The 144,179-nt window shown below is 40.6% G+C and overlaps 2 protein-coding genes across 9 annotated transcripts; one reads left to right on the forward strand and one right to left on the reverse strand.

Annotated features, from left to right (window-relative positions):
* Nucleotides 1–24,322: 24,322 nt before the first annotated feature.
* On the reverse strand, nt 24,323–90,958 carry UCHL3 (ubiquitin C-terminal hydrolase L3). Of its 4 annotated transcripts, none has more exons than XM_070048713.1 (9): nt 90,827–90,946; nt 78,842–78,970; nt 70,142–70,298; nt 69,706–69,791; nt 67,713–67,760; nt 41,962–42,153; nt 37,963–38,038; nt 25,099–25,157; nt 24,323–24,530 (listed from the first exon to the last, which is right to left on the reverse strand). In XM_070048713.1, the coding sequence occupies exons 2-9, from the start codon at nt 78,914–78,916 to the stop codon at nt 24,447–24,449; spliced, it is 777 nt and encodes a 258-aa protein (XP_069904814.1). In that variant the 5' UTR covers nt 78,917–78,970; nt 90,827–90,946; the 3' UTR covers nt 24,323–24,446. The 4 variants fall into 4 exon arrangements, with proteins under 4 accessions (XP_069904814.1, XP_008258285.2, XP_069904815.1 ...); XM_008260063.4 differs by lacking the exon at nt 90,827–90,946 and adding an exon at nt 90,708–90,727; XM_070048714.1 differs by lacking the exon at nt 90,827–90,946 and adding an exon at nt 81,310–81,370.
* Nucleotides 90,959–104,247: 13,289 nt separating this feature from the next.
* On the forward strand, nt 104,248–116,769 carry COMMD6 (COMM domain containing 6). Of its 5 annotated transcripts, XM_002712988.5 has the most exons (4): nt 104,262–104,384; nt 104,475–104,486; nt 112,003–112,155; nt 116,565–116,769. In XM_002712988.5, exons 1-4 carry the CDS (start codon nt 104,343–104,345, stop codon nt 116,613–116,615), a joined length of 258 nt encoding a protein of 85 aa, XP_002713034.1. In that variant the 5' UTR covers nt 104,262–104,342; the 3' UTR covers nt 116,616–116,769. The 5 variants fall into 5 exon arrangements, with proteins under 5 accessions (XP_008258283.1, XP_002713034.1, XP_069904819.1 ...); XM_008260061.4 differs by lacking the exon at nt 104,475–104,486 and having other exon boundaries at nt 104,248–104,384; XM_070048718.1 differs by lacking the exon at nt 104,475–104,486 and having other exon boundaries at nt 104,294–104,388.
* Nucleotides 116,770–144,179: the final 27,410 nt, after the last annotated feature.

Here is a 144,179-nt window from a genome sequence, read left to right on the forward strand (position 1 = left end):
GCCCCCGCCTGCCGCCGGGCAGCCCAGTTCAGACCGTCGGACCGCCCTCGCACTGGAAGTCCAAAGCCTTTCCTGTTTGGGGCACACCCAGACGGGCAGCAGCGCGGTCCGTTATTTGATATCCGCAGTGGCCCCGGGTAGGTGCGCAAGGCCAGAGGCTTGGCTTACGGGAGACCTCACACTGGAAGCCAAATCAGGTCCCATCTCAGAGTGCCGGCGGGGGAGTCCTGGCTGCTCTGCTTCGGGGCCGGCTTCCTGCTAACGCGTCTGGCAAGGCAGCAGAGGGTGGTCCAAGCACTTGGCCCCTGCCACCCACGAAGAAGACCAGGATGGAGTTCTGGCTCCTGGCTTCAGCTGGTTGCCGACCTCTGTGGAGTAAGCCAGCAGATGGAAGATTCATTCAGTTTCCCCGTCACTCTGCGTTTCTAAATAAATAGATAAATAAATATTTTTATTTAAAGTGGCTTTAACTGCTCATCTGGCTGGGCTCCCTGGGGGCTTCACCTTGGGAAGATAAAGATGGGCCTCTCTCTCTCCTGAAAAGGAAGTAACCCCTTTTTATTTTTTTTTCTAGTTGATTATTTACCTTTTCTACTGAAAAAGATCAGAGAGTCTGCTACAGACTCTGTATTTAACGATTGTTAACATTTTCCCTTATTTACTTCTTCATTTCTCTGCTGGAGAGTTTTAAAGTCAAGTACAATTTTTCAACCCTAAATGTTAAACAACATACATTTCATTTAGAAAGGACATTTCTTTGCCATATCATTTCCACACCTAGTTAAAGCTAACAGCAATTACAATTCATATCCAATCCAAAATCCGATTTCCCTAACTGACCCTAAGGTGTCTTTCACAGCTGACTTACTCAGACCAGGACCCAATCAATGACCACACACTGCAATTGATTACAGCTTCTTAACCTGGAACGTGTCCTCCTTCTCTCCTCCCCCGTTTTTGATTGACATTATCTTGTTGGAGAAGCTACATCTGCCTCTGGGTTTGCTTAGGGCTTCTTTGCGGGGGGTCTTCGGTGAATGTGTTTGTGCACTTCCCGTCCCCTGGCAGTTAGATGTAGAGGCTGGATTAGATGAAGGCTTCACCACCCACATTACTCCACATAGGGAAGATGGGTTTTTGTTTATTTGTTAGGCTTATTTTCACTCAACGCCCCCCTTTTTTGTTTTTTTACTGGTATTTGTAGTAACAGTGGGTCTGTTTAGAAGAACTGACAATCATTGCTGAAGTGGGGGACCATTCCCTGAACCATTTGCCTGTCGGTGACACCCTGATCAGGCCAAACCCGAAAAAGAGGATGGAATGATGAAAGATACTGGGAAGCTATTTCACTGTGGCTATTCAAGGACTATTCTCTTGTGGGCAAGCATTCGATGCCAAGGCTAAGACACCGCTCTGGCCAGCCTTATTTCTTGCTGTAGTGCCTTGTTGGAGCTGATGCGCCTCAGATCCTGATTCTGTCTTCCTGATAGTGTGTGCCCTGGGTGGCAGCAAGTGATGGCTCAAGTGGTTGGGTCCCTGCCACCTCTGTGGGAGCTCACTCTTCTCTCTGCCTCTCAAATAAATAAATAAAAAAAAAGACTGTTGGGGCAGGTGTGGGGCACAGCAGGTTAAGTTGCACTAAGAACACGAGCATCCCATACCAGAGTGCTGGTCCTAGGTACCCCCTGAAGATCCGGCTTCCTGCTAATGCACCTCAAAAGGCAGTGAATGATGGCACAACTACCTGGATTCCTGCCACGTATGTCAGAGACCCGGATGGAGCTCCTGGCTTCCAGTTCAGCATGACCCAGCCCTGGCCATTGCAGGCATTTGGGAGTGAACCAGCAGATAGAAGATCTCTCTCTCTCCCTCACCCTCTCTGTCACTCTGCCTTTCAAAATAAAGAAGTCTTAAAAAAAAAAAAAACCACTTAAAATTTTATTAAGAATCTTATGTATAAGTGCTAAAAGTTTTAAGTGATAGAAAAAAAATTTCCAGACACTGAATCCATTGCACTCCTAAATAAATAGGACAGATATTCTGCAAGCTTCCTGAGGGTTATTGTTACTGTCATTAGTATGTGCATATATTATGCCATTTGACTCTGCTGCCATGTAACTGAACATATAGTTTTGGATGGAACAGTCCAGGATTTAAGAAGTACACAGGGGGCCAACGCTGTGGCACAGCGGGTTAAAGCCCTGGCCTGAAACGCCAGCATCCCATATGGGTACCAGTTCTAGTCCCAGCTGCTCCTTTTCTGATCCAGCTCTCTGCTATGGCCTGGGAAAGCAGTAGAAGATGGCCCACGTCCTTGGGCCCCTGCACCCACGTGGGAGACCTGGAAGAAGCTCCTGGCTCCTGACTTTGGTTTGGCTCAGCTCAAGCTGTTGTGGCCATCTGGGGAGTGAACCAGCAGATGGAAGACCTCTCTCCTCTCTCTCTCTCTCTCTCTCTCTCTCTCTCTCTATATATATATATATATATATATATATATATATATATATATACTTCTCTCTGTAACTTTGTCTTTCAAATAAATAAAAATAAATCTTTTTTTTTTTTTTAAAGTACACAGACTTGGGAAACTGAATGACGTAGGTTAAGACTTAGGTTAACTTGAATGCCTGAGCAATGACAATAACTAAACGATGACAATAACTAAGTCAAAGGTTTGGTGTGAGAATTAAATGTGATGATGGATGTAAAAAGCCAGGGCATTGCCTGGGGTGGAGCAGGCACTCAATAAATGATGGTTATTCTCATTGGTCTCTGACAGTAGTGTATCAGCTTTCCCTAATAGGTGGAGATTTCATGTATTTGTTCACTGCTTTCGGGGAAAGGGTTGAAGAGTGTTGCAAATTCTGTTTCAAGTCAGCTCAAGCACCAGTAATTGCTTCATTTCTCTATTTTTAAATGCAAAGCAGTGCAACTGTCATATTTTTATCCATTAGCGGTAAAATGAACTTCCAAGGGGAAATGGGTACCATCTTCTGGGAGGCCATTTGGCAATAAATATCAAAAGTTTTTAGGGGCTGGCATTGGACACAGTGTTTAAGATGCAGCCTGGGGTGCCTGCATCATATATTGCAGTACCTGGTCGGAGTCCCAGCTCCACTTCCAAGTCCAGCTTCGCACTAATGCTTGCCCTTGAAGGCAGCAGGAGTAGCACAAGTACTTGCATCACTGCCGCCTGAGTGGGGGACCTGCACTGGATTCCCGGCTCCTGCTTCCCGACTGGCCCACCTGGGGCTGCTGTGGGCATCCGGGCAGTATACCAGAGGATGGTGTCTCTCTGCCTTTTACATTGTTTAAAAAGTTATTTTCTTCAAACGTTCATGCCATAGCCCTTCTGGAAACGTAGCCAGGGGATATGAGCAAAGATACCAAGTGAGGCTCTGCAGTGAAGACCGGAATGCCCCATCAAACCTCCCTCCTAGGAGGACTCCCTGCCCGGCAGGAGAGCCCCAGCTGCCAGTCCTTTCGTGGTTGGCCTCAGGTACGCAGGCCAGCCTCCCCTGAGGTTATGCTCCTCCCAGAACTGTCCTCAACCAGTACGTGATCCCACGCATGCCAGACAGTGCTGCAGGGCCTTGTCAGCAGACCCTGGGGCTTCTCCCTGTCCCTTCCTGCTTGTCCCCTATTCTCGTCATAGGAACTTATCGCTGTAGGATTCAGCCTGTGATGGCTTCAAGCATGATTTGTTGAAAATAAGAATCCCAAGAGCAAGAAAAGCCTCCGACAATAGAGGCAGGCGTTTGGTGAAGATGTCACTTGAGAGGCTCGCATCCCATTTCAAAGTACCTGGGTTCGAGTCCTGGCTTTGGTTCTTGTTCCAGCTTCCTGCTAACGCACACCCAGGAAGGCAGCAGGTGATGGCACAGTACTTGGGTCCGTGACGTGAACCTGGGAGACTCCAACTGAGTTCCCAACTCCCAACTTCAGCCTGGCATAGCTCTGGCTGCTGCAACACCTGGGGAATAAAGCAGAAGATTCTCGCTCTCACTCTGGTTCTCGCTGTCCTACTCTATCTCTCTGCCTTTCAAATAAAATTTTTAAAAGCACACTCCAACAATCAGGAAGGTGGGGTAAATTATGGTTCTTCCATAGAGTCAGATATTGTGCAGTCATTTCAAAATGCACAAAGAGTTCAACGAGGCAGAAAAAGATTTAAAATATATTGCAAAGTGAAAAAGCAGTGCACAAATTACCTTGAGGATTGCATTTTTAAAAATGTCTATTTATTTTCATCTATTTGAAAGGCAGAGTGGCAGCACAGAGAGAGACACAGATGGATGTTCACACCCCCAAATGACCACAACAGCCAGGGCTGGGCCAGGCCAAAGTCAAGAACATGGGATTCTGTTCGGGTCTCCCATATGGGTGCAGTGGCCCAAGCACTTGGACCATCATCTGCTGCCTCCAAGGATGCAATATCAGGAGGCTGGATCAGAAGTAGAGCAATTGGGACCAGAACTGGCACTCTGATATGGACTGCGAGTTGTAGCACAACAGCTATCCTTGGGATTGTATTTTTTAAATGAATAATTTTGCTACTTAGAGCAAGTGAGGAAATTTTTTTTAAAAAGATTTATTTATTTGAAAGTCAGAGTTACACAGAGAGGCAGAGAGAGGTCTTCCATCCACTGGTTCACTCCCCAAATGGCTGCAACGGCCGGAGCTGGCTGATCTGAAGCCAGGAGCCAGGAGCCAGGAACTACCTCTGGGTCTCCCACGTGGAGTGCAGGGGCCCAAGCACTTGGACCATCTTCTACTGCCTTCCCAGGCCACAGCAGAGAGCTGGATTGGAAGAGGAGCAGCCGGGACTCGAACCAGTGCCCATATGGGATGCCGGCACTGCAGGCTACGGCTTTACCCACTATGCCACAGCAGCAGCCCCCAAATGGGGAAATTTTAATGGTGCCTATTTCTGAATGGAGATGTTTATACTTCTGTCTGTTTTTCAAGTTATTTTGCAAAAACATGTATATTACTTTTATAAATGAGAAAGCTTGTAATAAAGCTTGAAATAAAGATATGTCCAAATCTGACTTCGAGTCTCAAACTCAAGCTGCAGCCTCCTCCTGCCGTCCCTAATTTGCCAAATGGCATCACATCTATATCTGGGGTCCTGCTGGACTTCATCTCTCACGCAGTGTGGACCTCATTCCCAATCCTGTCAGCTAGCTCGCTTGCTCTCTCTCTCTCTTTCTAAAAAGCATGGTACTTTGGCATGCTGAGTACTTACTTTTTATTATTTATTTATTTGAAAGTCAGAGTTACACAGAGAGAGAAGGAGAGGCACAGAGAGAAAGGTCTTCCGTCCACTGGTTCACTCCCCAGTTGGTCACAACAGCCAGAGCTGCACCAATCCAAAGCCAGGAGCCAGGAGCTTCTTGCAGATCTCCCACATGGATGCAGGGACCCAAGCACTTGGACCATCTTCTACTGCTTTCCCAGGCCATAGCAGAGAGCTGGATCAGAAGTGGAGCAGCTGGGACTTGAACCGGAGCCCATATGGGATGCCGGCACTGCAGGCGGTGGCTTTACCTGCTACACCAAGCACCAGTCCCCTGTCAGTTCTCTTAAATTTATCTCCTCAGTTGGCCCCACTTCACCATCTGTATTCCCAATACCTTAGTTCAGGCCTTCATTGCTTTCAGCTAGATTTCAGAAATAGGATGACCTTTCTAAAATGTAAATCTGATGCTATAGACTGCGAGGACTCCCAGTGGCCCTTTAGGGACATCTGGTGATTGCCAACACCATAGGTGGGTTCCTATCAGGATCTGCTCCTAACCACCTCTTACCACATCATGATCCTCAAAAACCGATTCTCAAAAACAGAAATGTACGTCTCTCGCTCTGCTTGGCCTTCTTCTCCCTGTTCGCCCAGGCTCTGTTCAAGCTTCTTCCTTCTGGGAATCCTTCAGAAAATCTTGGCAGATCCTCCTGGGCCAGGTTAGGCATAGCTTCTTGAAGCAATCACAGCCCTTTTCTCAAGGTATTCCATTATCTCTTTTCCTCATTGAATCATGAGCAACTTATCAATCCCAGTCTTGGTGCCTAACACACATCTGGTATTCAACAACGGTTTACTGACTGGAGTCTCATTTGTATCAAACATGTAACACCATACTGAATTGATAAAGCATCGACAGTAGCAGAGTAGAAAATTTCATTGACTATAACAGCTAATACAAAAATAATATAAGGAAGTTTTTACAGCAGGGTTTCTCAATGGAGATCCTGTTAATAATTTTTCACTAATTCTCTGTTAGGGTGATTGGCCTGTATCATTTAGGACCTAAAGCAGCATCACTGACTACCAGAAGGCAGTAGTACCCTGTAGATATGACAGCCAAGTATGTCTCCAGACTTTGCCAGATGTCTCCCTGTGGGGGACTCACATTAGCTCTTCTTCAGGACTGCTTTCCTGGGGAGGAACTGGCTTCGGTACAGTAGAAGTGTATCTTGGGCCCAAGTTTCTTGCAAGTCCGTGAGCTGGGTAGAGAGGATTTAAGGTGAATGGGAGTAGGGGATACTCTGTTAGAAAGAAGGGGAAAAGTTGAATGATGCTTGGGATAAAAATCATAAATGAGGAGGGACCAAGTGGTTGGAAAGAATTAAAAGAAGACCAGGGGCCGGCGCTGTGGCATAGCGGGTAAAGCTGCTGCCCGCAGTACCAGCATCCCATCTGGGCACTGTTTGGAGACCTGGCTGCTCCACTTCCGATCCAGATCTCTGCTATGGCCTGGGAAAGTAGTAGAAAATGGCCCAAGTCCTTGGGCCCCTGCACCCGCGTGGGAGACCCAGAAGAAGCTCCTGGCTCCTGGCTTCGAAATGACACAGCTCGGGCTGTTGAGGCCATTTGGGTAATGAACCAGCAGATGGAAGGTAACTCTCTCCCTCCGCCTCTACCTCTGCCTCTGATTCTCTGTAGCTCTGCCTTTCAAATAAATAAATCTTAGAAAAAAGAAGAAGAAGGCCAGACAGGTGCAGTGGGAATTCTCCTAATAAAAAGAACTAAATTTTACACTGTGGTCGGTTCTGGTTCAAAGCGTCGGCCCTTCTGGATTCAGAGATAACCAATATCTGGTGTACACGTCTATTTCTTAGGCTTATGTAACAGCTTAATTAACAGGAAGAATCACTCCAAGAAGGTAGATAAAAAACATATTAAATATACTAATGATTATATTTATCCTAGCTCTAATTATCCCACCTTTACCCACAAAAATACATGCTTCAGTGTCAGTAATCAGAGGACTATGACATTGTTAGTACTTACACACTCGCATTCAGAAAGGTGGTTTCTCTATATGGAAATGGAAGCCAGAGGAAAAAGAGAAGCCAAAATATTACAGATCATCATTGAGAGATGGACAGATGGACAGTGAATGTGTCAGAAGGCAAAAGGAAAAAAAAAAAAATAGGGGGAATCCCACATTATATAACTCCCCTAAAAGGCAAGCGGAGAGGCTGGCATTGTGGTGCAGCGGGTTGGGCCACTGCCTGCAGCACCAGCTTCCAGTATGGAGGCTTTGGTGTCCTGGCTGCTCCATCTCCAATCCAGCTGCCTGCTAATGTGCCTGGGAATGCAGCAGAGGATGGCTCAAGTCTTTGGGCCTCTGCACTCACATGGGAAACTCAGAAGACGCTCTTGGCTCCTGACTTAGGTCTGGCCCAGGCCTGGTGATTACAGACATTTGGGGAATAATTCAGCAGATGGAATCTCTTTCAATCTCTCTCTCTCTCTCTCTTTCTCTGTAACCCTGCCTTTCATATAAATAAAATAAATCCTTTTTTTTTTTTTTAAAAAAAAAAGACAAACATCTGGAGGAAGTTTTCAGCACCAGGTGCTGAGCATTTCCTTTACCCAGTGGACAGAGGGGTCCTCACTGTGTCTTCTTCAGCTTCTGGATAGTTAACCAGGAGCGGTCGATGAGGAGATGAAAAGCCCTTGGTTCTGATGGACCCTCCCCTCTGTGTGCACAGACATCTCATTAAGAGATCAACAGAGATGGTAACTTTCAAAACATAGAACCAACCCCATAATTTGAAGAGCAGTTGGTTATTTTCTCCCTACTATAAAGATCTTAAGGGTTTTTTTTTTGTTGTTGTTTATTCTTCTTTTTAAACATGTAAAGGGGTTTCCCATCACTGAACTCAAATTATTTAACATAAATCTAAAGCCTTTATTTTCTTTAAGGTCCTGCATTCTAGCCAGAATTACAAACCACACTATAGTTCTCTAAGTGATAGCAGTGAGATCAAAAGGACTTACCCTAGAATTAGCTTTAAAATAAACTATTGGGGCTTCTGGGAAAGAGGAAGGAGAGAATGTGTGTTTACTAAACTTCTCTTCCCGAAGCCCAGTGAAATGAAGAAAATAAACTCTGTTTTCCTTGGAAGGATATCTTTAGAAAGGATAGCCAAAGATAAAAATAGCCGAGTCCAGTTTGCCCTAAAACATACTTATCTTTTCCTTTGTTTTTATGTTTTGGTGGAGAAAATTTAACCCCACTTCTTATTAACTTTATTTGATAAAAGAAATAGCCTTACTGTTCAAATTGTTCTGCTAAAAAAGCAGAGGAAAATATTTAAACATGGTACCTATTATATTATTAATACATTGGAATTGCGATAGCAATTCTTATTTACATTCTCAAGGTAAACCCAAAGAGGAGAGAGTCCATCAACTAAAGGAAACTTGCAGAAATTCAAATTATAATTTTTATAACAATTCTCCCTGCTCGACAAATACTGGGTAATTATTAATAGTATCATAGTTTCAAAAAGTAAAAGGTAGTACCTATGATCAACAATAAAGTATCATATACCAAAAATTTTATTTAGAGGGTAGACATCATGTTTACCACAATAAAATTTTAAAAATAAAAAAAAATTAAAGACAACAGAACTGACTGGACTGGGAGAAAAGAGACCCCCATGGTTTCCATAATTACCAGTCTGGGTCTCCATTGCACCATCGGTAATCTCAAGCAGACCTCACTGTCAACACTAGACAGTGTGAAGAAACTTACAAATAGCTCTGAAGTGAAGTTCTTGGCTGAGTTCCAGCCTGACCACAGAATCTCAATCTGCCTAGAGACAGGTCTGCTACTCCCTCAAGGGCTGGAAAAAAAATCATTCGAAGAAGGGGTAACAGGGCTGGCATCCCATATGGGCACCAGTTCAAGTCCAGGCTAGTCCATTTTCCATCCACTCCTTGCTAACGTGCCTGAAAAAGCAGTGGAGAATGGCCAAGTCCTTGGGCCTCTGAAACCAAGGTGAGAGACCTAGAAGAAGCTCCTGGCTTCCACCAGGCTCAGCCCTGGCCATTGCGGGCATTTGGGGAGTGAACCAGCAGATAGAAGACTCTCTCTCTCTCTCTCTCTCTTCCTCTCTCTCTCTCTCTCTGTGTGTGTGTGTGTGTGTCTCCCTTCACCTTTCTGTAACTCTGCCTTTCAAATAAATAAACACATCTTTCAAAAAAATCATGTTAAGAGAGGCCAGCGTTGCAGCTAGCTCAGTCAGAGGGTTCTCTGGTAAACAAGGAATTGGGCTTTTCCCTGAACAAAAAATCAAGTGGTCTCTGAGGTAAACCAGCAAAGTCTCCAAAGAGCTCTTGGACTAAGAATGCCCCTATCCATGACTTCATAAGAAGCCTCTTTTAGTCCTGTGGACAGAAGCAGATCAGTCAGGCCAAACAATTCCAATCCTCTGTAACTGAATTTAAAAAAACAAAAACAAATACATGACCTTGACACATCCCCCATATAGAAAAGCCTCATCTCCATTTCTACATACTGCCAATTAATGAAAGTCACAGCTGGCTTATTGAGACTGACTTAGTTACAAATCAAGGCTACACACACATCTTCTGCTGGGTATTCGTACCGTTAAAGGTGGTGCTCAAAGCTACACAACTCTACTGTTGAAAGAGGACTATAATGGGGTTCATTTGATTTTTGCAGAGGTATATCTCTAGGCAGGGTCTAGATCATTAGAAGAATGTGAAGAGAAAGGCCTGAATCCATGCTGCGTAAATGTAACAGCTTATTTATTGTGGACAGAAGAGATTTTTGGCTAGACTATTGACTCTAGAGAAATCTTTCCCTCTCTCAAATGGATACAAGACTATCCAGTCCTTGAGAATAGTTGTTTGACCTTGGGAGAACTTATGTGAGTGAGTGTTTTTTCCAAAAGGTACTCAGAGAAGACCAAACAAATCAGGAAGAATAAAAAAGATCATACTTCCTATTGCCCCAGGAACCTCAATATATATTTTAAAGATTTGTTTACTTATTTAAAAGTCAGAGCGAACCAGGAGAGGAGAGGCAGAGGGAGAAAGAGACAGGTCTTCCATCCAATGGTTCACTCCCCAATTCGCCACAATGGCCGGAGCTGCACCAATCTGAAGCCAGGAGCCAGGAGCTTCTTCCAGGTCTCCCACGAGGGTGCAGGAGCCCAAGGACTTCGGCTATCTCTCACTGCTTTTCCAGGCCATAGCAGAGAGATGGATCGGAAGTGGAGTAGCCAGGCCTCAAACCGGTGCCCATATGGGATGCTGGCGCTTCAGGCCAGGGCATTAACCTGCTGGGCCACAGTGCCAGCCCCGGAACCTCTATATAGATAGCATCTGTCATGCCAATAGCCATGTTCCATTGTTCTGTTGTAGCTATTCACTGCCTTCCTTATCACTTCCAGCACAACTCAGACTCAAACACAGACTTGTGTGTGGATCCTTATGTCTAAGAGTCCTACAGTAAAGACAACTCTGGTAGGTAGTAAGAGAAGTGTCCTTGCAGTGAGGGAAGACTGGCCCCATGAAAGATTTATGAAAGGGGCTGTCTCCAACAAGTGAGATCAGGTGGACCTTAGTGTAGAGCTAAGGGGTGGGACGCTGGCTATATCTACAAAGAGTCTGATTTTCTTGTCTTGTATTCGGGAAATAGTTATATCTATAATACTGTAGTGGTGTACACTTGTGTATTCTATTTCTCTCCTGGAGTGTGAAATTTATCAGTAAAGATGAATATGTAGCTTAACCTTGGTGGTACCTTGGAGCCTCTGCTCTTTGTGCCTGACATAAGGCAAAGTCCCACCTGGGAAGGCTCACTGTCTGCCACAGATGATGAGACTGAAACAGAAACTGAAAACTCAGCAGAAGCAAACGAAACCACAGATGGCAGCAGGTGTGCACTCTTGAGAAGAATCCTTGGGGATATGGGGAGAGACAGGATGGGGGGCCAGGTCTGGTCTTTGAAAAAATTCTATTTGAAAGTGATAGGAAATATAACCCCAAATGGCCAAAGATTTACAAATACCAAGAGACACCTGGTTATCGTCTGCACTTTGAACTCCCTTCATTCTCCTGGAAGAGGAATGGACTGGGAAGAGCAGTATTTACCCATCACCTTCCAAAACTTCATTCCTAATTATATCATGGTCATATTTTTCAGTGATTTTCATCTCCCTACAACATATCCAGAAACAGATAAAGATGGATAAATTTCAAAAGCTAAGTTGTTCAACATTTTAAAAAATAATTCACTTGGAAATACCTAAAATAAATTGCAATTTAATAATGCTTTTTGATTATTTTAATTGTACCTTAGAAATTACATAAAAATTTTGTCTTAATGTTGGGAGAGTCTTCCAGAATCTTTTTTATTAATACCAGGAGAACAGATTTCCTGTGGTTCACAGATATTCTAGGACTATAAAAATATAATTCTCCCTCCTTTCCTCCCCCTCCTTCCAAGTTTCTTTTTTAATTCACTTTATAATCAGAGGCTTGAGGCTCCACTAAATAAAGGGTTCAACAATTACAAAGTACAAAGACCACTGTTCAGAAGGAATATAGATAAAGGCTATAAACAATAGTCAAACCCCAAGATACTTTGTCATATAATTTTTATTTTTTAAAAGATTTATTTATTTATTTGAAAGAGCTGGAGACAGCAAGAAAGAGAGACAGAGATCTTCCATCTGCTGGTTCACTTCCCAAAGGCCCACAACAACCAGGGCTGGGCCAGGCTAAAGCCAGGAGCCAGAAGCTTCTTCTGGGTCTCCCACATGGGTGGGAGACACAAGCACTCAGGCCATCCTCTGCTGCTTTTGCAGGCCCATTAGCAGGAAGCTGGATCTGAAGTACAGCAGCCAGGACTCGAACCGGTGCCCATATGGGATGCTGGCACTGCAGGCAGCAGCTTTACCCACTAAGCCACAGCACCAGACCTCCCTAAAATTTTTGTACCCCATATTTAGCTACCACAAATCAGAGAAAATGTGATATTTGTCTTTTTGCATCTGGCTTATTTCACTAAGATAATGGTTGAGCAGCAATAAATATTTTACTGAGCTTCAAAGGTACCATAATAGCCACCATAAATAGATACAAAGATAACTAAATGCTGATCACCCAAAAGTCAAGTACAATTATGTACCCAATAAAATGTTAAGAACGTTTAAATTCAGATTTTAGAGGCATTTGAGATTATTTTTGCTCTTCTAGTGGTTTAAAGAAAGTTCATACCATTTTTCCAAAACTTGCAGTGGAAAATTAACCTTTCATTTTAATTTCCAAAAAATAATTTTTATAGTAAAATTTCAGGCCAGCAAAATGTTTACCAAAGTATTTTATTCATTAAGCACCAATAGCCAGAGAGGCTTATTGGATACTAAATCAAAAAAGCAGGAATTATTAATTTCAAGACCTGCTTTAAGGGGCCAGGGATGAAGAGCAGCAGGTTAAGCCACTGCTTGTGATGCCAATAACTCTTATCAGAGTGCTGGTTCAAGTCCCAGGTGCTCTGCTTCCAATCTGGCTCCCAGCTAATGCACCTGGGAAGGCCGTGGAGGATGACCGAAGTAGTTGGGCCCCTGTCACCCGTATGGGAAGCCCAGATGGAGTTCTGGGGCCCTGGCTTCTGCTTGGCATAGGCCTCTTGTGGCCATCTGGGGAGTGAACCAGTGAATGGGAGATCTTTCTGTTTCTATTGCTCTGCCTTTCAAAGAAATACAGCTTTAAAAAGAAGAAGAAAGAAAGGAAAAGAAAAGAAGGAAGATCTCAAATCTGTTTTTTAAAAAACTGCTTTCAATAGATATCCTGACATATTTACTCAAATTTTCTTTATTATTATTATTATTATTATTATTATTTGAAAGGCAGAGTTACAGTTAGAGAGAGAGCGCACGCGCGAGCGAGAGCACTTCTATCCTCTGGTTCACTCCCTAGATGGCTTCAATGGCTGGGGCTGGGGCTGGGGCTGGGCCTGCCTGAAGCCAGGAGCTTCTCCAGATCTCCCACATGGATGGCTGCTTTTCTAGGCCATCAGCAGGGAGCTGGATTTGAAGTGGAGCAGCTGGGACAGGAACCAGCACCCACATGGGATGCTGGGCAATGCAGGCAGCAGCTTTACCCATGATGCCACAATGCCAGCCCCAATCAAAACTATTTTTAAAAGATTACTTTCAATAGATATCCTAACACATTTAGTCAACATAATGGGAGAAAACAAACCTTTCTCACGCAGAACAAAATTATACAAAATCAGATACTTTTATGTTCTGTTTATTGCCAGATCTGTTGAGTAGACCTAAAGTTAGGTTAGGATAGTGGCTGTAAATCAATGTGACAGCAGCCCTAGAAGCATCCATCTCTGGCTTGAACGCTTCAAAGAAGCTCTAGGCTTATAATTCTCAGAGCTTAACGCATGATTAGAGTAGGGCATTTTAAGTACATAAGGCATGCTTACAGACAATTACAAGATTTAGAAAAAAGAATGAGAAAAACTTTTCAAAGCAAAAATCCAGCAGGATCTTAATAATTCTGGACACACAAACCTAAATTCAAGTTGGCTTTGAGTAGCTCCATTGACAGTTCTGCATGCCCATACAGCTTTTGGTGAGAGTGTCTTCCAAACTAAAACATACTTTATGTTATCTTATTATCTTCTACCTCTTAAGGCATAGTCTATCATTGCAAGTGAACAATGATCATAAAATTAATAAGAGGGGATGAAAAACTGCGATGTGTGGTTGCTAACAATAAAAGTTCCAGTTGAAAATTCCTTGGTATATTGTCTGGTGCTGTGGCTCACTTGGCTAATCCTCTGCCTGCGGCGCCAGCACCCTGGTTTCTAGTCCCGGTTGGGGCGCCGGATTCTGTCCCGGTTGCTCCTCTTCCTGTCCAGGTCTCTGCTGTGGCCCGGGAGTGCAGTGGAGGATGGCCCAGGTGCTTGGGCCCTGCACCCGCATGGCAGACTAGGAGGAAGCACCTGGCTCCTGGCTTTGGATTGGCGCAGCACCAGCCATAGCGGCCATTAGGGGAGTGAACCAACGAAAGGAAGATCTTTCTCTCTGTTTCTCTCTCACACTGTCTATAACTCTCTCTCTGTCTCTCTCTCTCTCTTCTCTCTCTCTCTCACTGTGTAACTCTGCCTGGAAAAAAAAAATTCCTCGACATAGTCTGCAAATTGACTTAATTTTATCGTTACAATATCTACTTCCTGTTGGATCTTTTTGGGGGAGGGGGAGGTAAGCATAGGATGGTCAGGAACAGACTTTTCTTTTCTTTTCTTTTCTTTTCTTTTCTTTTCTTTTCTTTTTTCTTTTTTTCTGACAGGCAGAGTGGACAGTGAGAGAGACAGAGAGAAAGGTCCTCCCTCCGTTGGTTCACCCCCCAATGGCCGCTGCGCCTGGCGCACTGTGGCTGATGCACCACGCTTATCCGAAGCCAGGAACCAGGAGCTTCTCCTGGTCTCCCATGAGGGTGAAGGGCCCAAGCACTTGGGCCATCCTCCACTGTACTCCCGGGCCACAGCAGAGAGCTGGACAGGAAGAGGAGCGACAGGGACAGAATCCGGTGCCCCGACCGGGACTAGAACCTGGTGTACCAGCGCCGCAAGGCGGAGGATTAGCCTAGTGAGCCGCCCTGCCGGCCGACTTTTTTTTTTTTTTTAAAGATCTATTTATTTGAAAGTCTGAGTGACAGAGAGAGAAGAAGAGACACAGAAATCTTCCATCTGCTGGTTCACTCCCCAGATGGCCAAAATGGCCAGGGCAGGGCCAGGCTGAGGCAGAACCAAATGGAGACACCCTGCCTTAGTTCTTTTAAAAGCAACCATACAGAAGTACTCGAAGAACTATTATTACCTTCTGTGCTGACGACTCTTTTCCTAAGATACAGACAGTCCACACAGATGTAGACATGGGCTGACGCACTCATCTGTTACTTCCAAATTTCTAGAGCTTAGAGCTCTGTTCTCAGCGTAAGGCCAACTGTAAAAAGTAGAAATAGTTATTGTCTTCATAGCAATTATAATAAAAATTAAAATGGGTGTATGTCATACCCATGTATTGAACTTCATTGACCTTTTTCTATCACTCCAACACCATATTGAACTTCATCAAAATTTCAATAGTTGTCAATGAAGCATGAACAGTGAGGATAGGTTGAAATGTTGAAATAATTGCTCGGACTGATTAGATTCTGTCAACACAGCTATCGAAAAGAAAAACAGCAGGTTTGGCCCCCAACAGTATAAGATTCAGATGAAAATGTGTTCCTAATGAGCAGTGTGCTTAGGTACAGTACTATTACAGGAAAGACCAAAATTCCAATCATCCTTGCTAAATTGCATGTCTGCTAACTTCAGCTATTTTGGGATTTTTTTTTTTTTTTTAGGTTAAACCGTTTCCGAGTCACAGAAGAAATATGCACATTTCTCTTGTGCATGGAAACAAAATGTGATCTATTCATTCCATCTCCCTATTTATTTTTAAAATTAGATGAATTGATGCTACATGAAACAAACTTTGAAATTACTTCCATATAGTTCATTTCAGTCTCGGAGTGCTGCTCATAACAGCTACCATTTTTGAGTGCTGGTGTTTATGTGTAATTTCTGTGCAAATCTTGCATGAGAGCACTTCTGCTTAAGGTGTTAAAATTTACCCAAAACTTCTGAGTCAAAATCAAGAATACTAAGTAAAACCGGATTTCACACCAAAACCTGGGCTGTTTATGGATCTGATATACAAGAGACATTTCTGTGTCCTTAGATGACCATCTCTGACAGCGTTTGGATATAGAGTACTACTGACTTTCTAAATTGCCACAGTCAGCACTTTGCATTTATTATCAGAAGAATCCAGTCATCATTCAAAAGTCAATAATAAAGAGATTTAATTTATATAACAATGTAATTCTTCTTTTAAAAGTTATTCTTTAGTTAAAATGTTCTTTATGCTAACATGTGATGATGGGTTTATTTTTTAAATAAACAAATATTCTTAAAATTTATTTTAACCTCTAATAAAAGAGAGCAACAGCTCTATTGAGTGCTCAGTAATTTTTAAGAGTGCAAGGGGCTCCTGAGACCCCAAAATTGGAGAATTGCTTTCCATTTTAAAATCAGGCTAGTTGCTTAACTAATCTCCAATATCTACATAGGTATCATCTGTAGAATACTAGATAGACAGAAATAAATGACCTGAGTATTTTCTCTCCTGCGTGACTTTACTCACCTTCCAAGGCATTCAGTAAGAAAACAAGAGAGGGTTGCTGGTTTAAATGTCCTCTCTGGAATTCTTGTAGCAACTAAGGTACATGTTTTAGTCTGCTGAAAATGGGAAAGGCGAGGTTAAGGCTGAAACAGCGAGGTGAATAGTTGGCTTTAAACATTCTTTCTGTGAGTTTATTTTGCCCTCAAGCCAAATTTTCTAAAGTTCTTAAAATCAGTACCATTGCATTCTTATCTTGAATACGTCATATGAACCTGATTATGGCTATATGAATAAATATCTTTATTACATTAAAATAGAGAAATACTTAAGACATTTGCATTTTTAATAAAAGAAATCAATTCCTCTCAAGAATGCATCCTTTGATTTATACCCAGACCATGAAATATCATATTTTGGTCTTTCAATGATAAAAATATGAACAAGTGTAACATTCTCATAAATTGTATACATGGTGATCAAAAGTGTCTATTTCCATGCTGATGGTGGAGGAGGAAGAGACTTTTGGTTTCAAATGCTTAGTATTCAGGAAGAATAAGGAAAAGTATCCTTCATGAAAAAAATTACTTTCCACTGCGTAGCCCTAAAAGAAGATTCAGACTCAGTGTTTTTGTCACCTACTGCAAGTAGTTAAGACTCAATGTTGCATTGGACAGGTTTTACCACATTTTTAAATAGTCTAACTTACAGCCCTTGTGTGTGCTTCAAAATTTTCATGTTTAGGATACAAACAATACCTCAAGCAATTTGTTTCCATCTTGTAATCACAAAACATGCACAGGACAAAGATCTCATCCTTTAACTCTTAGAGAAATTACTATCAAATATATTTAACCAGTTTTACATGTTGATAAAGGGCACAGTTTTGCACCAAGCAATTGAATTAGTCATTCATATCACTTGGGATTTATCCCCTTATTTAAAAAAAGCATGTATTAATTCCATTTTTCCATGAACTTTAGTATTTATTTGAGAGGCAGAAAGAGAGTGAACTTCCATCCTCTAGTTCTCCCGTGGCTGGGCCAGGCAGAAGCTGGGAGCCAGGACTAAATCTGGGTCTCTCACGTGGGCAGTAAGGAACCAACCACTAGAACCATCACCACTGCCTCCAAGGTGCACATTAGCAGAAACCTGGAATCAAGAGCCAATCTGAGACTTGAACCTAGGCACACCCGAGATATGGGATATGGTGTCTTGACAACTGAACATGTCCCTGGGATTTATTCTTGACCACTTAGATTCTTATTTTAAATAATTCCATTTATACTCACATCTTGTAGATCAGAAGAGCTACATGACATATTTCTAACCAATGTTAATTCATTTTGCAAAATAGCTTTCAGTAATGGTTGTATACTTTTAGAGCCCTTAACCCAGAGGTTCCCAACCTCCTAATTAGACAATAAAGAATTGTTCACAATATACAGCCTTTATTGTCTGTATGGCCTCCCATATAGTATCCAGCTGTGGACTGTAGAAATCTCCTATGGACGACCCTTGCCGATTATCAAGAAGGTAGAAACAACAGACAAGTTCAGAACCACTTTCCTCAACAAAGATATAATGAGAAAGATTTAGAATAACTTTTACTTAAGTGAGAATATGCATGAAACTGAAGGAAAGTAGACTGATCTCATCCACTGGCACCAAGAAAATAAATGTTCTCTGTGATGCTGTGCCTTACATATCACAATACTATATATATATACTTTAAGGAGATCAAATTTTTAAATAAGAAAGCAAAAGGAATTACAAAACACTTTGTGCTATCAGAAAACAGTATATTCCACACTTGGTTTTCAGTAGTAATTTTATTTTATTTTATTCTATTTTTTTACAGGCAGAGTGGACAGTGAGAGAGAGAGACAGAGAGAAAGGTCTTCCTTTTGCCTTTGGTTCACCCTCCAATGGCTGCCGCGGCCGGTGCGCTGCGGCCGGCGCACCGCGCTGATCCGAAGGCAGGAGCCAGGTGCTTTTCCTGGTCTCCCATGGGGTGCAGGGCCCAAGCACTTGGGCCATCCTCCACTGCACTCCCTGGCAACAGCAGAGAGCTGGCCTGGAAGGGGGGCAACCGGGACAGAATCCGGCGCCCCGACTGGGACTAGAACCCGGTGTGCCGGTGCCGCTAGGTGGAGCATTAGCCTATTGAGCCGCAGCGCCGGCCAGTAGTAATTTTACTGAAAACAACAAGGAACCTTGTTTGAAGATCTTAGAAGATAAAAAACATTAACTATTAAACTTCATGTGTGTTATTATAAATATCTCTAAATTAGCTCTAGAAACCTGCAATGATTACATACTTTTCAAAGAGATTTTACTCAACTTTAGTGCAGGACTTAATTAATCCAGAGAATTTAGGTGTAAGTCAATGTATGTGAGAGAGTATTCAACAGTCGTCCCTCAGTACCTGTGGGAGACTGGATACCAAGATGTTCAAGACCCTTAATTAAAATGGTATAGAATTGAAATAGAACCTACACACATCCTCCCATAGATTTTTGGCATTTCCAGACCCCTAATTCCTGTTAAAATGTAAACACTGCATAAATAGTTGTTATACTGTATTGTCTAGGGAATAATGGCAAGAGAAAGTCTGTATGCAGTTAGTACAGATTTTTTTTTAACAAATATTTTTGATCCACAGTGGATTACATCCAAGAACAGGAAACCCACAGAAATGGAAGGTCTCCAAAAAGCTCACAAAAAATGTGCACTATCTTTTAATTCCATTATTTCATGAACTGTTTTGAAGTACCCCATGCATACTCATATATATATGTGTGAGTGTGTGTGTGCATAACACACATATTTGCATAAGGTTTACCTAAAATAAATCAATTTCTATACATAGGAAAGATTTTTTTTTTTTTTGACAGGCAGAGTGGACAGTGTGAGAGAGAGACAGAGAGAAAGGAGGTCTTCCTTTGCCGTTGGTTCACCCTCCAATGGCCGCCACAGCCAGCGCGCTGTGGCCGGCGCACCGCGCTGATCCGATGGCAGGAGTCAGGTGCTTCTCCTGGTCTCCCATGGGGTGCAGGGCCCAAGCACTTGGGCCATCCTCCACTGCACTCCCTGGCCACAGCAGAGAGCTGGCCTGGAAGAGGGGCAACCGGGACAGAATCCGGCGCCCTGACCGGGACTAGAACCCGGTGTGCCGGCGCCGCAAGGCGGAGGATTAGCCTAGTGAGCCGCGGCGCCAGCCCATAGGAAAGATTTTTTAAGATGATGGGAATATGCCTCTTTGCAATTCTTATAAGCACCAACAGAGGAATCTTAAGCCTTTAGACACATTTTTGAAAGCTACAGTGTTAGACAAACATTAATGACTAAAAGTATGGTTTAAACTATTTTGTTTTCATTACAAAAGCAGATTGTTATATATAGTCCAGTGATAAAGTTTACCTAATAAACACTGTGCATAAATCTCAGATGGAATAAACAAATCAGATAGGTTTAAAAATTTTTATGAAGAATTTGGTTTTCATTTAAGACATCATGAAGTCTGATTCAACAGAGAATACAGAAAACTTCCATTTTAGACAGTGATGAGCATGGAAAATATTAGCAGTTACTAATGGAGTTCAGAAAAACTCCTCTACACGTTCCAACGATTTAAAGCAATCCATTAGATCTGGGGAAGGATGACGTTTAGTCAATTCCCAAAAGTCCACCAAGCAGTCATTTACTTTTAGTTCCACTCCCCCTAAATCTATCATGGTTATTAACAGCAGTATACAGAAATGACCCAAATTTGATTAGCCTTAATGTCTGCATTAAGCTTCCATTCAAACTAAACTATTAATCTCTTCTTTAAGCACTAAGTTTCAAGCAAGCGACTGAACAAATCGTTGTAAGGAACAGGGGAAGGAATAAAGTTAAAGGAATAGAAAAGCAAGAAAAAATTTTGAGGCTGTATGTTCCGCAAAGAGCTGTTAAAATTACGGGAGGTTACTGTTTGCCCTGAGCTCCTTCACTAAGCCTCACCAGATCAAACCGAGGCAGAGTCACTTACGCTACCTGCCATATAATCAAACTGAAAATAAAAGGAAGTAGACAGATCCCAAAACAGACAAGTTGTTCCTGAAAACAGATTTCATAAATTTGAGTCAACATAAGGAAGTTTCTTCTGCCTTACCTCCTACAAAAAAGTAACCTGAAGGAACATGATGTTTACCAGGGTTTTTTTTTCTCTTGTTGTTTCCTTGTTCTCATTTTACAAAAGCCACTGTTTTATTGCCCATTGGGAGTCCTCATTCTATTTCATAAAAATGGAGGCTGCCCCAGTCCATGAATTTTGAACAAAAGCCAGATAAATAGATCTGTATTTGTTGTAATTTTATCTTTTGGAAGGACTATCCTGCTAAAGCATGTGCCAAAGAATGCTAAAGTATTGTTTTATAAAATGTTTAGAAAATGCCATTCCTAATACATAGAAAAATTAAAAAAAAATTTTTTTTTGACAGGCAGAGTGGACAGTGAAAGAGAGAGACAGAGAGAAAGGTCTTCCTTTGCCGTTGGTTCACCCTCCAATGGCCGCTGCAGCCGGCGCACCGTGCTGATCCCATGGCAGGAGCCAGGTGCTTCTCCTGGTCTCCCATGGGGTGCAGGACCCAAGCACTCGGGCCATCCTCCACTGCACTCCCGGGCCACAGCAGAGAGCTGGCCTGGAAGAAGGGCAACCGGGACAGAATCCGGCGCCCTGACCGGGACTAGAACCTGGTGTGCTGGCGCCGCAAGGCAGAGGATCAGCTTAGTGAGCTGCGGCGCCGGCCGAAAAATTTTTTAAGAAGTTGAGATATTGTGTGGTTGCTCCACAACAATATATCTTTAACTTAGGAAAAGTTTAACCCAATGTTTTCAAGATAATTGGATTCATAACTCTTCTTATCCATTGTGTACAAAGTGTTTTCCATAGCAAACTTTGAGAATCTATGCAAATTCTAGGTAATGTACCATTGACTTAAGAAACTGAATACAGGGAGAAACCCAACAGGGCAATAGGCAGAACACTGCTGAGGAATATTGAAGATATTTAAGGTAATATAAATACAAATGTGAGTGCAAAATACAGGGTAACGAAAAAGAACACTTGGTTGTTACTACTGGCATGATAAAAGCATCATCTACACACAACCAGTTTATTAAATTTGTTTCAGGTTATTTTCTATTTTCTTTTTATTACTTAACAGCACCCATCTGTGGGTTCACTTTCTTAAATTCTGTCACTTCATCTAGTTCCTCTTCATCCATAAGATGGTGGCAGATTGAAATAACTTGAAAAATGAGCTTCCCTATTATAGTCTATTTTTTATAATCTACCTCTTCCCAAATTTCATATGCATATCAATCACCCAGGGAGCTTGTGAAAATGCAGGTTCTGGAGGTGAGTCTGAAATTATTCCTTTCTAGTAAGCTTCCAGGTAATACTGATGTAATCCCACTTTGAGTACCAAAGATTAATTCACTCTACAAACCACTGCCATGATACACTTCCACGGCTCAATAGTCTAATCCTCCGCCTAGCAGCGCCGGCACCCCGGGTTCTAGTCCCGGTCGGGGCACTGGATTCTGTCCTGGTTGCCCCTCTCCCAGGCCAGCTCTCTGCTGTGGTCCGGGAAGGCAGTGGAGGATGGCCCAAGTGCTTGGGCCCTGCACCCACATGGGAGACCAGGAGAAGCACCTGGCTCCTGCCTTCGGATCAGCGCGGTGTGCCGGCCGCAGCGTGCCGGCCTTGGCGGCCATTGGAAGGTGAACCAACGGCAAAGGAAGACCTTTCTCTCTGTCTCTCTCTCTCTCACTATCCACTCTGCCTGTCAAAAAAAAAAAAAATACACTTCCTATAAACCACTTCCTCCAGGTTATGGCCTTAGGAACTGATGTATAACATCTATACTCAAGTACTGGTTCAAAACTTTATTCTGGACAAATCTGGTCTGCTCTTTCTCCTACCTATACTCATTCTTTTTTTTTTTTTTTAAGATTGACTTATTTATTTGAAAGTCAGAGTTACATAGAGAGAAGAGAGGCAGAGAGAGAGAGAGAGAGAGAGAGAGAGAGGTCTTCCATCCTATGGTTCACTCTTCAGATGGCCGCAATGGCTGGAGCTGTGCCGATCCAAAGCCAGGAGCCAGGAGCTTCTTCCAGGTCTCCCACGTGGGTGCAGGGGCCTAAGGACTTGGGCCATCTTCTGCTATCCTGGGCCATAGCAGAGAGCTGGACAGGAAGTGGAACAGCTGGGTCTCGAACCGGTGCCCATATGGGATGCCGGCACTTCAGGCCAGAGTGTTAACCCACTGCACCACAGCGCTGGCCCCTACCTATACTCATTCTAATTCAATGGTTTTGTGCGTGCGTGTGTGTGTGTGTGTGTTTTGTTTTAGATAAAATGTGTATACAGTGAAGTACAGATTTCAAATGTACATTTCAATGAGTTTTGAATATAAATGAATATACCCAACCAAACACTATGCCCTGTCAAAAGATATAGAACACAGCCACGATATCCACCCTGTTTTGACCCAACTCCATAATTGCCCTTTCACCTTTCTACTGCCTTTCACCTTTTCTTGAAGACTCAACTAAAGCCCTTCTTTCTTCAAAGAGCACCCCAAATTCACTCATGTATGTCCATCTAATTTACAACCACTTTTAAGACTCAGCCATCACCATCACTCACTGAACAACTCAGGGGGTTCCTGACAAGTATCCATGCTTGCCCCACTCCCTCCTCAGCAGATTTCCCTGTGAAGTTGTCAAAGTGATCTTCAAATAATATAACAAGGGCTGGCGTTGTGGCATAGAGGGTTAAGCTGCTGCCTGTGATGCCAGCATCGCACAGTGGTGTCAGTTTGAGTCCTACCTGCTCCACTTCTGATCCAGCTCCCCACTAATGCACCTGCGAAAGCAGTGGAAGATGGCCTAAGTGCGTGGGCCCCTGCACCAACATAGAAGACCTGGAAAAAGCCTCCTGGCTCTTGGCTTTGACCTGGCCCAGCCTTGGCCATTGTGGCTATTTGGGGGTGAACCAACAGATGGAAGATTGACTGATATCTCTCTTTCCATCTCTCTATAACTTTGCCTTTCAAATAAATCTTTTTAAAAATTTATACATCAAATTAATACATGGTCTTGCTTAAAACCCTCCAATGGCTTACCATCACACTTGTAATAGATCCAAATGCCTTTTCTTCTATCAGCAAGCTCCTCCTTCTCTGACCTCGCCTTTCCCTACTTTCTCCATTATTGTGAGGACTCCTCCTTGATTATTCCCTCTGTTCTTCCCACGCACCTTTATGACTGGCTACTTTCTGCCATTCAGATCTGAACTTCAAAGCTACTCCCTCACAGAAGCCTTACTGGTCAACAAAACCTAAAGTATCTATTAAGTCAGCCCCTGACACAAATCCTAATTAAATTTTCTACACAGTGTTTTCTTGATGTGTTTGTGATCCATGCCTTCTAACAGGAATGTAAGTTCCATGACTAATGGAACTAATCAATAGTGTTCGCTCCTACAGCTAGAACAGCATTCATCTAATTATAAGTAGATGCTCAGCAAATGTTTTCTAATAAACATGTTAACATTTATGATACAATACAAATTCATACTATGCAGATGAAAACTGTGCCTGGTGGCCCAATACATGACCTTCCATGAACCTGAAAAAGAATTAGAAAGCTATTGCTAGTTATCAAACAAGACAAGCTCTTCACAAAAGAGAGGGAAGAATAGAACTGCAGCTTTAATTTTGGGCAAAAGTAATATAAAACACGTGGTAAGTCAAAGTTTAATCCACATAAAGTTTAATCGGGTTAATGAAAATATCAAAATTTGTCACTTAGTGTATGGCAGCAGAAATTTAATTTTTGCTGTAAGTAATACAGTATTTGGTGTTTCCATTATTGACAAACTATGCTGCAGAAAGAGCGATCGCGTTAAATCTTAATTCATCAGGGTCACGTTCCATAAACTTCTTGCAAACTTCTATGGCATCCTATGGGGAAAAAGTATAATTTTTCATTTATAAACATGTATTTTATTTACAAATGATAAATAACAGTTCATACTTTTCTAATTCATGCTGATTTTATACTGCAGACTTCTTTTTCCAAATGAAAATAACACCAAAAATGTGAATAGTTGGTGGCCTAATTTTCCTTAAAATGCTTTTAAGAAACTTTTAACCTGAAAACTACATATTTCACTGATTCCAAGCCAAACAATTTGTCCATATTTTAATATCTCTAAAAACAGGATAAAGGTACAATTGATGGTATTTTGAACTCAATGAAACATGGGGTATAATGAGCAACTTTTTCAGTACTACTTGTCTTTTTCCAATTTGACAATTGTTCACATAAAGAGTTTTCTGGAAACTCCTCCAATTATTGTAGATTTCTAACATCAATTCAGATTTTTCTCTTTGGGTTTTCTAATAAGAATGAGGACGAAGAAGCATCCATATAAAGAGAAAGTACTACACAAAGGATCTTTACAGATATTTCAAGGATGACAAAGAATATTAACAATACTTAAAGTGAGTCAACAAGTTTTACTGTTACCTCTAATAAAGTTTCATCACTAGTTTTTCCATGGTTAATTGGAAATGGTTTCCGCCCATCTGTGGAAAACAAACAGTTGAATGCTTAGCTGTTTTGACAGGATAATGTACTTTCAACTTGCATTTTTCTCTTCCCAGAGTGAGAAAAAAAAAAACTTCAAAGATAATTTAAATAATGTCCTGCAACAAATATTATAAATGTGCTATAAATTTTTACTATTAAAGATTATCAGAGCTCGGCTTTCAAGTCTGAAAGCCTAGACTGTCCTCATGAATATAATTTTTAATAAATATTTGCTTTAATTTCCTGGGAAAAATGTGCAAAATTAACATAAGTCAATTTTTTAAAAGTGATGACCTCAGTTTTTACCCTGAGAAATATAAAAAAAATTTTTTAGCTTAAAAGTTAAGTCAGAAGATCTTAAGATTGACATGCTTAGTGGCATAGCAGGTTATGCCTCTACCTGCAATTCTGGCATCCCATGTGGGCACCAGTTCACATCCCGGCTGCTCCACTTCCAATCTAGCTCGTTGATAATGTGCCTGGGAAAGCAGCAGGGGATGGCCCATGCTCCCTGGACCCACATGAAAGACCAGGATGAAGCTCCTGGCTCCTGACATCGGCCTGGCCCAGTCCCTCATGTTGCGGCCACTGGGGAGTGAACCAGAGGGTGGAAGATCTCTCTGTTTCTCCCTCTCTGCCTTTCAAATACATAAATCTTAAAAAAAAAAAAATTATTGACATGTTTACCCCAATAAAAGATAGCCATGCTGTTGTGGCTTACATAGTACTACTATATATCAACTTGTCACCCACATGGGAGACCAAGAATAAGCTCCTGGCTCCTGGTTTCAGCCTGGCCCAGCCCTGGCCATTGTGGCTATTTAGAGTAAACCAGCTGATGGAAGATTTCTCTCAGTCTCTCCTTCCCTCTCTGTAACTCTTCCTTTCAAACAAATAAATACATATTTTAAAAATATATATCCTAGGGCTGGCATTGTGGCATAGTGGGTAAAGCCACCTCCTGTAGTGCCAGCACCCTATATGGGCGCTGGTTTGAGTCCTGGCTGCTCCACTTCTGATCCAGCTCTCTGCTATGTCTGGGAAAGCAGTGGAAGATGGCCCAAGTCCTTGGGCCCCTCCACCTGCATGGGAGACCCAGAGGAAGCTCCTGGCTCCTGGCTTCGGATTGGCACAGCTCCAACTGTTGCAGCCAATTGGGGAGTGAACTAGCTGATGGAAAACCTCTCTCTGTCTCTCTCTGCTTTTCTTCCTCTCTCTGTGTAATTCTGACTTTCAAATAAATAAGTAAATAAATAGATAAATAAATCATTTAAAAATAAAAATATATATCCTTTTTGTGGCAAATGCTTTTTTTCAATATCCTATGTATTCTTCATTTATAAGAATCTATTACACTCAAAAGGTACACCCCATTTTGTATTGCTACATTTTAGTTTCTGCATGAAAGCAAAGGTATAAATAAATAAAGGTTTTTTTACCTTTTAATTAAATTATAAAACAATATATATTTATTTTTAGTATAATTTATTAGATTCTAGAGAGCTAATCGACTCTAGGTTTTCCTTCTTATGCAAGCTACTATTAAGTAATGTATAATTAGTTTCAAACATTAAAGTATAGATTAAAATTACTAAACAATTGATCTTAAAATGTCAAAGGAATAGAAACAAAATTAAACTGTATACTATTTCATACACAGCAGATTAGAGCAAAGATTATGATTTGTATTGTCATTGTTATACTGAGGTTGGCTAACTATATCCTACGGGCCAAATCTAACCCTCATCTGTTTTTACACACCCCTTAAGGATGGTTTTTTCAAGGGCTGGCGTTGTGGAGTAATAGGTTAAACCTCTGCCTGCTGCACTGGCATCCCATATGGGTGCTGGTAGGAGTCCTGGCTGCTCCAGTTCCAATCTAGCTCCCTGCTGATGGCCCAGGGAAACAGCATAGGATGGCCCAAGTGCTTGGGACCCTGCACCCACGTGGGAGACCCAGAAGAATCTCCTGGCACCTGGCTTCGGATTGGCCCAGCTCCAGCTGTTGCGGCCATTTGGGGAGTGAATCAGCAGGTGAAAGATATCTCATTCTCTGTCTCTCCCTCTCTCTCTGTAACTCTGCCATTAGAATAAAATAAATAAATCTTTTCTAAAAAAGATTTATTTGGGGGGGGCAGGTGTTGTGGCACAGGGGGTTAAGCCATCCCTTGGGATGCCTGCATTGCTATTGGAGTGCCAGTTAAAGTCTCAGTTACTCCACTTCCAATACAGCTTCCTGCTAATGCAGAAGATGGCCCAAGTACTTGAGGGGGCCTGCCACTCATGTGAGACCAGGACAGAGCTCCTGGCTCCTGACTTCAGCCTAGCCCAGACCTACAGAGGGGGTGAACCAGCAGATGGAAAATCTCTTTTTCTCCCCCCGACCCTTTCAAATAAAAATATAAATCTTTAAAAAGAAGGAGAATAAGAAGGAAGAGGAGGAGGAGAAGAGAAGAAGAAGAACAACAACAACAAAAAGGGACTAAAAAAAAAAGAAGAGACAAGTGTTTGGCCTACCAGTTAAGACACCCACATCTCATATTAGAGTACCTGGGTTCAAGTTCCAGCTCCACTCCCAGTTTCAGCTTCCTGCTAATGCACACTCTAGGAGGCAGCAGGTGATAGCTCAAGTGGTTATCCCAGCAACTCACGTGGGAGACCTGGATATTTGAGATCCTGGCTTTGGCCAAGCCTAGCCTCCATCATTGGGAACATTTAGAAAATGAACCAGTGGGTGGAATCTATTTGTCTCTCTGTCTCTCAAATGAATAAAACATTTTTTAAAAAATATATGATAGAGATGGTATGTAGCCCATAAAACCTAAAATATACTCATTTTTACATAAAAATATACTCATTTTTACATATACTCAAAAATATAGTCATTTTTACATAAAAGTTTTGCCAAAACAATGAGACCGGAAAGTCTAAACACCACCACTGTGCATTTAAGAAAATGCAGGCCCTGGAGAAGAATCCTTGGGGCTCACAGACTCACCACTACAGGCTCCTTCTAAAAAAAGGCAGGGAAGGGTGGGCGCTGTGGCACAGCAGGTCAAGTGAACATCACACTGGATGCCTATATTCCATATCAGGGTGCCTAGGTTTGTCTCCACTCCCTTACTGATTCTAGCCTCTTGCTCATGTGTATCCTGGGATGCCATAGGAGATGGCTCAAGTACTTGGGTCCCTGCCACCATGTGGGAGACCTAGACTGAGCTCCTGGCTCCCAACTTTGTGTTTCTCTCTGCCTTTCACATAAGATATAAATAAATATATCACCATCATCATCACCATCATCATCATCATCATCATCATCATCATCATCATCAAATGTCAGATGTCAGACAACTTTGGAAAAAGAAAGACTAAAAGTCTGCAGGATTTTAGGGGAGGAACAGGTGACATACAAAGGATTAAGAAGCAAAATAACTTTAGGTTTCTTAACAGCAATTCAAGTAAGCTAAAATACAACAGAGCAAGACCATCATAATATGAAAGAGAATTATTCTCCAACCTAGAATTTTAGGCTCAGCCAAGTTATACAAGGATAGACTTCAAGGTCTGGGAATACTTACTTTGCTCCCATCTTTCCTTTTGGTAAAGTACTTGGGGTTGATATTAAAAAAAAAAAAAAAAAGTGAGTGAGCAGACTAAAGGATGAGGGTGACATGGCATCCAGGAACAGGTGTTTCAACAGAGGAGTGAGTAAAGGGCACCCCCAGGATGATGATTGAGACACATCCCATGATGACAACTGTATGTAAGGCCCAGGGCACAGTCTGCAAAGACTGGAGCAGAAAAGGCATGGAGAAATTTCTCCGAGGAGATGCAGTTAATAGAATGCCAGATGGTCTGAGACATTGAAAGGAGATTTAGATTATGGAAAAAGAACTTGAGAGAGACTTAGTGTTATGTTACTCCCCAAACTATCTCCTCCCCGACTCACCCCAAAACAAAGCCAATAGCAAAACAAGAAAATTATTAACTCTGGAGAAATAAAAAAGTTAAGGAGAAAAGTACATTGGTTACGGCTCAATTGAGAATAATGTTTCTGTGGTCAGAATTAGATAAACAACTCTTAAGTACATTTAGGAGAACAGGAAAAAGGAAAGTATGTATGTTGATGTATTTTGTAATTGGGAGAGAGAGGTAACAAAAAACCATAATGGAAAGCTTAAATCCTCAACTTCCATATGGGGAAGTCAACAAATAACATTTAAGCAACTTCTACCTCCAACCATGGCACAGAAACTGGCATTGGACTAGGAGTCCTGCTAGAAACAACTGAAAACATGAGCAAAACATATGAAACGGTTATTTGTCAAGAGTGGGAAACAGGTGCCCAGAACTGTAGGTAAGTCCTACAATAAGACCAGCTTTCTGCTGGGAGACATTTACTGGATTCTGGTGTGGAAAGAGAAATCTGAGCAGAGCACAATATTCTCAATGATCTGAGGAGGAAAAGAGTAGAATTTAGAGACTGGGGTAGCTGGAATCCGCAAAAGAACTGGTAAAAAGCAAACCAGATACTTTGGAGAGCTTCTGCTTCCTCTAGACCAGTGCATGATCAGTGTGCCAGGTAGGTGTGAGGAGTAGTGAACCTGGGACTGAACTTTGAATGAGTGTGGCCAAGAGATTGTTCATTTACAAGGGGAATGGGTGAACCAGAAAATCTATGAAGAATAATAGGAACCAGATTTCTCACTTTCAGAAAAGGGAGTTGAATCATAAATACGGAAAGAATGCCAGAATAAATTCATTGTATTATGTTAGAATTACAATTTAATTTTTAAATGTATTTGTATTTATTTGAAGGGCAGAAAGAGAGAAACAGACTTTACATCTACTGGTTCACTCCTCAAATGCCCACAACAGGCAGGCCTGGGCCAGGCTAAAGCAAGGAGCCTGGAACTCAATCTGTGTTTCCCACATGGGTGGTAGGGACCCAGCTACTTGAATTATCACCCACTGCCTCTCAGAGTATACAAGACTCGAATGAGAAGGGTTGATATAAATGAATGTGTTTTTAGTACATAGGTAGAGAAAAAGTAGGTATAATTGAGTGTACGTATACTCATATTCACATACTCATATTTCCTGGCTCTGGCCTCTGAGAAAGCCTAGAAGTGATGACATCGTGGTAGGAGAGTACATGTAGCATGACTCAGATCCTGGTTTGAAATACCATTTTTCCCTAAAAGGAATATGGTCTTCTTGAAAAAGTGGTTGAATATAGTAGGCTAGGGAACAGAGAATAAAAGATGACCCTGGAAGACCCTATTTCACTTGAAAGAAAGTACTCACACCATATCAAAAGGACACAGGACTTGTTTTCTTCAAAAGTCAAGTATGGGATAATCCGAGCAGCAAAATACATGAAATAATAGGTTATACACGTAATATGAATCAATGAGTCCATGCTGACAATAATAAATGAATGAATTTCTTGAGAGAAAATGGAAAGCTGCTAGTGTTGGAAAAATTTCTTTTTTTAAAATCACCATTGGACAAATATCATCATGACAATTCAGGTAAGAATCATGGATGGATGCTAAGTTTGGTAAATAAAAGCTTGATGAAAACCTGCATATTGATAGAGTTGCAAAATATCTTCTGAAAAAATACTTCGCAATGAAGAAATCAGATAATTATCATCTAAACCAAGCAGCAAAAGTTAGCATCACCAGTGATGAGACAAACTGACATCACGTGCCTCCTGATATGATGCACTGAGAACACAGCTTCACTTCTAGGGTATTCCTCTGCCAACAATACATACATCATCAGGAAATATCAGACAACCCAAACTGAAGGCTCATCTCAATTTAACTGCCCAGTATTCTTAAAAATAGATACAAAAGAAAACAGTGAGGAAGTGTCCTGAATTAAAGGAGACAAAAACAGCTGAATTTGAAACAATCCTACTGACTGGTTCCAGATCCTAAAGGATATTATTTTGGTAATCAGTAAAATCCGAAAAGCGTCTGTTGCTCAGGTGGTAATAGTGAGTCAGTGTTACTTTCCTGACTGTGACAGTCATACTCCCATCATAGAGGAAAGTATTGATGTGTTTTGAGGAAAAGCAGAAGTATTAAAGGATAATGGGGTACTATGTCTGCAGCCCATTTTCAGCTGGTTCAGAGACATTAACTGAATCTGAGTTATCAAGGGAGTGTAGGAGCTCTGTATCTTTTTTTTTTTTTTTTTGGTATACTATTTTTGCAACTTCTATGAACATTTAAAATCATTTTATAATAAAAAAATTATTAGCATTTCCAAGCTCCAAGTTTCTTTGTAGATGGGAATTCGTTAGTTAACAATTTTTTTAATATGATTGTTCAGTCAATTCTGAAGTTACTACCAAACCCCAATGCACTAATTTATCCATAAGGAGTCCACTACATCCATTTTAAAACATGTACTTCCTCTTTACATATGCCAGGACTGTGTGAGGCCCCAAGGGCAAGGATGGGTGATAACAAAGAGAAATTACTCAGTCTTTTCAACAATTAACCTTATAATTTGGTAGGAAGTGAATATATTAAAGACTACCATCATCCTCTGTTAAATAGTTGTTCTATCGACATTATTCTATAGGCATTAACTTGCACCATGTCTATACTCATATAGCCTTATTTTTTAAAATAAGATTACTCTGAAATTAACTTGTTCTTAAAAACTGTAAGGCTGGTGCTGTGGCGTAGCAGGTAAAGCCACTGCCTGCAGTGCCAGCATCCCATATGGGCACTGGTTCACTTTCGATCCAGCTCCCTGCCAATGTGTCTGGGAAAGCACAGAAGATGGTCCAAGTTCTTGGGCCCCTGCACCCACATGGGAGACCTGGAAGAAGCTCCCAGTTCCTGGCTTCAGATCAGCCCAGCTCTGGCACTTGCAGCCATTTGGGGAGGGAACCAGCGGATGAACATTCCCTCTCTCCCTCCCTCCCTCTCTCTCTCTCCCTGACTCTTCTTCTCTGTAACCCTGCCTTTCAAATAAATAAATCTTAAACAACCAAACAAAAAACTGTATACTGTTCTCTTCATCATTATTTTTTAAAAAAGATTTACTTATTTATTCGAAAGGCAGAATGATTGAAAGGGGGAAAGGGAGGAGAGAGAGGGGGGAGGGAGGGAGGAAGAAAAGGAGAAAAAGAGAGAAAGAAAGAGATCCATCCATTTTCCATCTGGCTGACTCCCCAAATAGTGGTAACAGACGGGACTGGGCCAGGTTGAGCCCTGGGGCCAGAAATTCTCTCTGGGTTTCCACATGGGAGACCAAGCACCTGAGCCATCATCTGCTGCCTCCCAGGTGTATTAGCAGGAAGCTAGACAGGAAGCAGGGCAGCCAGGACTTGAATTGGTTCTCTGATATGGAATGTGGGCATCCCAAGTGGTGGTCCAACCTACTGTGCCACAACGCCAGCCCCTAATCACTGTTTTTTCTATACAGTTATTCAATACTCCTCTTGCTTAATATTCCTTTTCAATGTGTTAGGTCCAGATAAGGGTTGCTGCCAGTTTCCCTTGCAAAAAATTAGCAACTGCTCACTTTCATTTGTTTTATACCTACCCTCCTTCTCTATGACCCCTCAAAGATTATGATTTTCTTTAAAACTCCAAAATTTTTAAAATTCATTTCAACAATCTAATCCCCATAGACCTCTAGTTCTCTTATCGGCCATATTGATCATTCATCTTGCTAAAGAACTTACGTTAAATTGTACATCAACAGTCAGGACAAGTGACTTGATCAGCCCTTGTCCTGACTGTTGATGTACAATGTAATACTTTATCCCTTTTAGTATTTGTTGTTGTTGTTGTTCTAGTTAATACTATTGGTTGAACTCTGTAATCAACACACATTTATTCTTAGGTGTTGAAATTTAACTGAAAAGTGATCCCGTTAAATATATGAGTGGGAATAAGAGAGGGAGGAGATATACAATTTGGGACATGCTCAATCAGACTTGCCCCAAATGGTGGAGTTAGAAATGTGCCAGGGGATTCCAATACAATCCCATCAAGATTGCAGGTACCAATGCCATCTCACTAGTCCAAGTGATCCAAGTGATCAATTTCAGTTCACAATTGATCATACAGATAGTTCTAAGAGTCAAAGGCATCACACAAACAAGACTAGTGTCTGCTAATACTAACTGACAGAATAAAAAAGGGAGAGAACGATCCAACATGGGAAGTGGGATACACAGCAGACGCACAGAATGTCCTAAATAGCACTCTGGCCTCAGAATCAGCACTTAAGGCATTTGGATCTGGCTGAAGAGCCCATGAGAGTATTTTAGGCATGGAAAGCCAAGACACTCTGGAAAAAAAAAAAAAAACACCTAAATGAAAGATCTCTGCGAGTGAGATCCCAGTAGAAAGAACGGGCCATCAAAGAAGGAGGTACCTTTCTCTGAAGGGAGGAGAGAACTTCCACTTTGACTATGACCTTGTCTAAATAAGATCAAAGTCAGCGAACTCAAGAGGCTTCCATAGCCTTGGAAACTCATGACTAGAGCCTAAGGAGATTACTGACGCCATAAACAAGAGTGTTAAGTTGTTAAGTCAACAACAGGAGTCACTGTGTACTTACTCCTCATGTGGGATCTCTGTCCTTAATGTGTTGTTCAATGTGAATTAATGCTATAACTAGTACTCAAACAGTATTTTACTCTTTATGTTCTGTGTGGGTGCAAAGTGATGAAATCTTTACTTAATATATACTAAACTGATCTTATGTATATAAAGATAATTGAAAATGAATCTTTATGTGAACGGAATGGGAGAGTGAGTGGGAGATGGGAGGGGTACGGGTGGGAGGGAAGTTATGGGGGGCGGGGAGCCATTGTAATCCATAAATTGTACTTTGGAAATTCATATTTACAAATAAAAGTTTAAAAAAAAAAGAACTTACGTTAAAAAAAAAAAAATCTCATCAGCTCTGCCTCTCTTCACTGAAGTTACATCAAACAAATTTTAAAATCCTTTTATGTTGCTCTCTGCCTGCTACAAGACAGCACCATTCTTTACATGTAGTTTGCTCTTCATATAATGGCCTTCCTTCTTCTTTTTTTTCTTAAGATTATTTTATTTGAAAAGTAGAGTTACAGACAGAGGGAGAGACAGAGAGAGATCTTCCATCCCCTGGTTCATTCTCCAAACTGCTGCAACAAGCTAGAAACCAGGAGCTTCTTCCAGGTCTCCCACATGGTTGCAGAGGCCCAGGGATTTGGGCCATCTTCTGCTGCTTTCCCAGGTGCATTTGCAGGAAGCTGGACTGGAAGTGGAGCCGCTGAGACTCAAACCTGCACCCATATGGGATGCTGGCACTGCAAGCCAAGGTTTTAATCCACTATGCCACATCACCAGCCTCAGGGTCCTTCCTTCTAACTGCCCTTTTAGCCCCGGAGTTCAGAGACCTATCTAACCAGCCAAATTGAGTTTTTAAAACAACACTCTCCTTCCCATTAAAATTAATGGATTTTTTTTTTGATCCAAGTATCTTTTAGTTGTTATTGTTTGCACAATGAGTCTCTCAATCCGAAAATCACCATCACTTTTATAATCTCTGGTTATGGACTATATTTATTTTTTATCTGGCCTTTTATAAATCTACTTTTTTTCCATGCCTGAAATACTCTCATGGGCTTTTCAGCCAGATCTGCATGTCTTAAGGGCTGATTCTGAGGCCAGAGTGCTGTGAGGACATTTGCCATTCTATGGGTCTGCTGTGTATCTCACTTCCCATGTTGGACCATTCTCTCCCTTTTTTATTCTATCAGCTAATATTTGCAGACACTATTCTTGTTTATGTGATCCCTTTAGTTCTTAGTCCTATCATTATGATCAACTGTGAACAGAAATTGATCACTGGGACTAGTGAGATGGCATTGGTACATGCCACCTCGATGGGATTGAATTCGAATCCCCTGGTATGTTTCTAACTCTACTGTTTGAGGTAAGTCAGCTTGAGCATGTCCCGAATTGCACATCTCTTCCCTCTCTTATTCCCACTCTTATATTTAACAGTGATCACTTTTCAGTTAAGTTTCAGCACTTAAGAAGAATTGTGTATTGATTACAGTATTCAACCAAAAGTATTAAGTAGAACAAACAAAAAAAATATTAAGAGGGATAACATATTAAGCTGCTCATCAACAGTCAGGGTGAGGGCTGATCAAGTCACCGTTTCTCCTAGTGTTCATTTCACTTTAACAGGTTTCCTTTTTGGTGCTCAGTTAGTTGTCACCTATCAAGGAGAACAAGTGGTATTTGTCCCTTTGGGATTGGCTTATTTCACTCAACATAATGTTTTCCAAATTCCTAACAGGGATCACTTTTCAGTTAAAATTTAAACACCTAAGAATAATTGTGTGTTAATTATAGAGTTCAACCAATGGTACTAGAACAAAAAAAAAATACTAAAATGGATAAAGTATTACATTGTACATCAACCGTCAGGACAAGAGCTGATCAAGTCACTGTTTCTCATAGCGTCCATTTCACTTCAACAAGTTTCCCCTTTGGTGCTCAGTTAGTTGTCGCCAATCAGGGAGAACATATGATATTTGTATTTCAGGCATGGAAAGCCAAGACACTCTGGGGGGAAAAAAAAAAAAAACCTAAATGAAAGATCTCCACGAGTGAGATCCCAGTGGAAAGAATGGGTCATCAAAGAAGGAGGTACCTTTCTCTGAAGGGAGGAGAGAACTTCCACTTTGACCATGGCCTTGTCTAAAAATTATCAGAGTCAGTGAACCCAGGGGGCTTCCATAGCCTTGGCAGCTCATGATAAGAGCCTAGGGTGATTACTGATGCCATAAACAAGAGTGTCCATTTGTTAAGTCAACAACAGGAGTCACTGTGCACTTACTCCTCATGTAGGATCTTTGTCCTTAGTGTGCTGTACATTGAGATTTAATGCTATAACTAGTACTCAAACAGTATTTTTCACTTTATGTTTCTGTGCGGGAGCAAACTGTTGAAATCTTTACTTAGTGTATGCTAAACTGATCTTCTGTATATAAAGAGAATCAAAAATGAATCTTGATATGAATGGAAGGGGAGAGGGAGTGGATAAGGGGAGGGTTGCAGGTTGGAGGGACGTTATGGGGGGGAAGTCATTGTAATCAATATTCTGTACTTTGGAAATTTATATTCATTAAATAAAAGTTAAAAAAAAGAAAAAAAGAAAAAAAATAAATACTTTTTTTAAAGTTTAAAAAAGTTTGCTTATTCATTTATTTTCATTTTTACTTGAAAGGCAGAGAGAGAGAGAGAAAGAGAGAGAGAAACACACAGACAGGTCTTTCATTTGCTGATTCACTCCCCAAATGATCACAACAGTCAGGGTGTAGGCCAAGGCCAAGTCAGTATCCTGGAACTCAATCTGGTGCTCCACAGAGATGGCCAGGATCCAAATACTGAGCACATTAGCAGGAAGCTGAATGGAAGCAGAGTAGCCCAGAGTAGTCAAAACTGGAAACAGGCAACTCCAATGTGGAATGCAGGCATCCCAAGTGGTGACTTAAGGCCCAGCCCCAATCCTCTTTCTTGAGTCAACAGAATGTGTCTAGTAATTCTCACTAGTCTCTTTACTTCATTATCCACTCGTTATTCCATATTTACAAAAAATTCAGAATAGAAACTGCTTCCAGCAGTCAGACTTTGACATCCCCAGTCACTGTTATGCCCTGTTTGTGCATATTTTGTAGACAGAATTAACAAAGTATATCTTCCAACTGTTTTGTGAATCTATTACATACTCCCATAACATTTTTCATTTTAGTTTTGACTACTACTCAAATTACTCAACTATTGCAGACAACAGTTAGGGCTGTGCATTTCTATAAACATTTTTCTTTTCTTTTTCCCCATTAAAAGAGCCATTTATTTTCAATAAAGTATATGACCCTGTTGCTATATTCCAAACACAAAATCCAACTATATTGTATGGATCAGTTTCAGTCAATTTGAGTTCTTTCAGAACTCTTGTGCATTTAAACAAGTTAAGAAAAATCAAAGTGGCAAACTAACACAGAGATAGCAAATGAGAGGTAAGAGAACAAAAAATCATGATATCTAGCATTACTGAAAGGGACTTCCCTCTTGTTTCTTTATTTAGCTTTAAATGCAAGGAAGCTTTGTGGAAAAGGATGAGAAGTACCTATAATAAAAACTGCCTATCAGTTATGAAAAAAAAGTTGGACATTTCCTCTGAATACATTCATTAAAATTATGTAATCTCCTCTAACATGCCCTGAAATAGTCCACATATAGCTAACCCTAAAACAAAATAGGATAAAGTAAAACAGGTGCAGATACAGGCCAAAATCCCAAGTAATTAATCTTGGGTACTCTGACATATGCCTGAGGAAATTACTACTAGAAAACAGAAGCTTTTAAAACAAAATCTTAAAAAAAAAAAAGAGAGAGAGAGAGAATACACAGTGACAGATAAGAAGCCTGAAAATTAGCAATACTCATTACTGAATTTAAAACTTAATCATTATACTGTACTGTTTTAAAATTAAAGGTAGTTCATCCAAATGTTGACGTGTATTAGCTCAATAATTGATAATAACTGCTAAAGTGAGTTACAGAAGTTTCCTATAATGGTTTCTACTTTTCTGCTTTGCTAAAATGCAAAGGTGGTATGTAAGCATTCTCAAATTGTAAATTGCTTAAATGTAAAAAAAATGACCTTTTCTAGAAAAAAAATCTTGGAAGGAAAACATGTCAAGTCAATTTTATAGGGCAATCAATTAATTTAAGTAAACATAATAAATAGTTCTTACCTAATTCATAGAGATGCCCATCTACATGAACTAATGCAATAAAATGAAGATCTACTTTTTCATCTATATTTGGTGCCTGGAATAGGAGGAAAAATACATATTACATACACTAGTAGTCAAATAAACCAACCAAGTCCATATAAATACATACAAATAATATGAAATTACATAAAAGAACATTTTTGCAACATAATTCAAGATTTAATCGTTGATATAGTGGTCAACGGGTGGCCATGCTGATGTTTGTGACAATGTACTCATCCATCACAAAATCACACCTTAGTCTCTACTGATTTAAAGACCAAAAGTTGTGTTCACCTTGGAAGCCCCAGTATCAGGCACAACACCTGGTACATTATATATGTACAACACACACTTGCTGAATGAAACAAATGTATTAACTGATTTGTGTAATTTTAAAAATCTGAATAAAGTTTGAAAATTTTTAATAATGTATAAACAGAGTTAAAGAAATTCCTTTCAGTTAAATTTTAAGACATCAAGAAGGTGAGTTACTCCCTTGATGATCTTAACTTTTAAACAATGCAGAGTTGGCTTAGAATTAACTAATTATCTGAACTCATTCTACATTCAAAAAGTTTAAACATGAACAGATGTAGGAAAATAGCCCAGAAGAGCAACAGGAAGAGAAAAAGGTTAAGAGTGAATTAAAGTATAACTGACTGTGGCTTATGATTTTTCTTTTACTATGACTCTCAATAAACAATTTGAAGTTAAAACTACACCTGGGTTTTCTTAGCTTATCATATTCAATTTGGATGAACAATATCTATGTTTCTTAGTTAATTTTTGTAACATTAATGCATTAATTAATTAGCACTTTCTATGATACGCAGTAACCATACAGCTAACACCACATAGTGTTACTGACTCTAGATGATTCTGTTATGTCTCAAATCTAAATTATTTGGAATAATATACAATCACAGTTAAATCCAAGTTGAACACAAATTTTAGAGGTAAAAATTTTTAAGAGGCATAAACCAAATTATATCTCATACTACTTAACATCCTTTAAGTAATACAGATTTTATCTTAACTCAAAAGATTATACTTTTCACCCTCAGGTAATGATATATTTTCAAACAGCTGTGATATGAAGTCTTCTTACAGAAATTCAGTGACAGAACAAGCATGACTATCTTAGATTTACGGAATACTTCTACAAGATTTATAGGTAGTGGCTCACCAAATTGCACATTATCCCTTAGAGATTACTCTGAAACTATGAATAGAAGAAATTCAATATAAATTAATGTGGCAAACTAGCACTTTAATCTAGAACTACAGAATTCCAGAGTTGGTAGGAATCAGTTATCCAGTTTTAGTATTACTCCACTACTGCACTCCTCTCTACCACAGCCCCACCTTGTGGTAGCCCCTCCTATGAGAGGAACTGCCACCAGGTTTTGAGGCAGTTCATTCCATTGTTAGATCGTTCTGTTAGAACTACTCCTCATCCTGAAGCTAAAAGATGTCTCCTTGCATTTTCCCATCATCATAGAAAAAAAAAGATTAATCACTGTTGAATTTGATATTTCTTCAAATACTTAAAGACCATTATAATGAGTACTTTTTTTTTGTTTTGGTGAGGCAATCAAAAAAATACTAGTGATTACTGAATCCAACACTCTCATTTTTGAATCAATGACCACACCAGAAAAGAATCCAATTTGTGAAGGCTGTTGGCAATTCTACAAACTGTAAATTAAGTTCTATTACAAAAATATTAAAAAGAGTTCCTTATTCAGCTATGAAAAGGCTTTGTTTTACTCATTTTAAGATAATTTTCCAACAGGATATCACATATTTTAAATCTTCTGACCTAATATGTTTTCATGAAATATTAGTTAATTTCATATCCTCTCTCCTCAAAAATGAAACATCTCCTATCGTCTGTTTTTATAAGTTGCTAGTAACTACAATTGTGCCAGAGGTAAAAGCAGTACAGTTGGAATCAGAGAACTGAATATGTTCCCAATCCCTGTGAGTCTCTAATAAATGTTTAAGGTTTCTAAAAACCTCAGTACCTATTATGAGCTTTTTCCATTGGTCAGCTTCAGTCGGTCAGAGTCTAAAATTTGCAATTATTCAATTGCTTAAAATAGTGCTATGAAAAAAATAAATAAAAAGCAAATCAGAGCATGTCTTCTGTTTCAAAAAAATGAACAAAAAATAACTATATAAAAGAGAAAAACAGAAGCTATAGATTAGAACACTTTTGCCTATATTTCACACAAGAGCACTTTTAAAAATTTGTGGAAATGGAATTAAAACGTATATTTATTTTGGTGTAAAAACTTTTGAAATCCATGCCTTTGAGAGGTCTTAGTTAGCTGTTATATAAACCCAACAAGGTAGGTAATCTAATCATACCATCTTACTCTCAAGAAAACACAGCACAGAGGTATTAAGCAACATGCTCTAGGTCACAAAGCTGTTAAGTAATGGAGTCTGGATTCACATCCAGGTAGTGTGGTTCTGGAATCCATGACCTTAACCACTATGCACTGAAAATAATAGAGTTTTAAGGCAATGGAATTAATATGGAGCAAAGATCAACATCACATAAAAACAAAACTGAAAATGTCAACATTTATGACATGTTCATTTATACTTATAATATTTTAGGTACAAAAGAAATTATTCATATTTAGAATTAAATGTGCTCAGTTCAGAAATGACAGAGTTAGGATTTTACTTTGATCATCTAATATCTTATATCTCTCACTGTCAAACAGTACATGGCACAGTAAGGATGCAACAGATATCAAATGGATGAATGAATAAAAATGATAGATGTGATCCCATGAGAATGAAATACAGACAGAGAAACACCAATCTGTTGATACTCAGCACACATGAGAGGCTATTTGATGACCATACTGATATCTGGTGGAAGCAAATGTCTAAAGAAAACTATCAAGACTCCATTTCACAGTTTGAGTATAGCTCTAGAAGGGTGAGTAAGGAGGGAAAAAGAATGTTCAGCACTAATTTGTGTTTTTAAGTGCTAAATGTTTGTGTAATCAGACTTCCTCTGGCTTCTAAAGCAATGATTTAAGAAATGTCAAGTTTCTCATAAATGTATGACACACACCAAATTTTTCAGGTACTGCAATTCTAGGTAGGCTTTGCCAAACCAGTTATTGCCTTTAATAGTCTAAAATATAGAAAAACAACAGCTGCAGTTGCTTTATTGTGTAGTTTGTGTCAATTTCAAGTAGAAACCATCATCAATTTCAACATTTTAGAAAATGAGCAAGATGATGAGAACTAATGTACTTTTTAAGAGTTTGCTGATATTATCAGCCTACGTAAGAGAACACATAAAATTTGTAGGAAGGCCACATCAAAACACAAGAACATCTTCACTTCCTACTTGGAAAAGATCTTTAGAAATTGAATAGTCAGGGAAGATCAGATCAAGATTACACCATGTACCTGAGCCACCTCACGGAATAAAATAGCTGAGATGAAACACCTTACACCATGAAGGATTTAGATTGAGGGTAGAGGAAGTAAAGTGACTCCAGAGCATGGCAAGAGCCTACTGTCATGCTCAGAAACATGAAAAAAATAAAGTAATAGATGGCAAAGAACTCAGGATGCACACAGCTTTTGTTGACCTGAGTCAACTAAACGAAACCAGAAAGCTGAAGGGCAAGAGAACACATAACTCATTTTAACAACTGACAGGAAGTTAAACATTATTATGAATGTCCATAAGTGCTCATCAAAAGCAGGCGCCCTGACGTTGGCAGGATATGCAGTGGAAAGATGGATGTTCACCACAGTACTGGCAAAAGTCAAGCTAGACTGCAAAGCATTGAAGTATGCCTGCAATCTTACTGGGGGAGAAAAAACTAATGGTTGAGTGAACCAAGAGAAAAGCACTTTGAAGACTGAGAGTTTCAAGGAAAAAAAATGGACTGCCCTTGTCACTGGGAGAAGAGATGGAAGATTGACTACACTTACAACAGAATGGAGACCCAAAGATGGTAGGCGTAAGAAGGGTCGCCAGCGACGAAGACGGAGAGATGGACTGGTTGCCTTTGCAGGGCCTACATGGTTACGTTTGACCCAGGGCAGGGATGCATGGTGACACAATGATGAGGCCTTCGTTCTGCAGTGGCTAGAATGAGGCTGTGATGAGGATGGCGAGGACGACTACATAATTAAAAAAGAAAATATTTTACTTAGACCACGTTACTGAGTGATCATTTATTCTTAAAAGCAACGTATGGTCATACTTGTATTCATATGGTCTAGTAATTTTAATAGCTCAAATCTAGTACAAAAATCATGTGAATATTTGTTAAAACAGAAATGTGTAAATATATAATCAAGTACATCAGGTTATATGGCATAGCTTCTATAAGTGCACATCTGAAATATGTATACATCCTCATTTGCATAGCACAGACTCATGGAACTGAATATTTAAAAGCCACTAAAATAGGATTGTTAAACAAGTTTTTTTAATGCAACACTGTGTAACTGTAACTGTGTTTTATTGTGTAACACATGTAAAACAATGGATAATGAGTAGAAAAAAAGTAACATGATGGGCATTGGTAAAAAGAATTCCTTTAGAGGGCTTAAGTTCTAAAGAGAAAAAAAAGCTTTAAAAGATAAGCAAGAGTGAAATTAATTTCACTGAAGCTGATGACTTGAACAAACCATACTAATACTTGGGCTGACAAGTTAAGTTTTATGGAGAATATGATCTATTAGGCATCTTGTAATGAATATAACATTAGTTAATATATGTATCACTTATTTTATACCAGGTAACATTTAAGCACTATATATATATATATATATATATATATATATATATATATATATGAATTCATTTAAGGGCTGAGATTCAAATCCAGGAAATCGAGTTCTTTTTTTTTTTCAGTCTAACACTCTCCCAACTGAGTTATTTCGGCTCCAGAAAATCGAGTTCTATATTCCAGTGATCTTAATGACTATGGTGTGAAGCTCAAGTGACAAAGATTTCAATGCCAACTTACTAGAGCATATTCTAATGAATAGAGCAGCAGCTCTCACGAGGTCTGATATTTTCAGATTCACTTTATTGAACACTATTTTACCACAAAAGCTAAATGTGGTTCAACAGTTTGTGATAAAATACATATGGGTACAATAACTAACTTATTAATGATAAATGAAATGATTTTATAATTGTCACTTTTACTAAATTAGTACCAGTACATGAAACAAAAAATTTAAACCATGACAAAATTATAATAAACATGAGACTAAAAAGAATAGTAGTATATATCTTTGCTTAGTGATAAGATTTCACTATGACCTATTCTCTTTAAGAAAATGAGGTTAGTCTTCTAATCCTGAAGTTCTATGAACCGCCTTAGTATTTTCAATTTATGCAAACAATACACTAAACTAAAGCTATGATTTCAAACAAAGTTAAAAAATAAGTTTGTGTGAATACTTCATCTGCTTGTAATAAGAATAAAAAATATAAATGAACCCTGTATTTGGTTTTAAATGGGGATAAAGATGTATTTAATACAGTGTTCTTAGTCTACTCAATATTCAATATTATATTTAAATAACAGAGGAGAAAGAGAGGGGTAGGGAAAGAGGGCAGGGAAAATGAAGGAAGTAGGGGAAAGAGAGGGGCTGGGTGACTGACTAGTAACTAAGAGCTTGAGGAGGTGAGAGATATTACTAAGTGACAGAATGTATATAAGGTTAGGAAAGGTGAAATTAGAGAGGCTTTCCAGATGAGAATAAAGAACAGAAATGGGACCATGTTACTCATTCAAAGGAGCTGGTGAATGACAAGAGATTCCTGGGTCAGCAGAGGACTTTATTACTCATAGCACAAGGAATATGATCCTCAATGTGCTTGTGTCCACTCACATGAGGGTAATGCAGAGAGTCTAGATGGAAGTTGGCACTTCCCAACAGGAGAGATACAAGGAGCTTGGAGAAATGCTATTTTGGGGGCCTCTCTCTCTCTCTCTCTAACTCTGCCTTACAAATAAAAAAAAGTCTTTAAAAATAAGAACCTTAAAAAGTTTTTCTTTCAGAAATAATTCAAATTTACGAAGAGTTAAGAAAAGTAAAAATTGTGTAGGCAATACCCAGATTTGCTCTCACTTGCTGTATCAATTGCATTTGTACTATCTTGCTCTATCTATGTAATTGTTCCCCCTGAACCATGTAAAAGTAAATTATATACCTCATGGCCCTTTCTTTATCCATCCATACAATCATCACCTGGTATCCATGGGAGACTGATTCCAGAGACCTCTGCAGATACCCAACTTTTAGGATGCTCAAGTCTCTTATAGAAAATGGCATAGTACATGCATATAACCTATACATAATCTAGAAATCTCTGTATTAGGTATCACAAGTACTCTAAAGTAAATCTAAGCAAACAGTTGTTATACTGCATTATTTAAGGAATAATAGTAAGAAAAAGTGTGTACATTTTCAGTACAGATTTTTTTTCCTCATATTTTTGATCTGTACTTGGTTCAATCTGTGGACGTGGAACCCAAGGATACAGAGAGGCAACTGAGGTCAGTATTTCCTGACTGGCATTATTCCTATTATTGATATAATACTTTGGTTTGATCTCTTATCCATATTTCATCAATTTATCTAGTCACAGTCTTTATAGTAGTATTCCCCAGGATGTAACCTAGAAGCAGATATTGAATTACTCTTCATATCATTTTAGTACTCTTTAAAATGGAACATTTCCAACAGTTCTTGTCTTTTAGGGCATTTTAAATACCATCTCCTTCCCTAATTTTTTCTTGCTAATATTTTTTCCACTTACTACTCCAGTAGATAATTTCTCTGAAAGTGCAACACTAAATCACTCTTGTCAATGCCTCTGCTCCTTCTCCTTCGCAAATGCTTGAAAATTCAGCCTTAGAGCATCATGGGCCACAAGCTTCTCTTGGTGGGAAACTATTGCCACTGCCAGTGTCACAGGGAAAACACCAGAACAGAATAGAGACACTGGAGAGGAGCAGGGCCAATTCCAAACAGAAAATCCAGCAGGGGGCTCCCTTGCTGGTCACGTGGGTACTGGCAGAGCTTTCATCCCAACCATAGCCGTATCATATCTCAGCATATGAGGTCCATGGAGTCAAAATGAAGGAAAAGACCTCTTATGCTAGTTTGAAAAAAATAGGTTGTTTTGGACAAATTCTATCTCCCACTTAACACCTGTTAGGCAGAATCTCTGGGGAACACTGAGGTAAGACACTGACTAACAGATATTTTCTATACAAAAAGTCAAGCTCTCTGGGGCCAGCACTGTGGTATAGCAGGTAAAGCTGTTGCCTGCAGTGCCGGCATCCATGGGCGCCTGTTCGAGTCCCAGCTGCTCCACTTCTGATCCAGCTCTCTGCTATGGCCTGAGAAAGCAGTAGATGATGGCCCAAGTCCTTGGGCCCCTGCACCCATGTGGGAGACCAAGAAGAAGTTCCTAGATCTGAAGCTGCAGCTCTGGCAGCTGCAGCCATCTGAGGAGTGAACCAGAGGATGGAAGATCTCTCTCTCGCTCGCTCTCTCTGTAACTCTGCCTTTCAAATAAAATAAAATAAAATAAAATAAAATCTTAGAAAGAAAAGTCAAGCTCTCTGTGAATTCAGACAATTTTATTCCTTCCTTCCTTCCTAATCCATTATGTTCTTTATTCCTTTTCCAACCTTAATACATTGTCTAGGAATCTAGTATCATTATGAATTTCATCTCTGTTTGGTTTTACAGTTTGTCTTCCTTCTGCTTTCTTTGGGTTTAAGTTGTTCACTTACTACTTCAAGGTAAAAATTTAGATAACTGACTTGAAGCCTTTTTTATTTTTTACTTATAAGTTAATGCTATAATTTCTTTCTAACCCCTGCTTTCCTCTTCTACTGTAAATATCTAATGGTATACATTTTTCTCTAATCTCTGCTTTAGTTGCATTCTATATATTCTGATACACAAGGGATTTTCAAAAAGCTCATAGGAAATGCACATTATGAAAAAACCATTTTTCCAGGCTTATTGAGGTACCCCTAAATTTTTTAATTTCCCTTGCAAATTTGTCTTTGATCCATGAGTTCTTTAAAGTTCCGTTATTTAACTTCTAATTATCTGAGGATTTCTGAGATATTTTCATTGACTTTTAATTTAATTTTACTATAGTTAGAAAACATTCTTTGTATAATTTTAACTTTTAAAATTTTGTTAAGGTTTATTTTCTGAGCCGGAATATGGTCCATCCTGGTAAACATCTCACGTGTACTTGAAAAGAATACTATGCAGGGGCTGGTGTGGTGGCAGAGCAGGGTGAGCTGCCACTGTGACACTGGCATTCCATATGAGATCAGGTTTGAATCCTGCATGCTGTGCTTCTGATCCAGCTCACTGCTAACGTGCCTGGGAAGGCAGCAGCTGATGGCCAAAATATATGGGCCCTGTTACCCATGCAGGAGACCCAGATGGAGTTCCTGACTCTGGCTTTGGCCTGGCTCAGCCCAGGAGGAGTCATTTGGAGGAGTGAACCAGCAGACATAAGATCTCTCTTTCTACCTCTCTGACTTGTCACTCTGCCTTTCAAATAAATAAGTAATTTTTTAAAAAATAAAGAATATATATTCTGCTGTGGTTGTATGAAGTGTCCTGTGAATATCCACAGGGCTAAGCTGCTTGACAATGTTGTTCAAGACACCCATGTCCTTAACTAATTTTCTGTGTTCACTGTTCCATCAGTTCCTGAGAGAAATGCTGAAATCTCCAACAGTGTAACTGAGCATTTGTCTCCTTCTCTCTTCAGTTCCTCAGTGTTTGCCTCACATATTTAGAGTCTCTAATTTTCACCTGCAGGCACATTCTTTATGTGCATTTATGTTGTTTTCATTCTTAGGTAATATCCTCCTTTACTACGGGTGATATTATTCTTTGTTCTGAAGTCTGTTTCATCTATTATTACTATTCCAGCTTTCTTTTGATTAAAGCTTGCAATGTGTAACTTTCCCCATTTGGTTGACTGCAATCTTCCCATCTATGTTTGGGCCATTCTTTGATGCTGTTCCTATGCCACTAGCAGAGCTGGGTCAGAGGTGGAGCAGATGGGGCACAGCTGCCGCCTCTCTGGGACACCGGCGTTATAGGCAGCAGCTTTACCTGCTCACCTCAATGCCAGCCCCTTAAAGTTATTTTTATAAATTTCTGACCTACACTTAGGTTTATTGTTCATACTTTTTTACCTTTTTTAGTAATTGCCATAGGATTTATAATATATCTCTTGTAACAGTTTACCTTCAAACAATATGATACCCTCACAATAGTATCACCCCCATTTCTCCCTTCCATCCTTTGTGCTCCTGTCATACATTAATTTTTATGTACGTGATAAATTTGCAACACAGGATTACTATTTGTAATTTAGCTAGGCAACTAGCTTAAAAATATGAGTAAGATTTGTTTTATATTATTTACCTTCACTCGTTCAGTTTTCAGCACTTGCCAGTTTTTGATATGGATTCAAGTTTCTGGTATTTACATTTCTTGCAACATGGATCAGCTAATACTGGGTTCTCTTGGTGTTTATTAGTCTCAAAGATGTCATTTCTCCTTTATTTTGGAGAGAGAATTTTGTTCTACTGAATCTTTTCAGCACTTTTAAAAAAGTATCATTCCATAGTGTTCGACCTTGTGTAATTTCTGTTGAGGAATTTGCTATAACCCTTATCTTTGTTCTTCTGTATGTATGTATCTAGCCTGTTTCAGAGGGCAGAAATAAATATCCCTATCTAGTGTCTCTGGGATTCTTGAAGGTTTGGTTTGAGGTCTTTAATTCTTTTCAGAAAATGGTACATCTGTATCATATCTGAGTTTAGTCCACATGATAGCTCTGGCTTTTGGCAGTATGTTGGTGCTCTCGTTTTCTTCTTTGACTTGTAATTTTTGACTAAAAGTCAGATACCCTGTTTAGGAACATAAATAACATTTATGCCAAAGAATAGGCATATCTCATCTGCTAGCATTTTAATCTTTTGTGGCTGAAGAGTTTTAGTCAGGAGTTAAGCTGTTGGAGTTTTATTATTGCTATAGTTACCCTCAGCACACCAGTCAAATTCATCCAGCATTAACTTGTGCTTGGCATGGAACCGGGTTCCCAGATGTCTTCTTTTTCTTTCTTTTCTTTTTTCAAGATCTGTTTGTTTATTTGTAAGTCAGAGAGAGCTACACAAAGAGAGGGAGAGAGAGAGAGAAAGATCTATCTGCTGGTTCAGTCCCCAGAACTGAACCACATTGGCTAGGGCTAGGCAAGGCCAAAGCCAGGAGCCAGGTGCTTCTTTCAGGACTTCCATGTGAGTGGCAGAGGCCCACACACCTGGGCCATCTTCCATTGCTTTTTCCAGGTACATTAGCAGGGAACTGGATTGGAAGTGGAGTAGCCAGGACATGAACTAGCACCCATATGGGATGCCGGTACCACAGGCAGTGGCTTTACCCACTCGCTATGCCACAATATCAGCCCCAATGTCTTCTTTTTCAATGGTTTTATTCCACAAATAAGCTTTAGCCTTTCCCTCAAAGTCTATGCTGTAGACAGTCTCTCTATGTTATTTACTTGTCTCCACACTTTCATCATTGCTTCTTAGTATAATGGTGGGGATGTTGAAGTATTCTTTGTTGTTCTGATTCGGCCTCTGTCATAGATAGGTCCGCTGTCCCCAGATAACAAGGACAAAGCTTATATGAGATTCCTTTCTCCACCAGTAGTAGGGAATCTCTCATAAAAGCTCCCAGGCCCCCCTCCAATGGAGTGATTTTCTCTGTTCCTTTCTCCAGGAAGGGTTCTTTGTCCGAGGGTCTTGGGCTTTGTTCTGTAGGAAGGAAGATTCCATGCGTGATGCTTTTCCCTCAGTGGCACTTGTTCCCTTCCCTAAGTCTGCACCACAGAGCCCCCTCCAGCCTTGTCTCAGGTCTAACTCAAGAGAACCCAGAGAGGTCCACGGAAAGGCAACATGAGGTCTCCTTTTGAGGACACTAACAGGAATTTTTACAATCTTATTCTAGTCTACACCTGGCCTTTTGTAATCTGTTAAAATGTTTTGGCTATTTTGTTCCTTATAGAAAGGGATCATGTTCTGCTTATTTCATTGGTTATATATTTTGCACATCTACCCATCTCAGTAAGTATATCTCAGCATCACTTAGCACGCCAACACATTACACCTTATACAGATGAATCAGACATATGTTACTGTGCCTTTAGATGGTTTCCAGTTTAACTATCAGTGTAACAGATTTTCACAATTATCCTATAAGGTAGAAATTATGATCATTTCTATGCTAAAGAGGAAGATACAATTTTTGCCCAAATATTATTAGATTATCTATGGATGACTTTAGCCTTTTTGTTCATCATGGTTTTCAAGGTCAACCTACATAAGAGAGGAAGGAGGGGCAGGCACTGTGGTGCAGATAGTTAAGACACCAGTTGGGTCATCTGATTTCCATTATCAGACTGCCTGGTTAAGTACTGGCTAATCTGCACTTTTTTTATTTTTAAGATTCATTTTTATTTATTTGAAAGGCAGAGTTACAGAGAAAGGTAGAGACAGAGAAAGAAAGGTCTTCCATCCATTGGTTCACTCCCCAAATGACTGCAAGGACTAGGACTCGGCCAGGCCAAAGCCAGGAGCCAGGAGGTTTTTTGGGTCTCCCACACAGGGGCAGGAGCCCAAGGACTTGGACCATTCTCCATTGTTTTCCCAGGCACATTAGCAGGGAGCTAGATAAGAAATGGGGCAGCTGAGACTTGAACTGGTGCCTATATGGGATGCTAGCGCTGCAGGTGGGAGCTTTAACCAGCTGTGACACAGCGCTGGCCTCCTAATCTGCACTTCTGACCCAGCTTCTTGCCAATGCACCTGGGAGGCAGTGGATGATAGTCCACATATTTGAGTTCCTGACACCCAGACAGAGTTCCTGGCTTCAGCCTGGTCTAGCTCTGACTGTTGCAGGGATTTCAAATAAATCTAAATAAATAAATGAAGATGAATGAAAGAAGACAGGGTGCTAGCTCCAAAAATCCACTTCACCAAATGAGTTCTATACATTTGTGTGTGTGCCTGTGTGTGTGTGTGTATTTGGCTAGTGTTCTACATTATTAAAAACAGGATGTATGTGGGTCATTAGTTTGGCATAGCAGTTAAGACACTGCTTGGGACACTAGTATTCCATATCAGATTCAAATCCCAGCTCCATTCTCAATTCCAGCTTCCAGCTAATATGCACCCTATGAAGTAGTAGGTGATGGTTCAAGTAGTTGGATCCCTGCAGCCCACATGGGAGATCCAGATTAAGTTCTCAGCTCCTAGCTTTTGCCTGGTTCAGCTCTGCATATTGTGGACATTTGGGAAGTAAACAAGCAGATGGGAGATCTCTCTCTCTCTCTCTCACTCTCCTTGTCTCTCTGATTTTCAAATAAATAATGTGAAGTTTTTAAATGGATGGTATATTATTGTACTATATATTATGGCTATTTCATTTGTAATTGCTTATATGGCTCTTGAGCAAAGAAAGCTTTTGTTTACTATCTTACTGTTCCAATGCCATCATACTTAGCATTGTTTTTAAAAAGAAAATGAGAGGCTGGTACTGTGGCACAGTGGGTTAATCCTCTGCCTGCAGCACTGGTATCCCATATGAGCACTGGTTCTAGCCCCAGCAGCTCCTCTTCTGATCCAGCTCTCTGCTATGGCCTAGGAAAGCAGTAGAAGATGGCCCAAGGCCTTGGGCTCCTGCACCTGCGTGAGACCCAGAAGAGGCTCCTGGCTCCTGGCTTCAGATCAGCCCAGCTCCCACCATTGCAGCCATTTGGGAAGTGAACCAGCGGATGGAAGACCTTTCTCTCTTTCTCTCCCTCTCACTGTCTGTAACTCTACCTCTCAAATAATAAATAGAATCTTTAAAAAAAAAAAAAAGAAAATGAGTATGTTGAAATATTTAAGCATTAGAACCAACAGTGTTTAGTCATTTATTTATTTTCTAATGCTAAATGAATACTTACATGTTACCTTGAACTATACAATTTCAAAAGATAATTAATAATACAGAAATTACACTGTACAGCGCGTACATTTTCAGTTCCCAAAAAAGTTCATATAATTCAGGAAAAGATTTTACGAAGTATCATTTCAAGAGATCAGAGTACTTTGTAATGAAATGTACTATTACGGAATCAGGAAATTCTTGGGCTTTCTTCTTAGAAGCATGGAGATTAAAAACAAACACATCAACTTTTAACTCTTTAATATTAACTATCTATTCAACTGCTTTAGTAACAGCTTAAATTAGGCCTGCTTTCAAATATGAAAACTGAAACTGTGAGCTGGTTCTTGAGCTAAGTATCTAATTTTTCAAATTATCTTCTATACTCACTAAATATGTATACATACACACACATGGTTTATTCCAGAGTATTTCAGAAGCAGAGTTTTAATAAAGAGCTCACTGTCTCATAAGCTTTCTCATTTTCTAGTAATTTCCATTAGATTTTCTATTTTCTCCAGTAATTTCTCCATCAGTTTTTTGCTTTCTCCACTAGCTTTTCAATTCTGGTGAGGAGTCAAAAAATCACTAATAATTATTTTATTTAATTAAAACTACTGACATGGGGCTCGCGCCATGGCATAGAAGGTTAAGCTGCTGCCTGTAGTGCCAGCATCCCATATGGGTACCAGTTTGAGTCCTGGGTGCTCTACTTCTGATCCAGCTCCCTGCTAATGCACCTGGGAAAGCAGAAGAGGATGGCCCAAGCGCTTGGGCCACTGCACCCATGTGGGAGACCTGGAAGAAGCTCCTGGTTCCTGGCTCCTGGTTTTGGTCTGGCATAGTCCTGGCCATTGCATCCATTTGGGGAGTAAACCAGCGGATGGAAGATCTCTCCCTCTGTCTTTCCTTCTCTCTCTGTGTGTCTGCCTTTCAAATAAATAGATACATTTTTTAAAAAAATAAAAATAAGTAAAATACCCAACATCAATGTTTGCCAGGACATTAACAATGATTTGTGCCCCCTCTAATATGTAGATATTGCAAAACTGTAGTGTAATTTCATGTACACCACTTTACGTGCAATATAAGCTTTTAAAAAAATCTAGCATGGGCTTTTCTGAAGCCCCACAAAATGTTCTTGAGAATAATGCTAAGGAATTTAGAGATTGTTTCATGAAAGAGTTGGGTAAATTCAGTTTAAGAGACTTTTAAGCATTCTGATTCCGACTTAACTCCCCTCAGAGTTTTTAAAAAAGAAACAGGGTGAGCTCTGTGGACACAGTCTGTAAGCTTCATGGCAGTGTTATGTTTTTTAAATATGCATAGCACAAGGCCTTGGCAGACTTGCTCCAAGCCACATAACTAGTGACTGTCAGAGCCAGAGGCAGACCCATGACTCCTGGCTCCAAAGTCAGTGTTTTCCATCACACGGAAAGCCACTCATCCATCAAATGTCAACTAAATGAACTGAATCATAGAGGCACGTCTATTACTATCTTTATCTGTGTTCCCAACCACATTTAAAACATATTCTCTAGTCATCAAACTTATAACTAGTTCAGAAGGGAAAAAAGCCAAACCAAAAAAATTTCAGGTCCTAAAAGGACAATTTACTTTCTTTCATAATGCATACAGTATATTTCATATATTTTTTAAAAATTAAGAAATTATTCTTCAAAATACTTAACATTAAGAAGGAATTAGAAGCCGGCGCCGCAGCTCACTAGGCTAATCCTCTGCCTTGCGGCGCCGGCACACCGGGTTCTAGTCCTGGTCGGGGCACTGGATTCTGTCCTGGTTGCCCCTCTTCCATGCCAGCTCTCTGCTGTGGCCAGGGAGTGCAGTGGAGGATGGCCCAAGTCCTTGGGCCCTGCACCCCATGGGAGACCAGGATAAGTACCTGGCTCCCGCCATCGGATCAGCGCAGTGCGCCGGCTGCAGCGCGCTGGCCGCGGCAGCCATCAGAGGGTGAACCAACGGCAAAGGAAGACCTTTCTCTCTGTCTCTCTCTCTCTCACTGTCCACTCTGCCTGTCAAAAAATAAATAAATAAATAAATAAAAATAAAATAAAATAAAAAAAGAAGGAATTAGAAATACTATGAATATTAACAAGAAATGATGCAGACCTTTAAAAAGGGCAACAGAGGGGTCTACCTGAAGTGCTTCCTTATTAAGAAATCAAATGTGGGACTGGAGTTGTGGCAAAGCAGATTAAGCCATCACCTGCAATGCTGCGATACATGTGGGCATTCCTTTCAGATACAGCTCCCTGCTAATGTGCCTGAGAAAGCAGCTAAAGATGGTCCAACTGGAGCCGGTGTTGTGGCGTAGCAGGTAAAGCCAATGCCTGCAGTGCCGGCATCCCATATGGGCTCCAGTTCGAGTCCTGGCTGCTCCACTTCCAATCCAGGTCTTTGCTATGGCCTGGGAGAACAGTGGAGGATGGCCCGAGTCCTTGGGCCCCTGCATGCACAGGGGAGACCCAGAGGAAGCTCCTGGCTCCTGTCTTCAGATCAGCACAGCTCCAGCCGTTGCGGCCAGTTGGGGAGTGAACCAGCGGATGGAAGACCTCTCTCTCTCTCTGTCTCTCCTTCTCTCTCTGTAACTCTGACTTTCAAAGAAATAAATAAATCTTTAAAAAAAAAAGGATGTGGTCCAAGCGCTTAGGCCCCTGCCACCCATGTGGGAGATCATATGAAGCTCCTGACTCCTGGCTTCTGCCTGGCCCAGTCCTGGCTGATGTGACCATTTGGGTAGTGAACCAGAAGATGGAAAATCTCTCTGTGTCTCTCACTCTCTATAACTCTGCCTTTCAAAAAAAAAAAAAAAAAACTTTAAATAAAAAGAGGAAGAAATCAAGTGTTTCATACAATATCAGAAGCACTTGAGTCTAAAGTATTCTGAAATGCTAAAATAAAGACAGCAGATTTTGGCTTATACCCAAAGCATTTTCTCAATTAAACTGATATGTTGTTATTAAGAAAAACATCATTATAACCATGTGATTTCCAGGAACATGAGAGATCACTAGCTGGTAGATACTTAAAAGAATTACTGTTTTCCAAAATATAAAAAACATAATTAGAACATAATTATCAAAGGGCAGTCATTGGTTTATAGATAAGATTTCAAGTTCTATATAAGAAAAAACCCACTACACTAAGCATCAACTTAGATATAAGGGTACAAAAGAACAAAGTATTCAGCGCAACTGTGATCATTTGTAATTGAATACATATAGGTATTTGCATTAAGTTAACTGCAATTTTAAATTTCAAAAACTTCATTTTCTTTCTGTTTTAGTAATTTTCATTCACCTATACATTTTGTTGCCTTAAGAGCACAGAAATAGTTGCCAGCTGTGTGACCTTAGGCAAGTTAGTGACTTCAGTTTTTCCACCTTTAAAATGGGGCAGTATCTATCTTATGGTATTGAAAGGATAAGATCAGGGTATATAAACATGTAGCCTCCCATCTAAAATGAATTCAGAAAACGGTAACTACCACTATAATAAGATGCCAGACACACTTTCAAAGTGGTGAGAATTAGAAAGGTGAGAATACTTGGAAGCAGGTAGGCACCTCAAAAAATTCCTACTGTATTCACCCATACATGATGCTTAAGGGCAGCCAAGAAAATTCTCACCGACAATGTACCATGCAGAAATGGTGCCCCATCTTTCCAACAACCCAGTCATCTCATGCTAAAAATTTTTTAGATTAACTGCCTATAATATTTGTGGCTCTCTTGTACAGAGTACAATAAGAACACAACTCATAAAAGAATAAGATTCAGCTCATTTTAAGGGAAGAATCTGGAGCCAGCGCTGTGGTATAGTAGGCTATGTGTCTGCCTGCAGCACCATCATGCCATATGGGTGCTGGTTTGTGTCCCAGCTGCTCCTCTTCCAATCCAGCTCTCTGCTATGGCCTTGGAAAGCAGCAGAAGATGGCCCAAGCACTGGGCCCCTGCACCCGTGTGGGAGGGCTGAAAGAAGTTCCTGGTTCTTGGCTTCGGAGCAGCTTAGCTCCAGCCATTGTGGCCAACTGGGGAGTGAATCAGCGAATGGAAGACCCTTCTCTTTGTCTCTCCCTCTCTCTGTAACTCTACCTCTTAAATAAATAAATAAAATCTTAAAAAAGAAAAGAACAAGAATTTTAGTCCCTTTATTATATGACCCTTAGAAATTTTGATTAGTTTTATCAATTTGTTGATAAAGTACACACTCAATGATAACAAATTTAACAGTTATTCCTTGAAAATGGCATGGCCTTTCAGATTTTGAAACAGCACTCAGTCTAAAAATTAGCAAATAAAAAGGGATACAATTGGGAACTTCTCTAAGGATGCCAAATACTATGAAAAGAAGGTTTTAGATATGTGCACACACATGGGCATATATATGTGTATATATATATATATATATATATATGCATGAGAATATGTATACACATACAACAACTTTAAAATAAAAATTACAAATTAAGTCTAAATGGAATTCCATGGATTTTTTTCAAATTAAATTTCAGTACAATACTTCGGATTACAGCAAATGTAAAGCTCGAACTTATTACAGGAAAGTAACATGAGATCAATGCGAGAGATGCAAACTTTCCTACAGAGTATCCATGTTCAGTTGGCAAAGAAGTCAAAGTCAAACATGGGCTAGATATCAAAACATACAAATACCACTATGTATTCCATGGAAAATCTGGATAACGGCAAATTTCTTTATTCTGTTCACTTAATATATCAAGATGGCCACAGACTCTGAGATGTTCTTGAAAAACTGTTTTTTCCTCCTACTGGATATGTAATTCTCCATGTATGAGGTCCATTTTAATAGCCTATATCTCTATACATTACATGAAAGTCAAGTTACCATTATTAAGCTCTCCAAACTAATTCCCAGAAATTCTTGGCCTTACAATTTGAGAGTAACCTCAAATAAGGTTCTAATTTATTACAAGTGAAAATAATCTTCAATACTAACATTATCCTCCATTCTAGAAAGTTTTGGTTTCAAATAAAACAAACAGAAAAATCTGCCTATCCCCAAACATAATCCCTCAACTCTATTTTTATTAGCGAAGGGATTTTGGATAGAAGAGTTACATCTAGTCAGATCTAGGAGGGTAAACGAGATAAGTAGTTTAACTACCTCCATTTCTAAAACTCTGAAACTGAAAAAGCAGAAAGAGAAAAAAAGAGAAAGGGGGAGAGGGAGAATCAAGGAGGGAGGGAGAGGAAGTGGCAGAGGGCAGGAGGATGAAGGAGAAGGGGAAGGCTCTACCTGAGGAATAATTCAATGCAAAAACAACAACCACCTAAAAAGACAGACACAAAAGTATAAGAGCGAGGATAGAACACCAACAGCATTTCTCAGTTTAAAGAATGGAATAAAATGGGGGCCTGGCACTGTGGCGTAGTAGGCTAAGCCTCTGCTTGCAGCGCCAGCATCCTATATGGGTGCTAGTTCTAGTCCCGGCTGCTCCTCTTCTGCTCTCCTGACCCAGTTCTCTGCTATGTCCTGGGAAGGCAGCAAAGAATGGCCTGAGTGCTTGGGCCACTGCACCTACATGGGAGACCCAGAAGGAGATCCTGGCTCTGGATTGGCTCAGCTCTGGCTGTTGTGGCCATTTTGGGAGTGAACCAGTAGATGGAAGACCTTTCTTTCTCTCTCTCTCAAATAAACAAATAAAATGTTTTTAAAAAGAAAGAAAGAAAGAAAGAAAGAATGGAATAAAATGAAGTTGCCCCACAAATATTTACTTTCAGTCTTGCCGAAATAAAGAAAATGAAGCATGGAAAATAAAGGAAAACAAACCAACAAAGAAGATCAGAAAACTACAGTGTCACACATGTTAACAAAGGTAGGGATATGGCCTAAACTGCATGACACTTTACATCAGTATGTCACTTACTGTTTCCACCTAATTCATCCAAGAAAGTTAGCAACTCCAATTTTATATTATGTAAGAACTAAGTTTCTTCCTATTCAAAGAGAAGAAAAGAAGGAAATAAATCCCTAAGGAAAAGAAATTAATATGTGAGCATTTTAATTTATGTGCATATAAAATATTTTTTGCTTACTGAGTTTTGCTATCATCTTGTAATTCTAACATACTGAAAACAACTAGGGGCCAGCGCTGTGGCATAGCGGGTAAAGCCATTGCCTACAGTGCTGGCACCCCATGTGGGCGCCAGTTTGAGTCCCGGCCACTGAACTTCCAATCCGGCTCTCTTAGATAGCCTGGGAAGGCAGTAGAAGATGACACAAGTCCTTGGGCCTCTGCAGCCGCATGGGAGACCAGGAAGAGGCACCTGGGTCTTGGCTTCAGATCAGCCCAGCTCCAGCAGTTGCAGCCAACTGGGGAGTGAACCAGCAGGTGGAAGATTCTCTCTCTCTCTCTCTCTCTCTCTCTCTCTCTGTAACTCTTTGCCTTTCAAATAATAAATAAATCTTTAAAAAAAGAAAATATCTAAAAACTGAACTTCAGAGTAAAATAGAGTCAGGTAAACTATAGTTATACACTGAATGAAAATGAAACTTCAAACTCTTTCCCTCTTCAGTCTGCCCTGTATGGACCAAAAAAAAAAGCCCAGAGGATTTTCTTAAACTAAAAACATACACACATTTACACAACATATTTTAATTATGTACAAAGGTACTTCAAATATCTCATGGAAGATATATATTGTGGGAAGAAAAAAAACTATGCTTGCATTTCAAAATCTTTTCACCAAAACAAATTTATTTTTTAATTCCATTTTCCACTATGCTTTTTAAAGTATTCTCACAAATGTATTTATGATCACCTGAAGCTGTAAGTTACCTGCTACTTTCCAGTGGTCAAGGTAAGCCTTTTTTATAGACCAATCACACCAACCACTTATTTCATTGTAAACTAATTATAAGTTTATTTCATGATTTAAATTCATTTTATAAACTTTTACTAAAGCTCTCTGGAATATCAATAGCAATCAAACATTATTTTTCTCTAGAACTCAACACTGGTAAGAACTGGACACTGTCCAAAGCTATTGTCTCCACAGAAGTAAAGGCTCTTTGAACCCACAATTAAGTCTTACTGTCTTTTCTATTTATAGCTGCTAGCACAGTAGGCAGTCAAACAGATTCTAATCAGCCCCCTACAAACTACAGGTTCCATACCTATTGTTTCAACCAACTGCAAATTTAAACTATTAGAAGAATAAATTTGTGTTTATACTGAACATGCAGACTTTTTTCTTGTCACTATTCCCTAAGCAATACATTTATATAGTACTTACATTATATTATTAGGTATTATAAGTAATCTGGAGATGATTTAAAATTATAGGAGGATGGGCATAGGATATGCGCAGATACCAAGCAATATTCTTAAAGGGCTTGAGCATCTGTAGATTTTTATATCCTTGGGGATTCCAAACCTTGGAACCAGTTCTCAAATATTGTGGAACAATGGTATTTGGCTGATCAAATGAAAGAAAAAAAAATTCACATTACAAGAAACTTCAATATGTTCATTCCTTTGATTCAGGAATTCTACATATAAGAAACTTTAAAAAAAAAAGATTTATTTATTTGAAAGGCAGAGTTACAGAGAGAGGGGAGAGTCAGAGATCTTCCATTGGTTGGTTCACTCCCCAAATGGTTTCAACAGCCAAGACCAGGCCAGGACGAGGCCAGGAGCCAGGAGCCAAGATCCAGGAGCCAGAAGCTTCTTTTGGGTCTCTCACGTGGGTGCAGGGGTACAAGCCACTTGGGCCATCTTCCACTGCTTTCCCAGGCACATTAGCAAGGAGCTGGGTCAGAAGTGGAGCAGCAGGGACACAAACCAGTGCCCATATGGGATGCTGCCACTGCAGCCACAGCCTTAAATTGCTGAGCCACAGCAAGGGCCCCAAGAAACTATGTTAAAGAACCTGGGATGAGGGGCCGGCTTTGTGGAATGGTAGGTAAAACTGCCACCTGTGACAAAGGCATCCCATATGGGTGCCAGATCATGTCCCAGCTGCTCTATTTCTGATCCAGCTCCTTGCTAATGGTCTGGGAAAAGCAGCAGAAGATGGACCAAGTGTTTAGGCTTCTGCCATCCATATGGGAGACCCAGATGAAGCTCCTGGCTCCTGGATTTAGCCTGGCTCAGCCTTGACTGTTGGGGCCATTAGTGGAGTGAACCAGGAGACAGAAGATCTCTCTATGTCTCCCTCTTTCTCTTTAACTCTTTCAAATAAATAAATAAATCTTTAAAAAAAAAAAAAAACCTGGGATGAATTCTCAAATAAACAAAGATATTTAATGATGTTATATTTTGAACTTGAGAAACTGAAAATTAACAACAAGAGTTAAGGAAATGGAAAATAAATTATGGCTTACTCACATGATCATGTACAGTAATAAAGACTTAGAAAGATATTGTGATGAAATACGAAAATGTTCATGATGAAATATTAAGATAAAAATCCCACAAAATTGATCAACTGCTTTAAAGACACATACAAAGAAAAACTGAAAGTAAATGCAGATGTTCCTCAACCCACCAAGTGGTAGCCCAGTAAACCATGGTAAGTTGAAAATATCACTAAGTTGAAAATGCATTTAGTTCTACCCCAGCAAACATCATTACTTACCAGCAGAGTATACTGTAGGTGACTTTACCCTCAGGATCACATGTCTGACTGGAGGCTAAGGTTCACTACCACTGCCCAGCATTGAGAGAACACCCTACCGCTTATGGCTAGCCCAGGAAAAGATCAAAATTCAAAACACCAAAAATGGTTTCTATGGAACGAACATAGCTTTCACGCCACTGTAAAGTAGAAAAATTGATAACTCACATCATCAGAAGGCAAGGATAGTCCATATTCATAAATGCTAAAAATATTTTGTTGTATTTTCCATACTGGAATGCTTATTGAAAAATACTGAATTATCTGGCCTGGCTTCAAGATTAACACAGACAAAAAAGAAACTTTTCAAAATTATTTGCTAGATAAATATCAACCAAGCAAAGGTAGAGCCTGAAGGCAAACAAAACAACCTTTTAGATTTACTGTCCTCACATTTTTCAGTTTCCATTATTGCACCAGTGATATTTATTCCCAATTTTTAAAATACATATGGGAATAATCTTCTCTGAATAGAAAAGCCTTAAAATAAGGAAATCTTTTAATCTGCTATGAACTTTAGTGGAAGCCTAGATCACATCAACTTGGAACTTCACGTAATCCATTGTTCTACAAGTCATCCTGAAAGGATTGGTAGGAATGAATATATAAATTTGGAGCAACGCTTGACTGAGCATATGTGTATCCAATTATAGTAATTTCAAAATTCAACATATTTAGTATAGGGCCAATACATGCTAGTGTATTACCATAATATATATATAACTAACATCTTAGTTGATAGTTGTCTTTATATATCTCTTAATTTTTCTAACATAGTTTTTCAAAATCAAATCAAGAAACCACTGCAGAGAGAAGAAATTCATGAGAAACTGAAACTATCAATTTACCCTTTCTCACTCAGGCTGTTTCCTATCACAAGCTAGAGTACATATCACTACTTTAGACTAATACGAAGAACTGTTCTTAACAGAACATTTTGAAATCAGCTTATCAAAATGTCATTGAAAGTGATTGTTTGGAGATAGGGGGTAAGGGGAACACTGGGATTGCAACTGTACTCTGCAGCCAGACAATCTGATTTCATAATTGAAGTTCAAGGCCACTTAACAGGGATGTGGCCTTGGGTCAAGTGGTTAAACCTTTCTGTGTTTCAGTTGCTTCATTTATAAAAATGGGGTAAGTAACAACATCTATACCTCATAGGGCTGCTATAGGACTCAAATGGCACATAATACCAACTACTTCTGTAACATTGTTAAAGAGAAGCAAATCCAGTAGCACTTTTATACTCACTATCTATATCTAGAATATAGTACAAATGGTGCTTACAGCAGGAGGAAAATCAAAGAGAAAACAAAGAACTCTTTCCAACACTGATAATTTAATTTCCTCATATTCCACTGTTGTTCTTTCATCTTTCTAATCTTAAGTGAAAAGTGGAAGGACTAACTTTCAGTGTAAGTTAATGAATCATACATGAGGTACAGCTACTATTCACATTTCTGTACTTGTCAATGTCTACAGGCCAATCATGGTGCGATGGAAGGATGGGGAAAAACATGAAAGGAAAAATCACATTCTATCAGCACATCATAGCTGACCTTCTGAAAAAAGTACTGCCATTCTGATGGCTCAACTTAGTGATTCCTCACTTAGTCTACAAACCTCAGCACGCATTAAGGCTTCTGTCTCCTCTATTCCCAGAAAAATGTTCTGATATATCAGTGATGTCAGCAATGATGGCCATTGATAATACAACTGTATCATTACTGGCTCCTCTTCCTCTACTCATTTTTTAAAAATTTTTTATTTAAGTTATACAAGTTTCATGTATTTCATATATACAGAACATACTGATACTTCCCAACCTATCCTCCCTCTACCATGTGTCAACCCATCTTCTTCCTCCCTCTCCCATTCCCACTCTTAATTTTTACAGAGATCTATTTTCAGTTTACTTAATGATTGTAAAGTTAACCCTACAATAAGCAAAATAGTTCAACAAACAGTATGAAGAAAAAAAAATATTGCTCCTCAACAGAAGAGACAAGGGCTATAAACAATCACTGATGTCTATTCCACTCCAATACATTACATTTTAGGAACTCTAATAGTTACCTCAGATCAGGGATAATCTCTACTTATTCTTTTAGTATCTATGAGTCCCAGGGATTTCTCATTGGTCCATGACTACTCTGCCTCTAGAGAATTCTTCTTTTTTTTTTTTCTTTTTCTTTTTTTTTTTTTGACAGGCAGAGTTAGTGAGAGAGAGATAGAGACAGAGAGAAAGGTCTTCTTTTCTGTTAGTTCACCCCCTAAATGGCTGCTATGGCCAGCGTGCTGTGCTGCTCTGAAGCCAGGAGCCAGGTGCTTCCCCCTGGTCTCCCATGTGGGTGCAGGGCCCAAGCACTTGGGCCATCCTCCACTGCCTTCCCAGGCCACAGCAGAGAGCTGGACTGGAAGAGGGGCAACCAGGACAGAATCCGGCACCCCAACCGGGACTAGAACCCGGGGTGCCAGCGCCGCAGGCAGAGGATCAGTCAAGTGAGCCGCTGCGCCGGTGCCTCTATAGAATTCTGAAGGGTCTAACCACTACTCAAGTAAAAAAGACTTCATCTGTCTCTCCCTGATTTCTAGACCCTTACACAGATAACAAAAAACAAAACAAAAGAACAAAACAAAACAAAACCCTCACCCTTAACTCAATATGCTGAAAACTAAACACATCACCTGGGGTGGTTGTCTGTTGCCTATAAAACCCAAGCTCCTCTTAATCTGGTTTTACTGTATAATTTTGGCCTCATCTTCTCCCAACTTCTTCTCCCACCCAGATTCATTTTCTGGATACTTAATTAAATAAAATTACCATGTAATATTTATTGAATGCTCATTAAACACCAGGCAGCAATTTATATGATTAACTCATTAATCTTGATAGCACTCCCATAATGTTGATGCTATTATCTCAATTTACAATAAGGAAAGTATTGGAGTCAGTATGCAAGGCAAGCCTACATGCTGTGCTTTCACATTTATATTATGCAATTTCTTAAAAATGCCTCTGTATGGCCAGCATTATCCTTAGTATACAAAGTGAAATGACAAACAAGGCCCAGGTCCCCATGGAACATATATTAAGGGTGCAGAACAAACAAAAGGAAGAAAAAATTTACAATAAATTATTAAAATGTGAAAGAAAAAAAATAAACAGGACTTTATGATAGAAAGTAAGGCAGGCAGACCTACTTCATAGTGATGAAAGAAGGTTTCCCTGAAAAATTTTTCAAGTCAAGACTTGAGAGATGAGACGACACCACCCTACAAAGAGGACAGACATACCCACAAGGGGACCAGGTCATTGGAAAGCACAATGATAGTGTTGCGGACTGAATTGTGCCACATTCTCTCAATTTGTATGTTGAAGCCTTTACTTCCAATGTGACTATATTTGGAGATAACACTTTCAAGTAGGTAATTAAAGATAAATGGGACCATAAGGCTGAAGCCCTAACCTGACAGGACTGCTGTCCTTATAAGATGAGGCACCACAACTTTCTGTTTGTCTCTCTCCACGTGCACTGAGAGGAAAGGTCCTGTAATGGTATAACGAGCAGGTAGTTGTCTTAAAGTCAGAAAGAGCAGCCTAAGATCTGGGTATTTGGTAGAAGCTGATAAAACCACCAACCTGGAATAGAGAAGGCAATGGAGATAATAATATGCCAAAGACTCTTTAGCCCATGGGTGGTAGCTTAAATCTAAAATGAAATGACCAGAAAAGTAATCCCTGGTATAGGAGTTTAGTTACTTGATTTGGAAACATAAGGTGTGGGTTTTGTTCTCTCAGTGACTGGGAGACTAGAAAGCCACTATACTTCACCCTGGAATGAAAAAAATCATCTCACAAAACAAAGACCTGAATCTTCTCAAAATGTTAACACTGTCCTATGGAGAAACAATGGCTAACAGATATATTTTGTATATTTACTCAGGAGACTATAGAAAACCAAGAGTTGGCCTCTTTAGGTAGTTGCACTGCGGAGGTCAGTTCTTAGCTAACTGTGGTGTTGTGCCAATATGCGAAGAACAGCTGAGTAATCTGGAGCATAAATAAATGAAGCTGACACTAATCCTAGGCCTAAGAGCCACAGTAAGAGAGATATGAAGGGTCTTCAAATAATTCATAAAGAATACATATTATGAGAAAAGCATGCATGCAATTCAAAAGATGTTTTGCACCATAATAAATATCTTATAATTCCAATTTCATGAATTTTTTTAAGTATTCTCATATCAACAAAATTCATCCAGCTAAAGCACCATTAGTTATACCAGGCATCATTTTATTTTCCACTAAGGGAATAGACCAAGAAAACTATGATATCAATTGTATGACAAATGTTAAAATGTGAAAAAACATAAACTTAGATAACTGAAGAATAATATCAAAATAAATAGCTAAAATGTAAACAGCTAAAGAGAACATACACAAAAGTTTTTAGAAAGGAAAAAACACCTCGAGACCTAATCATCAGGAACTGCTTCATATAGAAGGTCATATTTAAGGTAACTGTTGAAGAGTGGGCTGAAGTAGGAAGCAGAAAAACTGAAAGAATATTTGCAGAAAGAGGGAATGGTAAGAAGAAGAGCAACAACAAAACAAGAGATGAGGGTCAGCATATGGCACAGCAGGCTAAGCTGCCGTTAGAGATGCTGATATCCTATGTGGGCTCCTGTTTGCGTCCTGGCTGCTCCGCTTCCAATTCAGCTTCCTGCTAATGTGCCTGGGAAGGCAGCGGAAAAGGGACCAAGTACTTGGATCCCTTCTTCCCACATGGGAGACTGGATGGAGTTCCCAGCTCCTGGCTTTGGCTTGGCCCAGCCCTGGCCATTGCAGCCATTTGAGGTGTGAACCAGCATCCAGATGAAATATCTCTTTTCTCCTTCTGGCATTTCATTTCTCTCCCTCCGTAACTCTGCCTTTCAAATAAACAAATTAATCTTAAAACAAAGCAAAACAAAACAAAACAATACCAGAAAATGGCTAAAGAGAAATATTTAAATATTAAATATTTAAATATTTAAAGTTGTTGCAAAGTTAAACAACATAAGAAAAACCTTAAATGGAGCTGGTTAAAGAGGCTGAAGCTAACTGCATAGGTTTGAGGAAGGGATCTCAAACACTTTTTATCATGCTAATACATTCCAGCACTGTAATACACAGAAAAATATGGCTTACTCTAGTTGTGATTCTTAACTATGGAAGAAAAGAAAAGATTAATCTTCATGGGAGTGTAGTTTGAAAAAGCCAGAAAATTCTAACTCCACCTCCATCCTACCTTGAGAATCACTACTTTATGCAGTAGGGAACATTAGAAAAATTTAAATAGCCAACTGATTCAAGTCACATTTCAGGAAAGGTAATCCAGTAGAATTGTATAAAAGTGAATGAGAATTAGAAGAGATGCTGAGGGCTGAGCACTGTGGCACAATGTATTAAGCTGTCACTTACAATGCCTACATCCCATATTGAAGTGTCAATTGTAGATCTAGCTATTCATATGATCCAGCTTCCTGCCAAAGAATTTTGGGAGGTAGCAGCTGATGGCTCAAGTGCTTATGCCCTTGATACCCACATGGAAGATCCGGATGCAGTTCCAGGATCTTGGCATTGGCCTAGTCCAGCCCTGGCTGTTAACAGGCATTTGGGTATGAACCAACACATGTCTATCTGTCGTGTGTGTTTATCTCTCTTTGTCTCCCTGGCGCTCTCTCTCTCTCTGTTGCTCTGACTTTCAAGTAGATGAAAACAAATAAAAAGTAAGCATTTCAAAAAAAAAAACAAAAACAAAGATTGAAAATATGCCCAAGAAGCTGATCTTTCAAACAAAAAGTTAAACAAATTTGTATTAGATTAGTGATAGTAGGGAAGATGTATGATCACACTATTATAAGAAACAGAGAAAACAAAGGAATAAAAAAGTCTAAAACAGATGATAAGGTCCAACAAGGACAAGTGCATTCTAAATTACTGGTAGCTCATCCAGGTGATGTCTAATAGGCTTTCAAGATTGGTGAGAATGAGATTATAGGGCTAGAAAAAAGAGATGTGAATATCACCTAAGAAGATGTATTTAAAGTCATAATTTGTATGAAAGGGGCAAGAGAGGGTATGATAAAAACAAACTTTATTTTGAAGTAACTATATTTTAAAGCAGTTTTTATATTTAATTGATTTTTTTTTAATTTGAGAAACAGAGAGACAGAAAGAGAAAGAGAAAGAGAAAGAGAAAGAGAAAGAGAAAGAGAAAGAGAAAGAGAAAGAGAAAGAGAGTGCTTCCATTTGCTGGTTCACTCCGAAAAGGCCTGAGGCCAAAGCCAGGAGACTGGAATTCCATTAGGTTTCCCACATAGGTGGTAGGAACCCAATTACTTGAACCATTACCACTGCTTCCCAAGGTCTGCATTAGCAGGAAGCTGGAATTAGGAACCAGGACCAGAAGTCAAACCCAGGTACCCTAACATAGGACTCAGGTGTCTTAATTGCCCCATTATCAATAATTCAAAACTATAAATCTGTACCCATCTATCATCATTAATTTTAACATCACAAATTTGTAAGCCAAACCATAATGAAGATTAATAAGAGTATGCTCAGGATTATAGAAAGTAATACAAAAAACAAAGGATTTTATTAATTTCCAAGCTGGTCCTAAAGACATTTAGATGTGACACTTCCATGTCTGTATGTATAAATATTGTAAAAAACAAGAAAAACAAAAATGTAGTATATACCTTTCAAAACAATAACAAAAGGAAACCAGGAAAGTATGGCATAATTATAGAGAGAACTATTATTTTAACTGCTAAATGATTTTAGTGTAATCATTCACAGTTATCCTGTTTAATCTAATAATTGTAGGGGGTTAAAGATGTGGCACAGCAGGTTAAGCCATAACCTGCAATGCTGGCATCCCATATGTGCACTGGTTCCAGTCCATTTCCAACCCAGCTCCCTGTTAATGCCATTGGGAAAACAGTGGAAGATGGATCAAGTACTTAAACCCTTGCTACCCACATGGGCAACACAGAGAGGGTTCCAGACTCCTGGTTTAGCCTGGCCCAACCCCAGCCATTGTGGTAATTTCAGGAGTGAACCAGCAGATGAAAGATCTCTGTCTCACTCTCTTTCTCTCTGCAACTTTGATTTTCAAATAAATAAAATAGATAATAAAAAAGAAGAGTAACTGCAGTTATATCATATTATAAAACTTTTCTTTAATTTTTTTGAATATAGAATGTTTTACAAGTATTTTTAAAGCATAATGTCAGTTTGTATATGCAGATGTGTGGTTTCAAGTCACATCTGGAAAAAGAAGTCTGTAATTCTCTGGTAGTAACTCTTAAGTGTGCTACAAACACACCATACAGCTTTAATTAAATTCTACTCATTTTGACTAAAATGCCTTTTGACATACTTCCCCCAATAATAGAACAGTGAAAGTTGTACAGAAGGAAAGAGACAAGAAAGAAGAAATGGAAGGAGAGGATGAGAGAAACCAACAGGATGAAAAATGAAGCAGTGAATTGACCCAGCTGAAGTGGCTAACAGGAAAGAAATGCTGAAGATCATCACACTGCCCCAGAATGGACTTACTGAGCAAAGAAAATGATGTATTTTTTCTGGAAGCTGAGCATGTTAAAAATCACACTGACCATCGAACTATACAGCAGTGGAGATACAGTCCTCAAAATACTTTGAACTCAAAGGAATCTGATAAGGAAGACACAGCTACCTGTTAACCAAAGCACACAGCACACAATCCACCATCTGTCTAAACGATTAGACAAACTGAGATGAAGATATCAAAGCTGCATGCTAAGAGCTTGTCAAACCTGCTTTTGTGCTCTTGCATAAGCAAATTCTCCCAAAGGAAGAAAAAGACCAAGCAAATTCCTAAAACTACATGGCCTACAATAACGCTATGGTTAAATGTACATGTAGTAGAAGAATTTTGAAAAAATATGAAATACCTCAGTCTGACCTTCGTGGGCACTGGTCTCATGAGTCACTCGAATGGCCTGTAAGAAGAATACAAGGTATTTATAGGACAAAGCTATCATATCCAACTTTTTAAATGAATGCAACAACAAAGTTTAACACTTAAAATCTTATAAACGAACAAAAAATTGATAGGAATTTGGGAACAGTTTAATATTGATATTTCAGGATGCTAACTGGGTAAAGCAAATGAACTGCTGTTACTTTCCAGCCCACAAATCTCTGAATTTATTTAGAATTTATTAACTAGACACAAATCTCTGAATTTATTGTCTATTTATTAGACACTAAATATCCGACTATTTGTAATTTCCTGGAGGGAAGCAGGGTAATTTAACTTACTTAATTGTTAAAACCTGCCAACACTTAACACTTTATTCAAATGAGACTGGAATAAAGTGAGCAGCTCACAGATAGGGAGTAAAGAAGCTGATCTCATCTGCTTCTCCGGGCTCCATGCGCCTCTGCAGTTCTGCCTGTATTTATGCTTAATCATGCAACTTCAGTCAGCAGTTTAGAAACGTAGAGCAAAAAGCACGCATTTGTCAGAAGCTGGTATATTTGGTTTCCTGAACTTTCAAAAATGCTCTTATCATCCCCTCTGTTAGCAAAGATGCAGAGAAATGGGCACAACAGTAAACTGCAGGTGAAGGGCAATCTTTCTGAGTGGCAGCGTGGCAGTATGTATCAAAGCCTTAAAAACATCCGAACTCACTTGACCCAGCGATTTCTCTTCTAGGAGTCTGTATATTTACAGATAATTGAACATAATTATATATAATAAAGGATATTTGTAGATTTAGTTACAATGATGTACCTTGCAGGGTTTTTTAAAAATAATGAAAAAGGGGGAAACTATTAAATTTATTTATTGGTTAAATAAAACACTATTCAATGGAAAGCTATACAGCCATTAAATGATAAAGTCAAATATATACTTACTGGTATGTAACACATTTGTGATAAGTTTAACAAAAAAGCAACTTATAAAAACAATATCAGAGTGTGATCAATTTTTTTAAAATTGTATATATACATATATACTCCCTGTAGAAAATATTAAAGGTAGCTACTTCTCATTGGTGGGGTTACTAGAGGCTTTCTATCTGTTTATTTTATTTTTATATAAAGACATGTCATGAAATCTCCAGGTTTTCTAAAGAAAAAGTCATTTAAAATAATTAAAGCAGATTAGATTGTTAAACATGATTTAATCAAATAATTTAATGGGAAGAAATTCTGCACGTGGCATTAGTTTAGTCAAATAATTTGTATATTACACTGTTAGTGCCAAAGAATTTATTATCTACTAAATAATGTTATTAGAAGGTAAGACACAAAGGACAACCAGAGAATGTAAGCAGCCAATGTGCATCTGATTATGTTTTTAAATAAAGATTAAGAAAAGTTGAAAAAAATAAAAGTTAAGACACCTTCAAAAGAAAAACCAACCTCAAAAATGCTAAACTTCAAGGAACCATTGTAAAATAGTGCTATGAAATGAGACAATCACTGAAAATTACGTTAAGTGACCCAGCTTTTAGGCTGATAAAATTGCTATGGTATATTGTGTGGTCTAATGTCTACCTTTAGATCTTTGTTTTTTCCTTTCACCCTCAGTCTAGTTCTAAATGCCTGGTGAAAGACATAAATTATTGCCGGAATACATTTATTATAGGGAGAAAACAGCAAGTAACAGTCAAACATAAGATGTCTTATTAATTCATAAATCAAATTGCTTTTATGTGCCCCTTCAGCTCTGGATGTAGAAAAGAAGTAGCAATTTATCAATATTTATGGCTAGTTTAGATTAAGTTACCTGAGAAGTACAGAAGGTTTTCTTAATAGACAACATAAAATCCATAATTACTCAAAACTAGTTTTTCTGACAAACTCCCTAAGAGAATCTACAATCCCACAAAACTTTGCCCACATACAAGATTGAGAAACAAAGAAGGTACCGACGTCATAGTTCTCCAAGTACTTGGCTCGTTCTTCAGGGCTCATTGACACAGACTCTTCCAGGAATTTTTTCAAGGTTGATCCAGATTCTGAGAACATCAAAGATAAAATTGAAAAGCCTTGATATCACAGAGACTAATTTGTGGAAATATTAGAAGTATGCTGTTTTTTAAACAAAATACTTTTATTGGTTAATCAGGAATATAAGAATATTGGGATAAATGACAGGGCTTAAGTTAAAGGTTTATTTGCGGAGTCTGTTTCTCAACAATATAAAAGAATTGAAAGGATTACTGCTTATTTCTATAGTACGGAAGGTCAGAGGATTCGGAGAGCCTACTTATACTTTATAGTTTGAAAGAATTAGAGCACCCCCTAGTGCTCGTTGACATTAGCTTACCTTAAGGAGGTAAAATAGCAGTAAGGAAAAGTTATTTACCAAAGTGCATCTTGTCTTTATTGTTCGCAATAGCATGGATCAATCCGATTGTTCCACAGGCATTGCTGATTGTTTGCTTCATGAAATATACTGATGATGTCACATCCTGTCCCTGAGATTTTATTTTTTCCTCTTCTTCTGTTCTGAATATTTCATACTATTAAAAAAAAAAAAGTCAACAGTCTACATGTAAAAAGTAACATAAAAGGGAGTCAGGGACAGGTGTTTGGTGCAGCTATTGAGACACTGCTTGGGACTTCAGTATCCCAGATTAGAATGATGAGGTTTGAGTCCCTAGCTTCCAGCTAATGTGCACCATGAGAGGCAACAGGTGATGCTAAAGCACATAGGTTCTTACCACCTCTGTGGGAGACCTGGATGGAGTTCTAGGCTCCTGGTTTTGGCCTAGCCCAGCCCAGGCTCTTGTGGACATTTAAGGAGTGAACCAGAGGAAAGATCTGCCTCTGTATCTGTCTTTGCCCCTCTTTGTGTGTCTCTTTACCTTTTCATTCAATTTTTAAAATTTGTTATAAAACAAGAACTCAAGGTGGCATTTGGCCTAGCAGTTATTATGTCCACAAAATCAGCTCTAGCTTATGGATAATACGCATCCTGGGAGTCAGTGGTGTTGGCTCAAGCAATTGGTTTCTATCACACATGTGGGAGACAACAAATGAAACACTTTTTAAAAATAAAGATTTAAGTATTTAAAAAATTAATTTATCACCTACCAAGCTGACAAAATACAGAAGAAAGAACAGCAGTACTCAGTGATCATAAGGATATGGGTGAAAATACATTTTACTATGCCATTATTAAAAACATACAAGCAGGGGCCGGCGCTGTGGCGCAACGGGTTAACACCCTGGCCTGAAGTGCCGGCATCCTATATGGGCACTGGTTCTAGTCCCAGCTGCTCCTCTTCCGGTCCAGCTCTCTGCTATGGCCTGGGAAAGCAGTAGAAAACGGTGGAAGTCCTTGGGCCCCTGCACCCATGTGGGAGACCCGGAAGAAGCTCTTGGCTCCTGGCTTCGGATCGGCACAGCTCCAGCAGTTGCAGCCAACTGGGGAGTGAACCAGCGAATGGAAGACCTCTCACTCTGTCTCTACCTCTCTGTAACTCTGTCTTTCAAATAAATAAAATAAATCTTTAAAAAAAAAAAACATACAAGCAGGGCAGGTGCCGTGGCGCAGTGGGTTAATCCTCTGCCTGCCGCGCCGGCATCCCATATGGGCACCGGTTCTAGTCCCAGCTGCTCCACTTCTGATCCAGCTCTCTGCTGTGTCCTGGGAAAGCAGTGGAAGGTGGCACAAGTGCTTGGGCCCTGCACCCATGTGGGAGACCAGGAGGAAGCACCTGGCTCCTGGCTTCAGATCAGCGCAGCTCCAGCTGTTGTGGCCATTTGGGGAATGAACCAACAGACAGAAGACCCTTCTCTGTCTCTCCCTCTCACTGTCTGTAACTCTACCTCTCAAATAGATAAATAAAATATTTTTAAAAAATACAACCATATTAGAGGATATTCTGCAACATTTATAAGTACTTTAAATGCTTATATCCTTTAACAGCAATTTCCTTTGTACAGCTTTAAAACAAAATCTTAGAAATGTGCAATTACATACATATAAACATATATACAGGTATTTCAAAAAGTTCATTAAAAATGTAATTCAAAGATAATTTTGGTACCAAAAAAAATTGAAATCCATTCATAGTTCTTTCATAACACACATTTCCATACTTTTTGAAGACCCCTTATCTATATAATCTCACCATTTTTTTGTACCAAAATAAGATTAGCTTTGAATTCCAACTGGCCATGAAAATCTGAAGTACTCTTATTTAGTTCTTCTTTTTTTTTTTTTTTTTTGACAGGCAGAGTGGACAGAGAGAGAGAGAGAGAAAGAGAGAAAGGTCTTCCTTTGCCGTTGGTTCATCCTCCAATGGCTGCCGCGGCCGGTGCGCTGCGGCCGACGCACCGCGCTGATCCGATGGCGGGAGCCAGGTACTTATCCTGGTCTCCCGTGGGGTGCAGGGCCCAAGCACCTGGGCCATCTTCCACTGCACTCCCTGGCCACAGCAGAGAGCTGGCCTGGAAGAGGGGCAACCAGGACAGAATCCGGCGCCCTGACCGGGACTAGAACCCAGTGTGCCGGCGCCGCAAGGCAGAGGATTAGCCTAGTGAGCCGCGGCACCGGCCTGAAGTACTCTCATTTAGTTCTAAGGACATTAAACTGTAAAAATCATAAATATTTATCAGTGGAGATTTGAGTGTATGTGTATTTTATGCCAGATGATAATAAATACTATAAAGTATTTTAGAAGAATAAAGTAGATGTACATATTCTGACTTGGAAATCTGTCACACAACCATGAGGGTTTATAAGTTAGTATATATATATTTGATTCCCATTTGTGTTTTAAAAGAACTTACACAATGAAAAGTCTGAAAGGGTATGCAAAAAACTAGCAAACATTATCTTTGAACCAAGAAATCGTTGAAGGACTTGCATTTTCTAAATTTTGATTTCTAGGCGGCTTATTACGGCAAAAATACTTTTCTTTTCAAAAATACTATAAAGTTTATGCTGTATTTATAGTCATATAACATTCATAATAGTCCCCATTATCTGTAATAACTGGTTATAGAAGCAATTTGGTACAATAACCAAAGTCAGAAGTGAGGCTGGTATAGTTGACTACCTGGCTATAACATTATTAGCTGAGTGACTGTCGCAAATCATTTAATGTCTCTAAACCTCAGTTTCCTGATTGTAAAAAGGTGTTAAACATAACAAAGAGGTTAAAAAAAAGTGAGCATAGTATAATTGTTTTGTTTATTGTTTTCTCATAATTTTCAGACTCCAACAGAAGTCAGAAAACCAAAAATCCCAGGCCACATCTGGCCCACTGCTTGTTTACATACATAAAGTATTTTTTATGTATTGTCTATGACTGTTTTCAAGACAAAGTTCCATAAGGCCTAAAAAGCCAGAAGTATTCACTATCTGGCCTTTTCCCAGAAAAATCTGCTGGACTCATAGAATGACAAATGCCCTAAACAACACTCTGGCCTCAGAATCAGCCCTTAAGGCGTTCAGATCTGGCTAAAAATCCCATAAGAGCATTTCAGTCATGGAAAGTCAAGCCACTGTGGCAAAAAGGACCTAAATGAAAGATCTCTGTGAGTGAGGTTCCAGTGGAAAGAAAGGGCCATCAAAGAAGGAGGTACCTTTCTCTGAAGGGAGGAGTGAACCTTCACTTTGATTATGGCCCTGTCGAAATAAGGTCAGAGTTTGTGGACTCAAGAGGCTTCCATAGCCTTGGCAGCTCATAACAAGAGCCTTTGGTGATCATTGAGGTCATAAATAAGAGTGTCAATTGTTAAATCAACAACAGGAGTCACTGTGCACTTGCTCCCCATGTGAGACATCTGTCCTTAATGTGTTGTACTATGAGAATTAATGGTAAAACTACTCTTCAAACAGTACTTTATACTTTGTGTATCTGTGTGGATGCAAACTGTTAAAATCTTTACTTGGTATAGAGTTGATCTTCTGTATATAAAGATAATTGAAAAAAATCTCAAGGAAGAATGAGATGAGAGAGGGAGTAGGTGAGACGGTTTGAGAGTGGGAGGGCAGATACAGGGGGAAGAACCGCTATTAATCCAAAAGTTGTACTTATGATATTTATATTTATTAAATAAAAGCATTCTAAAAAATCTGCTGAATCCTTATAAAAAAGAAAATAAATGATGTCTACAGAAAATACAGAATTCAAAAACCATGAATATATCTACGCTAAAATATGACTTCACAAATGTGCTTCTAAAGCAAATTTTTAAGTAGTGTTTTCAGAATAAACTCATGTAAGTTCAATTTATAAATACCGTGAAAGGTTCAGTATGTAAGTCTCACGCTGAAATGTTTTGATATAGTTTAGTCTATTGGTATTTAATACTAATGTTCCTGGCTGGCAAATAAAAATAAGATTTTATAACTTTTCAAGATTTAATGAAAAAAAAAACCTTAAAACAATACCAAATAAGTGTAAAGAAAAATGGAAAAATAATGAGGCACACCAAAGAGAAAATAGAAGGTCAAGGTCAAGAGATACAGATATCATAAACAAGTAAACCTATAGCTTCTTTACATATGAATCATTACCTGATAAGTAAGATTATTTAAAAACACAAAATTCAATGACAACTTCAAAGAGTAATGAGGTATCTGACAATTCTTTTGTTACTAGTATGTTTTAGTCATTCACAACTACTTATTTAATTTAAAAATTAGAGCTTGGAAGACTGAAACACTTTGTATTTCATAAAACATGCACTAGATATCTTCTGAATGACTTTTGTAATACATTATTTATGAGCTGAAATAGAGATCTACCATAACTGTTTAGTGATTTCAAAAAGTGGGATCTGCCAGTTATAGTCTCTCCTTAGGTAAGAATTTATACTTACTTATATAAATACTTTACAATTGTGTTCTTCCTACCAATAGGCACAAATTTTTTCAGTTCTGATTATCCACTAAATGACGAAGTTCTATTGATAAAGATAACATGCTTTTTAAATACTGATGACTCACTGAATGAAGGAGATCAAATTCAATTTATTCTTTATTGAAAAAAAGCATACGTCATAAAAATCAATGTTTGGGGAAATTTTCAATTTTGATCATAATATTTGTATCACATGAGCTCAGACAGCCTTAGCTTTAAGAAACCACTCCTTTTTCAGTTTTTGCTTGCTTGTTTGTTTGTTACTGCCCTTTACAAATAGGGATTTTTATCTACTGGCTTACTTCAGTAGTCAATGCTTCAGACCATGAGAATAAAAGAAGTTTTTGTCTTAACTCTTCCATAAATTTCAGAATAATTACAATCTCACCACAAAACGTAAGGGTTTGATCTAATACTGAAAAATTTCTAAATTTCTAGGACTATTACTAGTAACAACAAATAAGAAGAATTACAACCTCGCCCTAAAAGTAAGGGTTTAATCTAACAGTGGATAATCACTAAAGAATTTCTAACTCTTAAGTATCTATGAATATTATAAGTAATGATAAATATGAAGAAGAACCATTTCTTTGATTCAGTATAGTCATGGGCTGTATAATGACATTTCAGTCAACAACAGACCACAAATAATAAGTGATCCCAAAAGATAATGATGGAAGGGCCAATGTTGTGGCACAGTGGGTTATGTGGCTGCTTGTGATGCCAGCATCCCATATCCTAGTGCCAGTTCAAGTCCCAGCTGCTCCACTTCTGATCCAGCTCTGGCTCAAGCACCTGGGAAAGCAGCAGAAGATGGCGCACATGCTTGGGCCCCTGCCATTCATGTGGGAGACCAGGATGGAATCCTGACTCTTATCTTTGGCTTGGTCCAGTGCCAGTCACTGTGGCCATTTGGGGAGTGAACCAGTGAATAGTTTCTTTCTTACTCCAGCTCTTTCTTCCTCTCTCTCAATCTCTCTCTCTCTCTCTCTCTCTCTTTCACTCTCTCTCTTACTCTGCATTTCAAATAAATGAAGAAATTGTAAAAAAAAATTATAATGGAGCTGAAAAGTGCCTATCACCTAATGAATTCATAGCTGGTGTAACATCATAAGCATAATGTATTAGTCACATGTTCAGGGTGATAATGGTATAAGCAAAACTGTTCTGTCAGTCACATAAAAGCAAGGCACATACAATTATGTATAATACACAACACCTAGCAATGACTAGGTTTCTGGTTAATGTATTTACCATACTATACTTTTATCACTTAAAAAATCATTTACTATAAAACAGCGTGCTCTATTAATTCAACAATAGCCTCATACAGCTCATGTTTACCACATCTCTTGAGTGCATCAAGAGACTGGCCTAGTGCTTGACCTATGTCATCTAGGTTTGTGTCAAGTACACTCCATGATGTTCACACAATGAAATCAGCTGATGACACATTTCTCAGAATGTATCATTCATCATCAAGTGACCCATGACTGTAATTTGTTTTGCAGAACCCTCAAATAGAAGAAAGAAAATGTTCAATGTTATTTATCTTGAACTAGGGCTAATCAGTTATGGCACAAACAAAATGATCCAGGTATTCCCTAATTTTAATTTCTGTTAGATTTGGCTACATTTATTCCTAAAGGTAGGATGACTTGACCCTATATATGCCATTTTCCCCCATATTCTCCCAAGCATGTACTCCCTTTTTACAGACACTGAGTTCTTCCTATTATTTCTGTTTAAATATAAAAATTAGAAGGATATAAACTCAAAAGCTGTTTTACAATGCATCAAAGTTCTGACTCCACCAAATATCACTCTAGAACAAAGGACTAAAATATGGATATTTGAATTCAAATACAGAGATCTAAAAATAACTATTACAATCACCAACACATGCTAAATCTCCCAATTAAATTGCATTTAAACATAGTGATTCCCACCCAAATCAAGTTAATTTTGAAAATAATGAAATTAGTGTCATTTCCCCTACTTCCTTAAAATTACAGACTTTCTAGTATAAAATTTTTTTTTAAGGTGTTACCTCTGACCTTAGAATCAGCCCTTAAGGCATTCTGGTCTGGCTGAAAAGCCCATGAGAGCATTTCAGGCATGGAAAGCCAACACACTGTGGCAAAAAAAAAAAAAAAAAAAAAAAAAAAAAAAAAAAGCCTACATGAATGATCTCGGTGAGGGAGACCCCAGTGGAAAGAAGGGGCCATCAAAGAAGGATGCACTTTTCTCTGAAAGGAGAACTTCCACTTTGCTTATGGCCTTGTCTGACTAAATACTGACAGAGACTGTGGACTCAAAAAGCTTCCATAGCCTTGGCAGCTCACATCAAGAGTCTCGGGTGATCACTAACATCGTACATAAGACTGCTAATTGTTAAATTAACAACAGGAGTCACTGTGCACTAACTCCCCATGCAGGACTTCTGTCCTCAATGAGTTGTATGATGAGAGTTGCCTGTAAAACTAGTTCTCAGTTTTGTGTGTGCGTGTGCATGTGCATGTGTATGCAAATTGCTGAAGTCTTTACTTGGTATAGAGTTGGTCTTCTGTGTACAAAGTTAACTGAAAATGAATCTTGGGGGCCGGCGCTATGGCGCAGCGGGTTAAAGCCCTGGCCTGAGTGCCGGCATTCCATTTATTTGAAGACAGAGTTTAGAGAGGTAGAGACAGAGAGAGAACGGCCTTCCATCTGTTGGTTCACTTCCCAAATGGCTGCAATAGCCAGAGCTGAGGCAATCCAAAGCCAGGAGCCAGGAGCTCCCATGTGGGTTTAGGGGCCTAAGGACTTGGGCCATCATCTGCTGCTTTCCCAGGCACTTTAACAGAGATCTAGATAGCAAATGGAGCAGCTTGGACTTGCACTGGTGCCCATATGGGATGCCAACACTGCAGGCTGGGGCTTTAACCAGCTGTGCCACAGCACCGGTCCTCTAGTATAAATTTTTTTAATTATATTTTTATATATTGAAAACTTGACTACATATCCTTTATTCATGTATTTCAATACAAATTTAAAATTATTCTACTACTTAAAATTTCTTAATAATCAAATTGTGATTCAATGTCTCATCAACACAGTTGTAGCAAATTAATTTTTTAATTTTATTTAATGAATATAAATTTCCAAAGTACAGAATATTGATTACAATGGCTTCCCCCCCATAATGTCCTTCCAACCCGCAACCCTCCCCTTATCCACTCCCTCTCCCCTTCCATTCACATCAAGATTCATTTTCGATTCTCTCTATATACAGAAGATCAGTTTAGCATACATTAAGTAAAGATTTCAACAGTTTGCTCCCACACAGAAACATAAAGTGAAAAATACTGTTTGAGTACTAGTTATAGCATTAAATCTCCATGTACAGCACACTAAGGACAAAGATCCTACATGAGGAGTAAGTGCACAGTGACTCCTGTTGTTGACTTAACAAATTGACACTCTTGTTTATGGCATCAGTAATCACCCTAGGCTCTTGTCATGAGCTGCCAAGGCTATGGAAGCCCAAAAGAGGTATCAAATGATATATTTTCTTCAAATGTGAAGGCTTAATAATAAACACTGGAATCATACTGAACACATAAATGTCTAACCTAAGTCTTTTTTGTCTCTCTATAAATCAAATTCTAAATATCATCTCTTAACATTGCTAAGATTTCCTCCTTGCCTAAATTGCCTGATTTTATGCAAGAGGGGGATGACAATTTGTTCTTAAAGACTGTGTGTATGTGTGTGTTTAAATATTTATTTATTTATTTATTTGAAAGTCAGAGTAACAGAGAAAGAGGAACAAAAAGAGAGGGCGAGAGAGAGACATGGAGAGATATGTAAAGAGAGATCTTTCACCCCTTACTTCAATTCTCATATATCCACAACAGCCAAGGCTGGGCCATGCCAAAGTCTGGAGCCAGGAACTCTATCCTTGTCTCCCACATGGGTGGCAGGGACCCAAGTATCTGGGCCTTCCCAGGCATATTAGCAGGAAGCAGGATTTGAAGTACAACAGTCAAGACCAAAACTGGCACTCCAATATGGGATGTGGGCTTCTGAAGCCGTGGCTTATACCTCCACACCACAATGCCTGCCCAAACACTATATGTTTAATTCAACAATGAAAATGATTTTGTCTTTATCAGAAATCTTATATCTTACTTAACACTTACCTTTTCTGTAATAGGGAAGAGAAGTAACACTGCACAAACTGGTCTTGGTACCATGCTAAGAAGTTCAGGATCCATTCCATATACATCAACAAACTGCCAGTTAGGATGCAGACCTAATTGCTTGAGAAACTAGTAAAAGAAAAAAAACAAAACAAAACAGAATATTAACTTATAAATTAAAAAATCAGTCTAGTGTTAACAGGGAAATGATCAACAATGATGTACTTTGTACTACGTATCTAATACATATAAAGGGATGTAATACAAATATTATTGATGTTCAGAAAGAATACACTCAAGTAGCATACATCAAAATATCAGGTTGTACAACATAATGCATGCAATTTTACTTGTCAATTGCAATTTAATAAGGCTGGGGCAAAATGATACTGTAAACCAGGCAAGAAAAGATAGAAACTTATTTATATGATATAACATTTGAAATTCATAACATATGAAACAAATCCCTTTTTCCAAACGCATTACACTGGGATTAAATGTAACTGCCAAACCTCATCAAATATATACAAGTTGGTTTGGCTGATGTTAACCTCATTTCCAGCACATGAAATTTAAGATGTTCTCAGTTCTTGCAAATAATTATTTCAGTAGATCAACACGGCTTATCCTGTTTACCAAAGATTATATCTGAGGTCTAAAGACAGTTAAGAATTAAATCAATGAGCAACAAATAAGATAAGCCAAAAAAATCTAAGTGTTTTGTGCGAACATCAGAAAATATTGGCTTTCTGACCACTAGTACACAATAAAATCTACTCAGAGTCAATGTCTCTTTCTTATCTGGCAAATGACTATAACAAATGATTAGTGTCTTTTAAAACTCTGTGATTTCATTATAAAATATCAGACCTTAACCTATCATACAAAAAAAAAAAAAGAAAGAAGAAAATGAGAATGATGTCAATTTCACCACAAATTCTTCACAATTGTCTGTATTACAAGCTGATGATTTTTTTAAAGTAAATCATCACAGAATAAATTTTAGATGATAGGAAAAAACATAAGAAACAAAAATCATATTAAAACTGCATCATTAGGGCACGTATTGTGGCTCAGTGAGTTTACACACCACTTGGGACACCCCCATACCCTAGTGGCATACTGGTTCAAGTCCTGGATACTGCACTTCTCATCTAGCTTCCTATTAATACATCCTGGGAGGCAGCAGAAAATGGCTCCAGTACTCCCACCTCTGGCACCCAAGAAGACCTGACTGCTACAGGTACTTGGGGAGTGAACCAGCAGGTTTGTCTGTCTCTCTCTGTCACTGTGCTTTTCAAATAAACAAAAGTAAATAATAAGCATTTTTAAAATGCATCACTATATCTTCACCTCAAGAATACATGACAGGGGCCAGCACTATGGCACAGCAGGTTAAACCACACTTGCAATGCCAGCATCCCATATTGGAATACCAGTTCAAGTCCCAGCTGCTCTACTTCTAGCTCCTGGCAAACGCAGAAGACAGTGCAAGTATTTGGGCACCTGCCACCAATGTGAGGGACTTGGAGTTCCAGGCTCTTGGCTCTGGCCTGGCCCAGCCCTGGCCATTATGTCCATCTGTGGGTGAACCAACAGGTAGAAGACCGCTTTCTCTCTCTGTCTCTTCCTCTCTTTGTCACTCTTTCAAACAAACCAAAAAAAAAATAATAAAATAAAATCTTAAAAATAAAAAGTACATGATAGCTCCACCAATCTAACATCAGCTGAAAATTTAAAAATATTAAAAGGGGGTACCTTGTGCAACTGCCTCTGAAGAATAACATGTACTTAGACTATTAAATGAAGTCCTGTGAAACCAATGGAAGCCACATCATACTACCTAAACAGTATATTCATCTCACTCAGTTTCTGTAAGATAAGACCATCCTGTTTAAAAGGTTACTCTCCATTTCCTCCATGTATCTCCCTATAGAAAAGACTCAACTTAACGGTCAAAATCATTGGCCAAAAATAAAGTCCTAGGACAGCATTTGGCCCAGCAGTTAAGATGTGGGTTAGATGCCCATGTCCCACATTGGAGTACCTGGGTTTGTTCCCCGGCTCTGGCTCCTGATTCCAGTTTCCTGCTAATGCAGCCTTTGGTAGGCAGTGGCTGAAGCAAGCTGGGTTCCTGATACTCATCTGGGTGACCTAGATTGAGTTCTCAGCTTCCCAGTTCTGCCATTGTTGGTATTTGGGGAACAAGCCAAAGGATGGGAGCTCACTGTCTGTGTGTCTCTGTCTTTTGACTTCTCAAAATTTCAAAAAAAGAAAAAGAAAGAAAAAATAAATGTACTGAATTTTAGGTCTCTCCTGGAAGAATGTACTCATCTACTTAGTTACATAATCTAGAACAGTCCAGGGCCATGGAAAACAATTAATTCATCTACACCTATCCATTCTACATATGACTCCTATTCATGACTCTATACTTTAGTAAAATTCAGTAAAACACTCCCAATTACTTCCTCTTCCCTTCTTTATGTCCTCCAAATTTCCAACTCCAGGTCCTTCACAATAATCAATTCTCTCTACAAATCAAAAAAGAATAAAAACTGACTGAAAGTCAAAGGAAGAAATTCATACTTAAGTTTTTAATCCCACTGCCTAGCACTGTATCTGGCCAAACCAGAGACCCTCAAGTTACATTTATGGAGCTGAAGAGTATACCTAGATTCTTTTTTTTTTTTTTTTTTTTTTTTTTTTTTGACAGGCAGAGTGGACAGTGAGAGAGAGAGACAGAGAGAAAGGTCTTCCTTTGCCGTTGATTCACCCTCCAATGGCCGCCGTGGCCGGCGCGCTGCAGCCGGTGCACCGCGCTGATCCGATGGCAGGAGCCAGGTGATTTTCCTGGTCTCCCATGGGGTGCAGGGCCCAAGCACCTGGGCCATCCTCCACTGCACTCCCTGGCCACAGCAGAGAGCTGGCCTGGAAGAAGGGCAACCGGGACAGAATCCGGCGCCCCGACCGGGACTAGAACCCGGTGTGCCGGCGCCGCTAGGCGGAGGATTAGCCTAGTGTATACCTAGATTCTAATAGATAACTTAGTCACAACTATACTTCCATGTATGTCAGCAAAGCCTATGTTCATAGTGAATTCTTAATAAATAGATTTCTTCTCAACTTAAAGAGGTAGGAATGACACATTTAGCAATCATCTAAAGTTGGCATGCATTCAATCAACTCTACTACCTGTACAGAATTGACTGTCCTAAAAATCAAACCATTAAGGCCGGCGCCGTGGCTCAATAGGCTAATCCTCCACCTTGCGGCGCCGGCACACCGGGTTCTAGTCCCGGTTGGGGCGCCGGATTCTGTCCCGGTTGCCCCTCTTCCAGGCCAGCTCTCTACTATGGCCAGGGAGTGCAGTGGAGGATGGCCCAGGTGCTTGGGCCCTGCACCCCATGGGAGACCAGGAAAAGCACCTGGATCCTGGCTCCTGCCATCGGATCAGCCCGGTGCGCCGGCTGCAGCGGCGGCCATTGGAGGGTGAACCAACGGCAAAAGGAAGACCTTTCTCTCTCTGTCTCTCTCTCTCACTGTCCACCCTGCCTGTCAAAAAAAAAAAAATCAAACCATTAAAGAAATTAAGATAGACCCAAGTAACAGGATTCAAATTAGTTACTTTCAACCAATGTAATACTGCTATAAAAATACATTTAAAATTCCTCTGATGTTATAGAGATACATGCACACTCATTCCCATCTCTGCTAAAATTACTGCATGACCAAAAAAGTGTACTTTGTCAAGGACAGGTAACAATTCTATGTTTTGGTTTTCTGGATCTTGTTGTAAGGCACTTCCTTGCAAAAAGTACCAAGTCTATATTAGTAAACCAACACTAGGGTTATGGAGATAGAGAAGTGGGCTTTGGTTTTCAATCTTTTGGGTCCAGATCTCTGGGATAAGCAGAAAGATCCCAAGGCATCTGAGTAAAGTCACCCTATTTCAGATTTTTGCTTTCTTCCAGCAGTGAACTTTTCAAGTGTACTTTGCTTAGCATGCATTTTGGGGTTTCTTTCCTCAGAAGAAACTCTGGAGTGTATAATAGGATAATCAGTTTATTTTGAAATCTCTTTTTTTAAAGTGAGAGAGAGAAACAACTGAACAAAAAGTCATAAAGTTATAAAACAGGTAAAGCTGCCACCTGCGATACTGGCGTCCCATTTGGGCACTAATTCAAGCAGTAGCCATCTGGGCAGTGAACCAGCAGATGAAGATTTCTCTCTGTCTCTTTCTCTCCCTTCCTTCCTTTCTTTCTATAACTCTGGCTTTCAAATAAATAAATAAATCTTTCCCAAAAAGTTATAAAATAGGATGCCATATGCAACAGAGTAATTTCACATCAGTGATGCAAACTAAAAGTAAGTTAAACATTTTAGTGAAAAAGCAGTCTAGAAAAAATGGGTAATTTACTATCAAGTAGAGGACTTTCCCTGTGAATCAACTCCATGTCAATCTAAGCTAACCAGTACAGAAAGTACCAAGATCCAGTGCAGCAATTGTAGAGAAATTGGTATCCAACTGAGACACAATAAATGATATGATTATATTTTAACCAGAAACATACCTTATCTTTCTACACACATCACCAATCAAATGTGATCAATGCACAGAAATCCAATCCAATTAATATTTATTAAGTACATTACTAACGTCTTCTGACTCCAGATTGCCAGGAGTCGGACTCACACTGAAATCATCATATGAATAAAAGCGGCTTTCAACAGCAATTACCTCCAGCACACAGGAAAGGGCAGGCAAGAGGGTCTTCAACTGAATCTCTTATTTTAAAAAAATCATGAAAATGTCTACTTTCATAACTTAAAAAAAGAAATATGCTTAAGATGACCCTATCCAAATGAAGAAAATGAGAAGGAAATTCTCTAAAATATGAACAGCAGGTAGTCTGCCTGGTATAAACCCAACTTTTCACTTTCTGGTGCCTAAAAAATGTTATCTTTATAACAGTTAAATGTGGTTTTTAACAATCTGTAAAACTGACATATATGCATTTTATTTAAATTTATAAAGCTGGGAGTAAGTCCAAAAATGATAGTCTTAAACCTATGCCAAAAATCATTTCTCCAGACTACTTACAAAGAAAATGTTCTATATTTGCATTTTCAAAACCATCTGCATACTTAACTGGAAGCATCTTGTTTACTCAAGCAATATAAAGGATTTTGCAACCTCTACTACCAGTCTTCTGGTTTTCTACTTAAATACTAGGTAATAATGCAACAAAAAATTCTGACTGATTAGCTCACTAAATTTCAACAATGCCTTGAAAATGCTGGCCAATCAAGAAAAGCAATTAATAAACTATATATATATAGCCATAAAAGAAACTCTAGACAACTTATTCATTTTATTCTAGGGCCTAAAGAGAAATTTCCCACCAGATAAAGGATATTTTACATTATTTTAAAGTATTTTTTGAGACTATCATGTGTCAGGAGCTAAGAGCTTCACTAAATCCCCCTTAACTCCCACTGGCAAGGCAGGTTTCATTAGGGCCTTCTCCCAGTGAAAAAACTGAGTCTGAGAAGTTAGGTGGGTTTTCAACTGCCAGAACTCACGTGGAAGATTCTCAATGTTCTGGTATCTATTTTCTTTGCCAACCTCATCTCTCAATGTTCAGAGTATTTTTCGGTGCCTTGTCCTCAACTTGATTCAAATGTCTGTAACTATATTTTTCCTACATGTTTTGCACACAAACTAGATTGTTCTCTCTGTAAAACCGTTACCCTTGCCTGAGAATGAATTATTCCTCATTCTTCAGGTGATATATACAAAAACTCTGATTTTACAAATTTTTAAACAAGGAAAAATTAAATTTATTTGCCTTTCAAATTTGTTTTAAAGTTACTTTTTCCTGTCTTTAAAGAACTACTCAGAACAGCCACAGATTCTGCATTGTTATTAATATTTTAATCATTTGAATGACAGAAATTATACTTAACTAGTAATTGCTTAATATTCTTGCCAAACAGTGAGCTCACTAGGCTAATCCTCCCCCTTGCGGCGCCAGCACACCGGGTTCTAGTCCTGGTCCGGGCACCGGATTCTGTCCCGGTTGCCCCTCTTCCAGGCCAGCTCTCTGCTGTGGCCAGGGAGTGCCGTGGAGGATGGCCCAAGTCCTTGGGTCCTGCACCCCATGGGAGACCAGGAGAAGCACCTGGCTCCTGCCTTTGCATCAGCGCGGTGCGCCAGCCGCAGCGTGCCGGCCGTGGCGGCCATTGGAGGGTGAACCAACGGCAAAGGAAGACCTTTCTCTCTGTCTCTCTCTCTCACTGTCCACTCTGCCTGTCAAAAAAAAAAAAAAAGAGTATACTAACAGTAATTGTTAGATTTAGAAATATGACAATCTATATTGCTAAATTTAGAAATATGACAATCATTAATAGTTAAATGTGAAGTGGTACTTTGGAAACTAGCATAAGAGATTGAATAAAAAATAAAACAAAAATCAATGATTTAAGTACAGAATGAGGAAAACACTGAAAATGTTTTACATGGGGATTAAGTAAAAAGGGGATTCAGTTCATGCAGGCTCTGTGTGAACTTACTACAAAATTGCCAATAAAGGTGCTATAGCACTAGTCTGCTTTAAAAGCAGTACCAGGGCTGGCACTGTAGCTGGTAAAGCTGCTGCCTGCAGTGCTGGCATCCCATATGGTCACCAGTTCGAGTCCCAGTTGTTCTACTTCCTATACAGCTCTTTTCTATGGCCTGGGAAAGCTGTAGAAGATGGCCCGACTCCTTGGGCCCCTGCACCCACGTGGGAGACCCAGAAGAAGCTTTTGGCTCCTGGCTCTGGATCAGCACAGCTCTGGCCATTGCAGCCAACTGGGGAGTTAACCAGCGGATGGAAGACCTCTCTCTCTCTGCCTTTCCTTCTCTCTGTGTAACTCGGACTTTCAAGTAAATAAATCTTTAAAAAAAAAAAAAAAAAAGCAGTACCATTCTAGACAATAAAGTAGCAGCCCAGTACACTCAACACAGACTATTCCGCATGGAATATATCAGCTCTAGGAGGCATATTTTCTGAAGGTCAGTGACAGAGAAAGCCTAAAGGAAGGGGACCAGGAATGACAGGGTTTCAGAAGACACCATGGCTGAAGATCTTGGGCATGATCAGAAGACTTGAATCATTATGACCCCTTTTCCGAAGGAATTTTAGTAATATTCATGGAAGAACAATTAGATTTACTAATGGTATGGCTTCTAAGGAAGGATAATTAGAGGAAGTTACCAAAAAGCAGCTTTTATTTCAATAAAAATATAATTTTTCTGATTATATATTATTATTTTTATAATCTGAAAAGTCACCTTATGAGACACAATACTGCTCACTGAAATATTCAAGCAGAGACTTCGGGGTCACATTAAAGATCATCTTGAGGCAGCTTTTCTAGAGCAGGTAAACAGCCTTATAAGATCTACTCATTCGTCTGCTTGTTAGCTGAAAGCCCTTTATGAGTCAGGAGCCATTCTCCATACTTCAGACAAGTCCCTGACCTCACAGAACTTAAGAGCCTCGTGCTAAGATGCACACAGTAAACCAGCAAACATGTTAACAGGATAATTTCCAAAGATGGCAAAGTATTATGAAGAAAATCAGACGGGATGACTGAACAGATCTGGGCTATACCTTAACCGTACAGAAACTACTCAGAGTAGAATGATCCAGGCAAAGGACGAGCAGGTGCACAGACTGAAGCACAACCAGGCTGGGCATCTGAACCTGAGGCATGCCATGAGTGGGAGAGAGGTGGGCCACAGTAACAAGCTAAGTGCACCCTAGATACAGGCATGGAGAACCACCAGAGTGCTTGATGCAGATGCAGAAAGGAGATCTGCATTCTCATGAGACCACTATGAGTGCATACGGAGCATAGATTTTAGGTAGGAAAAAGACGAAAAACTAGTGAGGAGGCTACTGCAGTTGCCCAAGCTAAAGGTGGAGGTGACTAATGTTGTGGTGTTGAAAAGGAGAGAATGGCCAGATCTCAGATAAATTTTAAAAGACATGTCCATAACAGTTACAGATCAAATGGATCTGAGGAACGAGGGCAAAAGCATATTAAAAATTAAAGTGCTTGGGCCCCTGTACCCTCGTAGGAAACTCAGAAGAAGTTCCTGGCTCCTGGCTTCAGACTGGCTCAGCTCCAGCTTTTGCAGCCATTTGGGGAGTGAACCAGAGGATGGAAGACTTTCTCTCTCTCTATCCCTCCCTCCCTCCCTCTCTCTAACTCTTTCAAATAAATAAGTATTACAAAAAAAAGCTAACATTCATAGAGTACATGCTTTCTTCCAGCCATCGTTCTGTACATTTTACACACAATTTAATGCCCACAAAAATTTTTTAAGATAAGGAAAGACTATAAGAAATTAAGAGGAGCGGGGCCGACACTGTGGCACAGCGAGTTAATGCCCTGGCCTGGAGTGCCAGCATCCCATATGGGCGCCGGTTCGAGACCCAGTTGCTCTACTTCCAATCCAGCTCTCTGCCATGGCCTGGGAAAGCAGTAGAGGATGGCCCAAGTCCTTGGGCCCCTGCACCCATGTGGGAGACCCAGAGGAAGCTCCTGGCTCCTGGCTTTGGATCGGCGCAGCTCCAGCCATTGCAGCCAACTAGAGAGTGAATCATTGGATGGAAGACCTCTCTCTCTCTCTGCCTCTCCTTCTCTCCATGTAACTCTGCCTTTCAAGTAAAATAAATACATCTTAAAAAAAAAAAAAAAAAAAAAGAAAGAAAGAAATTAAGAGGAGTTAGTGCTACGGGTTAACACCCTGGCCTAAAGCACCAGCATCCCATATGGGCACTAGTCCTTCCTGCTCCACTTCTGATCCAGCTCTCTGCTATGGCCTGGGAAAGCAGTGGAAGATGGCCCAAGTCCTTGGGCCCTTGCACCCGTGTGGGAGGCCTGGAAGAAGCTCCTGGCTCCTGGCTTCGGATTGGTGCTCCAGCCATTGCGGCCATCTGGGGAGTGAACCAGCAGATGGAAGTCCTCTCTCTCTCTCTCTCTGCCTCTGTCCCTTCCTCTCTGTAACTCTGTCTTTCAAATAAAACAAATAAATCTTAAAAAAAAAAAAATTAAGAAACTGAAGAACAAAAAGTGTCTTTAGTCATGAGGGATACTGATTTGCATTTTTTCTTCTTAGGGTTTGTCTGATGTCAGAGTAATGTCGGCCATAAAATGAGTTGGGAAGTTTCCCTTCTTTGTATATTTATGCAGAATTGGCATTATTTCTTCTTTAAACAATCATCATCAGAAATGCAGAAAAATCATTTGAGGAAATTTAACATTGATCCATAATAAAAATTCACTGCAAACTAAGAGAAGAAGGGAATTTCATTAGCCTGGTAAAAAAGGATCCACTAAAAACTTTTAGCTTGTGGGGATAGAGCAATGTTTTCCCACTAAGATCAAAAACCAGACAAGGATGACCCATCTCCCTCTTATTCAATTTTATATGACCCTAACTACGGCATAGGACAAGAAAAGGAAAAAAAGACATACAGATAAAGGAGAAATAAAACAGTCCATGCAAAGAGAACATGACTGTCTATATCCAACAGCACCTATGAAAAGGAGGAGACAGACAGAACTAATAAATGAATTTTCCAGGGCAGCAAGATACAAAGTCAACATATAAAAAAATCAAGTCTTCATACAGCAACATACAACTAGAAATTGAAATTTTAAAACAGTACCATTTTCATTTTCAGCAGCACCAAAAACTATCAAATACATTAGTATAAATCTACCAAAATAGACCAAGATCTACTGAAACTACAAAACACTGATGAAAGAAATCAAAGACCTAAATGATAAGATGCACCACCTTTATGAGTTACAAGACTAAATAATAGTTAAGATACTAATTTTCCCCAAGATCTATCTGCAGATTTAACAAACTCACCATCAAAATCACAGCAGGACATTTTGTAGAAACAGACAAGCTGATTCTAAAACTTGCACAGAAAGGCAAAGTAACTAGGACAGCCTGAACAATTTGCAAAATGAAGAACAAAGTTGAAGGATTCATAGTATTTGATTTGAAGACTTTCTATAAAACTACAGAAATCAGAAAAGTGTGGTACTGGTAAAGGAACAGACACAGACCAACAGAACAGAAAAGAGCTCAGACATATGGTAAACTGATTATTCTCAAAACTATAGAAGAGCTTTGGATTAGCCTATGAGAAACATGCTTTCTCTTTTCCTACGGCACTAAACCACAAACTGCAAACACCAATTTCTTCAGCCTTAAGATTTTTCTTTGCAAAGATGAGAAATTATGTAAGGAAAAAAAATGAAGAGTGGATTTCAAAGTGGCAAAAAATGAAAGGAAAAATGCACCAACAGAATAATATAAAAAGTATGTGCTGGGTTTTAAGCTCTGTACACTTATAGATGTCATAAGAAGTAAAGTCGCAAGGCCAGCACTATGGCGTAGCAGGTAAAGCCACCACCTGCAATGCCAGTATTCCATATGGGCACCAGTTCGAGTTCCGGCTGCTCCGCTTCCAATCCAGCTCTCAGCAATGACCTGGGAAAACAATGGAGGATGGCCCAAGTCTTTGGGTCCCTGTACCTGCCTGAGAGATCAAGAAGGTCCTGGTTTCAGATTGGCCCCACTCAGGCCATTGCGGTCATTTGGGAGTAAACCAGTGGATAGAAGACTTCTCTCCCTCTCTCTCTATCTCGCTCTCAGTGCCTCTGCCTCTCTGTAACACTATCTTTCAAATAAATAAATAAATCTTAAAAAGAAAAAAAAGTGGTAGAGTCGGGAGAATAGTAGTCATTTCAATAACATGATACTCTCTGCTCTCTCTCCTCTGTCTCTTCTCTCTTTTTCCTTCCTCGCTCCTTCCCTCCGGCCTGCTCGGTTTTCCCCAGTAAACTCTTTCCCTTAAAAAAAAAAAAAAAGATAAATCTGAATAAGAAATTAAAGATAATGCCCATCAATCTACTTTCTTTATGTAGGGAATTTGCTTCAAATTTGGACACTGAAAGTCCGTTTGCAAAGCTGCATAATGAATCTATTTGTTGGTGATGAAAAGACACTGAGGGGAGGAGCAGTAAATTATATGATAAACAAAGAGAACAGTAAAAAGTAAGCGAGCTGTTGAGAATACAAAACCAAGATGACAAGACAGACCTCCGAACACCAAAAGTCTACACCTCACAGCACTTAAATTCTTTTTATCGACTATGATTAGACACTCCCTCTGCCCTCCCCAGACCTCAACCTCCAATACCTGAAACGAACTTTAAGGGTGGTGGGCGACAAAGGGTGTGGGAGCTACTCAGGTGAGCTCTCTGGGGTAACAAAACACAGCCAGATTCCCTGTTTTAAAAGACTGGAGGAGAAAGGGGGCGTGGTGAGGAAAAGCAGCGACCTGCTGTAGCAAGAGATGAGTGGAAGATGATTTCACAGTGCAGGCGGTGGATGCAATACAAGGGCTGGGTGGGCGAGTTTACAAAGCTTGGAGTCAGGAAATGCAGGCAAATTAGTCATCCAGAAGGTCCAAGGGTAGGAAAACTATGGAACTGGCGCCTGCAGGTGGCAAAATATAGAGGGGAAAGGGATGGGAATACAGGGTGAAAGTTCCTCCCATCTCAGAGCCAGGGACCCCGGCGGGCTGAAGCAGCTGGGAGCATCCCCGGGAGCCAGGTGGCTGGGAGACGGCCCTAAAAGGGGCGGACCCGCCCACAGCAGAACCGAAGCGCCCTCACGGTATCAAATCCCAGAATCCTTGGTAGCGTGGAGGCGAAGGCCAGCAGGGACGCTGACCGAGAAGGCAGAAAGGACTCCGGGCTCCAAAGCGACAGACACCTCACTCACCTGGTTGGTGACCTGAAACGAAAGACAGAACACGATTTAGGAACAAGCTGCCCCGCACCCAGGCAGCAGCCCGGCTCCCTCCGCCCGGCCGGCGACCCCAGCCCAGGCCCAAGCCCCGCCCACCTCTGGATTAGCCTCCAGCGGCAGCCAGCGCTGACCCTCCATGATCGCTCTGCCCGGCCCCTCTCCAGCTCTGACAGCCGCCGCCGCCGCTTCCGCCCCCGCGCGCCCTGACCTGGGCTCTTCCAATTCCCCAATATGCAGGGGGAATACAGAAGGATGAAAAGAAGCCTGACAACGCCCTGGCTCCTTTAGCACCCCCTGAAAAGCCAAAGATCATGTACCTGTATTTTAAACTAAGACAAAGTCTAAAAGAAAAGCAGCACCTGCCACTCCGCTATTTCGGGACAGAAACAAAACCTGACTCCATAGCACACTCCCCTCGAACTTGGATTCTCCCAATCCCAGCCGAGCGCTCGCGTTCTACGCATGCGCCATGTGCTTGTGTGGGACCGCGTGCTCCCCGGCGCCCTCCTATTCTTGCACCGCCAGCTAGAGGCGCTAGGGGGCGCGCCTCTGAGTTCCAGACAGCCAAGGCCGGACGAGTCACACCACCCGTCAGAAGGCAGCAAGGCCTGAGGAAGCCCCCGAGTTATTGCTGTGTTGCGCTTTACGAGCAGGTCTTCTCTGCTGTTGCAGACTGGGGAGCTTGTCATGTATCTATTCGGTCCTGTTTGACCAAAAAAATAAAAAGATTGAGTACCTACTATTGGACCACGTACTAAGTGTTGGGACCCAAAGCTGTCCCCTGTAGAGGGGAGGCAGACAGGAGAACGGACAATCGCAATAAAGCATGGTTCTTGTGCGGTAGTGATCACATAACATGTGCTGGAAGTACAGAGAAGCGCAGCGCAAGGGGGGAGGGAGCATCCGGAATATTTCCTGGGGAATGTGGCTTGCTAGAGTGAACCCCTAAGAGATACTGCACGGGCAGAGAGGAGGGAGAGGAGGATGCCCTAAAGAAGGGAACAGGGTTGTGGCAAAGCGAATTAAGCAACTGCCTACACCACCACCAACCCATATGCGTGCGTGTTTTGAGTCTGGTTGCTCCACTTGTGCTCCGGCTCCCTGCTGATGGAGTTGGGAAACCAGCAGCAGATGGCCCAGCTCTTCCGGCCCCTGCATCCATGTGGGAGACCCAGATGGAGTTCCAGGCCCCTGGCTTCCACCTGGCCCAGCCCTGGCTGTTCCAGCCATTTAGAGAGTGAACCAGCTGATAGACCATTCTCTCTCTCTCACTCGCTCGCTCTCCCTCTCTCTCTTCATAATTCTCCCTCTCAAATAAATAAATAAATCTTTTTTTAAATGAAGAAGGGAAGCTGTCCGTGACTGCAGAGCCTGCTAGAGTGAAGGTCACTGGTTAGAGATGATGCTGGAGAGAGAAGCAGGAGCAACCCTGGGCTTCATACAGAAAACAGCAGGGAAACACTGAAGGATTTTAAGAAGGAATCATGGTCTCTGCTCCATTAAGCTATAAATTCCGGAAGGTCACAGCAATGTCTTTTTTTCCTCTTTACATTGTTTCCCGAGGATCTGATACACAGTTGATGTTCCATAAATATTTGCAGAATGATTGGCATTATCAGGTATGCAGAAACATCGCTTGTCAATAACGTGGAAAATCTGCAGGAGAGAAATGCTGAGAGGGTGAAGGCAGTAGCCATGGTGATGGAGAAGCAAATCCAGACAAAAGGGGTTACCCTTTGATGAGCAAGAGAAGAGTCATCAACTGATAACTCCTGAAAAATGACCCGGAATAGAGTGCATATTATTGCTCTGCACCCAAGAGAGGTGCTCTGGGGAGAGAGTCACTAAGGAAGTGAGAGATCTTTGGTTTATGCTGAGGTTGCTTTTGTTGGTAAATTCCATCTCTCCTATTCATATTTTGGCTACGTTTTTCCACATCGGTGGCATTTCCCATAGCATGACTCCTCTTTCTCCTCTTTGTCTTTATCTGCTGGGTTGCAACTACACCCACCCAGCTCTTTGACTTGGTATAGCGACAATTGAGCAGCTTTAGTTGCATAATCTCTTGCATTGTGTGACAGGATCTCAGTCTCTACCAGAGCCCAGGAGCACATTGCTTTTCACATGAATTTCTGCCAGATGAATGCTTTGCTCCAGACCCCTAAGGTTCTGTGGTGTGACAGCTTACCTGACACTGCACATACCACCTTTATGCACCATGGTCATCGCGAATGCCTTTGGATCTGCCGAGACATTTAGCTGGCATCCCAGCATGGACTCTTACTTGAGGACCCATTCAAACTGGTAGCCCTCCATGCTACTGAATAAATGTGTTGGAGTTGTTTTCCTAAATGAAGTAAGTACATGCTATCTCCAAAAGCTAAAGCAGCCCATCAGTGCTCTGCCTCTTTCCCATTAGGAATCGCAAGGTGCAATAGTGTCTTCCAACTTGGTGAGATCGACCTAGCACACATAAGACCTTTGGGCCCTTAAAGGTTTCACAAATGTATCAGGGATCTAATCTTTGAGTGGCTTAACTTCCACCCCCTAGCATAGATGTACCTCCCATAGTATCAAGAGCAGTAGTTCTCAGACAGTTGGATAGTGTGAAATGCACATATTGATTCAATAAGTTGGAGATGGGGCCCAAGACTTGGCATCATTGGCCCCAATTTTTTAACCTTCCTTTTACCCACATCCTTTGCCACGTAACTTTGAAATGTTTTGCACTCAGGAACAAAGTTTTGCCTATCCTTATTATTTGTGGATTCTGCATTTTGAATTTGTTACTTGCCAAAATTTATATGTATGTAACTCCAAAATCAATCATTATGGCTCTGTTGCAGTCACGCACAGACATGCTTAGAGTGGAAAAAATCTGAGTTCCCAGTTGAGGTTGAACAAGGTGATATTCTGCCTTCCTTTTTGAGCTCCCGTGTTGGGACGTGTCCTTTTTCTAATCTAATGCAATGTTTTTCTTATTTTTGTATTTTTTAGTGATGTCACTGTTTAAAATGGCTCCCAAGTGTGTTCTCAAGTGCTGTCTATATTTCTGTATTCTTTTGCCCATAGTTGAATATTAATGAATCAGAAACACTTATATCTATAAAATAAATATTGTGGTTTTAAACAGAAAAACACCTAAAATAGGACGATCTATTGATCATCTGCTAAAGATACAACCAGAGGCTCACAGGATCCTAGCCTGAATTTCCTCTAAGAGCAATGATTTCTTTATTAGCTGACTCAGTGTTTGTGACAACTTTATAGACCCTCAGCTCAAAACTGCTCAGCCTATTCTTCTGAATATGCAAAATGTCATCATGGGGCAAGATTTCATCCAATGTCATTTTACAATTTTAATTATTCATTTTTCATTTTATGGGGAAAACAGAGAGACAGAGACAGGTCTTGCACCTGCTGGTTCACTCCCCAAATGTCCAGAACAGCTAGGTCTCTGCCAGGCTGAAGCTAAGATACCAGAACTCCATGCAGGTCTTCTGAGTGGCAGGAGTCAAAGTACTTGATCCATTACCGGCTGTCACCGAGGGTGCACATTAGCAGACAGCTGGAATCAGAAGCAGAACTATGACTCAAACCCAGGCACTCTGATAAGGGATGGGAGCATCCTAAGAGGTGGCTTAACAGCTGCACCAAAAGTCACTCCAATTTTATAGTTTTAAATTAAAAACTGTTTGCCTATGCATTGTATCATAGTGACCAGCCACTTATTTATACAAATCCATGCACTTTAATAATAACAGTATAATGTTGATGGTATCAAAAAATGTTCGGATTTATAAGAATCTTCTGCTTGACTAGATGCATAGTTTCATTTTTTTAGCAACTGGTGAATCACGCATCTTTGGAAATTCAGTAGGTAGTGTTCAAAAGACAGGAAGAAGTTTCTGACAAACTAATGTTTGATGCCTTCGCAAGAGTACATGTGACTCAAAAACTCCCCTTAATCCTTGTAAATTTATTTCTTTTATTCTGAGGGCTTTAGTGGTTTCCAACCTTGAACTGAAAGAAGCAACGTTTTTGCTATGTTTGTTCAAGGCTTTCCACCTTCCTTCAGGATGTAAATAATTTAATTGCTTTGCAAGAGAACATAAAACTGTGGTCATTCCTCCAATAATTCACATTTTGCCTTACCACTACAGCTTTACAAGTCCACACTTTTGATTCCATGTGGTTTCTATACCCAGTAACCTTAAGATTAAGATTCATTAATTAGAAAGGCAGAGTGATAGAGATGAAGAAAGAGTGGGAGAGTGAGGGAAAGAGAAATATCTCACATCCACTGATTCACTTCCCAAATTGCTGCAGTAGCCATGGCTGGGCAAGGCCAAAGTCAGGACCAGGAACTCCATATTGGCTTTCTATATGGATAGCAGGGCCCCAAGTGCTTGGGCCATCCTCTATTGCCTTTCCTGGCATATTAGCTAGAAGCTGGATCAGAAACTGAGTAGCTAGGACTCGAACAGGCCACTCCCGCATGGCATGCTGGTGTCACCAGTGTCAGCTTAACCTGCTGTGCCATAACACCAGCCCCACCCAGTAACTTTTTGTTATGCCAAATCACAGCTTAATCTTTTAAAAGACACTTTGAATAGTAATTACACATAGTGTGGATAGAGCCAGCAATACTCATCACTAAATAGCAGCGTTGAAGAGCTGTGACTGAGTGGAAAGATGCACCTGCAAAAACAACTGAGTCATAGCCGCTGCCTGGCTAAGCCTCGTTGAAGAAGCCATCTGATGCAATGTGCAGAATCATTTCTGAGACGTCAAATGTGAAAAAATAGGTGTTGAAGAACTGATGAAGTGCAGACCTTATACCACACTTGACTTAAGTTTGTCATCACAATTGTAATCAGCCCAGGGAGTCTTCCAGGGCTGTCCCTGGGGATATGAGGCTCAATCTGTCTGTACACCTGTAACTTTTTCACAGCATACTACCTAGACAGTGCACTATGTCATTTATCGTCCTAGGACTATAGGTGACTGTCTTCCTGCTGTGGGTATCCATAGCCTATTATCTGGCTTCAGCCTGCATTGCACTGCCAAACTACCATCCCTAAACACAACCTTTCTGCAGTACCCAAAAGCATACCAAAGCCTTACATAATCTGGCCTCATCTGGCCTCAGTATAAAATGATAACTCTTCCCCACTTGGTCAGAAATCATAACTCCCGTGATTAACTGTGTTTTCATAAGCCAGGAACTTAAGCTATTTGGGTCACATGTTTCAAAGAAGAGACTCTGGAAGGTCCCTTTAACTCAAAGATTGAAAACTGTGTCAGGCAATTTTCAAGTCAATATGTGAATTGGCCAGATGAGCGAAGCAATGTGAGAGGCCTGTGACAACTGGAACAAGGAAAACCTTTCTAAAATGACTACTTCAGAGCTTCTGGTATGGTTTAACTTTGTTTACTATGTGGGTAGGCCAGATTTGGTACACACACACACTCACACACACACACACACACACAGAAAGAGAGAGAGAGAGAGAGAGAGAGAGAGAGAGAGACCTTCCATCTGTTGGTTCACTCTCCAAATGGCTACAAGAGATATGGACTGGACCAGGCCAAAGCCAGAAGCTGAGAACTCCATCTCGGTCTCCCACATGGCTTTCAGGAGCTCAAGTATTTAGGCGATTACCCATTGCTTTCCCAGGCACATCAGCAGGGAGATGGACTGGAAGTGAAGCATCCAGGACTTGAACTGGCATTCCCATGTGGGATGCCTGCATTGCAAGCAGTGGCTTAACCTACGATGACACAATGCAGAAACCAAAGCTAAGAATTTTAAGCCCTGGTTAAAGCTTGGCAATGTCTGATTCTAGGATGAGTGATCATACTTTCTCCCAGTTCTTCTTTGTTTATGCTGCTCATTGATTACCACCACCACCACCACACACACACACACACACACACACATGCACACACATACATTCACATTTGTTTTTAAATGGCCTAGAGTATGGATACAACACTCAATTAGCAGAAAGCATCTAAAAAGGATTCAGCAATTACTCTGGAATTTCCCTGGGGTTCTGTCAAGTTAGAGCGCAGACTGCAAATTAAAACCAGACTATTTAGAGTTTTCTCTTTTAGGTAGATGATGTTGCTTAACATTCCTGAGCTCCTGTTTCCCCATCTTTAACATGGGAATATGTTTGATGTAGATAACCTACAGGCCTCTTTGGAAGGTTGACTCCATGAAGGTAACAGTACTTGCTTGCTATTTATTCAGTAGTTACTATGTCCAGGAACTTTAACACGAGCTTTATATACATAATCTCATTTATCCTTTAATAAAGGCCTGGCAAGACAAATATTACTGGCCCTATTTTTACAGATAAGAATTCTAGGGGCTGTTATTGTGGTGTAGCGGATAAAGCTGTTGCCTTAGGTGTTGGCATTCTATACTAGTTCTAGTCCTAGATGCTCCACTTCTGATCCAGCTCCCTGCTAATAGACTGGGAAAAGCAGCAGAGGATGACCCAAGTGTTCTAGCCCCTGCTACCCACGTGGGAGATGCTGATGAAGCTCCTATCTCCTGGATTTGGCTTGGTCTAGTCCTGGCTGTTGCAGCCATCTGAGGAATGAACCAGTAGATGGAAGATCTCTCTATCACTCTGGCTTTCAAATAGATAAATATCTTTTTTTTAAATGTCACTTGGGATGCCCACATCCTACATCTGAGTACCTAGGTTAGAGTCTCTGCTCCATTTCTGATTCCAGATTCCCACTAATGTATACCCCGGGAGGCAACAGGTGGTGGCTCAAGTACTTAGGTCCCTGCCACCCATTTGAGAGACCTGGGTTGAATTTCCAGCTCCCAGGTTTGGCCTGGCCCAGCCCTGAGTCCTACAGGAATTTGAGGAGTAAATCAGCAGATAGGAACTCTCTGTCTGCCTGTCTCTCTGTTTCACATAAAAAAGAACAAATAAATGAACAAAATAAAGGAAAAATTTACTGAAGTCACATGCTGAGTGCTGGTAGAGGGACTTACATTTGGGCATAGGTGATGCTAATGCCCCCAGTGCTTGATCATTATCCTCCACTATACTATTCTCCTGCCGTTGCTGTAACACATGACCAATTTAATGACTTCGAACCATACAAATCTATTCTCTTCCAGTCTGAAGGTCAGGATGCTAGTTGTTTCTCACTGGGCTAAAACTGAAGATGTTAGTAGGACTCTGCTCCTTCTGGAAGCCATATGAGAAAGATCTATTTTCTTTCCTAATCCAGCTTCTAGAGGCAACCTGCCTTCCATGGTCCCATTCTATACTGAAATCCAGGAAAGGCCAACAAAGTCCTTATCTCATGTTATCACTCTGACATTCTTCTCTCTTGCTCTTCTGCCTTTAACATTTAAGGACCATTCTGATTATATTGGGCTCACTTGGATAACCCAGGAAAATTTCTTTCTTTTAAGGTCAGTAGACCTTAATTTCCCCTTGTCATGTCATAGTATAGTCATAGATTCTGGAGATTAGGATGTGGATATCTTTGAGGAGCCATTATTCTGTCTCACACATTTACTGATTACATAGGGTAGTAAAGTATAGTACAGTATAAATAAATGTGCCCTGTGGATATGTATTGCTTTGGCTTTCTCAGCATCTTTCCATCCAACTTTTGTTGCATTATCCTCGCCTCTGTCTTTAAAAAAATGATTTATTTATTTGAAAGCCAAGTTACAGAGAGAGAGAGAGAGAGAGAGAGAGAGAGAGAGAGAAGGGGGGGAGGGAGAGAGAGAGAGAGAAATTGTCCAGTCCATCTGCTGGTTTGCTCCCTAATTGACTGCAATGGCCAGGGCTGGAGCAGGCTGAAGTCAAGAGCCCAGAACTGCATCTGAGTCTCCCATGTGGGTGGCTGGACCCCAAGTATTTGGGCCATCTTCTGCTGTCCTCCCAGGTGCATTAGCAGGGAACTGGATTGGAAGAGGAGCATCTGGGATTCTAATGGGTACCCACATGGGATGCCAGCATTGCAGGAAGCAGCTCAGCCCACTGCCACAACACTGGCCCCGCCTCTCTCTCTTATAGGGTGTATCTTCTCACTCCTCATATTGCTAATTAGGCTCAAGGATCACTCAGTTCTGTTCTTTAAGAACACCACATGGGCCTTGGGCAAAAATAGTAGTGCATCACCATAGTCTTGGCTCAAGGAGCAGGGATCGACTGGGCAGATCAGTCAGGTTCTTCCCTGAGGCCTGAGATGGAAGAGCAGCTGCTGCTTTCCTGGTGGATCATATGGCTCCAGAGAAGCCGGTGGCCATTTGTCTGTATGTGCGCAGCCCTCTCCTTCCTGCATGTAGAAAAGTCAAAGTGAACTAAGTCACCAGGCAGGCAGAAAGCCTGAGCACAACTGAGAAAGTGAGACTGGGCCTCTTCACTACTGAAATCACACAGTTCTGTTGGCCCCACAGCTGGCTCCGACTCTTGAGAGGCTGCCCTGTGAGACGATACTTTCTGTAATACTGCTCAGACTAGTTTGAGTTAGATTTAGATCAACGGGCCCAGAAAAGCCTTGAATGCTTAGAATGAAGCATTACTTGCTTCATGCGTGTCAATTTTGTTTTCTCATTTACACATTTACCTTTTTGAGGCCAGAGTTCATGCCATCGTTCTGTGAATGTCCTCCTATGTATATGACAGTAATAGGTTAATTGGACGAGCTCCAAAATTGTTTTTTGTTGATTTATTTTATTTAGTTGAAAGACAGAGAAAGAGAGAATATATATATATATATATAGAGAGAGAGAGAGAGAGAGAGCAAGATCCCCCATCTGCTATTTTACTCTCCAAATGGTCTCAACAGCGGGGGCTGGACCAGGATGAAGCCTGGAGCCAGAAACACAAGCTGGGTCTCCCAAGTGGGTGTCAAGGACCCAATCACTTGGACTGTTATCTGCTACCTCCCAAGGTGTACATAAGCAAGAATCTGGATTTGGGAACGGAGCCAGGACTCAAACTCTGGCATTGCACTGAGATGTTGGCATCCCAAGCAATGTGTTAACTGCTGCAGCAAGTGCTCACACCTCCAAAAATACTGATTTATATGCCCTCCTTTACAGGTCATTGGATAAAAATAAATATAAATGAAACAACAGTTATACCCATGCATTTTTGGCTTTCAGATTTTTCTTGACTCTGTTAATAAAATCTCTATTTACTTTCCTTTTTTTAGAAAGCTCTTGTTTAATAAATATAAATTTCATAGGTACAGCTTTTGGAATATAGTGGTTCTTCCCCCCATCCCCACCCTCCCACCAACTCCAAACCATCCCACCTCCTACTCCCTCTCCCATCCCATTCTTCATTAGGATTCATTTTTAATTATCTTTATATACAGAAAACCAACTCTATACTAAGTAAATATTTCAACAATTTGCATACACACAGACACACAAAGTATAAAGTACTGTTTGAAGACAAGTTTTACCATTAATTCTCATAGTACAACATGTTAAGGACAGAGGTCCTACATGGGGAGCAAGTGCACTCTGACTCCTATTGTTGATTTAACAATTGACACTCTTATTTATGACGTCAGTTATCACTCGAGGCTCTTGTCATGAGCTGCCAAGGCTATGGAAGCCTTATGAGCCCACAACTTTATTTTCTAATTGTGGAGCTTGCATAAGTTCGGAACTATTGTAAGATGGAGGACTTGGAGCTGACATTGTGGCGTACTGGGTTAAGCCGTTGCAATGCCAGCATCCCATATGGGTGTCAGTTTGTGTCCGGGCTGTTCTGCTCAATCAAGCTCCATGCTAATCGTCTGAGAAAGCAGCAAAAGATGGCCCAAGTACTTACACCCTTGCCACCCACATGGGAGACCTGGATGAAGCTCCTGGCTCCTGGCTTCAGCTTGGACCAGCCCTGGTTGTTGCAACTATTGGGGTGTGAACCAGTGGATGAAAAGTCTCTCTGTGTGTATGTGTGTGCCCCTCTCTCTTTAACTCTGCCTTTTATTTTATTTTATTTTATTTAATGAACATAAATTTCCAAAGTACAGCTTATGGGTTACAATAGCTCCCCGCCCCCGTAACTTCCCTCCCACCCACAACACTCCCCTCTCCCACTCCCTCTCTCCTTCCATTCACATCGATTAATTTTCAATTATCTTTATATACAGAAGATCAATTTAGCATATATTAAGTAAAGATTTCAACAGTTTGCACCCACACAGAAACACAAAGTGTAAAATACTATTTGAGTACTAGTTATAGCATTAATTAAACACTTAAGAGTAATTGTGTATTAATTACAGAGTTCAACCAATGGTTTTAAGTAGAACATAAAAAATGCTAAAAGGGTAAAGTATTAAGTTCCTTTTTTTCTTTTTATTTTTTTTGGTTATATAGTTATTTTTTTATTTAATAAATGTGAATCTACAAAGTGCAACTTGTGTATTGTTGTGGCTTCCCTCCCACAACCTCCCTCCCTCCCGTGGCCCTCCCCTCTCCCACTCCCTCTCCCATCCCGCCCTTCATTGAGTTTCATTTTCAATTACCTTCATATACTGAAGATCAACTTAGTATATACTAAGCAAGGATTTCAACAGGCTGCACTCACACAACCGCACAAGGTATAGGGTATTATTCGACTAGTAGTGTTGTTTTTAAGTTTCATAGTAAAACATATTAAGGACAGAGATCCTATGTGGGGAGCATGTACCCAGTGACTCCCATTGTTAACAATTGGCACTCTTACCTTTCTCTCTCTGTCTCTCTCTCACTGTCCACTCTGCCTGTCAAAAAAAAAAAAAAAAAAAAACAATTGGCACTCTTATTTATGGCGTCAGCAATCACCCGAGACTCTTGCTATGAGCTGTCTAGGCTATGGAAGCCCCTTGAGTTCACCGACTCTGAATTTGTTTAGTCAAGGCCGTATCACAGTGGAGGTTCCTTCCTCCCTTCAGAGAAAGGCGCCTCTCTCCTTGATGGCCTGTTCCTTCTTCTGGGGTCTTGTTCACCAGGATCTTTCATTTAGATTGTTTTTTGCCACCGTGTCATGGCTTTCCATGCCTGTGAGACTCTCATGGACCTTTTAGCCATATCCGAATGTCCCAAGGGTTGATTCTGAGGCAGGAGTGCTGCCATTCTCGATAACTCTGCCTTTTAAATAAGTAAATAAATTTTTTTTTGAAAAATGACATAAAAGGCTGGCGCCGCGGCTCACTTGGCTAATCCTCTGCCTGCGGCACCGGTACCCCGGGTTCTAGTTCCGGTTGGGGCGCCGGATTCTGTCCTGGTTGCTCCTCTTCCAGTCCAGCTCTCTGCTGTGGCCTGGGAGGGCAATGGAGGATGGCCCGAGCGCTTGGGTCCTGCACCCGCATGGGAGACCAGGAGAAAGCACCTGACTCCTGGCTTTGGATCAGCGTGGTGCGCTGGCCACAGCAGCCATTTGGTGGGTGAACCAATGGAAAAAGGAAGACCTTTCTCTCTGTCTCTCTCTCTCTCACTAACTCTGCCTGCCCCCCCAAAAAAAGAAGTAATAAGAAACTTATAAAAATATGGAGGTTTTAAGTTTATCATACGTGCTTCTGGAGTGTCAGGAGCACCAGAACAAGAAAGAGGCATTTTTTATGACTAAGAATAATAATTTTAAAAGATAATTTTTTAAAAAGGAATGCATGATAACCACAGAGAAACAACAAATATTAACTTTTGGAAAACCTTTTTACTTTTCTTATCACTTTTGTTCTTACAAAGTTAAGATTTGTGTGTGTGTGTATTTTCCTCCTTACCTGTGTACCGCGGCCATAATGCATAAATATGACAGCCAAGAGATAAAGAAAAAGTTCCTGACAAATGGAACAGATGCACCGGCTAACTGGATAAAGAACAGTGTTCTTTTAAATCAGAACTCCTTAGGGAAGAAATAATTTCATTCATTTAAGGACAATGTTCCCAAGCTAATTAATGTATTTAACAAGGTCCCAGAATCTCAAATCAGTGTCTTTTTCCAGCTTGGGTTCTGACTGCTACATGCCAGGCAGCTTTAGGTACCTTACATACATTAACTAGTGTAACTAGTGCATTAACTAGTGTAATTCTCCAACAGTCCTGTGGGAGGAGTGTGTGGTAAGCAGTGTTCTAGAGATGCTGCCCCTCCTAAAGATTCTCATCCTTAGATAATTCAAGGAAACACTAATTTGGGTACTTCTCTGAAGGGACTTTGCAGATACGACTAAGTACTTTAAAAAGAGGGAGGTTATTCTGGCTTATTTGATTATGCTTGATCTAACCCTTTGATCCCTACAGCACAGAGAACTTGCTCAGGAGTCAGAGAGACGCAGCTAAAGAAGGCACTGGAGAGGACGATGCAGAAGTGGACATTAGAGGGAGCCCAAGTGTGAAAGGACTTGACTTGTCACTGCTGGCATTTATGGAGGCCGCAATCCAAGAAATGCAGGTGGTCTTTAGAGCCTGAGAATCACCATGTAAGACCATCAAGGAAAACGGGAACTGCTCAGAACTGAGTTCTGCCCACGACTTGAATGAGCCTCACAGCAGGTTCTCCTTCAGAGCTTCCAGTAGGGAATGGATAGTCCTGTGTCACTTTACCCCTGCAGGTCTAGATAATAGGCTCGAGAGATACAACCACTCCATTCAGCAGCAGCTCCTGATTAGGTTCTGGTTGTGGGTGGAATAGGAAGATTTTCAAGAATATTGTTGAAACAATTGGAGTACTTTTAACTTGACCTATTTATTAGGTAATCGTATTTTATCAGTGTTAAATTTCCTGCGTGTGGTTGAGGTGGCGATGTGGGAGAATGCCTTTGGTCTGAAGAGATCGGTGCTCAAGTATTTAGGGATGAAGTATCATCATTACTATGTACGGAGGCAGAAATAAAGCAAATGTGTATAAAGGCTCATAACTGGGGAATCTAAATGAAGTGGTGTTCACTGAACTATTTTTTTCATCTTTGAATATTTTTTTTGTTTTTCAAAAAGCTGGGAAAAAAAAGTTTCCCTCTGGATATTCTGTGAAGAATGGATTTGCGAGTGGGAAGTCAGGAAGGAACTGCTAAGGTCGAGGATTGGAATGGGAATAGACCCCAACCCTCTTCAAACACACAAGCCAGTAAAGTAAATCCAAGCGACGAAACCTCATCACGCAACTACAGCTCGCACAGGCATCTGTCTCACAGGGATAAGGTCCACGGGAGGACTTCTTGTCTCCAAGTTGCTTTCAAACTCGGTCAGGATCAACTACTCCTGCAGGCACAGTCTGCGCATGCTCAGAGTCTAGCCCGTGGGCCCTCCCAGACTGGAAGAGCCCACCTTTGCAGCCTACGATGGGGGAGGCAGCAGCATAAATTAAATAAGCCTTCCCTTCGCAAGACATCTTCCAAATCTACGGCCTTTTTAGCTCTACCTGTAATTACTTTGTTTCCATTTCTCTCCTTAGAACTGTGCTAATTGAGATAAAAGATGAGTTACGCATAGCTGTCGGTCTCCGCCTCCCCACTACGTCCACTGCGTGCGCCGGGCCATGAACATCAGGAAGAGGAAGCGGAAGTGTTAGCCGGGGGGCGGGGGTCCGGCGGTGTCCGCGCCGCGAGCCCTGGAATCCTGCCATGGAGGGGTCCAGCGAGCCGGTGCTGGATGCCAGCTCCAAAGTAAGTTCCGGCCGGGAAGGCGAGACGACAGAGGAGCTCTGGAGCGAGATCTGTCCCTAAATTGAGTTTTTTTTTTTTCTTCCGTTTCAGGTTACCGACCAGGTGAGTGAGTGGCCGCCCCGTCCTGTCGTCAGCCGGCCTCCCGTGGGCAGGGGGCGGGCCGCAGCACCGAGCCCGCCTCGCCGCCGGCGGACGGTGCCTCACCCAAGTCTGTGAGCCGGTGACCTTTAACCCGCCTTCCTGCCTGCTCTTTCCCCTTGCACCTGACGTGGTATCCGCTGCCACTGTGGTTTAAGCTCCGCCACCCACCCCATCCCGAAGAACTAGAGTAGGAGATACCCAGCTCCATACAAAATACAGCAAAGAGCTGAGATAAGAAATCTTGAGAATACAGAGTTTGAGAGAGTCAGTTGGCTACTCTCTCTCATTTGTTTCCAACTGATCTTGCTCTTGCTTTTGAGGATACTGGAAGGTAGCAGAATGCAGGGAGATAGTAACACTTGCACTACCTGATTTGCTGTTGCCCGAGTTAGTGTATTTTTAAAATGTATTTCTTTGAGAGACAGAAGCCCATCTGCTGATTCACTCCCTCTGTGCCTTTAACTGCAAGGATGGCTGGGCCTGGATTGAAGCCAGATGTTCCTTGTTGGTAGCAGGACCCCAGTTACTTGAGTCAGCACCATTGCCTCCCAGGGTTTGCATTCACAGGAGTATGGAGTCAGGAGCCAGAGTCTGGAATCGAACCCATGTACTCCAATATGGGATGCAGTCATCTTAACTGCTAGGTTAAATGCCCACTCTGATTTAGTGCAGTTTGATTTAATTTCTTAGAACTCATTTTCTCCATGCACTTACATCAAATCATGTGTAATCCTAAAACCAAAAATCCCAAAATCAAATTATACTAGAACAGGGGTTTGGGGAGCTGGCATTATGGTATAGCAGGTTAAGCTTCAGCACCAGCATTCCATACGAGTGCTGGTTAGAGTCCTGGCTTTTCCAGTTCCAGTCCCACTGCCTGCCGGTGTACCTGGGAATGCAGTGGAAGATGGCCCACGTATGTGGACCCCGGCCACTCACATGGGAGACGCAAATGGAGTCAGAAGTCCAATTCCAATCTTCCTGTGCTTGTGGTGAGGCCAAGTTCTTTTTGGCATTTGTAGGAAATGACCTGTTTCTTTATCTTCTGCTCTTAGAGGCTTCTGAATTCTTGGCTGTGGCTGCTACTTCTGTTTTCGAAGCACATCATTCCAATCCCTGCTTCTGTAGTCACATTGCCTTCTCTGATGTTCCCTCGTGATTCCATTGGATCCACCTGAATCATCCAGGAGACGCTTCTCTTAATATCCTTACTTTTGTCACATCGACAAAGTCCATTTTGTCACATAAGGTAACATAGTCACAGTGTTTGGGAATTAGGGCATAGACAGATTTGCAGAACCCTCATTTAGCCTACTACACATGCCTTCCATGCAATGATTCCCTCAGAGGTTTTATGATAGTTTACATGAGAAAAGCCACAATAATTTATAAACAGACTGTAAATTAGCCTGAGGGCTTAGCAGTTGCATGTCTACAGTTCAGACACAGAGAGTTGGAAAATATAATTTTTAAAAAGATGACATTTACAATATTGAATAAATTACAGTGTACCTTGTGATAAATTAACAAAAAAAGGGACAGATGTTTAGCCTAGTAAATAAGATGCTGGTTGAGACATTTGTGACCCACGTCAGTGTACTTGGGTTTGATTTGCAGCTCTGGCTCCAAATTCCAGCTACCCGCTCTTGCAGACTCTCCGAGGCCGAGGTGATGGTTCAAGTAATTGGATTCCTGCTGTCAACCTGGGAGAACTGAATTGTGTTCCCAATTCCTGGCTTTGGCCGTGGCCATTGCAAGCATTTAGGGACCTCTGTCTACCTCTCAAAAAAAAAAAAAAAAAAAAAAAAACAAAGAAACTAAAGATATTTAAAACTTTTATGAATAAAATTATTAAAAAAATTATAGACTTCTAATTTCTGGTCGAACACAAAAGGAGTTTGGAAGTCATCACTGTTCAATCAAGAAGTAAAAGCTGAACAAACTGAAAAAATGACTATTTTTGGATCTGTCAGAGAATTGAGGTCATAGAGCAAACCTCTGTTCCCTGAATCGGAAACAGGCCTAAGAGTACAGAGAATCACCATTTACCAAGGAGAAGCTCTGCAGAAACCAGTGCCTGAAGTTCAGCTGACAAATCGCTGTAGGCCCAGTGTGGATGAGTCTGAGAATTAAAAAAGCGGAGGGACCCCCCATGCTTTTGTGAGCTTCACCTAAAGAATGTGTTGAGGACTGTTAATAAGAGCAAAGTCTGAGAAAGTTTGGACTTTTTCTAGGAAAATTAGCTAAGTTGTATTCATAAGAACCAGTCGTGGTTCTGGAATTTAGACTTTTTCAAAGCTTTTTCTTATGAAGTATGATCTGCTTAATCTCAGCTCTACTCTCTTTAAAAAGTTAACTGAGATTCCGTTTGCTACCACCTGGTCCAAGCCGCTATCCCATTTTCTAGGCTGCTACAGTAGCCTCTCAGCTGGGTCTCCTGCTTTCTCTGTTTAACCTGAGTGCCCCATCGGGCAGTGGTGATGTGCCTTTTGCAGTCTAAGTGAGCCTTGTTCTCTGTGCTGCTCACAGCTTTTCAAGAAAGAGATTCCCTTCACATTATAACAAAGTCTCAAATGTTTACCTTGACCTACAGGAGCCTTCCAGAGAGGATCCCTCACCATTTACCACTCTTGACCCCAGCTCATGCCTCTCCTGCCACAGGCTTCATTCCTCCAACGCACCAGGCTCGTGTGCTTCTCCCGCTGTCCAGAATAGCCCTTTCTCCAGATAGCCTGTCATCATCTTCTTCTCAGAGGCCACAGTCTGGGCAGAGATCTCCCTCAGCCTGTATAGCATTCTTTGTCACTCTGTTACCTTACCCTACCTTTCTTCCACACTGTTTGTGACGTGTCCTACAGCTTCATTATATTTTTATTGTTTGTCTTCCCCACTAGACTGAGAATTCATGGGGTCAGGAGTTTTGTTTTAATCTTTATACCCCCAATGCTTAGGACATAGTATTACTCAGTCAATTGTTCCTGAATAATGGGGACTCTGTGCCTTACTCAAAGCATAGGAATTGTTCATTTGATCTTAAAATGATGGTTTTATCTTAGCAATAATGTCAGCCTCCATATCAGTTAATTTTCAGTATAACTCACCCACAGATAATTTCTTTACCTTTATATTCACTTTTTGGTTGTTTTTCTTTGTATTCATTTAACATTTTTTTTTTTGGACAGGCAGAGTGGACAGTGAGAGAGAGAGAGACAGAGAGAGAAAGGTCTTCCTTTTGCCGTTGGTTCACCCTCCAATGGCCGCCGCAGCCGGTGCGCTGCGGCTGGCGCATCGCGCTGATCCGAAGCCAGGAGCCAGGTGCTTCTCCTGGTCTCCCATGGGGTGCAGGGCCCGAGTACTTGGGCCATCCTCCACTGCACTCCCTGGCCACAGCAGAGAGCTGGCCTGGAAGAGGGGCAACCGGGACAGAATCCGGCGCCCTGACCGGGACTAGAACCCGGTGTGCCGGCGCCGCTAGGTGGAGGATTAGCCTATTGAGCCACGGCGCTGGCCTTAACTTTCATTTTTAAATATTTTTACTAGCTTTTTTTCTTTGCATATAATCCTTTGTAAATCACTTTCTCCATTCTGCAAGAATTTGGGGACTGCCATGCACTTTGTTTTGGTGCTAATACTCTCCATATTGGTGTGTGCTCTTCTGATTTTTTTTCTTTTGTCTTCTTCTCAAAATCTTTCATGCAGTTGGTTCCTATTTAAGACTAAACCATCTTTATTAGAAGATTTGCTTTTATATTTGCATTCCAATGTTGAGTTTAGAATTTTGGAAATTCTAATATCATGTACTTAATCCTTGCTGTCTTTCATTATGAATATTCACTGCACAATAAATGTCTTGCTGGTAGCACTCCTTATGTCTTCACCTGATAGTCTCACTGCTCTGCTGGGCAGTAGAGTCCAACATTGTGCTCCTCAGTTGCTTTTCTGCTTGAAGTATTCTAAATGACCCAATTTTATCTCAGATCCTGGGAGTAAAATAGGCAATATTTTACTCTACTGTTTTATTGTGTGAATGGAACTACTTCCATCAAGGACTTCTGCAGGCTAAACAAGGTTAAAAGTAAGACATTTTGGCTTTTATTTTTGAATATTACTGTTGAACCGAAATAAAAACTATCTCTATTTACGAACTATTATGAATTCTATTTTTAGATTGTTAGCCAAATATGAACATTCCTATTTAGATTTCCCTAACATCACCTCTTAGTGATAACTTTGTGCCTAAAATATGTAGAATCTTGCTTGATCCCTGATAGCAGCATTCTCCCGTCATCCTATGGTTGTATCCCATAGCTATGTTGACAGTCTTCAAGATCTAGTATGCCTCCTTCTTGGGATCAGTTTAATCCTGCTTGTTGGATACTTAAAACTTCATGCTTGTATTATTCTGTTCTACTGCCACCAGGTGAATATATCTCACCAATATTTTGATATCATTCTCTTTACTAAAAAGTTTTCAGTGAGTTCTGATTGCCTACAGGAAAAGTTAAGTTAAAATGACTTAATGTTCAGATGCCAGCACCACAGGCTGGGGCCCTGATCCACTGTGCCACAGCACTGGCTCCTTGTTGAATTCTTTATCTAGTGGAAGGTTAAGCTTGTGATTAAAACATAAATTGAAAGTGTGTCATTGTAAAAATTAATTAAAAGAAAAATAAGGAAGGAGGGTAGAGTGGGAAGTATCATTATGCTGTTAAAACTGTATATATGAGGCCGGCACTGTAGCTCACTAGGCTAATCCTCCGCTTTGCGGCGCCGGCACACTGGGTTCTAGTCCCGGTCGGGGCACCGGATTCTGTCCCCAGCATTCCAATATGGGATGGAGGCATCCCAAGCAACAGCATAATAAGCTGCACTACAATGTCTTACCTAAACTTACTTTTTAATTTTACTTTTGGGGAACATTTTAAAGTACCCTCATATATACAATAGACAGTTTTAACAGATCATTTTAAAGTGAACCTTGTCTAACCACGGTCGAAAGTCAAGAAATGGAGCATTCCCAGTACTCCCAGAAGTCCACCCCATCCTTCTATAGCCACTCTTACTTCTGCCATTCAAGAGGTGTGATTATCTTTTTGTGGTAATTATATTCTCTTACAGCCACCTGCTCCTCACGTTTAAGTGAATGGAATAGCATAACTTTTCATTTTTAAAAAACATTAAAAATATTTTGGTGTTGAATGTAACTGAAGTTTATTCATTTTGATTGTTGTCTAACATATTTCTTTTTACTGATGAACATTTGTGGTGCTTCTAGGTTAGGACTATTATCAATAAAGCTGTGTGTATGAGTCTTGTGTACAAGTGTCCCTAGTAGAATTGCTGGATCACAGTTCACATTACTTCACTTTTCCTGGAAAAAGCAGTTTTCCAAAAGATGAGTCCAGTTTAGACATCCATCAACAGCATGTGACACTGTCATTGCCTCACATCCTTCGTACCCAGCACTTGGAATTGTCAGACTTACTTTTTTGCCATTTTGGTAGGTGTGTAGTAGTTGGTATCTTATTGTGGTTTTACTTTGCATTTTTCTGATTGCTGATGAAGGTGAGCACCTTTTTGTTTATTAGTCATTTATAGTATTTCTGTGCCTATCTATTATCCTTTCTCTTTGTGTAGAGAACTTTTATTTAAAATGATTGTGTACATTTTTTTACGTATTAAGGATGTTAACCTTTTATCAGCACCTCTCTGGCCCTAAGGCTGTAGCAGATTGGTCTAGAGTCATTCTAAGAGAGGAGGAAATTTTCTCCATACCAATCTCATCTTTTGTAAAAAAGTGTATTAAAAAGCAAAGCTTTTTGGTCAATATGAGTGTGGTAGCAAAAGTTATCAGTTAGTATTTTTTTGAGTGGTTGGTGTGTATTAAGTACTTGTTTGCCCTTTGGAATCATGACCAACAAAATTCTTCCATCTGTGGTTTTGTTTTAGAGTCAGTATTAAGAGTTGGATTTAGGGGTAGGTGTTTGACCTGGTGGCTGAGCTGCTGCCTGGGACACTGGCATCCCATATCAAAGTAGAGTGCATGAGATCACGTCTCACTGCTGCTTCCAGTCCAGCTTCTTGCTAATGTAACCCAGGTACAGTTGGTGATGGCTGAAGTGCTTGGGTCCCTGCCACGCACATGGGAGACCTGGATTGAATTCTTGGCACCAAGCCTGGCCCAGGCCCAGGTGTTGACATTTGGGGAGTAAACCAGAGGATGGAAGAGATTTTTTTTCTCTCCCCCAACTCCATCTATTTACCTCTGTCTCTGCCTTTGAAATAAAATTTTACTAATTATTAGAAGAAAAAGATGCATTTATCCAATTATTTTTTTTTTAAAGATTTATGTATTTATTTCAAAGGCTGAGTACAGAGAGGCAGAGAGAAAGAGTTCTTTCTGCTGGTTCACTCCCCAGATGGCCTCAATGGCTGGAGCTGCACTGATCAGAAGCCAGGAGCCAGGAGCTTCCTCTGGGTTTCCCACGTGGGTGCAGGGGTCCAAGGACTTGGGCCATCTTCTGCTTTCCTAGGCCATAGCAGAGAGCTGGACTGGAAATGGAATAGCCGAGACTCAAACCAGCGCCCATATGGGATGCCAGCTGAAAGGCAGTGGCTTTACCTGCTACGCCATAGCGCTAGCCCCCCAGTCATGTTTTGTACCATGGCAACACTGAATAATCATTGACAGGACCTAAATAAAAAGGATTGAGGGAGTCAATAGTCAGTAAGCCTGTGTCTTTGGAATCAAACAGACTTTGGTTTCAGAGTCTGAAAATGTGTGCCTTTGTACATATTACCTACTCTCTGAAGTTATATTTTGTCATCTGCAAAATGGAATAACCTATTGATACCTCTTTCTTTGGTGATCCAGTGAGGTATTTCATACTGGTAAACTGCATAGACATCACCTGGAGAGTTCCCTTCATGAGCACTGACCAAATGTAGAGCCACCTTATCACTCTTTACGCTAATGTTAGGCGTGAGCGTGGGCGATGGGGAAGCAAGAAACTGGAATGATTGCTGTGAGTGCCACCATCACTGTGAAGATGATAGCCATCTTCTATTCAGGACTTTTGGAGTATGGAACAGGAAAGCATGTATGTAACAGGAAGTAAGGGGATAGATACTCCAAAGCATTTAGAGTCCTTTTAAGTGCAGGAACAAAATGTGAAATCTGCTACCTCATCTTCCTTCTATTTCATTATACACCCACGGGAGATATTCTCGGCTTTTCACTTTTTTCTTTTTGCCTTTATAGTGTTGCTTTCTGTTTATATTCCTATTAGTTTGTATCCCTATTACCTCTCTTTTCATTTGATTGTTTTTTCTCTAGCAGCTGTAAAATGAAGATTTTTCTTTTCCTGTGACCATCATTGAAACTAAGAGTTAAGTGTGAGAGCAGTAATATTGAGTCAAGTATCTGCATTGAAGGCAGTGTGATTACTAATTATTACTTTGTACTGTTTTATTAAAGCTTATAGATTTTCAGTGGAAACTTGGTATGGCTGTGAGCTCGGACAGTTGCAGATCTCTTAAGTACCCTTATGTTGCAGTGATGCTGAAAATAGCAGATCATGCTGGCCACGTAAAGAGCAAATCCTTTGAAATGACAATTCCACAGTTTCAGGTTTGTGATTTAACTCATTCTATTTTAGTTCTTTTTTCCTTATCGCTGCTTAAAAAGATACGTGAAATCTTTCTTAAGGGAAAAATCTTAATTGTTTCTATTTGCAAGTTCATATGCTTTAAATTTATTAGTATACACAAAGATGTAGATTTGTGTTCTTTGGGAATTTAATAAATTATTTTCAATATAATCTGAATTTGTCTTCTGTGACATTTGGTCACTTTAACAGTATGCCTTTGTGTGATTAGGGAATTTTTGTCTTCTGAAACAGAATATTTACTTTGCTTGTAAGTAATTTATGCTTATTCCTTCAGGTTTAAAATGCAATAATGATAAGTTTAATGAAAATTTTCTTTGAATAGCATTGACTAAATTTTCTGACTAGTGTTTACAAGGTAAATATTAGAGCAACTGTACTCATTGGCTGGTTTTATCAACTAGAGGTTTAAGTAACTAAGCTGTGTGTGTGTGTGTTATTCAGATTATAAATCTGCCTCTTTCCTGTAACTGAGGAGGTTAAAAGGGTTTCCTTTTCAATGTGCACACCTGGAGGTCTGTTGTCCTTGACTAATTTAACTGCCCATACACTTTTGTTTTGTTTCTTTTGTTCCCAGTTAGAACTCTAGGAAAAGTCAGGTACTCCAAGAAAAGCAACCATAGTAATAAAATGGAAATAAAATATGAATTACTTATTTTTTTTTTTTTTTTTTATTTTTGACAGGCAGAGTGGACAGTGAGAGAGAGAGAGAGACAGAGAGAAAGGTCTTCCTTTGCCGTTGGTTCACCCTCCAATGGCCGCCGCGGCCAGCGCGCTGCGGCCGGCGCACCGCGCTGATCCGATGGCAGGAGCCAGGAGCCAGGTGCTTTTCCTGGTCTCCCATGGGGTGCAGGGCCCAAGCACCTGGGCCATCCTCCACTGCACTCCCTGGCCATAGCAGAGAGCTGGCCTGGAAGAGGGGCAACCGGGACAGAATCCGGCGCCCCGACCGGGACTAGAACCCGGTGTGCCGGCGCCGCTAGGCGGAGGATTAGCCTAGTGAGCCGCGGCGCCGGCCATGAATTACTTATAATACTAAAAATACATTAGTCCTAGGCTTTTTTTTTTTTTTTTTTTAAATCTCACTGACACTGTGGCTTAGAAGGCTAAGCCTCTGCCTGCAGTGCCGGCATCCCATATGGGTGCCAGTTCGAGTCCCAGCTGCTCCACTTGGAATACAGCTCCCTGCTAATGCACCTGGGAAAGCAGCAGAAGGTGACCCAAGTGCTTGGGTTCCTGCACCCACATGAGAGACCCAGAAGAAGTTCTTGGCTCTGGCTCCTATCTTCAGCCTGACCCAGCCCCACTGAGGAGTGAACCAGTGGATAGAAGATCTCTTGCTCTCACTCTCGCTCTCACTTTCTCATTCCCTCCCTCCATTCCTCCCTCCTTCTCTCTCTGTATCTCTGCCTTTCAAACAAATAAATAAATCTTCGAAAAAGAAAAAGAAAAATCTCCTCATATATATTCTTTATAAAACTTTTTATTTCTTTTATAGACTTTAGTTTAAAAACATTTTTATTTATTTGTCTTTGAAAGGCAGAGAGAGAAAGAGAGAGAAAGAAAAAGAAGCAAATAGAGTGCTAGATTCAACCCCCTGATTCACTCCCAAAATGCTAACAATGGCCAGGCCTAGGCAGGGCTGGGCTGAAGCTTGTACTCAATCCAGCTCTCCCACAGCGGTGGCAGGAGCCTTATCACTTGGGCTATTACCTGCTACCTCCTAGAACCTGTACCAACAAGAAGCTGGAGTCAGTAACCAGACCCCGGCATTGGATTCAGGCGCTGTGATAGGAAGCAAGGTATTTCGACTAGCATTCTACCAGCCAGCCTAATACCTACCCCCTATAAGCTGTATTTTAAGGAGTTTCTTTTCTTTTGGTTAATTTTTTTGAAAACAATTAGTGCTCACTTTAAAAATAATAGTCATAAGTTTAACATGTTTACTGTTGATGAATGTCTTATGAGCAATTGGGGCTTGGTGAAAAGGAAATAAGTGGTGTATATTACACAATGTGAGTAGTCTTCAATTGAATATAAAGACCAAACCGGCCGGCGCCACGGCTCACTAGGCTAATCCTCCGCCTACGGCACTGGCACCCCGGGTTCTAGTCCCAGTTGGGGCGCCAGATTCTGTCCCGGTTGCTTCTCTTCCATTCCAGCTCTCTGCTGTGGCCCAGGAGTGCAGTGGAGGATGGCCCGGGTCCTTGGGCCCTGCACCCGCATGGGAGATCGGGAGGAAGCACCTGGCTCCTGGCTTCAGATCAGTGCGGCACGCCAGCCGCAACGTGCTGGCCGTAGCGGCCACTTAGGGGGTGAAACCAACGGAAAAAGGAAAAAAAATCACAGATGAGACAACTCTTTTTTCCTATTTTTATTTAGGTAATATTGCCAAACTAAAATAATATATTTTAAGGTATACAACATGGTGATTTGAGAAATGTATATATTATGGAATGATTACTGCAATCATACAGTTACTCTTTTTTTGTATGTGCATGTGGGGAAGAAATTTAAAATTTACTCTTTTAGCAAATTTAAAGTGTACAGTGTTATTTTTTTAAGATTTTTTTTGTTTGTTTGAAAGAGTTAGAGAAAAAGAGAGAGAGGGAAAATCTTCCATCTGCTGGTTTACTCCCTAAATGGCCAACTGAAATTCCATCTGGGTCTCCCATATGGGTGCAGGAGCTAAAGCACTTATCTTCTGTTGCTTTCCTAGGCACATTAGCAGGGAGCTGGATCAGAAGCAGAGCAGGGGGCAGCTTAACCTGTTGCACCACAACGCTGGCTGCAAGTATACAGTATTATTAACTAGAGTCACCATGTAGTATATTAGACCCCCAAGAACTTAATCTTCTTTTTCAAAAAATTATTTATTTATATATTTACTTATCTGAAAGGCAGATAGCCTGGGGTGGGTCACACCAAAGCTGGGAGCCAGCAGCTCCATCTAAATCTCCATGGATCAAGAGCCTAAACAATTGAGCCATCATCTACTGCCTCGCAGGTACATTAGCAGGAAGCTGGATCAGACGCCTGGAGTAGCGTGGACTTAAACCAGGTGCTCCAATATGGGATGCTGGAATAGCAGGTGGCAGCTTAACCCATTGTACCTCCATGCCTGCTCCACCTTTGTTCATTTTATATCTTAAAGTTTTTTTTATACCCAGTAACTTCCCATTTTTTCCAAGCCCCAGCTGCTAGAAACCACTGTTCTAATCTCTGCTTCTAGCTGTTTGACTTTTTAGTTTCCACATACAAGTGAGATCATATTGTATATGTCTGGCTTATTTCACTTTGCATAATGTCCTTTACAGTCATTCATATTGTGACAAATGGTAGGATTTCCTTCCTTTGTATGGATGGATGATATTCTATTATATATTTATGATTTATATACATATATTCTGTATACATAAAGAACACTTTCTTTAGTGGGAAACTCTTTTAAAATGGTTTTTACATAGCTTACAGCCAACCACACAGCCAGTCTGTTGGTCTCATTATGTGGTTTAGAGCTAACAACATTCTTGGAACTTTCAATTTATACCTTTGTGGTAGCTGAAATTTTAACCATCAAAATACATTTTTAAAGAAATAGTTACACCTGGCTTCATCCCATAGCAAATTTACATATAAATTAGAATAAAATATACATGTTGTTAGATACCAAGATAGAAAATTAATACCAAATCAGAAGGAAAATTCAAAAAGTAAATCATTAGACAGTATCCTGATTGTTGAGCTAAGTGAAGTTTGCCTCCTACCTTTGTGGCAGTCATTGGAGAAGAAAGGAAAAAAAAATTGTTTATCTTTCTCTTAGCTGAGATTTTAAAAAAGAAGATGGCATGTGCAGGAGAACCATTATACCAGCTCAATTTTTAAATGACAGCAAAATAGATTAATACAGTATAAGCCATTGTCATTGTTGGGTCTCTATTACTATAATTGAATTCATGATTTTAAACAGTCTAGCCCTTCCCACTCTGAAATGCAGGCTTTCCCTTGACTTAAAAAATGACTTGAGGCCAGGAACCCAAGATATATTTGTCTTTATCTTCAGTGTCTAAGACAGTGCTGGGTATTTAATGAATCTTTCTGGTATGATCTTCAAAAAACTTTATTTTAGGCTTTTTAAAAAAATCTGTCATAAGCTCATTATCCAACTCTATAGTAGCATTTTTGCTTGACTACAAAACTGCACCTTTTGTTCTTGAGAGCAAGTCTCCATAGTTGAGGATGTAGCATTAAAATGCAAAACTTATATGCTATATAACCTCTGGTATCTAACCTCTGGTTAGATATACTTTAATAAACTACTGAAATATCTTCTAAAAGTAAAGTTAATATTATTTTCCCCATTTCTCTCCAGAATTTCTACAGACAGTTCAAGGAAATTGCTGCAGTTATTGAGACTGTGTGAAAACTGATTATCTCATGGATAAATTGCCGTCATCATCCTAAAGTCATGGACTTCACTTGCTGCAGCGACTGCATAAGGTTCAAGTCATATTTATTGAATGAATATTGCACTTCTGTTCCTTTTTTTAAATAATAAAAAATCAGACAAGCACAAATTCTGTACTAGTGATCAGTGCACAGCTTTTTGATGTTCTGAAAGTGACTGAATTGGACACATGGAAGTGTGTACTTTGTGAATTATACTTCGATTTAAAAAACCAGACAATTGAATAACTGATACTGACTGCCATCTGTTTATACATTAGAACAATAGTTTTTAAACTTTGAATACTTTCTATAAATGAAACTTTATAAATATGTGAAATATATACAAATCAGAAAAGTAAATCTTTTAAAAATTTTTCTAGTTGGAAAGCAGAGGCCCCTGCCTCCCCACCTCCCCACCCCCACTGACACACACACACACACACACACACACACACACACACCCCTTCCAGCTGCTGATTCACTCCCCCAAAATGGCTGCAACAGCCAGGGCTGGTTCAGGCCAGAGCAAGGAGCCTAGAACTCCATGTCTCCCACGTGGGTGGCAGGAATACAAGACCTGAAACCATCATCAACTCCCTCCCATGATGCATGCGCAGGAAGCTGGATTGGAAATGGAGTAGCTGTGACTCAAACTGGTCACTGTGATGTGGAATGTGTGTGTCCCAAGGGGCAGCTCAACCCACTGTGACAGTGCCTGCCCCAGAAAAGCAGGTTTTTTTTTTTTTTTAAGTTGATTTATTTGAAAGGCAGAATGACAGAGAGAGAGAAAGAAGGAAGGATCTTTCTTCTGCTTCTTCACTCCCCAAATGCCCAAAATAGTTGGGCTGGGCAGGTCTAAGGGTAGGAACCAGGAACTCCCTCCAGGTCTCCCACCTGGGTTGCAGAGATCCAAGTACCTGAGCCATCATCTGCCTCCTAGGGTGCTCCCCAGCAGGCAGCTGGATCAGAAGCAGAGGCAGGCCTCCATCCCAGGCACTCTGATGTGGGATGTGCACATTCTAAGCCTGCTGTACCACACAAGCCCCAGGAAACTAGATTTTTTATTTAAGTAGCTAAATATTAACTATGTAACATTGACTTAGTAAAAAGACAATCAGCAAGAATGAGGCGTCTTTTCTCAGACATTTGGAATTGGGTTAAGATGGACCACTGCTCCCTTTAGCCTAGCATTCAGTTGTTTCTGTGACTAATATTTGCAGAGCATTCACTACCAGTAATGTCTGGTGTTTGTAGCACAAAGCAGGACATCACCTAGAGGCCATTGTACATACAAGTCTGCCATGTGTGGTATATCTTCCAAGCATGTACACTGTGGTTATGGCTGCTAGCCTTTTTGCCTCTCCAATTTCCACACTTGTACCTCTCATTGGTAAGGTTAACCCAGAACCCTTTAGACACAAGAATGTGGTCACTTGAGTCTCCATGCTTTTACCACCTATAGAGGGGAGATTTAGAAGAGCAAGAATGGGTTGGGTGTTCTTAGTCTGTTGCTAGAAATAGGACTCATTACGGTCTTTTTGCAAACAGTTACACATATCCTATGGAAATCTCAGTCTAGAAATTTCAGTCTAGGAATATATTGAATGAAATAAAGCACTGATATGTAAAGAAATTTGGGGAGAACTACCTAAATGTTTAATTGTTTCCTTTTGGTACACAAGAAGGCTGCTTTTCCCAGCCTCCCTTGCAGTTAGATCAGAACCACCTGGTTGTAGACAATGGGAGCTGGATAGGAGTGTCCTAAACCATAGCCAGTCTTGGTCATACATTATTCCTTGCCAATTTCCAAGTGAATTACCAGGGTGCTGGATTAGAAGTGGAGCAGCTGGCACTGTGGTATGGGATGTGGGCAACCGAAGCAGCATCATACACATCACCCACCCTGGTAACTTAATTTTATAAAATACTTGAATAGAATTCTTCTCAACAATTAAAAAATTTACTTTAAATACTTAGAAGCAATTTTTTTTTAGAATATTTAGGTTTATAGAAAAATTCTGGAGACAGAACAGAAAGATCCCATATATTTCACACCCAGTTTCCCCTATTAGCAACATCTTATGTTGGTATAATACAATTATAATTAATGAACTAATATATTAAGTTTCTTTAGGTTTTACATAATACCTTGTTCTATTCTAGGATCCCATCCAGAGTACCACATTGTATTTAGTTGTCAAGTCTCCTTAAGCATCGCTTGGCTATGAAAGTTTCTCAGCTTTTCCTTGTTTTCGATGACCTTGACAGATCTGTTGAGTAGTTGGCTCAATTGTTAATTGATATGATAATAACATTAACTGAGTTCAGGTCATCATCATCACTGATCCTAAAGAAAGCTGAGCATTGAGGCCTGACCTTTCTCAGCAACAGATTTTTTTTTTTCTTTTCAACTTCTAAATTCTTAATGTTTTCAAAATCTAAAATACAGAACAAATGTAGCACCCAGTTCTTTGTTTCTAACCCCATTGTCCAATCCAAAAGTCAGGGCTCCTGGGAGAAATGGATGATTTTAGGTCTGGGGCAGCAAATGACAAGATGAGCCTGGAACACCTCATAGTGTTGGAAAATAAGAGAATGCTCCAAAAGGGAGGAGGGTGAGATATGTCAGAGAGGCACGGGAAGTCAACTGAAAGGGGCCCCAAAGGAAAAGTTGTAAAAATTTCAACAAGGAAAGAGTATTCAGTGATAACCCCAAGTGTCCAGAAGTCCATCCTGATAAAGAAAATGATTGGATAAATTAGTAAATGAGGTAGAAGAGGCAAACTTCCCTCACAGCTTTCCAAGTAAAGTGTGTAGGTGCTCCGTCAGAGAGGAGAAGCATCGTGATTCCCTGCTTCTTAAGGGTGGGCTGCAGCTCGTGACTTCTTAGACTAACATCGCCATGTAGAAACATGATGAGCACTGTTACAGGCAGGGGATCAAGGTTGCCATCAACAATCATAAATCATGGTTCTGGTATGTGCTCTTGATAAGATGTGAACAAAATGACACTTTATTTATGTGATCTTCCTCCTCGAACACATAACTGGTCCAGAAAAACATCAGAAGAATCTCAATTGAGGGGTGTATTAGTAAACTTACAATATAGGTTAGATAAATTTATTCATTCAAAAGGGAGAGTGGAAGAGAGAGAGATAGACACACACACACACACACACACACACACACAATATTGCATCCCCTAGTTTATTACCCGAATGCCTGCAACATCCAGGGCTGGGCAAGTCCAAAGCCAGAGCCCAGAACTCCAGCCAGGATTCCACAGGGGTGACAGGAACCCAAGCACTTGGGCTATTGTGTGGCAGGAAGCTGGACTAGAAGTGGAGTAGCCAAGACTTGAACCAGGCTCTCTGATACACATAGCTAACTGGCTGCATTACAACACCTGTTTCTGTCAGCTTTTTCTTTTGATATAATGAATACCTAAAGAAAGCATTTATAAAGAGAAAAGTTTGGAGCTGGCATTGTGGTGTAGTAAGTAAAGCCACTGGCTGCAGAACCAGCATCCTATAGGGGCATAAGTTTGAGACTCAGCCGCTCCACTTCTGATCCTACTCCCTGCTAATGCGCCTGGGAAAGAAGTGGAAGATGGCCTAAGGACTTGGGCTCCTGCACCAAGGTGGGAGACCTAGAAGCTCCGGGCTCTGGCCTTTGGCTTGGCATAGTCCTGGCTGTTGTGGTCATTTGGGGAGTGAATCAGCCAATGAAAAGATTCTTTGTCTCTCTCTCTTTCTCTCTCTGCAACACTGACTTCCTGACTTTTTTTTTTTTTTAATTTGACAGAGTTATAGACAGTAAGAGAGAGAGACGGAGAGAAAGGTTTTCCTTCCGCTGGTTCACTCCCCAAATGGCTGCTACGGCCGGCGCTGCGCTGATCTGAAACCAGGAGCCAGGTGCTTTCTCCTGGTCTCCCATGCGGGTGCAGGGCCCAAGCACCTGGGCCATCCTCCACTGCCTTCCCGGGCCACAGCAGAGAGCTGGACTGGAAGTGGAGCAGCCGGGACTAGAACCCAGCACCCATATGGGATGCCGGTGTGCAGGTGGAGGATTAGCCAAGTGAGCCATGGCACCAGCCTGCAACACTGACTTTCTTTTTTTTTTTTTTTTTTTGACAGGCAGAGTGGACAGTGAGAGAGAGAGAGAGACAGAGAGAAAGGTCTTCCTTTTCTGTTGTTTCACCTGCAATGGCCGCTACGGCTGATGCGCTGTGGCCGGTGCACCGCGCCAATCCGAAGCCAGGAACCAGGTGCTTCTCCTGGTCTCCCATGCAGGTGCAGGACCCAAGCACTTGGGCCATCCTCTACTGCCTTCCCGGGCCACAGCAGAGAGCTGGACTGGAAGAGGGGCAACCGGGACAGAATCCGGCGCCCTGACCGGGACTAGAACCCGGGGTGCCGGCGCCGCAGGTGGAGGATTAGCCTATTGAGCCGCAGCGCCGGCCCACAACATTGACTTTCAAATAAATTTTAAAAAGGGAGAGAGAGGAAAGGTTTAGTTAGCTGACCATTCTAGAGGTTCACAGTCCAAGATCAAGGGATCCCCACTTGATAAGTCTCGGATGAAAGTGTTCTTTCTAGCAGGGTCCCAAGGGGACACAGAGCATCACATGTGAGATGGGAGGGCACATATATCTATGTCTAAGTGTACTCACAAGGCTGTCAGTACTTAATTATAGGGGTCTCATCCTAATGACCCAATCAAATCACTTTGCAAAGACCCCACCTCCAAACACCATAATTTAATTTTTTCTACCCTTTTAGTACCATAACCATAAAACTGTGGGAACCAAATCTCTGAGGTTCGGCAACAAATATTCAAATTGTAGCAAAGGGCATCCTACAGAACTTGCAAAAAATGCACTTTGGCAACGGAAAAAAAGAAAAGTTCCATAACTGTTGGAAAGAAAACAGGTATCTGAGGGCAAATACTTTCTCCTCTAAGTGTTAAGATAAAGGAATATATGGAATATTATTTGAATGCAGAATATAGTAGTTTATTACTAGAGGCATCTTAGAGCCTCTAGTCAAAAAGGAAAAAAAGGGGCCAGCGCTGTGGTGCAGCGGGTTAACGCCCTGGCCTGAAGCGCCAGCATCTCATTTGGGTGTGGGTTCAAGTTCTGACTGCTCCTCTTCCTATCTAGCTCTCTGCTATGGCCTGGGAAAGCAGTAGAAGATGGCCCAAGTCCTTGGGCCCCTGCACCCACGTGGAAGACCCAGAACAAGATCCTGGTGCCTGGCTTCGGATCGGCACAGTTCTGGCCGTTATGGCCAACTGGGGAGTGAGCCATCAGATGGAAGACCTCTTTCTCTCTGCCTCTTCTCTCTGTGTAACTCTGACTTTGAAATAAAATAAATAAATCTTAAAAAAAAAAAAAGATTACTTACTTTTACCTGTTCCTTAGCTAAGCAAGTAGTGGACATTCTTGTCTGAGATCCAAGCAAGTTGTGACTTGAGTGAGAACTTGGTGAGCAGGGATTTCTGGACTGGCTGGTGAAAGGAGAGGAAATTTGGACCAACTTCATACTTAAGACCCCCCAAAGCACAGGCAACAAAAGCAAAACTAGACAAATGGGGGTATATCAAACTCAGAAGCTTCTGCACAGCAAAGGAAATGAATAACAGTGAGAGGAGACAGCCAACAGAATAGAAAAACATATTTGCAAGCTATCTATCTGACTAAGGATTGACATCCAGAATATATCAGTAACTGAAAAAACTTAACAAAAAGAAAACAGTCAAGAAATGGACAAAGACCCTCAAATGACATTTCTCAAAAGAAGAAGTGCAATGGACAACAAATATATGAAACATGCTCATTATCACTAGTCATCAGGGCAATGCAAATCAAAACCTCAATGAGATATCACCTCACCCTTGTCAGAATGGCTATCATCTGAAAGACAGAAAGTAACAAATACTGGTGAGGATATGGAGAAAAGGGAACTCTTAATATACTATTGGGAGAGAATGTAAATTAATATAGCTACTGTAGAAAATAGTGTGAAGATTTCTTGATAAACCAGAAATAGACTTGCCATATGATCTAGCAATTCCACTCCTGGATTTATACCCAAAAGACATGAACACATTGTATCAGAAAGGTACCTGCACCACCATGTTTACAGCAGCACTGTTCACAATAGCCGAAATATGGAATCAAGCAAGGTGTCCATCATCAGATGAGTGGATAAAGAAAATGTGATATATAAATATATATGTATACACACACATGTGCACACACAATGGGATATTATTCAGATATTAAAAAGAATGACATTCTACCATTTGCATAAAAATGAATATGACTGGAGGACATCATATTGAATGAAATATGTTGGACACAGAACAACAAATACTGCATGTTCTCTTACATTTGGAAACTAAAGTTGAAAAAAAATGCAAGCAAAAACAAAAAGGAACAAAATGCCTGTGTGTATCAATATTGCTGCAACTAAAAACATTGCTTTACATGTTTGTCAAACTAGTATACTACAATAGTTTTAATAATCTGTGATTATTGCAATGTTTACTGTGTATGGATAAAATGGACATATTTTCATTTTATTATTGTTTACAACCCTTTCCTATACTTCCACTGAACTAGGACTTTTTGTTTTTACTTGTTGATCTCTTTATTTAGTGGGCCATTAAGTACTTGATGGTAATGTAAATTAATAATGTTTTCTCAAAAATCAAAAATGGAAGGAAAGAACGAAGGAAGGAAGGAAGGAAGGAAGGAAGGAAGGAAGAAAAGGAAAAAAGTGTGAAGGTGGGAGGATGGGAGGAAGGAAATATATTCTTAGAATTAATCTATGAACTACATTGTATTTTTTCTCTTTGTATTAAAATCACATTAATATGAAAAAAAGAAAAAAATAGGAAGAGATTATGCAATAACAAAATTCTATCAATGACAATCATGTTAAAACTATTATATGTACTCAAACATGAATGCAAAATTCATTACTGTAAACACAAAATAATTGTTTGACATTGCAGTCTTCTTTTTTCTCTTTTTATTTGGTCATTCTATAGTGCTGGACAAATATTTTCAAAATTAGAGATTTTGACATTTACATAGAGACTTGGTATTTCCCAGCAAATGAAAATATAAATTTCAGGGAAAACATGAGATAATAGTAAGGGGACTGTGAACATTGCTGAAGGGAGTATGCATGGGTACAGCCACTTTGGTAAATGATATGGGTTTTCTTGTAAAGTTGAATTATGTATGTCCTGTGACTCAGCAGTTCCACTGCCAAACTCATTTCTCTTCAAGGATGTTCATAGCTCCTGGTTCACAATAGCTGAAAACTGACAACTGCCCAAATGACCATCAGGAAAACTGACAAATAGTGGTATATTTCCATAATGGATGATTGTACTGTCCATAATCAGTTATCAGTTAGTTTAAAGTACACACAAAATCAGAAATGAATCATAGTAACATCATTTCATATATATATGTGAAAACTTATCCAATAAATAAACGAAGGAGGAGAATTAAAAGCAAAATTGAGGACAATGGTTGCCTCCCGTCCACAAATAGGGAAGAAGTTAGGGACAGAATATATAAGAATATAAGAGGAGCCCATAGTAGATAGAAACTACTGGTAATGTTCAAGTTTTCAGATTAATAGATTCATATTTTTATATTGATAAATTAATAAAAGAGGGCTTAGACCAAAAATGAAAGTGCACACTAAGCCAAGGACTATGATTAAATAATTAATCCAAGTTTTCAATTCTGTGTTTCTGAAGATAAAATAAGCAAATAACCATATAACAAAATTTATGACATACAGCATTTTACTATGGATATTGTAGCTATTTGTGTTAACAGAACTCATTGGGTCTACCAACCAATATCCAGAGCTTAGCTTTGTAAGTCAAGAAACTCAAGCTGCTAGTGGTCTTATCTCAGGAGGAACGTTTCACCCTGACCAATTTCAGTGAAGATTGATTATATGCTTAGAAGTCCTACTTGTTTTATCATAATGAAAAATGTAATGGCTGTGCCATTTGTTCATTCAGGAACATTTATGGAACATCTCTTCTGTTCCAGACAAATCACTAGTCACTTAGAGGTGAATGTGACAGTTTCACAGGATTAATAATCTCCTGAGAAACTCAAACATTTAATAACTCAAAATCATAAAACTCAGTTGATCAGCATATTAATTTCCTTATACAATGTGATAGAGGGGAAAAATTATTCATTTTGAAGACTAAACAAATGGAATTATCTATGTGACCTTGGGCAAGAAGTCTTCACCATACCTGCTTTCCAAATTCCAATGTTGCTATGGACTAGTAACTGCTGTTTCTCATCCACCTCTTTCCAAATGCGAATCCTGCTTGTGTTATCCCTTATCTACCAGTGTGTATACTGGTTGTAAAAGAGGTTGGAAGATCTATTGACTTTTGGTCTCTGGGTTGCTGTACAACATGAATTTACATTTAAGTATTTTACATCAAATGGAAAACATATTTTTTTAAGATTTATTTATTTGAAAGAGTTACACAGAGAGGAGAGGCAGAGGGAAAGAGGTCTTCCATCGGATGGTTCACTCCCCAATAGGCCACAACAGCCGGAGCTGTGCTGATCTGAAGCCAGGAGCCAGGAGCTTCTTCCGGTCTCCCACGCAGGTGCAGGGGCCCAAGCACTTGGACCATCTTGTACTACCTTCCCAGGCCATAGCAGAGAGCTGGATTGGAAGTGGAGCAGTGAGGTCTCGAACCGGCATCCATATGGGATGCTGGCGCTTCAGGCCAGGGCGTAAACTGGCTAAGCTGCATATACTTTTATAAAGACGTGTTTTCTAGGTGTGGGAAGAAGAGCGTTATGGAGGCCAGAGGGGCTGTTCCTGGCAGAGACGGCCAGCTATTTCCTTAGCTGAAAAATAGGAAAAGCAGCTCCTTAGGGTTGCTGTTAAAATTAGATGTTACATGTAAAACACAGGAAAACAGGTCAATACTCTTAAGGAATTCTAATCAGAAGGATGCTCAACGAACACAAAATCAGAAAATGGGAAATTATGCAAGCCAGGTAGAGCCATCTGCATAAAATATCTCTGCCCAGCAGGTCCAAGTCCGTCTAACAGCTGGTCAGCCTTGTCTCACCTTCCTGTAGGGCTTAGGAGACACACTAATTCTCAGCCCTTGGCTTTCTTTTCCCAATATTAACTGCTTGCTTCCTTTTTTTTTTTTTTTTCCACATACTTTCTCTCCTATCGTATCACAGACTCAATACTCCTCTTTCACGTCTATGCTATCTTCTTACATGGCTTATTTGAAAAATTGTCTGGCAATAGTAAGAAGGGCTAGAAAAATACTCAAGAAACTAGGCCACATGAAAAACATCAACAGGAAAAGGGTAAACCAAAGGTGAGCCCAGCACAGAGAAATGTATGTACGGGGTACCATCCTGGACAGTGTGTGTCAGATGGATTGCAACTCATAGACTGACAATGAGTTTTCTGAAGTTCAAACAAACAATAAACAAACCCCCAACCACTCACTGTAGTCACTGCATGTAAAAGCAAACATACGGTGCCAGATAAACTTAATTTACTTAAGGAAAGAGATCCTCCCAGAGAGTATTCCACAGTGAGTCACATGTCATCATGGACAACATCCTGACACCAGTTAAATGTGTCAGTGGCCTGTGGTTGTGATGGTGCAACCACAATTAAAATGAATTGCAGCTGTAGTCAATTGTTACAGCATCTTGTTGCTTCTTGAATCACAAGGTTTAGGGTATCCCTACACTTTCATTAGTAATACACGCATTTAGTATTTATTATGCTGGGGTGCAAACTACTGGTCCTCAGAGTAAATGAGTCCAAGTAGTTTAAGGGATCATGCTGGTGGTCATTCTGTAGGAGAGCTCCCAGGGCTAGAATACAATTTAATTCACTGGAAGAAGACAACCAGCGAAGGGAAAACACACGTGGGGCGAAGTCCAGCTGCCAGCTGCCAAGAGTCCTCTCCTAGTGGAGTCCCAGGACATGCTTCATTCTTCAAGCAACACGGTATGATATGGTGTGTGAAATGTGCCAACCGCAATTGGTGGACACTCAACACCACATTTTATTGGGGACTGGTCACAAAGGCACCCTCTGTCTGGCATGTGCCCCAGTTTCAGACTCTCAGAAGCAAAGCAGGTGTTTGCCTAAACAATACTGGTTGTACAAACAGTTCAGGTATAGCGAGACAGTCATATCTGTTACCTTTGGAATTCTTTAGAAATCAAGTTCCCAGAAGCCCACTGAGGGCCAACCTTGTAAGCAGGTCGTTTTTAGGATAACCAGTTAAGGGGCTGGCATTGTGGTACAGTAGCTTTAGCTGTCAACTTGGCATGCCAGAATCCCATATCAGGGTGCCTGTTCAAGTCTCAGCTACCCTGCTTTGCTCCATCTCCCTGCTAATTCACCTGGGAAAGCAGAAGATGATGGTCCAAGTATGTGGGCCCTTGATGCCCATGTGGGAGACCTGGATGGAGTTTCTGATTCCTGGCTTCAGCCTGTTTTGGTCAGCTGTGATCATTTGGGGAGTGAACCAATGGATGGAATCTCTCTCTCTTTCTCTGTGTGTCTCTTTTGCTGTCTCTGTCACCCTGCCTTTCAAATAAAGAAAGAAATCCTTTAAAAAATGATAAGTAGTAATGACTGCTGTGTAAACACTTTTATTCACAAGGACAACAATAAAATTTTGGAGGTATCTTGCTATATGGCTTTTTATGTATTACTTTACAAATGATCTGCTCTTGTGCTACTTCATTAATATTAATCTATCATAAATTCTGTTGAATGAAGGATAACTGTATTCCAGTATAGATTTTGCCCATATATTCTACTATGTTTGTCAAGAATTCCAGAATTTAAATATTAAACATTTTAAAACTTGAATAAGGTATTTGTTATGGGCGTCATCAGTTGAATGAAAATTTTACTATTTCATGTGACATTCTCAAATGAGTGTGCTGATTTTAGTAGGGCCTAAATTTGATAAGGGAAATACTGCAGCTGCTGATTTAACCTCCGCTTCATAGCACACAGAAATACTGAGTATAATGGATTGCATCTCGTGATGAACTTGCTCTTGATTTATGTTCTTTTGAATTACAAGCGTCCCAGGAGAAAGAGGCTATTAATCTTTGGCTAGTTACTATTTCAGCACAGGAAGAACATTCATTAAGGAAAAGCACTTACATGTCTTACTGTGTTTCACATTCTTGTGCCACGGGAAAGGGCAAAGGAGTATCACTCTGTGCTTAAAGCACTGTTATTATCAAGACAATAATGGCAAGATGTAAGGAGACCTCAGATTCTAAGCCACGATGAGGCAGACAATAGGTTTGAGGGATTCGGACAGAAATTAACATTCTGGCCCACAAGAGTATCCAACTGAATGTCCAGGATAGTAGTCAAATTGAGCCATATACTATGCTTTTGATGCAGATACTAGATAGTATTGGCCCTAGTCTCCTAGTTGCTTGGGCTCCCTCTCTTAATTTCAAGTTCCTTTGCCCTGCTTCAGTGATTGCAGATTATTTTATTATTATTATTATTTGACAGATAGAGTTAGACAGTGAGAGAGAGAGAGAGAGAGAAAGGTCTTCCTTCCATTGGTTCAACCCCCAAATGGCCGCTATGGCCAGAAGTATGCCGATCCGAAGCCAGGAGCCAGGTGCTTCCTCCTGGTCTCCCATGCAGGTGCAGGGCCCAAGCACTTGTGCCATCCTCTACTGCCTTCTTGGGCCACAGCAGAGAGCTGGACTGGAAAAGGAGCAACCGGGACAAGAACCCAGCGCCCATATGGGATGCTGGCGCCACAGGTGGAGGATTAACCAAGTGAGCCAGGGCGCCGGCCCCTTGTGATTGCAGATTATTAAAATTAGCTCACTAAACAGAGAGAGGTGTACCCAGCCCTACATGGCCCCTGATCACAGAACTGCTGTGGTCATTGTCTCCTTCATAGATAACGTATTGATGCTGGATCTTGTCTTGAGGGTTTCCCAACCCCAGCCCCTGAGCAAAATAAACTTCCACCCATAAGTATCCCCAAGACTGACTCCCACTTTGCTTCATCAAAATTCCCCAAAGAACACAGTATTGCTCACCAAAGGAGGACCATAAGCATGGGAGACCAATCTGAGACTTGCATTCAAGCTAAACACGCATCTCTCAACCCCAACTTCAATCTGCAAGATCCTTTGCCCTCAACCCATCCAGAAGCCAAGAATGAAGGGGCAGGTGCCCAGCTTTTTTCTCTCTGTTTTGCAAACATCTATGCTTTTCCATCACTCTGATGTCAGCGATTGGCTTGCTGCACATCAAGTGAGAGGACTCAGACCTGGTGGGTCCCACAACAGCAGACAATGCTAAAGCAGGTAGACCCTGGTTCCTCCCTCCTTCTAGTACATACAACCACCCTAAAATACTATAGAAATGTCTGCATTTCAAGATGGCAAGTGGATTTTTTTTTCATTTCCATCTAAACATGCCAACCACAGTGGTAGGGGAGGGGCTTGCTTTCTGATATAGACAGCTAATCATTTGTCAGCTGTATTCTTGGTGCTTGTACTATACCAAACAGAAACCAAGAGACAAGGATAGATACCGAGATGAATAAAAGTGACCATGCCATTGAGGATCTAAGAATCTATGGCAGCAGCTTTCCAACCAAAGAATGTGTATAAGGAAGTATTTGCCCTGCTGTTATGGCAGCATTTTTTTTTTTAAGGGAAAGGGTTTATTGGTAGTGAAACTTGACAGACTGGAGGGAAGGGGCAAAGAAGGAAAAGAGGGAGAAGGATAGTTAGAGAGAGATCAAGGGAGAGAGAGAGAGAGAAAATCGAGAGAGAGAGAGGACCTGTTCAGGAACAGGTCCTCTTAAAACTTTGCCGGGGGTGGGCCAGGCAAGGAAGTAGGAGCAATGAATCCCATTAGGATGAGGGTGGAGCTGACACTGGTGAGTGGACCATGGGGTTACCTGGCTTTCTGCAATGGCAGCGTGGGCTACAGCCAACAATGTTGTCAGGGTGTAGATCGCACCATGGATAAGACTGCGCCATTTTACTAACATCTCCCTCTTTTGTTCTTTATAAAGCAAAAGTTGTATGGGATTATATTAGCCCCAAACGTCCAAAAGGGGTAGAGGCACAATGATCTGTCTTTACAGCTACTTCCTGCTGACATGGGGCAACGAGGTACTTTCTATGGCATGGGGCGATGTCTCAAGCCGCTGTCTCCTGGGCGGGGAGCCGAGTATATCCCTGTAGCAGCATTTGGTTAACTGCCTGGTTGGTGAAGGCTTTGGTTTGCTCCAATATCACCTCCTGTAAAAACTCAGACAGACACGGTAGTATAAAAGACAGGGTGAGAATAGCAACCAGCAATCCTAAGAGCAGCATTAACCAAGTAATGAGAGGATTTCATAGAGAGGAGATGTGGGGTGTGTGTCTCTGGACCCTTGTGAGGACTGTTTGATGGACATGGTTTAAAGCTGATCCCAACCAAGATTGAGAGAAAGAACCGCTTATCTCTTGCAGGTGGAGGGCTTTGTCTGTGAAGAAAATCCTGAAAAATCACACAACACTAAGTGGGGGAGAGGACCATCAATACACACAGGTCGAGAGTAGAGCCACTGATGCTAAAGTAGAGGCTATGATTACAAAGGAGTGTGGCCTCAAGTGGGCTAGATAGGGTCTAGAACAAAGGACAGAGTCATTATTGGAGAACCGAAGAAAACTGCTGTCTAAACATGAATACATTTTCTGATTGAGAGGCAAATAGAACCTGACACAAGGGGCCTGATAACAATCTGGTGAGCTTTAAGGCCTTGTCAGTTGTGAGGCCGACCTTATCTATCTCTTCACATAGGGTGTGGACTTCCTTGGGGAAGGCACCCTGTTGACTCCCATTATCTAGCTGGCCTGGGAGGAGAGCTGGCCAGGTAAAGGCAGGTGGCAACTCTAACAGGAAGTTTACAGTTCTGCCTGCAATGTTGCTGACCCTACTTGGCCGTCCCTTCAGCAGCAGTGGTTACTTTGAAGCTGGGCGGAGTGAAGGACTTTTCAGCTTGGAGCCAGCAAGATTTGTGGGTCTGTCCTGGGTGTCCTTCGACTCCAGGGCAGTTTCTCTTCCCGTGATACACTCTTGGCTGGCAGAGCTGCCAGGGCTCTTCATAAGCTGATTTCCTGCAGCATTATTCATAAGAGCCACAATGTGACAACCTAAATGTCTACTGGCAGATGAGTGGAAAAAGAAAATGTGGTATTCTTACAATGGAATATTGTTCAGCCTTAAAATGAAAGAAATCCTGCCACATGTGACAATGCAGATGAGCTTTGAAGACATTATGCCAAGTGAAATAAGCCAGTCCAAGAAAGACAAATACTGAATGATTCTCTCTATGTCAGATATCCAAAATAGTCAAACGGGGATGGGCATTTGGCACAGTGGTTAAGAAAACAGATGCCCATATCCCATATCAGAGTGCCTCGATTTGAGTCCTAGTTTTCTTCCATTTCCATTGGAGGTAGCAGATGATGGTGCCAGTAGCTGGGTCCTTGCAACCCATGTGGAAGACCCAGAGTGAGTTCCTAGCTCCTGGTTTCAGCCTGGCCCAGCTCTGGCTGCTGTTAGCACTTGAACAGTGAACTAGCATTCATTCTCTCTCTCTCTCTTCCTCTCTCTCTCTCTCTCTCTCTCTGTTCCTTTCAAATTAAACCAAAAATTCACAAATATAAAATAAAATCATAAAAATAAATAAACAAAAAATAAAATAGTCGAGAACACAGAAACAGAAGCAGAGAATAAAGTGATGATTGCCAAGGGCTAGGCAGGGAGGGAGATGGGTAGTTGCTATTCCGTAGGTATAATATTTCAGTTATACAAGATGATTAAGTTCTGGATAACTGCTGTACAAGACTGAGCCTATAGTTAACAATACTGTATTATACATTTAAAAACTTAAGAAGATATGTCTTATGTCAAATATTCTTAGCATAATTTAAAAAAAATTGACCAGGATTATCTTCCAGACACTTAATCTCCCTGGTTCCTTTTCAGTTAGGCAGCCAGCATATACTCATACTTGATTTCTGTCAATCAGATGTAGCAGCCCTAGACTTCAAATAACAATCCAGGGACAGGAATTGTGATTTTAGTATCAGACGAAAAATGACAATTTTACTATTCTCAGATATTTTGATAAGTATCCAAATTGCACAAATACTTTTAAAATTTAAAATGTTCAAAATTCAAATGCTTAAATATACAGTGGTGGGTTGGGGGGTGGCACACAGGTGTTTGGTGCAGTGATTAAGATGCTGGTCAGGCCGGCGCCGTGGCTCACTAGGTTAATCCTCTGCCTGTGGCGCCAGCACCCCAGGTTCTAGTCCTGGTTGGGGCGCCGGATTCTGTCTTTGGTTGCTCCTCTTCCAGTCCAGCTCTCTGCTGTGGCCTGGGAGGGCAGTGGAGCATGGCCCAAGTGCTTGGGCCCTGCACCCGCATGGGAGACCAGGAGGAAGCACCTGGCTCCTGGCTTCGCATTGGCAAAGCACTGGACATGGCGGTCATTTGGGGGTGAACCAACAGAAAGGAAGACCTTTCTTTCTGTCTCTCTCATTAACTCTGCCTGTCCAAAAAAAAAAAAAAAAAAAAAAATACACTGGCTGGAAGTCCTCATCCTATAATTGAGTGTTTCGGTTTGAGAGTCACAGTTCCACTTTCAGGTCTAGCTTTTGTCGATGGGCATCCTGGGAAGGAGCAGGTGATGATTCAATAGTTGGGTCTCCACCACTATCATGTCTGACCTGAATTGATTTCTGGGCTCCTGGCTTTGGCCTAGGCCAGCTCTGGCTATTGCAGGCATTTTGAGACTGAACCAGAGTATGGACGATCTTGCTCTGTTTGTTTGTGTCCCCTTCTCTCTGTCTTTCTGTATTTCTAAGAAATAAAAATAAATAAATATTTAAAACACTGAAAACAGTGGAACTCAATAATAAAAACATAATCACATTAAAATGTCAAATAGAGTATACATTTATAAAATATGATCATTGGAAATATGTTATTCTATAACAAAACACTTGTAGTATAAGAAATATGACAAAATATTTAAAATAACAAATCATGTGCTATATGAAATGAAAAAATTACACATGATAAAATGAAAATGAAATATTATTTATCTTTTTTTCTAAAGGAGCTTTTAAAAGATAGTAGGTCAGTAATATCCCTATTGTGTTATCTTTGTATTTTTTTGCAAAATATCCAGCTGCTATTTCACATTCTTTTGGACTCCTACTCATTGTATGGTAAGGAGAAACTGGAGAGTCTGTGACATTAACATGATTTTATCTTTTCAATATTTTTTAAACTTTTTATTCATATATTTTAAAATTTTATTTGAAAGGCAGAGAAAGAGACACACAGAGAGAGAGAGAGAGAGAGAGAGAGATCTTCTACTTGCTGGTTCGTTCGGCAAATGCCCTCAAACAGCCAGGACTGGGCCAGGCTGAAGCCAGGAGCCAGAAACTCCACTGAGGCCTCCCTGTGGATGGCAGAGATTCAAGTACTTGATCCATCACCTGCTGCTTCGCAGGGTGCGCATTAGCAGGGAGCTGAGTCCGAAGCTAAGTATCCGGTTGTTGAAGCAGCCGCTCTGCTGTGGGATGCAGGTCTCCCAAGCAGCAGTACAAGCGCGTGTGTCAAATGCCTGACCTTCCAGACAAATGTCTTTAAGAAGCTCTTTTCTTTCTAATCCAATCCTTTCATTTTGTTATATTATAGGTAAAAGGCTCTATTTGCAGGAGAACAGGAACCTGATAAATAGGCCAAATCCCATGTCATCACCTGACTCTGGACTCGTTTTTCTTGTCTTTCTTGGCCTGTGCTGCAGTGAAGCAGCAGGAGCTACAGGCCCCAGGCAGTAAAGACAGCCACAGCCCTAGCAGCAGGTGCTGGCAAGCTTGCCAGTCCCCCGGGCAGTAACATCTTCAGTGTGTTCTCCATTCAGTTCACTGCTGACCTTGCTGAACTTGTGCTTGCATGCCTCGATGCCCATGCTGCTAAGGATCTTTTTGTACTTGGCACTGGGAGAGGGGCTGCCCCAAGGGCAGGCAGCTGGCAGATAGGAGGTGACGTAGTACAACTCAAAAGGTCTCCAAGCTGTTCTATTATTTTAACAGTTTTTTGGGAACATATTTTCACACTCATAGAAAGTGCAAGGAAGGTCATAGAAAGTCACAGGGATTCTCCTACACTCCTCACTGCTTCCCTCAGCACCCTTAAGTACTGCAGTGAATGTTTTCTTTTATAAACAGAATAAGTCTTTACATAACCACAGTGATAGTGCCAAAATTAGAAAATTCACACTGATAGATTATGCTCATCCGCATTTCAGTTCTCACTCATTTGCCGCCTAGGTCCCAATAATAACCTTTACTGCAGAAGAAAACCCAAAATGCTGTTTAGTGCCATATGTGTTTAATATGGAACAGCTCCTCCACCTCTCTTTGTCTTTCATGTTACTGACGTTTTTAAAATTTCAGGCCAGTTATTTTGTTTTTTTCTTTTTTTTTTTTTAGAAAACTCTTATTTAATAAATATAAAAGTACAACTTTTGGATTATAGCTGTTTTTCCCCCTGTAACCACCCTCTCACCCACAAACCATCCCATCTCCTATCCCTCTCCCATTCCATTCTTCATTAAGATTCATTTTTAATTATCTTTATATACAGAAGATCAATTTAGTATATTCTAAGTAAAGATTTCAACAGTTTGCTCCCACACAGACACACAAAGTGTAAAGTACTGTTTGAAGACTAGTTTTACCGTTGATTCTCATAGTACAACACATTAAGGATAGAGGTCCTACATGGGGAGCAAGTGCACAGTGACTCCTGTTGTTGATTTAAGAAGTGACACTCTTCTTTATGACGTCAGTAATCACCTGAGGCTCTTGTCATGAGCTTCCAAGGCTATGGAAGCCTCTTGAGTTCACAAACTCTGACCTTATTTAACCAAGGCCATAATAGAAGTGGAAGTTCAGAGAAAGGTACCTCCTTCTTTGATGGCCACCCCCCCTTTTTTTTTACAGGCAGAGTGGACAGTGAGAGAGAGAGAGAGAGAAAGGTCTTCCTTTGTCGTTGGTTCACCCTCCAATGGCCGCCGCGGCTGGCGTATTGCACTGATCCGAAGCCAGGAGCCAAGTGTTTCTCTTGGTCTCCCATGCGGGTGCAGGGCCCAAGCACTTGGGCCATCCTCCACTGCACTCCCTGGCCACAGCAGAGAGCTGGCCTGGAAGAGGGGCAACCAGGACAGAATCCGGCACCCCGACCAGGACTAGAACCCGGGGTGCTGGCGCCGCAGGCAGAGGATTAGCCTAGTGAGCTGCGGCGCCGGCCTGATGGCCCCTTCTTTCCACTGGAATCTCACTCACAGAGATCCTTCATTTAGGTCATTTTTTTTTTTTTGCCACAGTGTCTTGGCTTTCCATGCCTGAGAAACTCTCATGGGCTTTTTTTTTTTTTTTTTTTTTTATTTTTATTTTTATTTTTTGACAGGCAGAGTGGACAGTGAGAGAGAGAGAGACAGAGAGAAAGGTCTTCCTTTGCCGTTGGTTCACCCTCTAATGGCCGCCGCGGCTGGCGCGCTGCGGCCGGCGCACCGCGCTGATCCGATGGCAGGAGCCAGGAGCCAGGTGCTTTTCCTGGTCTCCCATGGGGTGCAGGGCCCAAGCACCTGGGCCATCCTCCACTGCACTCCCTGGCCACAGCAGAGGGCTGGCCTGGAAGAGGGGCAACCGGGATAGAATCCGGCGCCCCGACCGGGACTAGAACCCGGTGTGCTGGCGCCGCTAGGCGGAGGATTAGCCTAGTGAGCCGCGGCGCCGGCCTCTCATGGGCTTTTTAGCCAGATACGAATGCCTTAAGGGCTGATTCTGAGCAGGCCAGTTATTTTGTAGAACGTTTCTCAATGTAAATTTGCTGGATTGTTTCCTCATGGTTAGATCCAGTTTTACACATTTGGCAGGGATATTGCAGAGTTGAAAGTCTTGGATTCTGTATCTGAAGAGTTCACAAAGAGACGTTTTTTGGAAATGCCTTCTTATATATATATATATTTTTTTTTTTGAGGGGGAGGGCCAGGAGCATAAATCTTCGTTGCTATGAGGAGCTACTTGCTTACAAAATCTGTGTATTTGTCTAAAGAGATGATTTGTGGTGCCTCTTGTTCTTCCTGTACTTCTTCATGTGTAGCTGCATGTTTGGCTACAGAGTTTCTTTGAGCCATTTTAGAACTGTCAGGCTGTTACTCCGTTTGCTCCGGAAACCTCTGCACTAGAGTGAGAACTGCTTTTGTGAGAGAAATGTTATCAACTGTCACTTTCTTGCTCCTCTTGAATATTTTGGTAGTTTAGAAGATTTCCAAAACAAGTCACAATTTGTTCAACCTAAAAATGTAAAATGTGGGGTGGGGTGGGGGCCTGTGCTGTGGCTTAGTAGGTAAAACTGCTGCCTGCAGTTCCGGCATCCCGTATGGGCGTTGGATCGAGTCCCAGCTGCTCCACTTCCAGTCCAGCTCTATGCTGTGGCCTAGGAAAGCAGTGGAGGATGGCTCGAGTCCTTGGGCCCCTGCACTTATGTGGGAGACCCGGAGGAAGTTCCTGGTTTCTGCCTTCAGATTGACATAAAATACAAAATATTCGATTGTAAACTACAGTCGCACACTGTGCTACGGATCACTAGACCTTGTTTCTTCAGTCTAAGTGTGTTTTGGCACTCGTATAATCTCCAACCATTCTCCTTCTCCACACTCTTCACCTCTAATGATCACTTTTCTTTTCTACACTCAGATTGACTTTTTTTTTAAGGTTTCACATATGAGAACATGTGGTATTTATTTTCTACGTCTGGACTGTTTCACTTAATGTTCTCCAGTTCTATCCATTTTGCTGGAAATGACAGAATTTTATTCTTTTTTATAGCCGAATAATATTCCATTGTGTACTTTTTTCCTTATCCATTAATCTATTGATTAATATCGTGATTGATTTATATCTTGGTTATTGTGAATAATGTTGCAAAAGACAAGGACATACAGTATCTCTCTGATATGCTGATTTCAATTCCTATTAGGAATTATGAGATGATCTGGGCTCATTTTGTACTTTGCCTTCCCTGGCCTTAGAATCAACCATTTCTCTCAAGAAATTACAACAGGATTTTAACATATGGAATTATATGAGACATTTTTTTATGGCATATTCAAACCCAGGGGATGAATCCAAATAGAATGCAAATGTATAATATCCCAATAAATCTGTGCAGACCTGTTGGAGCCCTTTCCCATCCACAGAGACAAATTAGGAATTTCAGAAGAGATTTTAGTTCTGATCTATCTCAGATATCTGCATCTATAGAAAGTAATTGATGTTATAACTCAGATTCAAGTAGATATAAATGCCACCTCTCATCAACATAAAATCTGAAGACTATCCACTAGTTTTTGGCTATTTGTCAAAAACCAGGGTGAATAAACTGAGATTTATTGAAGCAAATGTTAAAGTAACTTATAGTAATGAGTCAATGTTTTCATTACCACCAAATACGGAATTTCACCTAATCTATAAATTTTCCCCTAATAGCATAATACCAGAAAATTAGCTCTGAAACATGGTTGTTTCAATGTAAGATGGTACCTTGAAAATGATGTGGCATTAATATACTTTTCATACATAAAAGGTTAAGTTTTGGGCAATCAAATTAAAAATTAGTTTTCATAATTCCACTCCAGTAAAGGAACCCAAGTCATTAAACAATTGCCCTAGTTCTTTAATTATTTCATGTTTATTTGGATTGTTGTCAAGGTTATTGACATCAATTTTCTTAATTTTTTACTTTTTATTTATATAAAGGGAACACAGTTCATATATTTCATATATACAGTTTTAGAGCATATGGTACTTCCCATACTCACCTCCCACCTTCCCTCCTTCTTTTCTTATTTTTCTCTTAATATTTACAATGATAAACTTTCAATTTATAATCCAAGCTTAAGTCTTCACTTAAGAAATAATTCCAACAAGTAGTAAACAGAAAAGCCCACTGTTCCCCAAGAGTACAGACAAAGGGTATAAACAATAATCAATTCTCAGAATGTCAATTTTGTTCAAATACTTTTTTGTTCTCTGTATATTAGTTACCACAAGTCAGGGAAAATATATGATATTGCCTTTTTGGGACTGGTTTACTTCACTTCAATTGCATCCATTTTGTTGCTAAAGACAGGATTTCATTCTTTTTTAATGGCTGAGTAGTATTCCATTATACACACACACACACACACACACACACACCACTTTCTTTATTTCACCATCAGTTGATGGACATATGGGTTAATTCCATATCTTAGCTATTGTGAGTTGAGCTGCTATAAACATGAGGATACAGATAACTCTTTCATTTGCTGAATTTATTTCCTTTGGGTAAATTCCCAGGAGTGGAATGGCTGGGTCATGTGGTAGATCTATTTTTAGACTTCTGAGGAATCTTCATACTTTCTCTCTTAATGCTTATACTAGTTTATATTCCCATCAACAGGGTATTAGGGTACCCTTTTCCCAACATCCTTGCCAGCACTTGTTATTTTTTTGATTTTTGGATGATAACCATTCTAACTGGGGTGAGGTAAAACTTCACTGTGGTTCTTATTTGCATTTCCATGATAGCTATCATGAGTATCTTCTCATGTGCCTGTTGGCCATTTGTATTTCCTCCTTTAAAAAATGACTGCTCATATCCTTAGCCCATTTCCTAATTGGATTATTTGTTTTGTTGTTGAATTTCTTGAGCTCTTTAAATCTGTCAGTTGCCTTTTTAATTTGCTGTTTCCTTTGCTGTGCAAAAGTTTCTCACCCTGATGTAATCCCATTCATCTATTTTGCCTTTATTGTCTGTACTGCTGGGGTCTTATCCAAGAAGTTTTTGCCTATGCCAGTATCATGCAGTGTTTCTCCTTTGTTTTACTCTAGTAATTTGATGGTTCCAGGTCTTAGATTTAAATCCGTGATCCATTGTGAGTTGATTTTTGTAAGGTAAGAGTCTTCTTTTTAAAAAAGATTTTATTTATTTATTTAAGAGATAGAGTTACAGATAATGAGAGAGAGAGAGAGAGAGAGAGAGAGAGAGAGAGAGAGGTCTTCCTTCCATTGGTTCACTCCCCAGTTGACTGCAACGGCCAGAGCTGTGCCGATCCAAAGCCGGGAGTTAGGAGCTTCTTCTGGGTCTCCCACATGGATGCAGGGGCCCAAGGACTTGGGCCATCCTCTACTGCTGTCCAAGACCACAGCAGAGAGCTAGATCGGAAGAGGAGCAACCTAGACTAGAACCTGTGCCCCTATGGGACGACGGCGCGGCAGGTCAACCTACTGCACCACAGCGCTGGCCCCAAGGTAGGCGTCTTGTTTTATACTTCTGAATGCAGACATGCAATTTTCCCAAAATCATTTGTTGAAGATACAACCTTTTCTTCAGGTAGTTATTTTAGCTCAATTAGTTGTTGTAGATGAATGGAATAATTTCTAGGGTCTCTAGTCTGTTCCATGAGCTGACATGTCTTTTATGCCAGTACCAATCTGTTTTGATCATAACTGCCCTGTAATATATATTGAACTAAGGTAGTGTGATGCCTCTAGCTTTATTTTTAGTGTGGGATCACTTTAACTATTTAAGGTCTCTTGTGAGTCCATTTTTCCAGATTTGAGAAGAATGTCTTTAGGGTTGGGATCACATTGAATCTGTAAATTGCTTTGGGCACCATGGACATTTTGAAAAAATTAATTCTTCCAATCCATGAACAAGAGATATTTCCCATTTTTTGTGTCTTCTATTTCTTTCCTTATTTTTTTTTTAAATTTTTTATTGTAGAGACCTTTTGCTCCTTGATTAAATTTATCCCAAGGTATTTAAATATTTTAAAATTTTTTTTATTTGACAAGTAGAGTTATAGACAGTGAGAGAGAGAGAGACAGAGAGAAAGGTCTTCCTTCCGTTGGTTCACCCCCCAGATGGCTGCTGTGGCTGGTGTTGCGCTGATCCGAAGCCAGGAGCCAGGTGCTTCTCCTGGTCTCCCATGGGGTGCAGGGCCCAAGCACCTGGGCCATCCTCCACTGCACTCCCTGGCCACAGCAGAGAGCTGGACTGGAAGAGGAGCAACCGGGACTAGAACCTGGTGCCCATATGAGATGCTGGTGCTGCAGGCGGAGGATTAACCTAGTGAGCCACGGCGCCGGCCCCTAAATGTTTTTTGTAGCTATTGTGAATGGGACTGATCTTACAAGTTCTTTCTCAGCCGTGGAATTGTTTCTGTATGTAAAGGCTATTGATTTTTGTCTGTTGATTTTATATCCTGCAACTTTGCCAAAGTCTCTTATGAGTTCAGTAATCTCTTAGTGCAGTCTTTTGGTTCCCGTATGTACAGGATCTTATCATCTACAAATAGGACAATCTGATTTCTTCTTTTAACATTTTTCTTTTTCTTTTTCTTGTCCAATAGCTCTGGCTAGGACTTCTAAAACTATATGAAAGGGTAATGGTGAGAGTGGGTTTCCTTGTCTGGTTCCAGATCCTAGTGGGAATGCTTCCAGCTTTTCCCCATTCAATATGATGCTGGTTGTGGGTTTGACATATACTACCATGATTGTGTTGAGGTCTGTTCCTTTTATACCCAATTTGCTTAAGTTTTTTTTTTTTCATGAAAGGATGTTGTATTTTATCAAATGCTTTTTCTGTATCTATTGAAATAATTGTTTAGTTTTTATTCTTCAACTTGTTAATGCAACATATCACATTTATTGATTTGCCTATGTTGAACCATCCCTTCATACCAGAGATAGATCCCACTTGGTCTGAGTGAATAATCTTTCTGATGTGTCGTTAGTTTTGATTAGTTAGTATTTTTTGAGGATTTTTCCACCTATGTTCATCAGAGGTATTGGTCTACAGTCTTCTTTGTTGTATCTTTTTCTGGTTTTGGAATTAAGGTGATGCTGGCCTCATTGAAAGAATTTGGGAGGAGTCCCTCTATTTCTTCCTTCCTTCCTTCCTTCCTTCCTTCCTTCCTTCCTTCCTTCCTTCCTTTAGATCTGTTTATTTTATTTGAAAGTCAGAGTTAGAGAGAGAGAGAGAAAGAGAGAGGTCTTCCATCCAGTGGTTCACTCCATAATTGGCCACAATGGCCAGAGCTGCACCTATCCGAAGCCAGGATCCCGGAGCATCTTCTGGGTCTCCCATGTGGGTGCAGAGGCCCAAGGACTTGGGCCATCTTCTACTGCTTTCCCAGGCCATAGCAGAGAGCTGGATAAGAACCAGCACCCATATGGGATGCTGGCACAGAAGGTGGTGGCTTTACCCGCTACTCCACAGTGCCGGCCTCAACCCTCTCTTTCTCTCTCTCTCTCTTTCTTTCTCTCTCTTTCTTTCTTTCTTTCTCTCTTTCTTTCTTTCTTTCTCTCTTTCTTTCTTTCTTTCTTTCTTTCTTTCTTTCTTTCTTTCTTTCTTTCTTTCTTTCTTTCTTTCTTTCTTCTTTTTTGACAGGCAGAGTTAGACACAGAGAGAGAGAGGCAGAGGGAAAGGTCTTCCTTCTGTTGGTTCACCCCCCAAATGGCCGCTACGGCCGGTGGGCTGCGCTGATCCGAAGCCAGGTGCTTCCTCCTGGTCTCCCATGGGGTGCAGGGCCCAAGGACTTGGGCCATCCTCCACTGCACTCCCTGGCCACAGCAGAGAGCTGGGCTGGAAGAGGGGCAACCGGGACAGAATCTGGCGCCCCAACCAGGACTAGAACCCTGTGTGCCGGCTCCGCAGGCAGAGGATTAGCCTAGTGAGCTGCGGCGCCATCCTGACCCTCTCTTTCAATTGTTTTGAATAGTTTAAGAAGAACTGGGATTAATTCTTCTTTAAGATTTGGATAGAAATCACCAGTGAAGCCATCCAGTGCTTTTAGTAGGGGGGGAGGGGAAGAAAAGAAATAGGCTCTTCTTTCACAGGTTAGGTCGGCACCCTGCTCCCTGCTAGTGCCAGGCTGAAAGTCAGTGGGTTCCATGAGGTTCTCCCTTGGGCAGTACCACCAGTGCCCTGGGCTGCCGCAAGTTCTTCTCACCTTGCTTCAAGAAGTCAGTGTCCCCTCCAGCCACTTGCTGCTGTAAAACTGTGTCATCCCTACTACTCCACAGCATTTGTCTTCTTTCTGTAGATTTTCCATGGCAAACTTCTCCCCCAACTGTCCCTGGGCAATGCAGTTCCTTCCCTTTTCTTCTGTTGTCTTCCCATGGTAGAAATCAGAACATCTTTTCCTATTCAGACATCTTGGATCCAGGTCACTGATTTAACAGATGCTGAGGCAGGCATTAGGTGCAGGGATTACGTTCCTACTTGGGATGACCTCATCCCATATCAGAGTATGCAGGTGTGAATCCAGGCTCTGCTCCAGAATTCAGCTTTCTGCTAATGTGCACCCTGAGAGGCAGTGGTGAGGACTCAAGTAGTTGGGTCCCTTCCATCCATGTGGGAGGCCTGAATTGAGTTCCTAACTCCTGGCTTCACCCTGGCCCAACCCCAGCTGCTGAACTCATCCTGGGTGTGCATCAAGGAATGGACAATCTCTCTGTGTCTGTCTGTTTCTCTTTCTCTCCCTCTGTCTTTTTTACTTATAGTGTATGCATTTCCACAGTGAGCTTTTTTTATTTTGAGAATTTACTATTACTTATGAAAAATCAAAAAAGACATGAGCATTTTTGGTTTACAAATACATTTGTTCGTGTTCCAAGTTGGGAAATGAAGACACGTCGTAGAGCAATTTTTATCATGCAGCTGGACTACATCATACACTTTGCCATAGTTAAAGTAGACTTGAGCCAAATGATGTGCTTTTTATATTTTGATTAGTGGCACGTGAATTGGTAAACAGTTTGTTCCATAATTACACTGGCAGTCAAAGATGCTTGTTTGACCCTAACAAATTTCCAAAGAAGTTTTATATGGAAATCTTTTGGAAATACTAATTTGACTAAAATCTTAAAATTTTTTTTAGTAGAGAACAAGAACAGAGGGATCTGTTCAGATGAACAAGAAAAAATATACACACATGCAGAAAAGTCCTCTCAAGTTATATACATTTGAAGACAGGATTTTTGGCTTGACTCTATGTGAAACCCGTGTAAAGCTGCCAAACAACAGAAACAAGTGGTCATCTTTTAAAAATGTCTTATTACAAATTATGTGCTCACTGTTGAAACTTCAAACAATGGCATGGAGTAACAAATGGGTTTTTCATAAATTTTGATTGACTATTTTATGTTTGTGAAATGCAGAGAGAGAGAGAGACAGAGAGACAGAGAGAGATCTCACCTGCTAGTTCACTCCCTAAATGTCTGTGACAGCGAGGCCTGGGCCAGGATGAAGTCAGGAGCTTGGAACACCATCTGGGTCTCCTATGTGGATGGCAGGGACCCATGTACTTGAGCTATAACCTCTTTTCTCTGGGGTGCCCATTAGCAAGAAGCAAGAATGGGGACTGGAGCCAGGATCTGAACTCAGGTGCTCCAATATGGGATGGGGGAGGTGGTCCCATGTAACATCTTAACCCTGGGACAAACGCTTGTCACAATCAATGGTTTTTCTAAACTTCAGTTTCTTTTTCTTTTTTCTTTTTCTTTCTTTTTTTTTTTTTTTTTTTTTTTTTTTTTTTTTTTTGACAGGCAGAGTGGACAGTGAGAGAGAGAGACAGAGAGAAAGGTCTTCCTTTGCCGTTGGTTCACCCTCCAATGGCCGCCGCGGCCAGCGCGCTGCGGCCGGCGCACCGCGCTGATCCGATGGCAGGAGCCAGGAGCCAGGTGCTTTTCCTGGTCTCCCATGGGGTGCAGGGCCCAAGCACCTGGGCCATCCTCCACTGCACTCCCTGGCCACAGCAGAGGGCTGGCCTGGAAGAGGGGCAACCGGGTCAGAATCCGGCGCCCCGACCGGGACTAGAACCCGGTGTGCCGGCGCCGCTAGGCGGAGGATTAGCCTAGTGAGCCACGGCGCCGGCCCAGTTTCTTTTTTTTTAAACTTAGTGTTTCCAGAGAAACATTTGTTATTTCTTCACATTCAAAAAAAAAAACAAAACAAAACAAAACAAAAAAAAAACGAACAAACTTGGGAGCAGGGGCGGTGCTGTGGCACAGTAGGTTAATCCTCTGCCTGCGGTGCCCGCATCCCATATGGGCGCCAGTTTTAGTCTAGATTGCTCCTCTTCTGATTCAGCTCTCTGCTATGGCCTGGGAAAGCAGTAGAAGATGAAGAAGCTCCTGGCTCCTAGCTTCGGATTGGCTCAGCTCCAGTCATTGCGGCCATTTGGGGAGTGTACCAGTGGATGGAAGACCTCTCTCTCTCTCTCTCTCTCTCTCACTATATATAACTCTACCTCTCAAATAAATAAATAAAATATTTTTTAAAAATGGGAAGAC

Source organism: Oryctolagus cuniculus, chromosome 9 (assembly GCF_964237555.1).
Source record: "Oryctolagus cuniculus chromosome 9, mOryCun1.1, whole genome shotgun sequence".
NCBI lineage: Eukaryota > Metazoa > Chordata > Mammalia > Lagomorpha > Leporidae > Oryctolagus > Oryctolagus cuniculus.

What these genes read in the sequence shown, in the direction of transcription:
- UCHL3 (XM_070048713.1), bottom strand. Translation starts at nt 78,916, where the DNA reads ATGGATCCTGAACTTCTTAGCATGGTACCAAGACCAGTTTGTGCAGTG. An exon ending in AGTACTTGGAGAACTATGAC is followed by an intron (nt 67,761 to 69,705) that starts GTCGGTACCTTC and finishes TTCTTCTTACAG; the next exon opens with GCCATTCGAGTGACTCATGA. An exon ending in CCCACGAAGGTCAGACTGAG is followed by an intron (nt 42,154 to 67,712) that starts GTATTTCATATT and finishes TTAATTATGTAG; the next exon opens with TCGTCCTCGCCATCCTCATC.
- COMMD6 (XM_002712988.5), top strand. Translation starts at nt 104,343, where the DNA reads ATGGAGGGGTCCAGCGAGCCGGTGCTGGATGCCAGCTCCAAA. An exon ending in TGACAATTCCACAGTTTCAG is followed by an intron (nt 112,156 to 116,564) that starts GTTTGTGATTTA and finishes ATTTCTCTCCAG; the next exon opens with AATTTCTACAGACAGTTCAA.